Source organism: Mesoplodon bidens, assembly GCF_964165515.1.
Source record: "Mesoplodon bidens genome assembly, chromosome: 16".
Classification (NCBI taxonomy): Eukaryota; Metazoa; Chordata; class Mammalia; order Artiodactyla; family Ziphiidae; genus Mesoplodon; species Mesoplodon bidens.
In genome coordinates, this window is record NC_138173.1 from 18,782,281 (window position 1) to 18,926,459 (window position 144,179).

At 42.5% G+C, this 144,179-nt stretch overlaps 2 protein-coding genes across 3 annotated transcripts in view; one reads left to right on the top strand and one right to left on the bottom strand.

The window, feature by feature from the left end:
• Nucleotides 1–30,365: 30,365 nt before the first annotated feature.
• Nucleotides 30,366–108,525, bottom strand: JPH1 (junctophilin 1). Of its 2 annotated transcripts, none has more exons than XM_081258225.1 (6): nucleotides 107,820–108,525; nucleotides 102,258–103,017; nucleotides 48,140–48,258; nucleotides 37,735–38,375; nucleotides 31,086–31,181; nucleotides 30,366–30,632 (listed from the first exon to the last, which is right to left on the bottom strand). In XM_081258225.1, the coding sequence occupies exons 1-5, from the start codon at nucleotides 108,196–108,198 to the stop codon at nucleotides 31,101–31,103; spliced, it is 1,980 nt and encodes a 659-aa protein (XP_081114351.1). In that variant the 5' UTR covers nucleotides 108,199–108,525; the 3' UTR covers nucleotides 30,366–30,632; nucleotides 31,086–31,100. The 2 variants fall into 2 exon arrangements, with proteins under 2 accessions (XP_081114351.1, XP_081114350.1); XM_081258224.1 differs by having other exon boundaries at nucleotides 30,366–30,635.
• A 29,743-nt stretch (nucleotides 108,526–138,268) lies between these two features.
• The window catches only part of GDAP1 (ganglioside induced differentiation associated protein 1), a gene marked incomplete at its 3' end in the record, with an annotated part of 16,377 nt that continues 10,466 nt past the window's right edge, over nucleotides 138,269–144,179 (top strand). Inside the window, exons 1-2 of the mRNA XM_081258716.1 lie at nucleotides 138,269–138,458; nucleotides 139,138–139,330. Coding sequence (XP_081114842.1) covers nucleotides 138,342–138,458; nucleotides 139,138–139,330 — 310 coding nt within the window. The 5' untranslated portion in view covers nucleotides 138,269–138,341. The remainder of the gene's footprint in view (nucleotides 138,459–139,137; nucleotides 139,331–144,179) is intronic.

Genomic DNA, 144,179 nt, shown 5'->3' on the forward strand with positions numbered 1-144,179 from the left:
ACTAATTTAAAAAATTAAAAAATATAAATAAAAAAAAATGTAAAAAAAAAAAAAAAGAAGATGTGGTACATACATACAGTGGAATATTACTCAGCCATAAAAAGTGATATAATGCCATTTGCAGCAACATGGATGGACCTAGAGATTATCATACTAAGTGAAGTAAGTCAGACAAATACAAATATCATACGATGTCACTCATGTGTGGAATCTAATTTAAAAAGGACACAAAGGGACGAGGTCTTTACTCAGTCTCCTCCCCTTTCTGTGGGCTGGAATGTTGGCATCATGGCTGGAGCTGTAACAGTGAACTTGGACTATACAATGGAAACTGCCTGCTGAGAATGGCAGAACAACAAGATCAAAAGAGCCAGTGTTGCCAACACCATAGAGGCATCGTGAATAGTAATGGATTGCTTACACTTGGCCTATCACATGAGGGAGAAATATATCCTATTTTGTTTAAGCCTCTGTTATTTTATTTTTTATTTTTTTGCGGTACGCGGGCCTCTCACTGCTGTGGCCTCTCCTGTTGTGGAGCACAGGCTCCAGATGCGCTGGCTCAGCAGCCATGGCTCACGGGCCCAGCTGCTCCATGGCATGTGGGATCCTCCCGGACTGGAGCACGAACCTGCGTCCCCTGCATTGGCAGGCGGACTCCCAACCACTGCGCCACCAGGGAAGCCCCTAAGCCTCTGTTATTTTAGCATTTGTTATAGCAACTGTCCCTTAGTCCAGTGAGAAAGGGTATTTTGTGCCCTGGTCAGGACAGACATCTCCATGCACCATGGGAACCATTTGATGAGGTCGTTGTAATTTAGCGGAATGAGCTTGGGTGTTGATACTGAAAGGCTGTTTTGGTGTTGCCACATAATAATTGTTGGGGACGTTATTAACCTCTCTGTGTCTGTTTCCTCATTTGTAAAATAATAATAATAATAGACATAATGGTACCAGCTTCTCACATTTTATTGAGCACATAGCTTGGTTCAGGTGCCACACATTTGGATTAAGTGAAATAAGAGAGTCTTAAGTAAACAGAATATAAACGTTAGTTATTTTAAACTTTGTTATATGTCTGTAAGCATTATTATTTAATTTTTCCCATGCTGATTTCTTGTTTATTTCAACTGCGTATGGGCATTGACCATTTCTGAGACTTTGAATTCCCCCAAAAGACCTAGTTCAAAATTGAGCACATAATAGATACTTAGTGAATATGTGTTGAAGGCATAGCTTTTTTTTTAATTATTTTTTTTTGGAGTATAGTTGCTTTACGAATTGTTAGTTTCTACTGTACAGCAAAGTGAATCAGCTGTATGTATACATATATTCCCTCTTTTTTGGATTTCCTTCCCATTTAGGTCAGCACAGAGCACTGAGTAGTGTTCCCTGAGCTATACAGTAGGTTCTCATAAGTTATCTATTTTATACATAGTATCAATAGTGTATATAAGGCATAGCTTATTTTTAAGTGGGATACTTCTATTCACAGTGACATTTTATCTTGATTAAAAAAATTTTAATTGTTATATACATAACATAAAATTTACTATTTTAATCATTTTTAAGTGTACAGTTCAATGGCATTAAGTACATTCACATTGTATAACCATCGCTGCTATCTATTTCCAGAATTTTTCCATCATTCTAAATAGAAACTTCTTACCCACTAAACAATAACTCCTCATTTCTCCCCTCCTCCAAGTCCCTGGTGAACTACTCTACTTTCTGTCTCTATGATATTGCCTATTCTAGGTACCCCATATAAGTGGGATCATACAGCATTTGTCCTTTTGTGTCTGGTTTATTTCACTCAGCATAAATTATCTCAAAGTTCAGCCTGTTATAGCACATGTCAGAATTTCATTCCTTTTTAAAGCTGAATAATATTCTGTTGCCTGTATATGCCACATTTTGCTTATCCATTCTTACACTGACAGACACTTGGGTTGTTTCCACCATTTGGCTGTTGTGAATAATACTGCTGTGAACATGGGTGTGCAAGTCTTAATTTGATGTTAAAGCAGCAACTTGGGCCTCACATCTGGAATGGACACCTGTGTTTCTCTGAGGCAGTGCAGCGCTGGAACGCAGCTCCAGTGTTTCTGTCGGAGGCGTGCTTGGGATATCGGAAGGGTCTTGTGTATGCCTAGTCACGACATCTAGTCCCTGGCACAGCTATGAGAATGTTCACAGTTTGCGGCCATCTCCTTACTTTGCACGGAAGGCCTCTAAGGGGCAGGGAGAACCCAGCGAGGGTGACATCAACGTGGATGGGCATAACACGTGTTTGTGCAGGTGGATCTCTTCCTGTCCATTCCTGGATATGACATGTCCAACCTGCTCTGGGCCGACTGGCTGAAGGTGTGCATCGATTTGCTGAAGCATCAGAGGTTAGCGTCTCGGAGCTAGAGGTCAGGCTTCCATATCCTGGGACTGTAAGTGCTGTATGTGTTTGACTGATAAGCCTTTGGTTGTTGGCCGTCTGTTGTAGAAGTAGAAGCTGATGACTCTGAAGGCATGTTACGGCAGAAGAATGTGCGGGGAATGTGGCCATTGCTCCCACTCCTGAGAAATGCAATCAGGAGGATTCTTACTTAGGTCATGTAGCTCCGAAGACACAGCTCCCCAGGCCTGCAGGTTTTATACCAGCTGCCAATAAATTCTTCAATCTGTGTCAGCAGAGAAAGCACTGCACGACCCTGACGTCTCTCACATTGATCCTGCTGTCTGTGAGATCAGGTTCCAGGATGATGGGAGTTTGAACGTCTTTGAGTCTCAGATGAAGTCAGATGAGGACAGTACAGGCAGGTGTTCTCATATGACCCTGGTTTGGGATCTGTCCCTTAGGGTTTCAATCATTCGGTAACAATTCAGATCCTTTCATGCGCTGTGGTTGTAAACTGTTTGTGTTTACTGCTTGCTAGACTGTGTAAAAGACCCTCATAAGACACACTAAGAAAAATAAGGATGTTGGGCTGTTAGGAAACAAAGGACTTAAATTTCATTGTTTGGTTGACTGTAGAAATAAAAGAGTTTATGGAACACTATAGCTCCAAACCCAGTGCCTGGGCTGCAGTGCCCTCATTTTTGTTGCTTGCTGGGTTTCTAAAAATTTAACTAGTTCCCTCTCTTTCTCTCTCTCTCTCTTTTAAAAATTAAACTATAGTTGATGTACATTATTATATAAGTTACAGGGGTACAATATGGTGATTCACAATTTTTAAAGGTTCTACTCCATTTATAGTTATTATAAAATATTGGCTATATTCCCCACATTGTACAGTATGTCCTTGTAGCTTATTTTATACCTAACAGTTTGTGCCCCTTAATCCCCTACTCCTACGTTGCCCCCCGCCTTGCCTCTCTCATGTTTCTCTCTCTCTGTTTTAATTGCAAAAGAAATATCTGCATATTGCCTCAGCCTAGGAAACAAGAGCTTGAATGAAAGTGCTCTTGCATCATTGGGAGGTACAATGCCAAGGTGGCCAGAGTGAGGGAATTGGAATTGCAGAGGCTGGGAGGAATGGGAAGCAGCTACAAGGTGGGGCGTTACTTCACATAGACACAGAAGGTGGCTGCTGCTTCATGGATGGATCTAGCCAGTTTCTCAGCCCCATGTGTTGGCTCTGGATGAGACGTGCAGAAATGCCATACCCTGGATCAGTGTCTTGGGGGATGAGTAAGGAATACATTTATTTGTTGGCTCCCTCCCATCTCCTGTGTTTCCATACGGTGAAGTTCACCTACAGGACATTATTTCCCCTGCACTCCCAGGTTGCCCCCCTGACCCCTTAGTGGCTGCAGAGAAGTCAGACCCCTGGGTGTGGTGCTTCATCTGAAGCAGTGGGAGGAGCCAGAGATGCTGGCCATTCACTTCACCTGGTGGAACCAGTGTGTTACAAGGGCAGCAGGTGAGTGGGGCAAGCATCAGAGGTCTAGGAGAGAGCTGAAGCTAGAGAATCCAAGGCAGCCCCTAAGATGTGTTGATACAGACATGGCAAACATTGAAGCAATACTAAAGAGTATTAAGAAGTTTCCCTTCCATTGCAGACCTTCAAGTCACTGTAGTTTGCCACAATATCCCACGTGTACCAAACTCTCATCTATGTTGATAAGATTGTATTTTGATGCTTGTAGCAAACCCCCCAAATATGTGGCTTAAACAAGATAGAGATTTATTTATAAAAGTCAGGGGAAGCTGGGAAGGCAAGAGGAAGGCAGACCAATGGCAGCTTCCTGGTTATCATTCTGTTCCGTTGTATGTAGCATGGCTTCTATCCTCAAAGTTGCTTTATGTTTTCAAAATAGTTACTGGAGCTCCAGCCAGTTCCAGGCCAAAAGGAAAAAGGAGGAACAAAAAGGTGTGCTCTCCTAGCTGAGTGAACCGCATTTAAGCAGTTTTCTCAGAGGCCCTGCCTAGTAATGTGCACTTATGTCTTATTGGCCATCCCTAACTGCAAAGGAGCTGGGAAATAAGGCCTCTTGGCAGGTACCCTGCAGCCCGGAACAAAATCAGGGTTCATTTAGTAAGAATAAAGGAAAGAATGAGTACTGGGTAGACGGCTAGCAGCTTCATTTTACACAAATTCAACACCTTGCTTGTAAAAATTTAACGCGTCTTGGGCATTGCTCCAAAGTAATACATGTAAACTTACTTCATTAATTTGAATACCTGCATTGCATTCTATTGTGTTGAAATACTAAAATTGACTTAACATGTCCTCTGTGGGTAGATATTTAAATTATTTCCAATATTTTAGCTATTATAAACTGTGCTGCAGTTAACATCCTTCTACATATGTATTTACTCATTATTTGAGTTTATGTCTCCAGGATAAATTTACAAATGAGGAATGGCTGGGTTAAAAGGGTAACTGTATTTTACATCTTACCGTATATTGTCAAATAGCTTTCCAAGGTGTTGGCATTAAGTTATATTCTACCCAACAGTATATGAGTGCTTATTGCCTTTCAGGTAAGCACTGTGAAAATAATACAGATAACACCGTGTATTATTAACCTTTATGACTTCCTCCAACTTGATAGGTAAAAATGGTATCCCATCAATTTGAGTTTTACTCATTGTGACATTACTTTTTAATTGATCTTGGAAGTTGTCAATTTTACCTATTTCCTTGTCCTAAAGCAGTTTAGGTCAATGGGTATTCATGTTACTCTTAAGATTCAGAAGGAAATATTAAAATTTTCAATTTGTAGTCCATTCTAGTGGATTAAAAAATTTTTATCCATGTTAAAAAATAAGTTTTATTGATATATAATTCACATACCATAAAATTCACCCTTTTAAACTGTACAATTCAGTGGTTTTTAGTATAGTCACAGAGTCGTGACTCTATTATCTAATATCAGAATATTTTCTTCATCCCCAAAAGAAACCCTGGACCCATTAACAGTCACCCCCATTCCTTACCTCTCACAGTCACTCATCTACATTCTGTTCCTGTTGATTTGCCTATTTATCTATTCTGGACATTTCATATAAGTGGAATCATATGGTAAGTGGGCTTTTGTGACTGGATACTTTCATCTGGCATGATGTTTTCAAAGTTCACCCATGATGGAGTATGGATCAGTGCTTCATGCTTTATTTTATTTTGGTAAAATATACATAACATAATATTTATCATTTTAATCACTTGTAAGTATACAATTAAGTGGCATTAAATAATGCATAGTGTTGGTTACCCATCACCACTATCTATACCCCAAACTTTTTCATCATCCTCAGGGTCAATTCTGTAACCATTAAACAGTAACTCCCCTTTCTACCTCCCCCAGTCACTGGTAACCTGTCTCTGTCTCTGTGAATTGCTTATTTTGGGTACCCCATATCAATGGAATCATGCAGTAGTTGTCCTTTTGTGTCTAGTTTATTTCACTAGACCATGATTTTTCAAGGTTCATCCATTTTGAGGCACATAGCAACATTCTGTTCCTTTCTATGGCTGACTAGTATCCCTTGTGTGTATATAACACATTTTGTTTATCCATGAATCTGTTGCTAGACAGATTGTTTCTACCTTTTGGCTATTGTGAATAATGCTGTTAAGGACATTGGTTTATAGATGTCTGTTTGAGTTCCTGCTTTCAACCCTTTGGGATTATACCTAGGAGTGGAGTTGCTAGGTCATAAGGTAGTTCTATGCTTTACTTTCTTAGAAACGTCAAACTTTTCCACAGTGGCCACACCATTTTATATTCTCCTCAGCAATGCACGAAGTTTCTGACTTCTCACGTTCTCACCAACACTTGTTATTTTCCATTAAAAAAGAAATTATAGGGCTTCGCTGGTGGCGCAGTGGTTGAGAGTCCGCCTGCTGATGCAGGGGACACGGGTTCTTGCCCCGGTCCGGGAAGATCCCACATGCCACGGAGCGGCTAGGCCCGTGAGCCATGGCCGCTGAGCCTGTGCATCCGGAGCCTGTGCTCCGCAACGGGAAAAAATTATAGCCATCCTAGTAGGCGCAGGTGTGAAGTGAGGTGTGCATTTTCCTAATGAGTTAATGATGTTGAGTATTTTTTCATGTTCTTATTGATCACTTGTATATCTTCTTTGGAGAAGTGTGTGTTCGGATCTGTTGCACATTTTTTAATTGGGTTATTTGTCTTTTAATTGTTGAGTTGTAAGAGTTCTTTATCTTTCTGGATAGAAGTCACTTGCAAAATGTATAAAAAAATGTATGATTTGCAAATATTTTCTCCCATCCTGTGGTTTTTTTCCACTTTCTTGATGGTGTCCTTGATGCACAAAAATTTTAAATTCTGATGAAGTCCAAGTTATTTAGTTTTTCTTTTGTTGCTTGTGTTTTTGGTATATTTAAGAAACCATTGCTTAATCCAAGATCATTAAAATTTATTCTCATGTTTTATTCTAAAAGATTAGAGTTTTAGCTCTTATATTAAGTCTCTAATTCATTTTGAGTTAATTTTTATATATGATGTGAGGTTGGGGTGAAACATTTTAAAAATCATCTTTATTAAACAAGAAGTTCTTCATTACATTTAAATGGTATACATCCTCCCTTAGCTTTAGCTCATTTTCCTTCAGTAGAGAGTTCTTCATTCATTCACGTATTCACCTAATATTTATTGAGCAACTGCTTTGTGCCAGGCTCCAGTATAGAAGAATGCAAAGGGGAATAAGGGCTAGTCTCTATTTTCAATGAGCTAACAGTGGAGAAGGAACATAGACAAGGCAGCCAACAATTATTGGATGCTATGGCAATAGGAGGGGCACTTAATTCATCTTGAGAAGGTCGGGGGAATGTTTCTCTGGAGAAATTATGATTGACTTGAGCATTGAAGAATGAGGTCAAGCTTATCAGGGGGAGAAGTGCAGTGGGAGAGAGATGACATTCCAGGTAGAGTGAAAGCACATGTAAAGGAAGTCATGGAGCCCATGAGGAACTGTGGTACGTGTGTAGACAGGAACATGAGGTTGTTATTATGTGAAGTACCATATTAGGGGTCTGTATTACAGTTCTGGAAGCAAAAAACAAAGGTGAGTAGACCTTGTTCCTGGAGGCCTTTGTTATTATACAGATAAGAAGTTATGAGAGGCTCAACTCTCATAATCAGAGGCAATGGAAATGAAGCAAGAGGTAGATTCAAGGAATATTTCAGAATATTGAACGGATGAGAGTTGATGATGGATGAGATTTGCCAGTGAAAAGGAAGAGAGGCCTAGCATTATAGCTCTGGGAAACGGTGGCGGGGGGACAGGGGTGCAGTTAATTCACTGAAATGATGAATTTAGTGAGTGACCTAAATATGGATTGTAAACATCTACCACTTTTTTTTTTTTTTTTTTTTTTTGCGGTACGCGGGCCTCTCACTGCTGTGGCCTCTCCCGTTGCGGAGCACAGGCTCCGGACGCGCAGGCTCAGCGGCCATGGCTCACGGGCCCAGCCGCTCCACGGCATGTGGGATCTTCCCGGACCGGGGCACGAACCCGTGTCCCCTGCATCGCAGGCGGACTCTCAACCACTGCGCCACCAGGGAAGCCCCATCTACCACATGTTAAGTAAACCTGGGCCAGGGCCAGAGCTTTCAAAAGGCTTCAAGGTGCTTACGTGTTCTACTCTTCCTTCAAAGCCCGATTCGATGTCTTCCATTTGAGCTCTCCAGTAAGGAGTTTCTTATACCATTGCTAACGCGTTACTGGATCAGGCTCACGTTCCTTTCCCTCCCTCCCTCTTCCCCTAATTCCCTTCCTTTTCCAATACTCTTTTGCGAGTTTGTATCGAGCTAGCCTATTGCAGGCAGGGGAAAGAGAGAACCCAGGACTTTCCAGCACTGCTTTTTTGCTCCCTGGGCTGCTGTTCCTCTGTATGTTGGGGAGTGCACCAGATCCCAGTTGGGTACAAAGGAATTTGCTTTCCTGCTGGTTCCCTTGGTAAGAGCACTGCATGGAACAAGCAGATGCCTCAAAAGGAGGAAAAGCTGTTGTTGGAATAGGAAATGTGGATAATTGGCATGCTTCCTTCATCTGCCAATGCTGCCCTGAAAACAAGCCTCCACGGAGCACAGCTTTTCCGCAGTGCAGCTGTGGCTCCCAGCACGCAGAGTCTGTTCTTTGGGAATTAGAAACACATTGATCGGAGCTGTAAAAGCTGATGGTGAGAAACAGTCCAACTGCATATGTCATCTGAGAGTTCAGTCGATGGGGCCGTCAGGGTGGTGAGCGAGCCAGCTTTTTGCTGCTGCTTTTGCTTTGCTGTGACCCCACTTTTCAATGGCAAGACAGTGGCACCTGCGCTTCATCTTCAGGCCTGAGAAACCCAGGGGAGCGGGGAGTCAGTGCAGGTTGGTCTCCTTTGCTAGGGTGCAAGCTGTTGGAAGTCAGGGGAGTGGAATTTAATTTTGTATTTCCCGTAGCACCTAGCAGTATTCTTCCAGGTGAAAAGGGAGGTCACGTGATTCCCCCAAGTGCCTTCTGGGAAGGCTGCAGCTTGGCTACATCCTTGACCCTCTCTTTCCCGGCTCACCCTCAGGTGAGCTTGCGGGACTTGGAGCAGGCCTTTGGGCCACCACTTTTCCGGGATCTCTAGAGACAGCAGACAAAGGACTGCCTTCTCCCTGGTATCTGGGGAGGGCTGAGGGGCTAATTGAAGAGGGGAGAACCTGCTTTGCCTTGGGGCCTGGGACAAACACTGACATTTTATAGTTGCCCAGGAGTCTCAAGTTGGAGAACTCCTGACTACAGGAGTTCTCTCACCTGGAGGTCCTGATGACCCCGTAGGGAACACCCCCTCCACGAGCCTCAGGTGAGTGGTACTGATTTGCTGGCTCATTCACCAAAGGCCCACCTTCAACCCTTAATTGGTTTGCTCGTGTACCAGAGCCCACAACGGCCTGAGTTGTCCGCTTGCAGGGCTGGGTTTGGGGTATGGGACACAAAATCAGGAACAGGCCCAGAAAGAGCCACAGCCACTGGATACAAAAGCCAAGGTGGCTCGGTCCAAAGCAAAGCTCTTTCCACAGACAAGGTAAGAAAGAACTTTAACCAAAAAGAATCATGAAAATCCTTAAGGAGATAAAATTAGACCTTTAAACAAGGCTTTCTGGAACTAAAGAACTCTGGTTTTTGAAGAAATTTAATTCAATAGATGTATTTTGAGCTCTTATTACTGTTTTAAAAACCTTATGCCGAGTGCTACGAGGAATACAGTGATGACCGAGATTATCCCTTTGCTCAGGGAGTTTACAGTCTATCGAAGAAAAAGTTATATGTAACTAGACATGGTGCAAAGGAGGGTGACATGAGAGCTCATATAAAGTAGGAATAAAGTGTTTTTGCACATAGAAGGAGCCATTAGTTCTTAATGGCAGATGAGAGAAGCTTCACGGAGGGAACACTTTTCCAGCTGGGCGGTGGGAGATGGAAGGGTCTCAGCCTGGGGGAAGGACGGGCAGGCAGGTCAGTGAATGCAGGGCTCTGGGAGCAGGGCACTGAGGCTGAGGGGCGTCGTGGAGATGAGGTTGGAAGGTGGTGAGGAATCACATCAGACGGTCTTGGATGCCATATTAAGAACTTTGAGGGCCATGGTGGTGGATGAACCAAGCAAGACTTTGGCCACCCCTGAGGGGTTTCGCAGGGGTAGAAACAGTGTGAAGGACCCGGACTTGGGCTCAGGCCACACCCAGGGTTCAAGATCTGTTGTCTCCCTCTCAGTTGGTGGCCCTTCTGTTCTGGCATTGCTGATGTAAAAAAAGAAGTGTCCTGAGAACTAGGAATCATATATATAAAGTGTGTTTGGTACATCGTGGCCTCTCGGTGTAGGTCTGCTGCCTGAATAAACAACCCAGGGAGAGGCTTGGGTATGATAGAGCCAGGTTATAGTCGGCGTATTTGAGGCTGAAAGTAGCTTGTCTGAGTTGCCTGAGCCAGTCAGAATTCCAGTCCAGATTCGAGCCCAGAGCCCACATTCTGCTCCTTGAATAGCACTGCTCCGTGGAGGCAAAGGCCGACGCAGAGGGGTTTATAACCCGTGTGTGTTGCTGTCTTCAAGGAGTTTACCATCTGGCTTCTTGTAACACGGGAAGTTGGCCTTCGAAGCAGAAGCTGCCTCAGGGCTGTGGTGCTAGTGAAATCAGAGGAGGACCAGTCCCTGGGAGAGGCTGTGGTGATGGGGGGAGCTTTCCTGGAGGCAGCCGACCTCCCCGTGGACTTGGCTGACAAGAGGGAGTTCCAGGGCGGTGGGTGCGCTGAGGTGCTGCCCGGAACCCATTTTCGGAAGGAGGGACTTACTCCTTCAGCTGTTGGCCGTGCTGCAGGAAGATGGCCCTCAGCTGTCACCCTCTGGGGATTGCCTCGGCTGAAGAGAACTGCCTCACTCACCCAAGGTCCCATCTCCTTCCAGAGGAAGTCCCTGCTCAGTGACTGACCAAGGCCGGGTGATCATAGACCTGTCCTCTTCCCCAACCTGGGACAACTTGGAAGGTTAGCTCAGCCCTCAAGCTGTCTGTAGGGTCGGTCCACTGACGTCCTCCTTGGGGCTGCATCACAGCTCAGCCTCTCCCTCTCCTGCTTCTCCTTTCCTGGTCCTTCCACAGGTGCTGACCTAAGAGCATCCCTAACAGACATCTGCCTGCTAATCCTTGTCTCCGCTGGCTTCTTGGAGAACCCCATCTGTGACATCTGGGTTCAGATGATCACTCGTAGCTTTGGGCTGCTGCTGAGTCTGCATGATTCAGACGTTCCCTGGGTGCTGTGTGGTGAGAGGGCAGAGATCAACGTAGAAGGCTGATGGGTCCCAGGAGCCCCCCAGTGTGTGCTCTTCTAGGACCTGGGGCCTGTCCCTGCCCCCCACCTTCTACCTACCCCCTTCACGTTCTTGTCTGGGATGGACACATTCCTTAATGCCTGGTAGGACAGAGCTGAGTGTGTGTGGGTGGTGGACGGGCTGGCGGGGAAGCTCAGGGGGATGGGAGGAGCGTCCAGCGGGGGAGGTACCATCTTCTAAATGCCTTTGCAGCTGCTCTATCGCATGGAGAGGGGTGCAGAGTGTGGAGAGGATGGTTAGCGGGGACTGGCTGAGAATGGGGTTCCGTGCTGAGTGGGAAGGGAAATTCAAGCCTGGGGAGCACACCTAAGTGGTCTCAGTCTTTCTAACCTGTGCCCACTTTTGATGGATGTAAAAAATACCTGCTCGAAAGGATCACTAATATGCAGAACAGAGAACCCAGCGTCTGCAAATCTCCAACCAGGAGAGTTCCATTGGGATTGGTTTTCTGTCGTTTGGATGATGAAAGAAGCTTTATGCATACAAAATGCTGATTTGTAAAACTGAGACACCCCATCGGAAGCGCTGTCTTAGTAGAGCACAGCAGCCTGAGGTTGTGTTGATATGAAGCCGGAATGTCTGATGGGCTGGGGCTGTGGGTGCCTCATGGGTGCTGAGCAGCTCCTGGAACTCAGGAACCCCAGGAACCCTCTTGCACACTAGTGACAGGAGGGCACATGCCTGACAAAATCTCTCTGGGCTGCCTGTCTTGCCTGTGGCTGTACACACACACACACACGCACACGCGCACACGCACATGCACACACAGTTTCCAGTGACTTTTCTGAGTGGCTCTCTGCTCCTTCTCTGGCCAAGTTCTCACGGCCAAGTGTTGGCCAGTTGGAAAGTCAAGACCCAGCAGGGGACTGGCTCCCATATACCATCCTCTGACAATTCTTCAGATGCCGAGAACCTTGTATCAAAAGGGTCTGGCCTGGTTCCATGAATGCACGGGGGCTTGTTTCCCTGTCTCTTCTCATTTTCAGGGCAGTGAAGGAGCTGGTGTACATTCTTTAATAAGGAGGTCACAGGCTCAGAGCTAAGCTGGAGAAAGCTTTGGCTTTTGTACCTCTGGCGAGTCCTAGCAGCAGCGATAGAAAGGGCAGGCTGGGGGCAGAGAGGCCGGTTCGGATGCTTTTGTCATCCATCCGACCAGCCAGTGGTCACGAAGAGCCGAGCTGGAAGGGTGGCAGTGGGACTGGGAGAGAGGATCATGGAGACGCGCCGGAGGCAGAGTGGGGGGAGCTAACAGCGGCTCCAACAGAGACAAGTCCAGTTTCAGCCCCGAGGGAACGGTGGCTGATAAAGCTCTGAAAAGAAACTAGGAAGTTAGTTCTCACAAACCCGATGAGACAGTCTTCAAAAATAGATCTGGTTTCAAATCCTAGCTCTGTTACTACCATCTGTGTGCGAACCATTGCAGAGACAAGTCTGATTTGTTGTCGGTTTTTAATTTGTAAAATCTAGGATGACAATGACCACTTCATAGAGTTTTTTATTGCAAAGAATAAATGGAGTGAGAAAATATCACGAAGCCTTTACAGTGGGCCAGCACACATCACACTCCGATGGTAGTGACTGGGTAGAGTCTGAATAGCACAACTTACGAGGCTGTAGCAGGGAAATCGTCCTGTAGCGGAGAGAGGACAGTTCTGAGCTGCTTGGGGAAGGGAAGACCCATGGAGGACTCAAGAATTTACACTGGTGTTTCTTTAGGCCTTTGATATTAAAGGGGTTCGACTTTCCCAAGCACAGAAATGAATTGATTTAGAAAACAGTCTCTTATTTTTCAGAGTAGATACAAATGACAAGCATGAATTCTGTTGATAATCTCTTTCATACTTACATAAGGTTGAAATTATTTTCTTTTACTTCCATTATAAGAACAGCTGAGATTTTTTTTAACATCTTTATTGCAGTATACTTGCTTTACAATGGTGTGTTAGTTTCTGCTGTTATAACAAAGTGAATCAGTTATACATATACATATATCCCCATATCCCCTCCCTCTTGCGTCTCCCTCCCACCCTCCCTATCCCACCCCTCTAGGTGGTCACAGAGCTCTGAGCTGATCTCCCTGTGCTATGTGGCTGCTTCCCACTAGCTATCTATTTTACATTTGCTAGTGTATATATGTCCATGACCCTCCCTCTTTGTCCCAGCTTACCCTTCCCCCCTCCCCATGTCCTCAAGTCCATTCTCTAGTAGGTCTGTGTCTTTATTCCCATCTTGCCCCTAGGTTCTTCATGACCATTTTTTTTTTTTTTTTTAGATTCCATATATATGTGTTAGCATACGGTATTTGTTTTTCTCTTTCTGACTTGCTTCACTCTGTAAGACAGTCTCTAGGTCCATCCACCTCATTACAAATACCTCAGTTTCGTTCCTTTTTATGGGCGAGTAATATTCCATTGTATATATGTGCCACGTCTTCTTCATCCATTCATCTGTTGATGGACACTTAGGTTGCTTCCATGTTCTGGCTATTGTAAATAGAGCTGCAATGAACATTTTGGTACATGACTCTTTTAGAATTATGGTTTTCTCAGGGTATATGCCCAGTAGTGGGATTGCTGGGTTGTATGGTAGTTCTATTTTTAGTTTTTTAAGGAACGTCCATACTGTTCTCCATAGTGGCTGTATCAATTTACATTCCCACCAACAGTGCAAGAGGGTTCCCTTTTCTCCACACCCTCTCCAGCATTTTTTGTTTGTAGATTTTTTGATGATGGCCATTCTGACTGGTGTGAGATGATATCTCATTGTAGTTTTGATTTGCATTTCTCTAATAATTAATGATGTTGAGTATTCTTTCATGTGTCTGTTGGCAATCTGTATATCTTCTTTGGATAAATGTCTATTTAGGTCTTCTGCCCATTTTTGGATTGGGTTGTTTGTTTTTTTAATATTGAGCTGCATGAGCTGCTTGTAAATTTTGGAGATTAATGCTTTGTCAGTTGCTTCATTTGCAAATATTTTCTCCCATTCTGAAGGTTGTCTTTTCGTCTTGTTTATGGTTTCCTTTGCTGTGCAAAAGCTTTTAAGTTTCATTAGGTCCTATTTGTTTATTTTTGTTTTTATTTCCATTTCTTTAGGAGGTGGGTCAAAAAGGATCTTGCTGTGATTTGTGTCATAGTGTTCTGCCTATGTTTTCCTCTAAGAGTTTGATGGTGTCTGGCCTTACATTTAGGTCTTTGATCCATTTTGAGTTTATTTTTGTGTATGGTGTTAGGCAGGGTTCTAATTTCATTCTTTTCCATGTAGCTGTCCAGTTTTCCCAGCACCACTTATTGAAGAGGCTGTCTTTTCTCCACGGTATATTTCTGCCTCCTTTATCAGAGATAAGGTGACCATATGTGCGTGGGTTTATCTCTGGACTTTCTATCCTGTTCCATTGATCTATATTTCTTTTTCTGTGCCAGTACCATACTGTCTTGATTACTGTAGCTTTGTAGTATAGTCTGAAGTCAGGGAGCCTGATTTCTCCAGTTCCCTTTTTTTTTCTTTTTTGCGGTATGCGGGCCTCTCGCTGTTTTGGCCTCTCCCGTTGCGGATCACAGGTTCCAGATGCACAGGCTCAGTGGCCATGGCTCACGGGCCCAGCCGCTCCGTGGCATGTGGGATCTTCCCAGACCAGGGCATGAACCCGTGTCCTCTGCATCTGCAGGCTGACTCTCAACCACTGCGCCACCAGGGAAGCCCAAGCTTCGTTTTTGTTTCTCAAGATTGCTTTGGCAATTCGGGGTCTTTCGTGTTTCCATACAAATTGTGAAATTTTTGTTCTAGTTCTGTGAAAAATGCCAGTGGTAGTTTGATAGGGATTGCATTGAATCTCTAGATTGCTTTGGGTAGTAGAGTCATTTTCACAATGTTGATTCTTCCAATCCAAGAACATGATATATCTCTCCATCTATTTGTATCATCTTTAATTTCTTTCATCAGTGTCTTATAATTTTCTGCATACAGGTCTTTTGTCTCCTTAGGTAGGTTTATTCCTAGATATTTTATTCTTTTTGTTGCAGTGGTATGTGGGAGTTTTTTCTTATTTTCACTTTCAGATTTTTCATCATTAGTGTATAGGAATGCCAGAGATTTCTGTGCATTAATTTTGTATCCTGCTACTTTACCAGATTCATTGATGAGCTCTAGTAGTTTTCTGGTAGCATCTTTAGGATTCTCTATGTATAGTATCATGTCATCTGCAAACAGTGGCAGCTTTACTTCTTCTTTTCCAATTTGGATTTCTTTTATTTCTTTTTCTTCTCTGATTGTTGTGGCCCAAACTTCCAAAACTATGTTGAATAATAGTGGTGAGAGTGGGCAGCCTTGTCTTGTTCCTGATCTTAGTGGAAATGGTTTCAGTTTTTCACCATTGAGGATGATGTTGGCTGTGGGTTTGTCATATATGGGCTTTATTATGTTGAGGAAAGTTCCCTCTATGCCTACTTTCTGGAGGGTTTTTATCGTAAATGGGTGTTGAATTTTGTCGAAAGCTTTCTCTGCATCTATTGAGATGATCATATGGTTTTTCTCCTTCAATTTGTTAATATGGTGTATCACGCTGATTGATTTGCATATATTGAAGAATCCTTGCATTCCTGGGATAAACCCCACTTGATCCTTTTTGATTTGATTTGATTTGATCACTATTTGATTTTTATATGTATTGTGAAATGATCACCACAATATGTCTAGTTAACATTCATCACCATTAATAGGTACAATTTTTTTTTTCTTCTGAGAACTTTTAAGATTTGTTCTTTGTAACTTTCAAATGTACTATAAGATAGTATTCTTAACTATAGTCACCATGCTGGACATAATATTTCCCATGACTTATTTACTTATAACTGGAAATTTATGCTTTTTGACCCTGTTCATTCATTTTGTCCACCTCCACCCCAACCTCTGGTAACCAAGAATCTGGTCTGTTTCTATGAGGTTTTTGTTTTTGTCTTTAAGATTCCATATATAACTGAGAGAATAAGGTATTTGTCTTTGTCTGGCTTATTTCACTGAGCATAATGCCCTCAAGGTCCATCCATGATGGTTGCAAATAGTGAGATTTCATTCTTTTTTATGGCTGAATAATATTCCACTGTATGTATATGTGTATGTATATAGATACCACATCTGTATCCATTCATCTGCTGGCAGACAGTTTATTTCCATGTCTTGGCTATTGTAAACAATGCTGCACTTAACATAGGGATGCATATATCTTTGAATTAGTGTTTTTGTTTTCTTTGAATAAATACCCAGATGTGGAATTGGTAGTTTTATTTTTAATTTTTTGAGGAACCTCCATATTTTTTTCCATAGTGGCTGCACCAATTTACATTCCCCACAATACTTCCCAAGGATTCCCTTTTCTCTACATCCTTGTCGACACTTGTTATTTCTTATCTTTTTAGTAATAGCCATTCTAACAAGTGTGAGGTGATATATCACTGTGGTTTTGATTTGCTTTTCCCTGGTGATTAGTGATATAGAGCATCTTTTCATATACCTGTTGACTATCTGTATGTCATCTTTGGAAAAATGTTCAGATCCTATGCCCATGTTTTAATCAGATTTTTTTTTGCTATTGTGTTGAATTGATATATTTATATATTTTGCATATTAGCCCCTTATCAGATATATGATTTGCAAATATTTTTTCTTATCCAGTAGGTTGCCTTTCACTTTGTTGATGGTCTCTTTTGCTGTGCAGAAGCTTTTTAATTTTATGTAGTCCCACTTGTTTATTTTTGCTTTAGGTTTATTTTTTGCCTTTGCTTTTGGTGCCAAAATCAAAAGACCATTGCCAAGACTGATGTCAAGGAGATTACCACCTATGTTTTCTCCCAAGAGTTTTATGATTTCAGGTCTTACATTCAAGTCTTTAATCCATTTTGAGTTAATTTTTGTGGATGGTGTAAGATAGTGGTCCAGTTTCATGCATTTGCATGTGGCTGTCCAGTTTTCCAAACATCATTTATTGAAGAAACTGCTCTTTCCTCATTGTATATTCTTGGCTTCTTTGTCTCAAATTAATTGACTGTATATGCATGGGTTTATTTCTGGGCTCTCTATTCTGTTGCATTTATCTATGTTGCTGTTTTTATGCCATAAAATGTTATTTTGATTACTATAGCTTTATAATATAGTTTGAAATCAAGGGGTGTGATGCCTCCAGCTTTGTTTTTCTTTCTCAACATTGCTTTGGCTATTTGGGGTCTTTTGTGGTTCCATACAAATTTGGGGATTGTTTATTTCTGTGAAAAATGCCATAGAAATTTTGATAGAGATTGCACTGAACCTTTAGATTGCTTTGGGTACTGTGGACATTTTAACATTAATTCTTCCAATCCATAATCACAGAATATCTTTCCATTTATTCGCATCTTCTTCAGTTTCTTTCATCAATGTCTTAGAGTTTTCAGTGTACAGCTTTTTCACCTCCTTGCTTAAATTTATTCCTAGGAATGTTGTTCTTTTTCATGTAATTGTAAATGAGATTGTTTTCTTAATTTCTCTTTCTGAGAGTGTATAGAAATGCAACAGATTTTTGTATATTGATTTTTGTACCCTGCAACTTTACTGAATTAATTTATTCTAACAGTTTTTTGGTGGAGTCTTTAGGGTTTTCCATATATAATATGTCATCTGCAAACAGTGATAATTTTACTTATTCCTTTCCAATTTGGGTGCCTTGTATTCCTTTTCCTTGCCTAATTGCTATGGCTGGGACTTCCAATACTATGTTGATTAAAAGTGGCAAGAAGTGGGCATTCTTGTCTTGTTCCTGATCTTAGAGGAAAGGCTTTCAGCTTTTCACCATTGAGTATGATGTTAGCTGTGGGCCTCTCATATATAGCCTTGTATTATATTATGGTGAGGTACGTTCTTGCTATACCACTTTGTTAAGAGTTTTACCAAAATAGATGTTGAATTTTGTCATAAGCTTTTTCTGTATCTATTGTGATGATCATATGATTTTTATCCTTTATTTTGTTAATGTGGTGTATCACAATGATTGATTTGTGGATGTTGAATCATCCTTGCACCCCTGGAATAAATCCCACTTGCTCATGGCATATGATCCTTTAAATGTATCATTGAATTCTGTTTGCTAATATTTTGTTGAGGATTTTTGTGCCTATGTTCATCAGAAATATTGGCCTATAAATTTCTTTTCTTCTGGTGTCCTTGTCTGGTTTTGTTATCAGGGTAATCCTGGCCTCTTAAAATGAATTTGGATGGGTTCCCTCCTCTCCTATTTTTTGGAAGAGTTTGAGAAGGATTGGTATTAATGCTTCTTTGAATGTTTGATAGAATTCCCCTGTGAAGCTATCTGATCCTGGGCTTCTGTTTGTTGAAGTTTTTCATTACTGATTCAATCTTGTTACTAATAATCAGTCTATTCAAGTTTTCTAATTCGACATAATTCAGCCTTGGTAGGTTGTATGATTCTAGGAATTTATCCATTTCTTCTAGGGTGTCAAATTTGTTGGCATGTAATTTTCATGGTTGGCATATAAATTTCATCTCTTATGATCCTTTGTATTTCTGTGGTATCAGTGGTTTCCTCCTTCACTTCTGATTTTGAGTCCTCTTTCTTGGTGAGTCTAGCTAAACCTTTGTCAACTTTATCTTTTCATATATGTAAGGTTGAAATTATTTTTTGTTACCATTTTAATAGTAGCTGAGATTTTTTAATGGGGATTAAATGATAATGAAAATTTACTGTTTACTTAACTAGAAAAGTTCAACAATGTTATTAAGGATCCAAACTCTTTCCAACTTTCTGCTCCCTTGTTCTTGTTGAGTTTTTGTTCTTATGCTTGTTCCCTCATGATTGCAATATTGTTGCCATAACAAATAACATCACATCTACACCCAAGACAGAACAAAAGTGCATGTTGCAGCACCATTGAGTTCTCTATGTATCTTTTTTTATCAGGAAAGCAAAAAGTTTTCCAGAAGATTCAGCAGAGTTTCACTGGCCAGAATTAGATCACATGGCCACCTCCAAGGCTTAAAAAAGACCAAGAAAGCAAAAATTTGGCAAGGAGGAGCAAGATTGCCTGATAATCATTCCCTACCCTAGTGGGAGATTTTTTAAGCAGCTGAGGTTTTGGAATAAGGTTTTTGGCAACTTAGAATTCTGGTTTATCCAGTGATTTATTATTTAACTGTAGATCAGTAGATATGTTCATGGGTAAGTAGGTAGTCTCTGTTTTCTAGGGGATAAGAGAAATGAAAGACCATTTTAGAAGAAGAAATGTTTTTGCCTTTTTGGTATCCTAGGGCCTACAGAAGCCTAATTCCCTTTCTTTTCATTCCTTTTTTTCTCTTTTTAAATTTCGGTAAATAAATAGTAGCGCTCTCTATATAATGATTAAAAATGACCGGTGGACTTTAAATTTAAATTGCTTTTTGTTGTTGCTTTTTAAATTTATCTGTGAGTACAGCAGTGGGCTCAATTGCACAGGAAGCTGAAACAACAGGAAGGTGGACAAAGAAGCCAATTCCACCTCGTGCAGGAAGGGGCTTGTGCAGTAGTGATTAGCAGCTGCCCCTTTACTGCCCTTGGACTCGGTGGCAAAGCCTAGGCTCCTCCTTGTAAAGAAAAACTTTCTTGACCCTTCATGGAAAATAGCTTAAGCATTCACAGATATTTATAGTAGTTTAGTCATCAAATTCCTTGTTATAGAATCGATTTAAAAATTGTGCATTTGATGTGATATTCAGGGACCTCAGACTCAGTGATAAAACAAGTTATTATAGTAACTTGAAACACCTTTGTATTAAAAGAACCTCAAATTAGTGAAATTAATGACAAAATAGTTATTTTTTTGAAGGGAGGCAAATTTTAAATATCTCAATTAAAAAATCTTCTGAAGATGGATCGTGGTGATGGATGTACAATGATGTGAATATACTTAATGCCACTAACTTGTATACTTAAAATGGTTAAAATGGTAAACTTATGTATATTTTGCCACAATAAAAAAAAAATCTGAACATAGTCTTGTTGAGGGACCTACTCTAATGAATAGGTAGAATAATTTGTAAAGAGAAGAGCAAATAATTGCACATCAGTGGATGTTTTCCCTTTACGCTCAGTACGTATCTTGATCGCAAAGTGTTCTCTTGCACTTTGGACCTGTACACCCAATGGCATTCTCTCCATTTGGCTTGTCTCACCAAACACCTCCGATCTCAAACTGAATTCAGTGTCTTCAGTTTACCTGTGCACACTTGTTCCTCCTCCCACCTTCCCTGTCTTAGTTAAGGGGCCTAAGAAGCACCCAACTGCTCCAGCCTGAAACCTGGGCGTCGTTCTGGAATCCACATTTTCCCTCAACCTCCACACCCGATCAGACACCACTTCGAGTTAATTCTGTCTCCTCAGTGTTGCTCTCATCTGTCCATTTCTTTTCACCTCCACAGTTGCCACTCTAAGGTAAATAAGGAATCAGGAACTCTTCTCTCCAAATGAGCTCCCAGCATCCATTCTGCCATCCACTTATCTTAATGTCTGAAAAGCATTCAAGATGTTAAGAAACACTTAAAAAAATCGTTTTATTGTGGTAAGACCACTTAACATAAGATCTCTCTTAATAGATTTTAAATGTAAAATAGAGTATCGTTATCTACAGATAGAATGTTGTACAGCAGATCTCTAGAAATGTCTTGCTTTACTGAAACTTCATACCTGTTGATTAGAAATCATTTTCTTAACCAATAGATGATCTGTTGGCTTTCTTGGAAACATCATCAAATTGCTTAGCAAACTTTACAAAGGCACTCAGCCATAGTTTTTGCCAAATGGAAATGAGTGACATCTAAACTTCTAAAACTATCTAAAACTTCTTACTCTTCCACAAAATATTCACCCCCCCCATTTAGCATAGTAATATTATCACTGTAGGACAAAAAAAAAAGGTGGGGAGTGATATCTTCAGGGCAAGTTGTAGAAGATGGCAATCTACACTAGTCTGTGAGTTGCCCAAGTGGGCAAGGTGATTTCAGTTTTATTAATTCACTTAGCAGTCTTATTGGACATATATGTGTACCAGGCACTGTTGGGGCAGAGACATGGGACAAATTCCCCACCCATGAGGAGCGCACAGCCTAGTAGTAGAGACAGATTTGAAAACCAGATGATTTATGCAATGAAGTGCTAAGAGTCAAGCAAGGTGGTCTGGAGTCATTGAGGAGGGACATTCCATAGAACCCGGGAAAGCTTCCTAGAGTTGGAAAGTAAAGATCTGGATTTGAGATCCAGTGTTACCTCCAAATCAAACCCTTTTTCCATTTCAGCTAAGAATGTAATTGATGTGGCAGGCACGGGATTTTAAAAATCTCATTATTTTCATTTACATTTCTCTGGCTATCTGTCAGGTTGAGCATCTTTTTGTGTTTATTGACAGTGTGTATTTTCCCTTCTGCGTATTGTCGATTTTTGCCATTTGTGGAAAATCCTAATGTTGAAAATAAACTCAGAGGCAGATAGGGGACTTGTCTGATGCTGATTGTAGGACTGATTTCTTAAGTCCTACACACATCTCCTGACAAAAAATAAGGATCAGGATGTTTTCCTAACCGCCCCCCGCTACTTCCTGCCAATATCTGTCTTCTCTCTGATAACTGAGCTTCCTCTTCTAGCCTGGTGGTCTCTGAGGAAGGTCGGCTGGACATGACAGAATCTGTAAGTGCAGGCACTGTCATCTTTAACTGCGTAGTTTTATTCTTCTGTTAAAACTAGGGGAGAAAGTCTACACAGATGGACAGAGGGAGTTATGTGTAGGTTTGCAAATGTGAGCACTGTCTGATAAAACGGAAGTTTCTGAGCGTGCAAATCTTAGAGAATGAGGTCCAATTTCATATCTGGTTTGAGAGATATATCTATAGATAAACTACTACATGGATCTGAGAATGACTCTCATTCATGTAACAGAAAATGCCTGAGACGTCAGTGTTTCATCCCAGCTAATCCTGAGGGCTCAACTTCATGTTGTCTTGCCTGGTGGCAGCCAGAAGGGCTCTCCACCTGCGCCCTGTGTTCTGATCTCTTGATGGCCAGAGAAGAGAGCTGCTGAGATGTAGGGGAAGGAATATCCAGGACTTGGAGCCAGAGGCACCTGGCTGGGAGTCTTGGCTCTGCCCTTTATCAGCTGTGTTTTGTTAAACAATTCTCTCCACCCCCCTGTGCCTTGGTTTTCTCGTATGCAAAATGGGGAGAGTAGGGCTTCCCTGGTGGCGCAGTGGTTGAGAGTCTGCCTGCCAATGCAGGAGACGCGTGTTCGTGCCCCGGTCCGGGAGGATCCCACATGCCGCGGAGCGGCTGGGCCCATGAGCCATGGCTGCTGAGCCTGCGCGTCCGGATCCTGTGCTCTGCAATGGGAGAGGCCACAACAGCGAGAGGCCCGCGTACTGAAAAAAAAAAAAAAAAAAAAAAAAAAATGGGGAGAGTGCTTTGTAGTTCCCAGTTATTTTAAGGATCAAATAACATGACTGCTATACACACATTAGGTATGCATGTACTCTTTTTCATTCTTCTTTCTTCTCTTTGCCACACCACACACACAGCCAAGCCAAGGGCCTTGGCTGTAGTTGGTGCTTGATACATGTGTAATGCTTGATTACATAGAGCAGTGGTTCTCAAAGTATGGTCCCCTGGCCAGCAGCATCTGCATCACTTGGGAACATGTTAGAAATGCAGAAACCCTGACCTACTCAATCAGAAACTGTTGTGGGACTCAGCAGCGTTTGACATCCAGGTGCTTCTAAGGCTCGTTCAAGTTTAAGAACCACTGGAAGTCTCCTTCCTGCTGTGGTCAATATAGAATGAGATTTGGTGAGAGGGGAAAAAAAGTGTGTTTAATGATATAAAAGCTATTTAAAGTCCCAGAAGGTGACTTTCATCTAATGTGAGGTTTTCCTTAAAATAGTGAATACAGTGTTTCAAGAAGGAGAACTGTTTCCTGTTACCCTTTGGAGAAAAGCAACCACCTTTAGCTTAATGCAGGATTTGAGATAAGCTATCTGGACGTGGCTACCCACCCACCTAGAGCAGATACCTTCTTACCCTCTTTTCTGTTCTTTTTCTATAAATATTAATGACATAACTTATAAACTAGTGGATGCTACACTAACTACTGAGCTCTGGGAGATCTGACATGATGCTGTTTTTGCCATGCTATTATTTCTGATTAAATATATTTTAATTTAAAGGCACAGCCACTTGACTATGTTCATAACCACAGAGATTAAACATAATAGCGGGGCCCATTAACACACTTCTGTGTATCAGTGAAAATCTTGACGCTCTACATGGATCAGGAAGCTCCCTCCTACAGCCAAGTGTCATCACTCTGGCAAGCCTTTGTCAAGCTCGTTTCTGGTACACCTTAATTAACTGTATCTTTTATTATAAAGTTTCTGTGATTAATAGACATTAATGAATAGTTGTACCTAGTGTATATAATGAGTGTTCCGTATTATTAAATATTCCTAAGCTTCTTAGGAGAAACGTGTCAATACTCACCAGTAAACCTTCTGATGATCATTATAAGCTTTGATTTTTAACTGTCTGCCCTTTGCTTTTGATAAGGAACTCATTTAAATGATTTTAAAGTACAACTGATTCTCTATGCAGATACATTCCTTCGGGCAGGACCTGATACATAATAGCCAAAGAATTTCATTTCAGTGAATGTAAACAAACATGAATTGAGTAATCATGAACAATAAAGAAAATAGTTTAGATGATACAAACAAACTTTATTTTACACTTGACGAAGTAGATAGTTTTCTTTTGGAGAACTGCAAAATGGGGCAGAAGGTAGGCAGCTTTTATCGGATAAAGAATAAAGAACAAGGAAAAGAGAAATTGAACGTATCTAATTGGCTGGAGCCATAAAGTCAACTTTGTTTGGGGTGAGAAGGTCGAGGTTGGCTTGGTGTTTGGGGGTTGATCGGCTGACTGTATATATTGCGTTTCTGGTCAAACAGAGCAGGGACTAGAAAGTTATCTACGTTTTGGTTTGCTGAACTGGCACCCTTGGCAAGAAAAGAGTCCATCTTGGGCCTAGAAGTTTTTTAATGAAGGAATAAGTAAACATTGCTAAGAAAGGTGAAAGTGTTAAGTGTGATTGTACCTGCTATATGTTGAGAGTCTACCAGGTGCCAAGAACCTGACTGAAGTTACCTACTTTGATGCTTACAAAAACACCATGAGGCAGATATTATTGTTCCCATTTTACAGACACCAAAACTCTCCTTAGAGGGTCCCCAAATGGACATGAGATGTTTGGTGTTGGCATATCCAATGAATATGGGGACGACTCAAAAGGAAGTGTGTCGCTGGTTTCATAAAACTGCATCTGAGAAAGTGATGTGCCTGATTTTGAGGCCTTCTTGTGCTTCTCTGTTTGAATTAATATCCTCAGTTAAGTTGCCTTGTTTGTCAAACTGCACTGGTGCGTTGTGTGTGTCTAAGCTTGCCCCTGGTGTGGGGGGAAGCCTGATAAGGAGCCATGCCACAATTAGGTGAGATGGAGAGCTGGGGACTCCCGGGGCACAGGGCATTGGGCAGTGTACTGAACACACAGGTAGCGTGAAAACTCCCGAGGGCTTGGAGCAGGGCAGCAAATAGGTTTCGAGTACTTTCTTTATAATTTACTCAGGTAGTCTTTGAAAGTCAACACAAATACAGGTAAATTTATAGAGTAAACCAATAAAAACTTAAACATATAGTCTACTAGGATCTATTCTGGTTAGTAATGCTCTTTTGTGAAGGAAAAAATGGACATGATTATTAGAAAAAAATGGAAAGACAATTCAACACATAAAAATTCTAATAGAAGAGAGCCAAATTGCAAAGTAAGGAAATATTCTTAGTGCACAATGAGAAATAAAAAAAAATTAAGAATTCCTCACATTACTTGTTGTATCCTGACAAAACCAGTTGGATGTAGTTAACACCAAACTTTTATTTGAAGCACAAATGTGCTTCATTCTTTAGTGCTTTCCTGTGTTGAGATTATTTCCCAAATTCTTGCTTGGTTTCAGTGGATTGATGAGTAATGACAGGCTTAAGTGATACTTGTTTATCCTTTTGAATATTGTATGGATTTGTAGGTTTCTAACCTCTCCTAACTTTTATTTGGCTCAATTATCCAATATAAAACTGCTTTTCAAATGCCACGTCTAGTTCTTAGGTGATGGGGTCCCCCACCCCTTAGCTCCACAATGATGCTATGTTTGAGCATCTTCTTGGCCTTTATCACCTTCAGAAACAGCTACCTGATTTCTAGGTATTTGCTCTAGTGGTCAGAGTGATTGTTAAAACATGCCTAGAACATGAGAAAATTAGATGACTTTTGGCTCCTCACCTTTGCCTCCACTTTTACTGAATTAGGGACATGATACTTAACTATCAGATTCTTTTCTTTCAAATATGTGCAATAAGTGGCAGGAATGTGATACATACACTCTTAAACTAAAGCCCTCTTCCACTGCTTTCCCTGAAGCAAACATCATCATGAATTCCACTGAATGTTCAGTATTGTTCTTGATTATTTCATGAATGAGTTTGCTTGGGGCAGGGGTGGGGACAAGGAAGGACTTATACATCAACATTGTAGTCATCTTCCACTGATTTTATCTCTGCCTCCACACCTGCTCTCCAAAATTCTTTTCAAAGATGGACAATACTCTTCACCACAGTAAGCAAACAGCCTTATCAATCACTAGCTGACCAAATCTGACCCTCACTTTTTGTGTTAATTCTACTAATAGTTTACCTAAATCAGACTTGGGATTCCAGAGAATACCAAGGCAATTCTATGGAACACTAAGATAAAGTATCAAAAGAATGTCATGATATATATCTAAATCTTTTAGGCCTTGTATGTGCAGTTTCTGGGTTAATCCTAGAGATCAGGTTCAAACACAACCCACACCAAGTTCATTTGCCTCTTGCTCCAAAATACCAAGCAAGATAGCAATTAAGAACTAAATGTTTATTAATAATATTTAGTATTTTTTAAGGTTCAAAAATCAACATCTTATAAAAATACCTAACTAAAAATTATGAAACAAATACACTTAACATTTAGGATTTTAAGTACCTTATTCAGAACTTTTTTTTTTTTTTTTTGCGGTACGCGGGCCTCTCACTGTCGTGGCCTCTCCCGTTGCGGAGCACAGGCTCCGGACGTGCAGGCTCAGTGGCCATGGCTCACGGGCCCAGCCACTCCGCGGCATGTGGGATCTTCCTGGACTGGGGTACGAACCCGTGTCCCCTGCTTCGGCAGGCAGACTCTCAACCACTGTGCCACCAGGGAAGCCCGTTATTCAGAACTTTTGATAGACTCTGTTATAGTTACATCACCTGAGTAGCATTCAGGAACTTACGGAAATGGGCTCATTCAACCCACACTGTTACCTTGAATTTCATCATATTTTCTGCCTTTTCATGGCTGATCACTATGACAGTCTGGAATAATGCTAGTCAATATATGAAATGAAAAAGCACAGCATTTAGAGTCATATCTGGGACTCTGATACAAATATTCATAACTTTTTGGCTACGTGACCTTGGGCAAGTCATTTACCTGCAGGAAATCGTTTACAGGGACCTTGTAAGACTCTTAAATGAGACGAGAAAGTTCTTTGTGTAAAGCAAATGTCTCGTATCCTAAATGTGATTAAAAATCACATTTTAGTGTAGAGACAGAGCTCTGTAAGTGTGGCTTTCGATTTTCACGGTGAGAGAGACTCAATGACTACCACTGAAGAACATCATATGACCTATAGCATAATTAACCTTTATAAAGAGGCCTTTAGCGGGATCTTACTATATATTTTTAATGTGTTTGAGACACAGGAATTAAATTTTCCCCTAGTTCTTCCAGTTAGTAAAGGCTAACATGTACAAAGCAGTTCCTATGTGCCAGGTACTGTACTAAGCACTTAAGGTAAATAAGCTCATTTCCTCCTCCATGAGGTCAGTGCTATGGTTATACCCATTTTACAGATGAGGAAACCAGGGACACAGATTAGAGAAGAATCCTCAATCAATCATGACCACAGCCAAAACTTCATCCGTATTCACTGCATTCTATATATGCTGATATTTTCTCTTACTCCCATATGTCAGACCCCTGTAGAGGCTATGACAGAATCCTAAGTCCTTTCTGGTACTTTGGGGGTAAGAAGGAAATGCTGGACATAGATAATTGATACACCTGGGATAATCGAACACGGCCTGATGGATCTTTACACTGTCCTGGCAGAATATGCCACGTCCACAGCCGCCTATGAAGTTGGAGAGAAGAGCCTATACACCACTTTCCAAAGCCTGGGGGAGGGCTGCGAGTGCACAGTTTGAGCCCAGGGAGCTGCTCACCACCACTCTTGAAATAGTTATTGTACGAAAAGGGCCCGTAGACTATTTTCCAGATTTCCCAACCACACGGTCTTCACTCTAGCTTTGGCTTCAGCCATCAAAACGTGGTTTGGACACGAATCTGGAGTCAGTAATCTTTCTAGCACCCTGTGCTTCTCCCGCGTGCTCCAAAGTAGTCTGTTCTGTGTTCTGTTCCCTTAGGATTTGCTAGGAGATGAATCATGTGAGTTGATAAATCTGTTAACACCTAGAGGCGATAACTGGGCATTGCTTATGTGGGGGTCTTCAATACCTCAGCCCTCAACAGGAGTGGCTAACTTGGGAATTTAAAAGCGCCGTGGGAAGCTGTGCTGGAGAAGGTCCGTTTATTGTACTTCACAGGCTGCCTGCTGATGCATGGAGCCAGCCGAGGCCAGCACCGAGGATGGCTTCAAACGCTGCAGGTTCTAGTGGCAGCAAGTTTATTCAGCTGCACTTTGGACCTAAGCAGCAGAGGCCAGAGCAACACAGTAATTTCTTTGGGCCACAATGGTCAGAAAACTGTAACTGAAAAGTGCCCACGCAGGAGAGAGACTTACTTCATCTTTAAGTTTTCCTTAAAAACAGGAGCACACTCAAAACCCGGGATAAGGCACTAGTACGATTAACGAAGGCAGTAAGGCAGAGCGATGAATCTTACTTTGCACAATTATTCCAAAGGCCTGAGATGAAAGAGACGAAGAAATAACTTAACGGTGCAGCGTAACACCTCCTGCCAGGTGGGTTCTTTGAGCACCGCCCCCCCCATTTCTATTATTAATTTCTCAGCAGATCTTTCTTTCACCACCATCACCAGCCAAAAATTCCACATAACTCCAGACAGTAATTTACTCATAAAGGAAACACACCTGCAACTTTATTAATAACCAACTTTTTTTTTATTAGAGCAGATACAGTTGTGAAAACTGTACATTATACATTTTGGTTTCAAGGATTATAAATAACGGAACTCGCAGGTAGGGAGTTCTTTTTCACAGCAAGAAACTTTAAATAAACAAAGTCATGTTTTATTAAGTACATTGGCAGACTTCATGTGCTGTCCAAAATGTAGAGTACAGTATAACAACCCATTAGAAAGAGCCTTTCATGTAAAATACAGCTGTGCACATTTTAGAAAAATACCAACAATTTGAGCTTTGTTTTTAAAAAAGCTTATAAATCATACATACATTTATAAATGGAACCAACATGCTCACTTTATAAACATATCCTTTATTATCTGTTACCCATTATTTCCAAAGCATTACACATTCGAAATAAACACTGAAGATTAAATATTTTATTTAATTTTTTTAAAAAATCAGCTTTCCCAGCATCAAGAGCTATGGGGTGAGGAAGGAGCAGTGAGAATATTGAGACTGACACAGGAACTGAAACGTTTCTTGGGGAAAAAACGTATACTTCCTAAATTTAAAAGTCAAAGCAAAATGTAAAAAATAAATAAATATACAAGTTGTAATTTTCATTTGCTCTCTTTCTGCTTTCTTCTTTATTCCATATTGGTCACACCCAGGATTCTCAACATATTGTACTTCTGCAAAAGACACCACTGCGTTACTGCCCTGCAGGTGACAAAGCATTCAGTCCACACCTGTGCTAATACGGGAATTGTCTCTTCTGCATCGGAACAGTAGCAGATCAGGTAAAAAGAATCTGATGAAACCATGCAGACCGTGAAAATGTTTAGGAAGAGCTCCCTCTCCTCAATAACGTCTTACCAAGATTGGACAGATAACTTACCTCCCCTGATTTTCTTTTTAAATAATTATTTTTATAAAGACCACGTAGTTTCTCTAAATAAGCATGCTTCTGAGTAATAAAGAATAAATTATAAAACAGCAAAAAAATCAGATTATGTCAGAATAACAAAGGACTGCAAAAGACAGATACTTAAAAATTGTCTAAGCCTTTAAAATGTGAAATACAATTACAAAAGGACTTTGAAAACCATGAAAGGCATAAAATTGAGAAGCACTGATTTTAACAAAGCTTTATATGCTCTACCTGAATGTATTCAACAAAAATTTAAGTTTGGGGGGGGGAAAAAAAGAAGAGCAGTTATTAATAGCATCTTGCTTAACTTTCATGGGAATTAACATAGCTACTGACAAGATTTTATTTGGTTGGTAAAGTACGTCAGCAGTGAAACTGAATCCTTTAAACACCGATTACTGCAATCCATGCAACATTTTGACTATACTTCTTAGAATTCTCTTGCCTTTCAGCTTTTAAAATTTAGCACCTCCTAAGTGCGTAAATAATTCATCTCAGTAGTGTTAAAAATGTTTAAAGTTAAATTATTTTTAGGTAGGTGTAATGCCTTCAAATTGCTAAATTTTAAATAGCCTTTTACAGGTTTAGGAAGACTAAACGACATGAAGAATGATGTATTGCTATCAAAATAAACACATTTTCTCTAGCATTCTGTTGTTTCTTTTCCTTGAGATGCGACACATGTGCTTCAGCCAGCCGGGACCGCATGTTGTAGATGACTATACATCGGATTTAAATAAACAGCAGAAATGAACATAATCGTGCACAAGCCAACGAAACCTTCTCTCCCGGGACGTTCCAGGAGATGAGAAAGCAGCAGGTCATGGCATAAGACTGGTAAGTGATGCTGCTACCTACTTCTTCTAATGAGACAGGAGTGAATGCTGGAACCACGGCCACAGCAACACAATCCTCCGACCACGTTCCTCGGGCAGTCGTTTGTTTCCCCAGCTCCCTACTAGAACCGTCAGATGGTAAAATAGTAAGGCAGCTGTTGACTTCCATCAAAAAAAAAAAAAAATGCAGCTCCATACATTTCCAGTTTAGTCACACTCTGCTAGGACAGATGGAGTAGCCAATGCCAAGAACTTCGCCGGATGGGGCTGCTTCAGCAGATTTTAAAAAAGAATGATTATTAAGTTTTGCTCTCCAACATGGCTGCTTGCTTCAGCTCCCAGAGGACCCCAAAGCATTCCCAGGGGGACCGAACGGGTCCTCCGGCTGAATTTCCCAAGTTTCATCTCTCTCTCTCTCTGGTGATCCCATCCTAATTCCAAGCCTCCTTCCCTGTGTCTGAGTCTGAGTGGGGTGTGCCATTTAAAGGGCTGATGACACCACCGCAGAGAACTGTGGGCTAACACCACTAGTTGTCATGACTTCACTGAAGGGTCAAAACAGTTATATCACTGAGTAACTATGTTGAATCACATTCAGGCACAGCCAAGATTAAAGTGAAGGACAATACGTAGTTGTTAAAAAAAAAAATGTAAATTTGAATATGGGAGAAAAAATGTTATATTTTGTGATTTTTATAGAGAAATTAAGGCTATTCTTACCTTTCCTAATTCCAATCAAGTTAGAAAGTGAACAAAAAGAATGGCCAACCCGATATTCAACAGCATGACGAGGACGATCATGATTGAATTAGGGCCCTGGAAACGAAATAGAACAAAACAAGGGTCACTTTTCCATGCTAATAGCAGTAGATAAATTAGCTCACAAAACCAATTACCAAAAATATTAAAAAAGACCCAACACAGTTGCAGTAAATAAGATATGAAGAATGACAGCCGTTCCCAAAGGTATAAACTAAAAATAGCCATAGGCTGCATTCAAATGGAGCCATCTCTGAGCTTTCACTTAAAGATGAATCCAGGCTTGATTAAACCTAAAAAACGACTTAAAAAATAATCGACTTCACCTCGAAACACTGGGCAGCAGTCTGGGTGAGACACAGCTCACCATAAAGCGTTTAAAAACTGATGGGAATTAGATACGCATTTTTCTTAAGGTGTAAGTCGTGGGATAAGGAAGAATCATTTCCTCATAAAGGCAGTTAGAACGGGAGAGTGAAATCTGCAGGACAACGAGGCTGCTCTGGAAAAGTTTAGGGAAAACTCAAAATGAGGTTCTTTGACTCTTGCTTTTCCTGGTTTTCTTTTTGGATACTATCCCTTCCTTAAGGTAAAAGCTGCAAGTGGGAAATTGAGCCCTTTCAGAAATTACTGTGCAGGTCTAATTTTTAGACCTTCCTCTGCTTAAAGCCACAACATTTCAGAAATCAGGTTACATTTTAACAAATCACAGTCCTATTTTGCCAAATACTGCTATAATAAATAGCCCAAGGAACCCAAAATTTACTTTTTTTTTTTTTTTTAAAAAAAACAAAGAAACCTTATATGACCCATCTTTTTAGATCTGCCTGTGCTCGGCCATCTTTATTACAAAGACGATCTTGGTATTTACTGTTAAAAGAGTGTCTAATTCTTAAGTAGCATTAAAAGTGTTCTAAAACTTGCCATATAAGAGAGGTTGGGTTGGTAGTTTTATTCTCATTCCACAGATGAGGAAACAGTTGTACTATATTTGACTATCCAGTGAGACTACAGTGAAACTGGGTCAGGGTCCTCAAATGTCGTATTGATGTGATTTTTTTTTTGCGGGGAGGGGTGGGCAAGTGAGTCAGGGAGACTGGAACTGCCACTGGTCCAGTGCTGGTCACCTCGCAGGACCTAGGGCTTGAGTCTCATATCCTTCAAGGATACCTCCCCTTTCTGGATGAGGTCACAACCTCCTTGCTAGAGGTCAGAGTACCCTAACGCTTCACACTTTATTGTCGTTTCTTGTTAACTGCCATCTTTCCCCCTAGACTGAGTTCCACAGGGGCACTGCCTTGTTCAGCACTCTATACCCACACATAAGGGCTGCCCAATTCATCCAGGCAACCAATATTTAATGAAAACCAATCTTTTGGTGCGTTTCCAAGTGCTATGGAGGTGCTGGTTGAACTGATATATTCACTGTATTAAATGAGGAACAGGGTGATTAATAGAATCAGGGTGTGAGAGAGGAGGAATAAAAATGGGTGCCCTTGATGTAGGGACTGTTAGGAAGAAGAAAAAGCCTAGTTCCTAAACCCCAAGTAAATGGGAGGAAAACAAACACTTAATTCTTCACGGTGACTATTAGTTCCATTTTACAAAGCTCCGAGGGGGGGGTAAGTGTCTTGCCCAAGGTTACTCAAGCCAGTTTGAACAAATTAGAACTGGGATTAAACTTTAGTCTGTTCACTTCAGAGCTACACCCTCTTTTTATCTCTATTAAACCCACAGACCTTAGTTTAAAAATAATTTCCCATCAACTTCTTTAAAATGGCATTTTCATCTACATCCTACAATACTGTAGTATCAGAAAAACATCAAATCTTGATAATGACCAATGGTTCTTTTTAGTATAGTTGTGTTCTAAACCTATGTAACTCCTCAATTATGGTTAACTTAGAACATATAAATAATGAGGGAAACTCTTATAACTCAGAAAATAATTGAGATGATCTTTCAACATTATTACTCAGCATGGAGATTAAGGAAATGCTGTTACTACACAAACTGATTAGATCTTGCTTGTGAATGTGTTAAGAATTTTGGGATCGTCTCACCTCTTTTGGGTTAGTGGATTTCATTTCGTAATTCCTAAAGACAGTGATATGAAAGAAGATGAGGAAAAGTAACAGGGTCAGAGCAATAAAATGTGGAGTTCAGTGACTTACACGGACCCTAGGAAAGCAGAATAATAGAGTACCTTCAGTAAAGCTACTTTCAAAGACTTAAGGTGTGCCTGGACCTTTAACTCCCATTTCATAAATCCTTATAAGGTTCTATGAATTCATCTAACCTTTTTGAATTGGTTAGTATTTTGGGCTTGTGTGTGTGTATATATTTATATACATACACTATTGAACATGTATTTCTCATATATATTCTAATATACAAATACATGTATATTTATCCTACTAGTATAGCTCCTTATATAAAGCTATTTTTAAAGATGACTCAGTGCAGATGAGGGTAAACCAGCAATAAAAGACTCAAACAGCAACCAGGTAAAAAAAAATAAATTCTGGGATGCTATGTTTAATAGGCAGATACCAAGATGTGACCTCTGTGCTCTTCAGATACCTGGGCTGGGTACAGGGTGGAAAGCTTTAAGGTGAAGTCTCATAAATATGACTGTGGTGGCCAGTTGTAGCTTAAAATAGCAAAATGAAAAAAAAAATCAGTCTTGATTTTCAAGACTGACTGGGACAGGTGTAATAAAAGAAGCTGTGGCAGGGCAAAGTGCGAGTCTCGTCTGGAAGAAACTTTCAGGCAGTTAGAAAATAAAGTGCAGGAAGTCAAAATATGGAAAGACGTTCTAACTCAAATTTTTTTTCTTCAAGATACTATCGCTCATTTACAATTGTGAAGAATTTTCTGAAGAGTTAGTAGTTTATGTTAAACCTCAAACTTCTCCAAAAACATGGAAAAAGCAAAGTTTAATTATATGTATTTATTGTGTGTGTGTGTGTTTCAAACCTGATCTAAGAGGGATAGGGATGCCTTAGGTTTTACGACAATTCAGAAGAAAGGTCGGGTACATCTCAAACTCTGAGGCTGATCGGTGTAATTGCTAAGAGAAAAGTGCAGGTAGTTTTCAGGTGCATGTAGTGTTCAGGAGTTGAGATTCCTAAAGAGAAGACGCCTCACTAGTCTATTTGATGATAAGGCTCTAAAGATACCTCTACTGCCTCCTAGCCACACTGCAAAATCCTACAAAAAATCCTGGCATCCCATAGAATGTGCTCTCCTGGGACTTGAGTCCACAGGAGTCACAGACTGGAGGGACGTTGCAGAGTGATCCTTGCCAGGGCTTCCCTTCCCCTAAGTGTCAGACTGTGTCCCGGAAGAGTCTCTGGATTTCTAGGAGATCAATATCCAGGGTGATCCTGAGGGTGGGTCAAAACCTACTGGAGTATTTATGGACTGTTTATGCTCCAACTAGTGTTTAGGCAAACTCAGTAAAGGTCAATGCTCTTTGAATACTTACTTTGTGCTAGGCACGGTCCTGTGAACTTTATAAACAAGTATCAACTCATTTAATCTTTACCACAACCCTTGATACAGGTACAGATGAAGAAATCGAGTCACCGAGCAGTCAGGAAACTTGCCTAAGGTCATCGAGCTGGTAAGTAACACAGCTGGGATGTGAACCTGTGAAGTCTGGCACCAGAGGCCATACCGCGAGCCACTAGCCTCAGTGAGCTGGCTGACTAAACTCGTGCAGGTCGTGTGGTCAGCCACCCCACACATGGTGCTGCCGACGCGAAGTGGATCTCTCACAGCTGCTCACAAAGGTGGGGTCAGTCTGCTTCCCCTCAAATGTCTGCTTTAGTGTGAACTCTTCCATGAATTTCCACATTGTTATTTGTAAACCTCTAACTTACACAGTGTCTTTTTACCTCGAAATTGTATGCAGTGCTCTTTTGTTTCAAAGGTCATTCACTGACTACCTTTAGGATGATTTTGTCACTTCCTAACTCTCTGTGAAGAAAACAGTTATAAGGGGTGCGAGAGGCAGCTTTAAGTTGTTAAGGAAGAGAAGGTTAATTGTGAAACTCTCTGCACGAAGGTGCCAACTCAGTCCTGCCTTCCAGCTCCCAACAGAGGTGCAGAGCTGCTGGCCTCCCTTGGGGTGTTTAGGGGAACCCTAGAGACCGGCCTGCAGAGCTGCACGATGCTTGGCCAACTCCCAGAATCCGACTGTTCTGCACATTCGTAAGACAGATGCTGTTTCTAAACAAGAAGGCTGTGAATTTACCAAATATAGCTATTAGTAACGTTTTACAGAAAGACTACTAGGTAACTCATCTGAGGAACACTGGGGCACACACTTCCCCTTGGGGAGTTCTGGAAATCAACTGAACCCCACTATTGGGTACCCAAAGGTATAAACGATAATAGCCTTGCATTGCTTGAATCTCCCCTTTGTAAATCAGGCAAACCAATACTAATACGTATGTGAGGCTTTATAATGCTGAAAGCCAAATGAGAAGTGAGTTATCACATTTAACAAATTCAGTAGTGATGCTATTAGCACAGTTATAATATCAGGATACTGACATACCAGTGTTAAAATATTTTAAAAGATGAATGATCACTGAACAGTCTCAAAGTTATTGTTTTGAAAACCATTTACCTATGTGGAGGTTGTCTCTCAGAAAGTTAATCATGTTAACCTGATTTATTTATATTTAGATCATTAAAATGGTGAGAATTTTAAAAAGGTGGGAACCTGTGTTGATAGATATTAGCAAAATAAACCTAAGAAATTTCAAATATAAGTTAATTAAAAAATGAATTTCAATGTTTAACCCTATGAGTAGATAGAACAGTAAGAAAAATTTTTTCTTAAGGGTAAGAAACTGATGGATGTATTTTTGGCCAAAATACTAATCCACACCTTTATGCAAATACGTTTCTGAAATTACTAGTAAATACTGGGTCGGCTATGGCTTCCTCCCTAAATTACAATCTTTTCCAAAGGCATATGACTAGGTCTACAGATCAGTCAGCTTTTTATCAAAAATTACTTAGCTTCAGATTTTATAAATTCTACAGAATTTGATAAAATACTAATTCCTTTTATCATTAACTATGGGAAAGAAAAAGTTCTAGCTGCAAAGCCTGGCCATTAAATAAAATCCACACTATTTATGAGGATAATTCATAATAGCTAGAAAAGATGTTCTTTTGTCTAAAGATGCTGACCATTGTGGGTGCAGAGTCAAAAGGCAGGTTAAGGACTTAGCAAATGGCAGTGGAGCCCTCCTCCTGGTTAGAGCACAGGGGCGCAGGGGGCAGGTGGGCCGTGATTCCTTCCCAGCCCTCAGAATTAGCTATTGTTATGGACTATCCCCTGCCCCCAAATTCATCCACTGAAGCCCTAACCCCCAATGTGATAGTATTTTTGGAGGTGGGACCTTTGGGAGAGAATCAGGTCATGAGGGTGGAGCCCTCAGGATGGGATTAGTGCCCTTCCAAGAAGAGATGCCAGAGAGCTTGTCTTCTCTCAGTCCTGTGAGGACACAGGGAGAAGACGGCCTGTGTTCTATGGACCAGGAAGTACGTGGCTTCTCACCCGACACTGAATCTGCTGGTGCCTTGATCTTGGGACTCCTGAGCCTTCAGAACTGTGAGAAATAAATGTTTGCTGTTTAGACCACCCAGTCTAGGGTAGTTATAGCAGCCAGAGCTAATAAGACAGCTACCATGTAGTCCTTTTTTTTTGGTGGTGCCTCACAGCTTGTGGGATCTTAGTTCCCTGACCAGGGATCAAACCCCAGCCCTCGGCAATGAAAGTGAAACAAGACGGAAGCGGGCAGGGCACAACGTTTAAAAGAATGATATAGCCATAGTACACGACAAAGACTGGTTAGAACCGACTAGGTCCAAGATGGCAGAAGATGTGACTTCCAGAAGACCTTGAGCCTCATTATATGCTCACTGTAATATATTACCACATGCTAAATGCCACATCCACCAGCACCATGAGTTTTGAGGCCAACCATAAAAGGTCAAAAAGTGGGCAGTGACCCAATTCCTGGAAACCCCCGCCCCTTCCCCAAAAGTTAGAATAATCCTCCCCCTCATTAGCCTATGAAATTACCAGCCCATAAAAATGAACCACCCCATCTATTTCGAAGCCTCTTGCCTTCCAAGATGGCCCACACTCTGTCTGTGGATTATGTTTCTCTCTGAATAAATCTATCACTTTGTCTCCGAATTCTTTCACAACAAAGAAAGAACCTTAAATCCACCAGGAACAGAAGTGCAGAGTCCTAACCACTGGACTGCCAGGGAATTCAACAGCTACCATGAAGCTCACCAAGAAGTGCTGGTAAAGGCTTGTGAAAGTGGAGCTGCAACAAGCTAGTCATGTCAGCCTACCGGCATGAAGCCTGAGGGTTGGCTGAGTGAGCACAGAGGAATTTCTGCCCGAGAGCCCATTGTGGCTCAAGCTACCAGTGCTAGGCTCTACCCTACACAGCCCGGTGCTCCCAGGGACTTTTGCTAGCCTAGGTGCAAATCGTCATCATCAAGGCGCAGATGCCCCACGCTGCCACCCAAAAGAACCAAAAGTGAGAGAAAAACGTCTCGCACAACTTACCGAATTGGCTTCTTTTTCCAAAGAAGGGCACGAATCGTTGCTTGCTGGATTCTTTGGTATAGCAAGTTCAGACTTCTTAGCTTTTGGCTCAGCTTTGCTTTCTTTGGCAACTGGTTTTGTCACAGATTTAGGGGGACTCCACTTGTTGGGTGATGGCTTGGGCACCAGTGCCGAGGAAGACTGGCTTGGCCCTTCCTCCTCCTCCACGTCCTCCGGAGGGTACTGGGGGGCGTTCAGTTTCACGTAGTAGCCGTGATACTGAGAGTGCAGCTCCCCGTTACTGGGGTTAGGGACGTGGTGACGGCCAGAGTACCTGGAGTGGGGCACAGCCGCTCCCACCTCCTTCGTGGGAGCCTTGGAGGTCAAGGGCTTATTGACGGTGGCCGTCACCTGCTCCTCGGCTGCACTCCTTTTGTCTTGGTTGAGTCTTGCCCCTGAGCTGGGATTCTGCTTCTTCACGGGCTTTGGGGAGGGAGAGCCGCCTTGTTTGGGACTGGCCTCGGGAGACCCTGGGGGTGTCGTGCCTTTGCGGTAAAAATGAGGAGATTCCTTTGGTGTAGGTGGCTTTTCCGGGACCTTTTCTTCTGGAGTTTCTTTAGCATCGACACCTTCCTGACATCTCTGTTTGACATAATCTGGGCCTGGGGAGGAAGGGAAGGGAAGGTGATAAACAATAATAGGGCATAAAGGCTTGTTCCTCATGGCTACTCATACAGTATTTGGCTAAATCAGCTTAGCCTTTTCTCTTTTTGTTTTAAACATATTTACGAGGCTTTGACTAAGCATAAGGATGTTTCATTCCCTGGGAGAAAAGATTATCTACTGATGAAAAGTTAATATATACCATTATTTATACTATTGTGATAGCCACAAAAGTTAAACAGTCCTGATTTTTGCTGCTGGTAGAATACAGAGGCAGAATTCATGTGGACGGAGCACTGGAGACAGCACCATAATTAATCTGAACGTTCAACTTTACATGGTATAACTAAACTACAGAGTATACACTCATATACAAGAATAAACTGACTCCTATGTTTAATATGTAATATATTAGAACACTTGAATATATTAATGTTTAATAAAGTATCTACACTGTAGGTGGAGAACATGCACATAACATATTTTTAATAACCCTTCATCAAAGGAGCATTGAAACTGCCTAGTTAGGAACAACTTCTGAGCTTTAGGTTACACTTTATAAGATAACTTACTCGGAGCCCCTTCACAGCCTGGATTTGCATCAGCAGCGTTTCTGCAGGCATCAAAGTCAAGACAAGGCAGTTGTCTTTGGCTCTGTAGTCTCAGGATTTTTTTTTCTTTTTCTGAGTACTTTAGAATTGTGTAACAATCATATGTTATTTTCATAAATAGAAAAAAATTTCACTTAAAAAAAGGGACCCTGGTGCCATTGTTATTTTATGGGCAGATTTTGGGGGGAGTAAGGAGAATGTGCATCACAAGATGGTACCAGCAGTGAGCGCTTAAGGAGGCCAGTGGTGCAGAAAAGGGCCTCTCTGGGGCCCTCAGAGACATGCTCCAAGGCAGTGCCCTTCTTTCTAGGCACTTCGCCCCTCAGCCCCTCCCCAGTAACCAGGTCCTGCGCATCCTTTGGCCACCACTTCACCCATCAGCCATTTTTCATCACAGGAGGTCAAGTTAAGGTCACACAGTCCAGCTGGCCCTCTTCTCTGCAAATGGGCGGGAGCTGACAATGTCATCTCTGGAGTACCCAAGGAAGAAATCACCCACCGACTTGCTTACAGGAGCTGACCAGCTCTTGTCAACTCCAGAGCACTGCATCTGTTCGCTTCCCTTCCTGTCTCTGCTCCCACCTCTCAGCCCAGAGGGGCTGAAGAACAATTATCCTTAAAATTGTTAAAAATACATACTGCCTCCATCAACAGATGAACGGATAAAGAAGAGGTTTTATACACACACACGTGGACGACTACTCAGACATAAAAAAGAATGAAAATTTCCCATGTGCAGCAACATGGATGGACTTGGAGGGCATTATGCTAAGTGAACAGACAAAGACAAATACTGTATGGTGTCACTTATGGAATCTAAAAGATACAACCAACTAGGGAATATAACAAAAAAGCAGCAGACTCATAGATATACAGAGAACAAACTAGTGGGTACCAGTGGGGGAGGAGGGAGGGGTACTATAAGGTGGGGGAGTAGAACTACTGGGTATCAGGCTCAAGGATGTACAAGGGGGGTATAGCCAATATCTTGTAATAACTGTACATAGAAAATAACCTTTAAAAATTGTGTAAAAATAGGGCTTCCCTGGTGGCGCAGTGGTTGAGAGTCCGCCTGCCGATGCAGGGGACGCAGGTTCGTGCCCCGGTCCGGGAAGATCCCACATGCCGCGCAGCAGCTGGGCCCATGAGCCACGGCCGCTGAGCCTGCGCGTCCGGAGCCTGTGCTCCGCAACGGGAGAGGCCACAACAGTGAGAGGCCCGTGTACGGCAAAAAAAAAATTTGTGTAAAAATAAAAAATTTCAAAAAGGTAAATAAAAAAATTACATACTACCGACTTGTAATTGCTCTTCCTATGATGGTCTGAATAATAATTTACTGTTGTGAGACTGCCATTTATTATACAAGGCATTTTCCAAAATGTAAAGCCTCACCAAAATCTTAGGAAGCAGGCAATATCCCGATTTTACTGATATGGAAACAGCTGTAGCAGCTGAAAAACCCAAAGTCACACAGCTCCTGTGTATCCTTAAGATAAAATATAATGCAACATGGAATATACTAAGCCCAGAAATGAGAATCCCCAAGGACCCACATTTATAGCTTGTACTCAGGGCCAAAAGCATAAGAGCATTATCTCATATTCCATCCTCCAGAAGATAAAGCAAACAGGGTTCAAATTTCCCAAACAGGTCAAGATTGCCGACAACTGAGATTTCCTTTTCTAAACTTGGTTAACTACCCCCTTTAGAAAAATTGGCAATTTTCTTTTACATCCTCCATCAAAAATGGCAGTATGAATTCTCGGCACAGAGATGTATCTCACTTGAGTGAAGAAAAAGAGGCAACTGCAATTATTCAAAAGGTGCTGTCTTTGTTTCTGGATTCTTCCTTGGCATTGTGACGGGGACATACCACCAAGAGAAAGAAGCATCCGCAGCACCAGAAAGCGACACTCTCCATCAACAGGCTTGCCCCTACTTTCAAAAACCCATGAAGAACATTTATGCTGGCCTTTCACGGAGAAGCCCCTCGTGTACACACAACCCCTCCTCTGCAGTGTGCTGTTTACATATTTTTCTCCCAGTCCTCTACCCCAGACTGCATCAGAACTTGGTTTCATTTGTGCTTCCCTGTTATCCAATTTTAGAGCATTACTGAAATACCCATCTAGGCATGGTAGTAAGTGTTCCGTGCAAAGGTAATTAATAGTCAAGACTCTTAGAGCCAATCATTTTTCATTTAAGCCACCTAACTCCGAAACACCAATTACGAAGTACTTTTAATGTCTTCAATCTAAGGGGTAAGTGCAGAAGTTAATTTTGAAACTCCTTCTCTCAAGATTAAGTCATATTAAAAGCTAAATACACACAACAGAAAAGAACGGGAAAAAATAATCTCTGGCAAACATGACTAGTTATACATTCTTGATGCTGGAAGGAGAAGACAGTCACTGAACCACGAGAAATAAAGCTGTCACAAAGCCTATGTGCTCCATTTTGAAAATGTGAGACCCTAACAGTGACGCTTACAAGTTCAGGGTTTATCTGGGTAACCACTGGTCTCACCTGCGTTTACTGCAGAAAGCAGATCAGAAGCTGAAATGGGAGCTGCTTTGACAGATCCCAGCAAGTGACAGCTGCCAGCGAAGGATGAGACTGCTGAAACGCTAACAGCCACAAGAGATTGTTTACCTGGGAGGAAACTCAGGCAATTCAGTAATAGCGGGTCCAAGAAAAAGAATTTTTAAAAAAGTGATATGCTTTAGTTCTCTGGAAAAAGAACACAGACTTACAATACCTGAATACAAAGCACAGTTTCAGATGCTCTTTGTAAAGAGCAAGTCGAACTCTGCCTACCTCTTAATTTATGCTATCATTAATAGGCCAAGCAGAGAATGATTTGGCCATTGGAGGATTTTCTAGTAACGGACTTATGAAGCTTTATTTTGGATTTCATTGAATGTATTTTTTATGTTTATTAACTCTCAAATACCGGTCTAACCCCTCCTTTAGATCTTTAGAAATCTCGTGCATTGCTCCTCCGGACAGTTTTCCTGTCAGGAAAGGCATTTCTTGTGCCCATCTCCTACGACATGGTTTTCAGGCGTATTCGATTCCGTTTTATTTACGGGGCTTCTGATGATGTTCAAACTCTGTTGAGCTCAAAGAATTTACTAGCACCACCTTTCAGATGAAAAAAATCCCTCCCAGCTTTACTACGGGTTAAAAATTGGCTGGATAAGGGAATGAAGGCGCTCCAAAGCAGTTGTTCCACATGTGCTGCCCATCAGAGGTACCTGGGGTGCGATTCCCAGAGGATTTAATAAGTATGAATCGAAGCCTAGAAATCTTGATGTTTAACAAATGCTCCAGGTAACTCTCATGTACCCAGTATTGGCATTTAAAAGCATGGCAAATTTGGGATTGACATGTAAACACTGCTATATTTAAAATAGAAAACCAGGGACTTCCCTGGTGGTGCAGTGGTTAAGAATCCACCTGCCAATGCAGGGGACATGGGTTCAATCCCTGGTCCAGGAAGATCCCACACAATGCAGAGCAACTAAGCCCATGAGCTCTACTAGAGCCTTCGCTCTAGAGCCCGCACGCCACAACTGCTGAAGCCTGTGTGCTCTAGGACCCGTGTGCTGCAACTACTGAACTCGCGTGCTGCAACTACTGAAGCCTGCATGCCTAGAGCCTGTGCTCCGCAACAAGAGAAGCCACTGCAATGAGATGCCTGTGCACCGCAACGAAGAGTAGCCCCCGCTCAACACAACTAGAGAAAGCCTGTGCACAGCAACGAAGATGCAACGCAGCCAAAAATAAATAATAAAAAAATAATAAGAATTAAAATAAATAAAATAAAATAGATAACCAACAAGAACCTACGTATAGCACAAGGAACTCCGCTCAATATTCTGTAATAACCTAAATGGGTAAAGAATTTGAAAAAGAATAGATACATGTATATGTATAACTGAATCACTCTGCTGTACACCTGAAACTAACAACATTGTTAATCAACTATACTCCACTATAAAATAAAAATTAAAAATAAAATAAAAATAAATGAAAAAAAGCACCTGGGCGAGACCTTGAAATAAAGACTTCTGACAAAAAAAAAAATTAAAGTGTGGCAAAAAGTATGTTGACTAGAGGTAGACCCAACTCCAGCCTTCCTTACCTGCATCCAGCTGGAAATGGTTCCAACATGGTGTAGTCAACTGGGGACTGGCCAGCTGAATGAGGATATACACTTAGATTTTACAGAGTAAGATTAAGTACTTTTAAAACAAGATGTTTAGTATAATGCAGAGGGCCGAAGTTTTTCCTGGACAAGTTTCTTGGAAGGCACACGGTGTGACTACTACTTGTCTGTGTAGTAGTGTGTGTCAGTGTTGCAATGCCAGCAGCATAAAGTTGATGAGATGCAGCAGTTCATTAAAAAGACTAGTCAGAATATCACCAAGGAGGGAAATTATGAGAAGTGTTGATAGTTGTTGCAGTCAGTATTTTTGTCTGTGTTTACAGACAGTATTTCTAAATCCTAAGGGATTTTTTTTCCCCTGGGGATTTGTATTGGGAAGAAGTCAGAGACGGGTCACCTGCTCACTGACATGCCACACAACACAAAACAACAACACTGAGCACGTGGCATGCACCCACACGGAAAGGTTACGCGTTACAGCTGGCATGAACCGCGGATGGAAACAGCAGGGCGTTCAGCTAGTTCTTCATAGGTGAGCCTCAGGGCAACGGCTGTGGGCAGAGGAAGCACCACGAAGACTCCTCGAAACAAATGTCTACCAGGGCAGTGCTGATGGCAAATGCTTTGTAGCCACATCAGAAGTCATTAAATAGAAAGCAGGATTTTTCTACGGAGACTGCCCATCAGTAAAAGAAGACCAGATTGAAAGATTTTTTAAAAAGTGTATAACCGATAGCAGGATCCCTTTTATATTCTATGTGGAAAGAATGCCACATTCCCGTAGGACTTCAGAGCCCCATCGGTAACAATACCGCAGCTTCTGAGAACACAGCCACAGCACTCTTGTCTGCAAGCCGTGGGACACCCAGCCCAGGGCCCCTTGCACATGGTGGGCTTTCGATATACATGTGTGTGGAACGGGATACACTGGAATGCGTAAGTGGTAAGAATGACCAGCAAACCCATGAATTATTAATTTCACATCAACTCGTGGATTATTCAGTTTTCCTTTTTCTATGAAAAAAATTTATGCAGAATTTTGGGTCTGGAAAGGGAGTTTAGAAGGCATCTATTCCAGATGCTTCTTTCTTCTTAACCAAAAGTATTACATATTAATGATAGGCACGGACAATTCTTAAGACTTCTAATCCATACCAGAAGTGTGAGCTAAGTTAACACTGTCTCAAAATAATCTATACTAAAAGACTTCACTTTAAGTAATCAACACACTGTGTGTGTGTGTGTGTTACACCCTGTTTGTCTCCTTGCCCCTCACAAATTCATATGTTGAAGCCCTAACCCCCCAATGTGATGTTATTGGAGGTGTGGCCTTTGGGAGATAGCTTAGACTAGTTCACGAGAGTGAGACTCTCACGATGGGCTTAATGCTCTTATGAAAAGAGGAAGAGACACCAGAGTTCTCTCTTTCCAGGTGCGTGCACTGGGGAAAGGCCATCTGTGAGCCAGGAAGATGGGCATCACCAGAACCCAACCATGCCGGCACCCTGATCTTGGACTTCCAGCCTCCAGAACCACGAAAAATAAATGTCTATTGTGTAAGCCACCCAGTTCATGGTACTTTGTTTTAGCAGCCCAAGCTGACTGATACACACGCTTAAACACAGAAAGACAAAGCTCGTTGAGGGTGCTGCCTAGGCCACCTGGCAAGAGGGCCCTAAGTAATACATTTACCACATTCTCTTTTTTAACCCATGACCAGTGACCCCCACAGTGGACAAACATCACTGAAAATTAAAAACAAAATAAGCATCTTGATGGAAAGCAAATTGAAACAGTGGGGAAATGAGCCATACATACAGTTTCCCAATCATTCTCCACCATGTCCAACTCCCCACTACCTCCTCAGTGATCATCCAAAGTCTCACCTCAGCTTTCCTGGCTTCAAAACCTGATTTCATCAGCACTTTGAAGTAGAGCCATCCCTTGGGGAAGACTCACATCACCAAAGCTCACAAGACTGATGGTTGACACCAGAAGACCAATTCATCAGTTTACAACGCGCAAGGTAAATGTCACAAAGGCCTGAGACTTGCACTGATAACCCCCAGTGCGTGCTCTCCCTGTTGGCAGACCTCCAAGAGAAGCTCAACGAAAATTAGAAGGTTAGTGGTGGATGTGGAATCAAGACAGAGGCATGAGATGAATCAAGTATCTAACGCAACATCCTGAGCTAACCTGATGCATCCATTTCCTCACTCGGATGATCTTGCCAGGAAAGCCACAAACAGCTGGCAACAGTTCCCTGCATCCTTCCTTCCCCATAACAGAAACGTCCCTGCCCATGCAACTGCAATACTCCAAGGTTTTGGGCCATGGGTTTGCTCTCCTCTAGACAGCATTTGGATGGGGACTGCCTATTTTTGCCTCTGGGACTCTTTTTTCTATACTACTTCGGGTGACCAAGTCTTCAGAGGTTTCTATACACTCAATCAGGTTACAAGGAAATCTTGCTATACTATAGCCATGCTATCACTTATGATCACTTTATACACTTCTGTGCAGTCTCATGGGCTCATTTTAACTCCCAGAGGGCAACCTCATTTCTAAGTTCTTGGGGGACAACTCACTGTGTCACTCATACTCATGGCAATTTAGGTTTCTGGGTACTATGCAATTATCTACGTACACATCCATACACATCCATTTATTTGTATGCTTTTTCTTATATGTTATGACTTAGCCCTTTGAGTGAGAAAGCCATTCTACATGGCTATGTTTTTTCTGTAGTTTTAAACTAAACTATAGAATGATACAGTTTTGAACTAAAAGTATAAGACTGAACTAAGATGGGAAATATCTGAAAATACTGCCAGCTCCTGAAAAGAGGTAACTTACTATGAAAGTGTTCGAAATGTAAGCTATGACAGACATCCTTTTTTCCCCAGGGTTCACAACTTCTATAGAAGAAACATCCATTCCAAACGAAGGGAACATTTGTATCCGAGATATGTAAATTAAACAAGCAGCCGGACTCAGAAAAAGTACTTGAAAGCCCTTTCAGAAATGTCTATCTGATTTGATCACCCTGTAAATGCAGAGTGCAAAGCATGGGTTAAGCTCCCGTGAGAAGATCAATACTCAGCACAGAAAAGGCTTTCTAAACAGTTGCCGAAGGTAGTGTTGGCTGCGGGTCAGAGGGGACTGCAGCCGCCCCTTATAGCCCCTGTCTCAAACAGACCCCTTGTCATCTCGTGCTCCTGTGATACATTCATTACTGACAGACAGCTTGCTTGTGTGAAGCTGTTTTAGCTAAGAAAGGGTGGAATTACATTTTCCCACAATTTGTTTTCCCCCCTCAAATGCGTTCACATCATAAAAAGCTTTTAAAACCATTTCGCCTGGAAAATTGAGATGGCCTCCCGTATCATTTACCTCTTGTTAACACCTAATAGCAAGCCTCAGGGACCCTATTCCCCAACAGAATCAAGAAATGACCATCTGCAGACAACGGCAAGTGTGTTTGCTTCCAAAGCAGCTCAAGCCCAGGGCTGCTACGTGAAGCTGCACTGTCTCCTGACTGCGGAGCTGCTCCCAAAAGCTTCACTGCTGGGGAGGAAAAAGATGAGCCCTCCTGGCTGGCTAAATCCCCTCCCCAGCTCTCACACCCTAGGACAGGGAGCTGCTAACGGGTATGAGTTTCCAGAAGAGAGTTTACTCCTACTGCGAAAAATGGAAAATTTCCCTTTCCTAATGAAATACACATACGTATTAAATGATTTAAATCCCACCCAGAGGTTTAGAAAGGAGGCACACAAAAGAAGCCACCCATTATCACTGATCACCCCCCTTGGAGCTGAACTAGTACAGAAGTCACTCTGCGGTAACTCACTTGGCAACCGGACTGGGCCCCTCCCTAAGCTCTCCTCCTAAGAGTGGAGTCTTGTTAACATGGCCTTTTACTGTCTCCATTCTTTGCAGGAAAAAAAAAAAAAAAAAAAATCCTGTCCTTTCCTTTTCATTGTCCCATCCTTTATTATAGCCCAGTTCCTAGCTTTTAGAATACATGGACACTTGGTCTTCTATTCACTGTGACTTACCTTGTTCATGTAGTCACACTAATGCCCTGTGGGTTCCAATATTATATCACCTTCACTGGAACCAAACAGGTATTGGACACATGGGTTGTGCAGGGTGTTACTTATCCAGCTTGATTAACAGAAACCAATGTGAAAAAGCTCTTTACCAAGACAATATAAACTTCGAAACTTAGAATTGAGAACATTTCTTTTAGTCTCTCTTGCCTAGAAATCTGTTGATCCTGCAAATCAACAGGAAGATACTGTTTCTAAAACAATGGAGAAACATATATAAAAAGGTGGCGACTGCCATTTTATTGACACCAGTACATTAAAGAAAGGGATGGAAGCAGTCTACTAGGAGACCGCTAAGAAGTGAGTTAACTATTTAAACCCACTGTAAATATTTGTTTACTGCTATTTTATAACATCTGAGCCAGAGGATCTGGCTTGATTTTCTCCTCTTAATCTGTGCAGATTCATCTGTCTTTAAGTGGTATATTTCTTTACATCCTAACCAAATTCCTTTGAGGTGTATTTAAAAAAAAGTCACAGTACTTACTGGCTCTTCTCTTACTGCCAGTGTGATTGTCCCAGGTGCTTCTGATTTTGAGGTATCTGTTTTAGCACCTGGGATGGTCCCCAACACACTAACACAATTCCGTCAATACTTCTCTTTTAGGTTCCTGTCTTGTTTACTGCCATCAACTCAAAGCCTGTTGCTGGGGGGTGGGCAGGCAGGAAGCGGGGGTGGGGGGAGAGGCACCGGGGAAGAAGCCACATCTCCGGCGCTAACACTCAGGCTCCAGGCACGTGTGACTCTCAGCTCCCACGTGTTTTGCAGTATTGCTGAAATTCATGGGGCACAGACCTTTGGATTAAAAGGAAAAAAGGAAACCAGAGGCAATGCTCCTACCCCTCCCATCACAGGTCACCTGTCCTACCTGGCTGGTAGAAGTCAGGTGACAGCTCTCTGGCCACAGCTCTTGCGATGTCACACTCCTGGCGGGCGGCCAGAGCAGCCTGGTCGGCGGCGTCAGCTTTGGCTCTTGCGTGCGCGGTCCTACAGGAGCACAAAGGGCGCGTCAGCGGGGGCGGCACCTAGTTAGTTACACAGGATGGGCAAACGGTCTACGGGGCAGGCAGGGCCTGGAAGGAAACACTAACCGGGATCCTCGCCCCACATCTGCAACAGAAAAGTTGTGAGACATCATACTGTTGTGAGACATCAATGAAAATCAAGCAGATGAAACCGCCTGTGAATTGCCTCAGTCTTTCTTTCAAGGTTAGTGGAAGTGTAACCAGTTGTATGAAAGTATAACAAGTTCTGCGCAGCTTAATGCAAAGCCTGGTGTTCAAGACTCAGAGGATGAAATCCCCCGTTGACTCTGGTTGGCATCCCCTCCCCGCCCCCCAACCATGGAGAGTAGAATTAGAGCGTGTGAATTAATACGGTGCTTGAGGATTTAATTTCTATGGTAGAATCAATACAAAGATTTGATTAAGAAAGATCTGCCCAGTGGTGTGCTGGTAAAGTAGCTCTCTGGGGGGAAAAACAGTAAAACTGATCTGTAGCACTGACTGATTTCCGTGGTGTACACGCTGCCAACAGGGCCAGTTCACGCTATCAGCGTGACTTTGCTGAACGTGTAGTTGGGAACAGACGCACACCATGGGCTCCCCCCAGCCTGAAGGAGCAGACCCAGTGGTCTGCTGGAAGACTGTGCTCAGGAGGGTTCCGAGGAGTCCATTTAGTTGTTCTTTAAGCATGTTTCTTGTGTGAAACCGAAAGCAGGCAGAGAGGTGGAGCTGGAAAGAGGAAAGGGCTCCCTTTCAGTCTTCCACCTTCTCCCCGGCCGGTCCCCACCCACTGAAACCGCTTATCTTTCTAGAGACAAGGGCTATGCAGAGGGCAGCAGGGATAAAAGTGGGGCTCCTTATGGCAAGACAGGGGGACTGATGTCTGCCTGCCCAGGAAGAGGGCATTTGGAGGCTGAGACTTTGGGTCATCCTCTTCCAAAGGAGGAGATCTTACCCAGCTAGTATTTAGACAATGTTCATGGGCACCTACTTCTTAGAAGTTTGTGAACTATTTTCTCTTATTAGCGCTAGGCAGGGCTATAGATAACTAGTGGTAAAAGCTTAAGGGGGGTCTAAGAGAGGTGCGCCTGCAGGCCTTTCAGAGACAGCAGGAGAGGGAGTTGGGAAATGGCATCATGCCCTAGCTGGTCTTAGGAGAGAAAACCCAGGTGGCATCTGGAGGAGGCCGGCAGACGGGATTCCTGGAACTAGACTGCAGGCAGAAAAGACGGGGGGAAAAGGGGTCTGACCTGAGACTGTGGGGCTAACTGGGGGAGGTCCCATTTCACTCCTACTTAGGACCCAGCTGAGCCTGGAGGACTGATGTACTAGAATATAAGTGTGAGCGAGATTTTTTATTTTGGGCATTTTTAAATTTTTGGTTCTCTACTATACTCCCAAGGCACAGGACAATGCCTGACACATAGTATTTACTGAGGGCCCACTTTATAAATAAAGGAATGGTAAATAAATAAAGGAATGTCCTTAGGAACAGCCGGGTAGTTACTTAAAAATAAATGGATTGACAAAACCACAGAGACAGTAAAAAGACCAGTGGTTGCCAAGGGTTCAAGGTGAAAGTGGGTGAGGGATGAACAGGCAGATCAAAAGGGATATTTAGGAGAGTGAAACTATGCTGGATAATCCTAATGGGGGATACATGACATCATGCTTTTGTCAAAACCCACTGAACTGTACAACACAAAGAGTGAACCCTAGTGTAAAGTATGGACTTTACAGTTAATACTAATGCTCCACATTGGTTCATCAGTTGTACCAAATGTACCCACTAATGCAAGGCGTTAATAACAAGGGTAACTGGGTGTGGGCAGAGGAGGTATATGGAAACTGTACTTTCTCCTCAATTTTTCTGTAAACTTAAAACTGCTCTAAGAAATAAAGTCTATTAATTAAAAATGAATGAATCAAATTCTAATCATCAAAATTGTTACTTATGAATCGTGGAGGATGTTTTAGATGATCTCTGTCTACAGGGTACGGAGTACAGAGGCAAAATCAAGGGGGTAAGAACATATCCCTAAGAAACCTGGCTGTGGAGCCGTCACTGATGATGCTTTAGCCCCACGTGCTGTGCTAAGACTCCACGGCTGCCCTCTCTTATGTCCTTTCAGTTTCTCAGAATCTCAGCTCTTTTCTTCCCAGAATTATTTTCCATTTTATCTGCTATTCTTAGCTAGAGCCTCATTATGTCTAGGTACCATAATTAATGAAGCCACAAGAGGACGGTTATCCTACCCTATAATAAAACCTGATAGCCCTTCAATGATAAACTTACAAAACTCAAGTACCATTTATTCCGAAACAATCGCAACCCACCACCACGGAGTGGGATAAAATGGTAGTAGTATTTCCACCACTTTTGACAACACGCTAAACTGGAGAACAGACAAATGTAGATTAACCTTTCTGCAAATATATTTTGGAAGCACAGCATCGGTGAAGCCTTAACCCTTTACTTTTTCACTTGTTCTTTCCTGTAAGACCAGACAAGGAGGGGGGACTTTTCCATCTAGCACCTCTCCCTGTGTCAGTGCTCCTGCATGGCTGGCACGATGGTCAAAACCACATTCAAGCCTGAAACTAGGTATCTGCTCGGGAGATTTTGGTAGCCCTGGACCTGATAGCAAGAAGTAGAAGAGAACAGGAAGCCATCTGAGTTTGCTGTCATCAAAAGTGTGGTGTGGCCAGACCATTAAAACATCTTGATTTTGCCCAGGGAAAAATCTGGGCTTGACCCTGGTCCACGTTATTCAAGTGCTCCAATCCCAGGCTCAGTTCTGGAGCAACACACGCCCCTTTTATCACCCAACGGGTAAGACATACTATTGTTCATGGCTTGTGGGGAGGGAGCTTTGGGCTAATCATTCTGGGGAGACCGGCGGAAAAAACTCAAAGTGGATGCCTGGTTGCTACATGTAGCTGGTCACATGGAAAACATCTGCGCCAACAAGGAGCACGCCTGTATGCCTAAGAAGCCTTTCATTTGTTGCAAAGACTGCTGACATCCATAAATCTTCAGACCCTCAGGAATCTCCAAATACCATTATCATCATCTATACTTTCTCACATAAAATGCAGCAAAAAGTAAGTGAAAAGCAACATCTTTCAGTTAGGCATCAGTGGTAGACTTTCTTTTAGGGTCCTATTACAAATAAACCAAAATTTTGTAGAGAGTTACTATTTTGGGGTAAAGAGATCCAGAGAGGCCTGGGCAACTGGCTAAGCTGGTACAGCAGGTAGGTGACCCCCTCCTGGACATCAGCCCTGCAAAGGTCACTCGGCAACAGCTGAAACAGTAAATGTGGAATTTTTAAAAAATTTTATTTATTTAATTTATTTATTTTTGGCTGCATTGGGTCTTCGTTGCTGTGCGGGGGCTTTCTCTAGGTGCAGTGAGCGGGGGCTACTCTTTGTTGAGGTGCGTAGGCAGTGACTTCTCTTATTGCAGAGCACGGGCTCTAGGCGCGTGGGCTTCAGTAGTTGTGGCACGCGGGTTCAGTAGTTATGGCTCGTGGGCTCTAGAGCACAGGCTCTGTACTTGTGGCACACGGGCTTAGTTGCTCCGCGGCATGTGGGATCTTCCCGGACCAGGGCTTGAACCTGTGTCCCCTGCATTGGCAGGCAGATTCTTAACCACTGCACCACCAGGGAAGCCTAATGTGGGATTTCTGAATGGCAGGCATCACCTGTACTTAAGAACTTAATTACAACTTGTTTCTTTCCAATCAGTAATTTGATGAGAATCTGAGGTTTTTTTTCTTTAGTGACAAAAATGGTGTTTCACGAACTCTCAAGTCACCTTACTCAGAACAAAATGGTCTGGCTTTCCCAGTTTTTCTTAAACATAACAGTGCTTTAAAAAAAAAAAAGCATATAAACAATACACTGAACACGCCCAGCACACAGGCCTCCTACTACTAAGGTAGATTTAGGTCCCTTAGACGTCTGTCCCAACTTCTTTCAATCTTTTATATACCTATTCACTGATGTAGCTGATACAGATTTTAATCTAGAATGGACAAGGATTTTGCTAAAGGTAAAACTGTATACAATACTTATACTTTTCTATTTCTTACATATTTTCTTCCCAACAAAAAACTGCTTCAAAAAATATGCTGATTTTTGATGTCTTTTAAAATTTGTTACTTATTAAGTCAAAGTTAAGTTTCCTGACCTGATTCTGAAAATCTGATGGCAGAGGCTGTCATCTAGTTGGTTCAGGAGCTGTACATGTGATTTGCTTTGATACCCATATATTTAAAGAAAATTCTTAGCAACATTTAAAAATAAGAGCAATTGGACTTCCCGGGTGGTACAGTGGTTAAGAATCCGCCTGCCAATGCAGGGGACATGGGTTTGAGCCCTGGTCCGGGAAGATCCCACATGCCGTGGAGCAACTAAGCCCATGCGCCACAACTATTGAGCCTGCGCTCTAGAACCCACGAGCCAAAACTACTGAGCCTGAGAACCACAACTACTGAGCCCGTGAGCCACAACTGCAGAGCCTGCGTGCCACAACTACTGAAGCCCACGCACCTACAGCCCGTGCTCCGCAACAAGAGAAGCCACAGAAATGAGAAGCCCATGCACCACATCGAAGAGTAGCCCCCGCTCGCCGCAACTAGAGGAAGCCCACGCGCAGCAATGAAGACCCAATGCAGGCAAAAAAAAAAAAAAAAAAAAAGAGCAATTGTACGTAAGACTCCAAACATCAGTGAATGGCAACCCCATTCGTCCAGTTGCTCAAGCCCAGACCCTGTGAGTCATCCTGGTTGCCTCCCTTTCTCTCTCACACCACATCCACAGTCAGCAAGGCAGCTGGCAGGACGTTCAAAATACACACCCGACCCTGCGTGTCTCATTCTCATTACCGCTCCTGCCCAGGTCACATCTCACCGGGTTCCTGCAAAGGCTGAACTGATCTTCCTGCTTCTGTCCTTGCAGCCTGCCATTCTGTTTCCCTTCTGGTTTTCTTGAAATTGCCTGACAATAACCAAAATCCTTTCCTGGGTTATGGCATCATGTGCGAGAAAATGCCAAAAAATGACCTTAGTTAGCCTTCCTTTTGGACTGTGACATTATTCACTTATGAGAGACCTAGACTTGCAAAAACCAATTACCTTGTCTACAGAGTGGGCGCCCTTTTAAAGAAGAAATCAGTCTGTTAAGCAAGGAATACTCTCGATATGAACAAGAAGTAGGTGTCTCCACAGCTCTTAGCTAAAAAGCAAAGGCATGATGTCTGAGTTCCTGTACCGGAAAGACACTGGTCTCTCAGTATCGATCTGCTTCTCTGGTCAGACCAACCCCACGAGACTCAGCATACACTCCTCCTGCTAAGGCACAAATGGACCCCTTAGCTGCCTCTCCGGACTTCTAACTTTCCATCTCTCATACACATACCTATTCATTGGCACAGCTGAAGAAGATTTTAATCTGCAATGGACAGTGATTCAGCTAAAGCTCAGTAAATTTGGTTTAGGAAGACTACTTCTTGTGGGTGCAATCTTTACGTTTATTAGTTCTTGAATGTTAATTTTCTTCCTAAGTTGCTTTTTTGTTTTGTAAAAGGCAGGACCTGGAATAGTAACTTCAAGACTGTGTTCTTAGGTCCTGGTTAAAAACAAGTTCCAGCTTCAGCAAATAGTTGTCTTTTTTGCCAGGGTGGTCCATTGCTTCCTTTTCTAAAAGCATTATCAAGTTATTTAGATAGAAAATGTAAATTTAGGGGCATGGTATCCCCACTGAAATCTGGTATTTGACCTTTCAAGGGCCCAAACTCTTGCAAGAGGTATGACGACACAGGCTTTCAAAGTGTGGGTAGCCAGAGACCAGGCTGAGGCCAGTCTAGTCACAGAGGATTCTTGTCCATGAGATCAGAAGTTAAACCACATTACTTTAGCAATCTTAGAGATACCTTCTTAGAATCATAATTCATACCATGCCCTTGGCCTTTTTTCAAGGGGAGATAGGAGGATGAACCAAGATATCCAAGATAGGATATGAACCAAGATTCATGTGAAGAATGTGAAATGCTGTCCATTATGTGTATCACTGTCATGTTCATAAAGATCTGGGCAATACATTCCTCAAAGTTTAGTGCCAGGAAAAATCTGGTCTATGATGATATACTGGTGTGCTTCCTTGCACAATAAGAACTACATTATCCATTGTTTCTCTTTTTGTTACGGCTACCAGGATACCTGGAGTATAATTATCCTCAATCTATGTGCACGGTTATCTTCTCTAAAGACATGGCTTTAACATTCCCTGGTCAGAAATGCTACTATGTATGTGACTTATAATGCCCTGAAAATTCTTTTTGGAAACTGGCAGGATATTGAAAAAAATTACTTGTTATACTAAGTTTTCTGAACTTCAGCTCCTCAGTGTGTGAATGCTTAGGGACATACGTGATAACTTGGGGACATCAGAGCATACTATGCAGCTTCCTTTACAGAATTTTTTTCTATATTCAGAACATTTTCAAGCTTGGAAAATAAGTCCTCATTCTTAAGTACTTTACAGGCTTTATTCCCTAACATTTTATCAAACTTAATAAGCTTAAAGGCTATATTCTCTGGATAGGCCAGGTCAAAAGCACATTTCTAATCCTCGGCTGGAATATGCCAAATAATTGGCTATCTTCTACTTTATCCTGAGTTTTATAAAATTTATCTAAAATTTACCTTGCCGTATAATTTATGTATTGAGAAAAACCTGATGTAAAAACAAATTTAAGGGATGTTTTATTCTTGAAATAATTTTTAGAGAAAAGTCCTTTTAATGAGGGTTATTCTACAGGTCAAAAACATTACCACTAAATAAGACTAAAACTTCATTTTATGGGAGAAAATATTTGCTGATCATATATCTGATCATGGGTTAGTATCCAGATTATATAAAGAACTCTTACAACTTAATAAGGACAACAACAATTAAAAAATAGGCAAAGGACTTGAATAGACACTTCTGCAAAGGAGATATAAATGGCCAATAAGCACATGAAAAGGTGTTCAACATCACTAACCATAAGGGAAATACAAATCAAAACCATAATGAGATGCTAGGATCACATCCACTAGGATGGCTACCATGATAAAAAACACCCAGAGAAGCAGCTGCATAGCACAGGGAGATCAGCTCAGTGCTCTGTGACCACCTAGAAGGGTGGGATAGGGAGGGTGGGAGGGAGAGGCAAGAGGGAGGAGATATGGGGATATATGTATACGTATAGCTGATTCACTTTGTTATACAGCAGAAGCTAACACACCATTGTAAAGAAATTATGCTCAAATAAAGATGTTAGAAAAAAAAGAAACCACCCAGAAAGTAGTAAGTGTTGGCAAGGATGTGGACAACTTGTAAACCTTGTGCACTGCTGGTGGGGATACAAAATGGTACAGCTGCTGTAGAAAACAGTATGGTGATCCCCGCAAAATTAAAAACAGAATTACCATATGATCCACCAATTCAACCCCTAGGTATATACCCCCTAAAACTGAAAGCAGGGTCTCAGAGAGATATCTGTACAACCATGTTCATAGTGGCATTATTCACAATAGCCAAAAGGCAGAAACAACCCAAGCATCCATCAATGAAAGAATGGATAAACAAAATGTGGCATAAACATACATGGAATGTTATTTAGCCTTAAAAAGGAAGGAAATTCTGATGCAGGCTACATCATGGATGAACCTTATGCTAAGTGAAATAAGCCAGTCACAAAAGGACAAATATTGTATGATTCCATTCATAGGAGGAACCTAGAACCGTCAAATTCCTAGAGTCAGAAAGTAGAAGGGTGGTTGTCAGAGGCTGGGAGGAGGGAGAACAGAGAGTTGCTATTTAATGGGTATAGAGTTTTAGTTCTGCGAGATGAAGAAGTTCTGGAGATTGGCTGCACAACTATGTGAATGCACTTAACACGACGGAACTGTACACTTAAAAATGGTTTAGGATGGCAAATTTTGTTATGCCTATTTTACAATTAAAAATAAAAATTAAAAAAAAAATCACCCATGAACAAGTATTTCTAGAACATCCTACGTATCCAGAGGAAGTGAGGAGAAAAGACCAAAGGTTGGGCTCTCAGACGAGAAATTGCTTCACTAATCCCAGCCAGGGGAAGCTAAGTCTAGTGAGGGGAATGGCGGTAAGAAAAGGAAGAGCCGAAGGACACTTTAAGGAAAGAAGTGTCAGAACTTTGAAACATGAGGGCAGCCTCCACATCTGTTCTTCCAGCTCTTAACATAAAGCCTGGCCCAGAGGCTGTCCTCAACAAATACTGGTGGAATAAATACATAGGTAAGAAGGAGAGAAACGTAAAAGATAACCCCAAGGTTGCTAACTTGGTGTCCAGGTGAATGGCTTTACTACAGAGAGAAATTGTACAGGTGGGAAGGAGAGACAGTTCGAAGGTGATGACAAGCTCAGTTTTAGACAAGTAGGATTTTACACGACACAAGCATTGCGATTTGGAAATACAGGGCTGCAGTGCAAAGCTAAGGGTCAAGGTTAGCAACAGGAATGTGGGCATCGTGATCACAGACGATGAGCTCACAGAAGATCGATGAGCCCATCAAATACATACGTCAAAAAAGCAAAGAACCGAGGGTGGAGATAGTAGTGTCCGCTGAAGGAAATAAGTAAAGTGAGCGGCAGTGGCATACAGGTAGAAGGCGCACTTCCAACAGAACCACTCCAAGTTCTCGTTCTTGGATAAATCCTGTGCTCCTCTTAGGAGTTAAGCGGGCCAGATCTGAATTTGTCTCTTCTCTGGGGCAGCTGCACTGATCGGCTGATGTGGGGGCAGTGAGAATTAACAAGTGCAGTTAAGAGTCTTGAGAGAGGGATCGTTTGTCAATCCTGTGACGTGCTGGAGAAAGTGAGGGCTGAGAAGAGGCTGATGAATTTGATGAGAACCTCTGGGAGGGCAGTTCTAACAAGAAGACCACTGTAGAAGCCAGACCGAAGGGGGTCGGTGAGGAAGGAACAGAGGAAATACAGGAAGCAGGTGTGGGCCACATGCTGGTGATTTCTGACCCAGAAAGGAAGGAGGAAATCTGGACAGTAACCAGGAGGATTAGCTGGGCCAAGGGGAAAAGACACTTTACTTGTATCGGTGAGAGCTGATCCTGTTGGAAGGTGGGAAGAAAGATGCTCAGGGAACAGAAGAAAATGAAGGAGCTTTGAGAAGGTAACAACCATTGGAGTCGGGTCCTAGATGAAGCAAAAGAAAGGAAACAGGAAAAAAACATAAGGACGGTGATGGGTTGATCCAATGTTTTAAAATTATTCAAAGGATTCCAAGCTTGAAAGAGACAAGAGAGTGCTTTGGGCTTTGGAAACCAGACAGACCTGGGTTTACACCCCAGTTTATCACACCCTGGCTGTGTCACTTTTGCCTCAGTTTCCTTACCTGTAAAATGGGGATGATATTACCTTGTATAGATGCTCTGGATCAGAACTGATTTATATGAAGTACTGAGTACTAATGTAGAGAGAGTATTTAGTTGATAAATGGCCATTATTAGTCCTTGGCTGAAATTTAGGGCTGGTAGGGAAAATCTGGGTGCTTAAAGAGGTGAGGATTTGGAATCAGCACTGCACAGAAGTTCTAAGGAATGGAAGAAAGGGAAACTGGAATTGCTGAACAGCACTGGGAAGACCTGATCTCAGGCCAACATGATTCTGCATCTTCCTCTGGCAGGGGTCTCTTTTCTGAGAGAAGCAAAGAAGGAAGCAGGGGCCACTGATGCAGGGTAGAGATCTGAGCAAGGAGGATGGAAATGTGCCCATCACAGAGCTTTGGGTAGGAGGAAGGGCACACAGCCAGTGATAGGCGCTGGACCAGACGAAATACAAAGGGTTAAGTTAGGATCCAGTGAACAATGTGAAGTTCATCTGATGACCGTAAAGTCATATAAACGCAGACTATTATTACAGTTATTACAGTTTTAGGTGCTTTTTAATTGCTTGAAATAAAGCTTCTTTTCTATGGCAAATATCATAGAAATGGCCTATTCTGACTAAATCTGGCTTACTATTAAAAGGTGTATCTTTAGTTCAAGTTACCAGCCGGCAGCCTTTTGGTAACAAAAGGCAGGTCAAATTATTTCAAAATGGAAGCATATTCTATAAAATGAAATTAGATATCATCATGGCTACATTTCTTCTTAGTGCTGTAACAGAAACGTCTGGATGTGCCTAAAAAGAACTTTACAACACTCGGGATCTGGGTTGTGATGAGAATTGACGAGAATTGTCAGGTCAAGGCTGTTTTTATTTCCGTGTCAGTGCTGTTACGCTTTTTGTCCTTTACCAGTGGTCACTGTGGCGAAAGATTTAAGTATGACTAAGAGCAATGTAAGACTACCTAGCGGTCGAAACACATGATGGCAACGAGCAGTGCTCAGCCGCGTGACTGGACTCCAGTGACTGGGTCACGGACAGACCTAACTCCCGCTTCACTGCAGCAAATGCCCAGTGGATGCGCACTTGGTGGTGCTACAACAACCCCATTTCGTAAATACTTAAACATTAAAACAAATAAGCAGACATCATCCATGCCTTTAAAATGACACAAACCATGTAGGACTCCTAGTTGAAACAGTCTCTTAGGTAGTAAAATATCCATTTTGTAAATTACCTAAAATGGCTCTCTAAAGATCCCACATCTACCAGTTACCACTTCACTTTGATCTGTCTAGACCTGCCAAGACAGTGAACAATAAAGGCATCCATTCCTCTACTGGGCATGTGATGCTGAATGGTATGAACGTGAACTTGCTTGGGACTGGCTTCCGCAAAGCCATTGTGCATCCGAAGCTTTATTACATTCAACATACGTGTTGTGAAGTTGTTGAGTTTATAACAGGACTGCTTTGCGAGGAAAGCCAAGACAGTAGGGGTACAGTTGTTCTCTCAGCCAACCGGTTCCATTCACTTCAAGTTTCCTTGTAGGAACTGTAATTCAGTGACTCCACTTATTTTACACCTGGTCCGTGACAATGACTCGTTCCACAGTTCAATTAAGAAGTCCTTGACTGCTTTCACTTTAAATCTTTAATCTTTTGCTGTAACAGACACTGGGGACACCAACGGAATGAGCACAAAGGATTTGCTCTGATTTATGTGAACCTTCTGGATTTGAGGAAGCGACTCTTGAAAGTTCTGCTTTACCAGACAAATTAAAAAGCACAATTAGAGCCAGACAAGCCTCGGAGAGTCTACGAAGTCCCTCCCCTGGGGTCAGGTAAGTACCATCCCTTCTGTAGGGATTTAAGACGCAGAGAAACCAAGGAACATATTCGGTCACACAGCAATTCAGTGGGATGAACGGGCAGAAGCCAGGTCTCCTAACCTTTAGGGCAAAGCTGGCTAACTATGCTGTCAAGAGAGATTGCTGTACTACTGTCTGCAGATTCTGTTTTAGCAAATGTTCCGTGATTTATTTCATCTTCTAGTTATAGACCTTTCTTTCTGCTATGAATGCTCCTTCCTCACCACAGTTCTATCTTCCATTCATGCTCTCACCTCATGGAGTCTGCTGCCCTCCTTTCTCTATTCAGTTATCTTTAATATTAATAGACTTTTAACTTCCACTGAAAAATGCAAATGTTGGGCTTTCTTTTCCTACATATTTTTAAAACCAGTTTTGGCTGACTTTCAAATGAAATACAGCTTAGAAAACATCTTACTAAAGACTATAGGAAAGATGTGGTTTTCATCAAGGTTATTCTTTCGCGGGAACATTTTAGGTGGTGGTAAAAATACTGCAGATTCATCTAACACTGCAGATTCATCTAACTCATAGTTGCCTTCCCCAAATCACCAAATTAGTAATTAACGCCTCCAAGTTTAAAAGGGAATATCAGAAGATCATCCAGTTCTTCCTGAATTCTTAAAAAGTTGTCTTCTTTTTCCTCATGAGACTCTTAAAAAATTTCTTGTGATTCTATCTATTCTTAAGCATTTGCTGTGTTAAACTGAGAACAGAAAATGTTCATCTCATACGCAATGTATAAGATAATAGCTTACCCAAGGACGCTGAGAAAAATGGAGGCTGAGACAAATATATAAGCTAGGATGACTGGTTTTCTGTTTAGTACGTTTAAATAACACTTGGTACAATTTGGAGGGGGGGGCAAAGGCAGTTTTGAAGATGAACACATGTATGTTGAGATAAAAATGTGTGCTTCTCCTTCGTTAGAGATGGTGCTGGAAATGCAAGGCAGAATTCAAATAAAATAGGTAAAAGAATCATGTTAAATTCTTGCTCAAATAATAGGAATCTTTTCCTTCAGTTCTGATAGACTGTCAATGACCTGCTTCAATACTATTATACATCCTTATAGGACTAATAATATTCCAATACTTGGAATATTCTTGACCAGGAGCCTGTTGCTGGCTTCAGTTTCTATTCTAGAAACACTGTGATGAACTTTTAACCTTTATTTTTTTTCAGAGTGGAATTAATTGACCCAGGGGCCTGGGATGCAATGCCATGCCTGTCGGTGGGATGGATAAACTCCTGCTGCAGCCACTGGGGAATGTGGGGTGTGCCTTCCTGGACTCCATTCCTTAGTGACAAATGCATTGACCCAAACGGAACTACCCCTCACCAGTCTGAGATTCAGACCAACTCCAAAGAATGTCAAGAAGAATTCCAGGCACAGAGGGAATGCTGCACCTCCCAAGAGCAAGGCAGAAATTTAGGCTCTGATTGGCACTTAGGAAGGGATTTCCTTTGAGGCCCAAGAATTCAAAATCTACTGACTACCATCTTGTAATGGGGAAAGCAGACTGAACTCTGGAGGGACAGGAAGAGTTACCTGCCAAACCCCAAAGTCTGCCCACCGCCTGGTTGAGAGTTGCCCAGTGTTAGCATAAAGGTCCAGAGCCTTCCCTGCTGCTTCGCTGGTCTCTGACAGCTGCTCTAAAGGTCTCCAGGTTTACCTTGCAGCATGGGCTATACTTCCCAAGTTAGATTACCTGTATGTGCTAAGTTTCAGGCAATGGCAAGAGTACTGGAGGTAGTTCTTTTTTCCCTTTCAATAGAATCACAGTATCTACTGGAATGACAATAGACTTGATAACAAAAGGATGTGCCCTTGTCGTATGGCTGCTTGGGAATAGCAATGTTAAAAATCCACTTGTACTGAAGACAGAGAACCTCAGAGCCATGAGAAGCTCTGGAGGATTCTGGTGGAAACGTGTAACATATATTTATAATTGGATCAATTATATACATAATTATGTACATATAATTGGACTATTATAATTGCAGTCCCAAATGGACTGCAAGGGACACAACGGAGGACAATACTTCCCATTCTTCACTCTGCTCTGGCATGAATGAGATGGGACACAGAAAACCCTCTTTATAGCTTCATATGGAGTCCCTCTGGGTCGACCAGTTACCCTGAAAACGTATAGGCCATCAAAGAGAGGAGAAGCCTATGAGAGCTAATCATCAAGTCCAGAACAAGCCCATTCTGAAGAGGCCTCCATTCCTTTTGGAGGATGTGGGAACCCCTCCACCCTGCAGACAGGGCTTCTCCCAAGGAAGAATTGGAATGCCCTGGAAAATGGCATTTGTTCCATAGAGTGGGAGGTTAAGGAGCCTCTTTCCATGCAAGGCAAGGAAGTTGGAAGCCGGTGAGTGGCTTGCTGCTCCACGTCTCTGCTGTTAGGAGCTTTTACTGATATTATTAATGTCCTGCTCTCCTTGTCTTTCTACTGACATGTCCCTACGGGTTTCAGGTCACTTGGGAATTTGTGTTCTCTAATATAACCACCCCTGGCCTGTCTCCTTTCACTGCTGTCCAAGTCGTCATTTCATGATCAACTCCTAATGTCTGCTACCTCAAACAAAACCTCAATGTACTCAGTGATTGACAAACGTCCAGAAATGCTTTCAAATTATTTGCTACTCCAGGCAGCACACAGAAGTCTACTTAATTCTAAGTCCTATGGTCATTTTTCTTCCCCTACTTACTATATTTATATTGCCCACATCACCATCCTGCTCTGACCCCTCTGTAATTCTGGGGGTGAAATTCAAGCTTTTTTTTCTCTTAAATTTCTCTCTGGCAGATGATCACTGTTGGCAACAGTTAGTTGTAAATACGGAACTTCTCTGCAATGTTTTTCTGAGACATCACAGCCACAGCAACTCAAATGACTGAGCCTGCATGGAAAAGTGAAATTAAAAAGGTTCTCACGCTGGTCTGAGAGAGGCCTCTGTCACACCCTGAGCTCTGAGACACTATAGTAAATCACTGTAAGTAACACATTTTAATATGATAAATAACTTCTTGCGATTTGTTAAAATACCTTTTCCAGGAATCCAAATCGGAAAAGAAGAAGTAAAACTGTCACTGTTTGCAGATGACATGATACTATACATAGAGAATCCTAAAGATGCTACCAGGAAACAACTAGAGCTAATCAATGAATTTGGTAAAGTAGCAGGATACAAAATTAATGCACAGAAATCTCTTGCATCCTATACACTAATGATGAAAAATCTGAAAGAGAAATTAAGGAAACACTCCCATTTACCATTCCAACAAAAAGAATAAAATATCTAGGAATAAACCTACCTAAGGAGACAAAAGACCTGTATGTAGAAAACTATAAGACACTGATGGAAGAAATAAAGATGATATAAAGAGATGGAGAGATATACTATGTCCTTGGATTACAAGAATCAACATTGTGAAAATGACTCTACTACCCAAAGCAATCTACAGATTCAATGCAATCCCTATCAAACTACCAATGGCATTTTTCACAGAACTAGAACAAAAAACTGCACAATTTGTATGGAAACAGAAAAGACCCTGAACAGCCAAAGCAATCTTGAGAAAGAAAAACAGAGCTGGAGGAATCAGGATCCCGGACTTCAGACTATACTACAAAGCTACAGTAATTAAGACAATATGGTACTGGCACAAAAACAGAAATTTGGCTCAATGGGACAGGACAGAAAGCCCAGCAATAAAACCATGCACATATGGTCACCTTAGCTTTGATAAAGGAGGCAAGAATATACAAATGGAGAAAAGACAGCCTCTTCAATAAGTGGTGCTGGGAAAACTGGACAGCTACATGGAAAAGAATGAAACTAGAACACTTCCTAACACCATACACAAAAATAAGCTCAGAATGGATTAAAGACCTAAATATAAGGCCAGACACTATCAAACTCTTAAAGGAAAACATAGGCAGAACACTCTTTGACATAAATCACAGCAAGATCCTTTTTGACCCCCCTCCTAGAGAAATGGAAATAAAAACAAAAATAAACAAATGGGACGTAATGAAACTTAAAAGCTTTTGCACAGCAAAGGAAACCATAAACAAGACCAAAAGACAACCCTCAGAATGGGAGAAAATATTTGCAAACGAAGCAACTGACAAAGGATTAATCTCCAAAATTTACAAGCAGCTCATGCAGCTCAATATCCAAAAAAACCCCAGACAACCCAATCCAAAAATGGGCAGAAGACCTAAATAGACATTTCTCTAAAGAAGATATACAGATTGCCGACAAACACATGAAGGGATGCTCAACATCACTAATCATTAGAGAAATGCAAATCAAAACTGCAATGAGGTATCACCTCACACCGGTCAGAAGAGCCATCATCAAAAATCTAGAAACAATAAATGCTGGAGAGGGTGTGGAGAAAAGGGAACCCTTTTGCACTGTTGGTGGGAATGTAAATAGATAGAGCCACCATGGAGAATAGTATGGAGGTTCCTTAAAAGACTAAAAATAGAACTACCATACAAGCCAGCAATATATATCCTGAGAAAACCACAATTCAAAAAGAGACATGTACCACAATGTTTATTACAGCACTATTTACAATAGCCAGGACATGGGAGCAACCTAAGTGTCCACTGGCAGATGAATGGATAAAGAAGATGTGGCACATACATACAATGGAATATTAGTCAGCCATAAAAAGAAATGAAATTGAGTTATTTGTAGTGAGGTGGATGGACCTAGAGTCTGTCATACAGAGTGAAGTAAATCAGAAAGAGAAAAACAAATACTGTATGCTAACGCATATATATGGAATCTAAAAAAAAAAAAGGTTCTGATGAACTTAGGGGCAGGACAGGATAAAGATGCAGATGTAGAGAATGGACTTGAGGACACGGGGAGGGGGAAGGGTAAGCTGGGACAAAGTGAGAGAGTGGCATGGACATATATACACTACCAACTGTAAAACAGATAGCTAGGTGGGAAGCAGCCGCATAGCACAGGGAGATCAGCTCAGTGCTTTGTGACCACCTAGAGGGGTGGGATAGGGAGGGTGGGAGGGAGACGCAAGAGGGAGGGGATATGGGAACATATGTATACGTATAGCTGACTCACTTTGTTATACAGCAGATACTAACACACCATTGTAAAGCAATTATACTCCAATAAAGGTGTTAAAACAATAAATAAAATAAAATACCTTTTCCATGGTGCCAGCGTGACTTCAGAAACCAGCTCATGGACCTTGGTTCTCAAAGTCTGACATTTAAATGCTATCAGATGACAAATCCCTCACATCATTAAAATTTTCTAAAGTAGCACTAAATGTCTGCTTGGTAGGTTTAATATGACAGTGAATTTTGGGGGAAGAATACATTAATATACATAAATATGTAATATACACACATTTTAGTATGTGTATATTACATGTGATTTGAAATATATATCTGCACCAACAAATGTTAACCACCGTTGAGTGTGTTTTTTTGTTGTTCTCATTTGGGGCAAATACTTAACTATCCTATAATAAAATGTTTTTTGGTTTTGTTGAATCCCAGGGAACATGACAGCTGGAATCAAGAAAAACTAAAAATCAACGAATCAAGCAAAAAATTTCAGGAATGAATAATTTAACTGAAATAGTAGCTAAAACTCTTGTACTGAGTACTGTCACCGTTCTGGCAACTAGTAAAGTCAGGGCTGTTCATATTTTTAAATTATAATTTCATCATGTGCAGCACCAGGCTCAAATAAGGCTTTGTTATAGGGTTATTATGTAATTCAATTCATGGGTTCAAAATGTCTCCTATGCCTGGAAAGCCTAATTGCAACGGTATTGTCCTTGACTTCTGACGAGAAATCACTGAAGGGGAATTCAGGGACCAGATTTAATTTTAAAATAATAATAATAAAATAGCACATTTGAAGTAGCCTTCTAAGTTGCTGAGCGTTTTAACCAGTCTTCTCTTTTGCACGCTGGGCATTTACGCTGACCTGAAATTTAAGTTATGAGGTAGGATCCCAGGGTGTCGTATCTGCCGTTGTTATCTGAGCCTGTACAGTCCATCTCAAAAGCCCGTTTTCCCATCCCTTAGCCATCTCTTGGCAAACAGCCCTGCTCCCTGCCATTTGCCACTTGTTCTGGGCTATTTTAATTCTGGACAAGCTGTGGTAGTAGGCTATATTTAAATTGGCCTGCTCTGTGAAGAAACACGGCAAATTCACATGGCACCTCTTCCCTTTTTGACATAATCCAATTGTGCTTTGGCTTTGCACAAGCTGCGTGAGTTTCTGTGTCATACATGCTGGCTTAGCTCCCATTCCCGGCCTCCCGGGTGTTTACCACCCAAAAGGTGCAGTGGGGGAGGGCTTCTGGCAGGGAGGAGACATGGCAGGGACCCAGGGAGCAGTCACCAAGAACTCTAACTGAGACACATGAACAACAATGAAAGGAAAAGGAAAGATGCCCCCAGCTCCTGGCTGCGTGTGACTGGAATATCTGCAGAGTAATTTCTCAAAGGCCGATCTGTAGATATGAATTTTTGTAAAACAAAATGCATCTACTGAGAGAGCCTTCAGAGAAACTGCACGCCCATAAAAAGCCAGTTTTCTCAGGTTTCTGAGCTTTTAGATAAAGTGGACATTCTTAGAAACACTTGGATTCTAACCGGTCCCTCTGACTGGCCTCACCTCCGTCCCCTGCCATTGGTTTCTACACTTCTGTGCTAGACAGAAGGCGTACGTCCTTACTGGAGTCATGCTCGTGCTTCAGAGAAGACGCATAGGCTGGAAACAGCCCCTTAAAATCATTAAAAGTTAAATAAAATGTAAAATATGGTTTTCTAGAGAACTGCACCTGAGGTCTTGTGAACTTTCAGAGTTCAAAGCTAGCCGAAAGCCAAAATCTATTATGAAGAATCGGAAGACAGTTAACTTTCAAGGGAATATTTTACAGGTCCAAGGCTTTTGCCTTGAGACCTTAACGTACCAATGCTATATGGACATCCTCATTTTGCTGGCAGTGGAATTAAAATCCAGACTAATTATAAGATAGATCCTCTTCTTCTAGCTGATCTAGGGAGCTGAAGTACAGAAGCCAGGATTTCTGCCTATTTACTTTTGTGATATTTACTCTGACTACTTGGGCCATTAGACTTCACCTGCAGTCAGCCAGGATTCTCCTTAACTTTTTGCTGAATAAACTTGACTACCCAAGCAGGTAGTAAATAATAGACTTCTGTTTTCTGGAATGAGCAAGAAAACCATCTGAGAAATGTCATGTTAAAAAAGCATTCACCCACATAGACTTACGAATTAATACAAAATCATTTTTAAATGTCCCTAACAAAGGAGGGGCCCTAGTAGACTATTTGGTTACACGTAGTCAGGGCTACAAGCTTTCAAATTTATCTACATAGTACCAAAACAGAGGGGAGGAAAATGGATCAAAACAGAGATGCCTGTTCTTACTAGAAGGCACACAAGTGTTACTATCATTATGCTCTGAATATCATGGAAACACAACTCAAAATAAATCCCATATTACCCTTAGTGCTCTAAGCTTTAGGAGAGATAATTCCCAATTTCGAAAGATAAAATGCCATTTTCTTTCCCAAAGGCACTCCCCCAGGCTCCCTGGTATTCTTTCAGGTAATAAAATAACCTAAGGTTTTCTTAGTGTTTTTTTCTTTTCCTAAAATATTGTCCAACCTCATTCTTAAAGGCAACATGACGATGAAAAAAAATGTGAGGGACTCTTCCACCACAACTACACACAACTATTTGGAATAAATCATGCAGTTATGAGACTGGATCAAGGACCTGCCATGGAAACGCTGCCAACGGGAGTATAATTTTGGCTACATCACAACAGAAAACGGGAGTATAATGTCCCTAAAGGACCCTCGAATCCTTTAATGTCGCTGCTCCAACAGTCATTAGGACTTTCCTCCCATAACCAGCACTCCCTGCCCTGAGAACAGAGGGAAGGAAAGGTCTTGATAAGACATCTTCTTAGGTCAGGATCAAGGTAGGAGAGACCAATTCTGGCCTTAAAAAATTAGTTTAAATTATTAGCACTTTTGAAGACCTACTTTTAATAACATCCTAATTATTAGTTCAACTTTTATTGTATTATGTGCTTCTCTGTGATAATTACCAACTAAAAGACACACATACTTTAAGATTACAATACCAGTACATTATTTCTAGGAATGACAGAGTAAAGGGGAAGTTAAGGAAAATTCTGTCACATTTCTTAAGGAACCTGGGAGAGGGATGAACATTAAGCAGACAAATAAAACCGCAGGTGGTAGGAGTTGAAAATAAAGGGGCACAGGCCAACGTCAGGGTTTCGGAGGACAAGGAGGGGTGAATAAATGGGACAGGTCCCAGAAGTTTACACCGGTGGTGGGCATGCTTCACACAGCCTGAACAACAGGCTAAAAAACCGAGGCTGGGAAGGTGTGAGCAGGGTGGTGACCTGTGAACTCTGCCCTCTGTGGCCTGGAGGTCAGCCCCTGCCTTTGGTCATTACACAATATGACAGGACAACAAAGGAGAGGTGCAAGTTCCTCTTAAGTCAATTCAATGACTTATAATATAGAGTATCACCACGGGGAAAATCCAAATATCTGGGATTTATTTATTGCATTAAGCCAGCAAGTATTGATGATGATGATAATTACTGCTGACATTTACCGAGTGATTTTTTTTATACGCCAGGTTCAACTTGCATTATCTGTTCTAAAAACTTTATGTGCAATAGGTCCTGCAACCTACCCTGGGTTACCAGCTGGCGAATGGTGGGAGCTAATCTGAACTGAAGGCGAGAATTGTGCACACACCCCTCGCCCCAATCCTAGTCAGGCTGCAGACTTTCCGTATGGTGGTCTTTTCATTCTCTCCATGAACGCCTGGTTTTTCTCATCATCTGAATTACTAAAAGGTGAACATTCTCTTCCAGATATGACTAAATTAACATATATATTTCTCTTTTGCATGAGTTGATCGTTGTATATAATAACCTTTTAGCGATAAACAATTCTCGGTTTAAACAAAAGTATAATCAACACTGTCAAGCAACAAGTGATTATGAGCTGCACTAGCTTTCCCTGTGATTTTGCTCCAAGATAAGGGATTTTTTTTTCCCTATCAACATCTCCCTCAGACCTTGGTAAGACGCTGAGGTGTTGCTGTCTTTCACTGGGGTTTCAGTGGGTGACACACCCCAAACCCCCGTGGTGGTGGCATATGAAGCCCCCTGCCTGCTGGGCCACCCTGAGGCCAGCATGCCATCCATCCTGGTCTCTGTTGTCTCCCTTCATCTGGAGGCTCTGACTGTTCCCTCCCCACTACTGCCCTCGATGTGTCCTTAGGTGTCACAGCATTTGTGACTTTTGTTGGCATTGAAAGCCCGATACCTCAATCTACGGCATATTGTTACAACTACAGCAAAATGTAATCCTTGGATTAGATTAGCATAATGGAAACTGCACGGTCTCCCTGGACTTGCTCTATAAATGTAGACACATTATTTAGGATTCACAGGCTTCGAAAGTGCCAAACTAAAAATATCTCTTACATCATCCTGGAACGCACTCAAAGTTGAGTTTCTTGCTGTTTGTCTAATCCCTTCCTATAGTGGTTACAAGCGTGAGGTTTAGAATCAGACTGCCTGGATGTGAATTAGCTCTTAGCACTCGCCGGCCTGTAACTCAGGGCAAGTGACCTAGCCTTGTGACACCTTTGTTTCTTCATGTGTTAATTGAGAATAGTGGTAGGACCAACCTTGCAGAGTTATTACGAGGATTACAGATGATACATGTAAAGCCCTAAAAACAGATGATACAGATAAAGCTGGGCGTAGAACACGCAACATCATTATAGACACTACCTAACCTTTTAGTTAACTGAATAACTTAAACAGATATTAGGTTTCTAAATAAGCAACATCCTCAAATGGTTCAAAAAAATATAAAAAACAACAAAAAATATAAAAAACTCCCTCTTCCCTTGTTCCTTACTCACTCTAGTACTAACCCAGCACAGCTAACCAGTGTTGCTGCTTTTTATAAAGATTTTTTCAGAGTTTCTTTAAGGAATACAAGTTCTTGTTTTCTCCACAACAGGAAGCAATACATACGACATTTCTGTACCTTCATGAAATGCAGCCAGAAAACCATGTCCAAACCAAGCATTAGGTATCATACTGTGCCAAATTATTGCACCCTTGACCTTCGAGAGGGACGACAGTGAGTGTAGCTACCCGGGGGAAGCAGGGGTGCTGGGGCTTCCAGTCAGAAGACCTGTATCTGTGTCCTGGTCCCAGCATTTGCAAGCTGTGCAAACCTGCGCAGCTTACTTAAAAGTCCTGGAGGCACAGAATTGGTTGTCAACGCGTTTGCTGTGGGACTATGAGATATGAAAATCTGAAGACTCACGCAGACGCACACACACAGCATTACCACCAGTTAGAAGCTACCAAAGCCCATAAGGCCTCTCTTTCCACTCTAGAAACACCAGCGGGTGAATGTGGAGAGTATGACATCTCTACTCCTAACCTGGTAACCTGGCTGGCCAGGTGATGTTCCTTGTCTAGGGTCACAAAGGTCTACATTTCCTTGAGGAACAAAGAGCTGGCATGGCCTGCACTCTGGGCCTTAGATCTGCCTTGTCCAACTTTTTCAATGTGGATCCGGTTTCTCCGAGAGCTGTTCTAAAATTGTGTCAACAATAGTTTCTACCTGACACTAGGCTTACGGTCTGGAGATGAACAAGAGGTAAACTGGGAAGGAGAAGAGATGACCCCGAAGACTCTAGTGGTTTTCATGTCCTTAGAAGCAGCTAAACGTGTTCGGTCCTCTGAAAGCATGGCTGACGGGCCCCAGCCCTGAGATCCGGGTTCTGTTGCTGATTCCTTACTACTTATGACCAGAGGCCTCTCACCTCCCTGTGATATTTTAGCTTCCTCATCAATAAAACGAAGGGGTTAGAATGAGAATTCTAATTCATTCTTATAACAAAATTTAACATATTTTCCCCACCCACATGCAATCAGGTAAGTGTGCCTATGATCTGGTTTGCAACGGCCCATTTCCACCTCCTCGGCTTTCCCCTGCTTCCTACTGACAGCCCTTTCATAAAACCTGAGAACTCCAAGGTCTGAAACTATAGCCTAAAGACCCCTGGGAAAGTAAGAGTTCTAAAGTTCCTTTCAACTTGAATATTCAATAACTGTGGTAGCTACACGTTTATTTCTAGGGAAATTCGCTTATTATACATCAGTAAAATCTAGGCCTCTCTTCATTGGTTTTTGTTTGTTTTTTTTTTTGCTATACGCGGGCCTCTCACTGCTGTGGCCTCTCCCGTTGCGGAGCCCAGGCTCCGGACGCACAGGCTCAGCGGCCATGGCTCACGGGCCTAGCTGCTCCGTGGCATGTGGGATCTTCCCGGACCGGGGCACGAACCCGTGTCCCCTGCATCGGCAGGCGGACTCTCAACCACTGCGCCACCAGGGGAGCCCTCTTCATTGGTTTTTAGTATTTTTTTAGAGTGATAATAGTCTTCCTACTAAATCTAAATTATTTTTCTTTGGTAAATAAAGTTAGAGGTATCAGATTTAAGTAAGACTGGTGAATATACCTTTCTAACTAAAACTTTCCTATAACATGAATGATAAAGCACCCTAAACAACGGCCTGCACACAGCTATCATGTGGACAGTGAAAAATGAAGTTGTATGTCTTTTACAACAACACAGATCCAAAACCCTAACAACAGAGGTTTATACCTATGATCATAAAGCCTAAACATCCTCAAGGATTCATGGCTGATTATTTTTGTAAGTGAATCTCTAATGCTAGCCACAGTCTTCAAACATCCTGTAATCTTCTAACTAAACCTGGAATTATTAATCATGATATCAACATACATTGCAAAATCTGGAAACTAAGTAAGACCTCAGAGATCATTTAGTTTTAACTAATTTGTGCAGACCAGGCAGCTCAGGCCTAGAGCAGTTAAGGTGACATCACACTCACATGCATGCACGAACGCACGCACACACGCACACACACACACACTCAGGTCCACAACAGAGATGTCTGCATTATATGACCCCAGCCTCCCCAGGGCCAGCACCCACGGTGACAGCATGGCAGGAGGCATGAGAACAGCACCATACAGGAAGCAAAGTACTAATATTCCTAACGAGCTGGGCAAAAGGTATCACTCCACTAGCCATTAGGTGGCGAAACTTGGGGGCCGTGCCATCCTCCTGGGACTCAGGATGCATTGTGGGCCGGGATGGCTTTTTTTTTTTTTTTTGTGGTACGTGGGCCTCTCACTGTTGTGGCCTCTCCCGTTGCGGAGCACAGGCTCCAGACACGCAGGCTCAGCGGCCATGGCTCACGGGCCCAGCTGCTCTGCGGCATGTGGGATCTTCCCGGACCGGGGCACGAACCCGTGTCCCCTGCATCGGCAGGCGGACTCTCAACCACTACGCCACCAGGGAAGCCCCGGGATGGCTCTTTTAAATTTGATTGCCAAGAACTGGGCTACTCTTCAGCAAAGCAGAATGTTAGATGCTGCCTAAATATTTTTTTTAGTTAATTATACTACTACTGCATTCACTTTTCTTAGTAGTGATGAAATGGATGGGAGGGAGGAGAGGGAGGAAAGCAACAGCCCAGAGAAAGGCGGGTGGACAGGGAAAGCGAGGAGGAGAGGAAGAGAGAGATGGCGGTGCCCTGACTGCTGTGGATTTAACACAGCAAAGGGCGACGAAGCAGCAAATATTCCAGAGTTATGCTTAACACTGACAAACTATCCTTTTTTTTTTTTTTTTTTTTTTTGCAGTACACGGGCCTCTCACTGCTGTGGCCTCTCCCGTTGCAGAGCACAGGCTCCAGATGCGCAGGCTCAGCGGCCATGGCTCATGGGCCCAGCCGCTCCGCGGCATGTGGGATCTTCCCGGACCGGGGCACGAACCCATGTCCCCTGCATCGGCAGGCGGACTCTCAACCACTGCGCCACCAGGGAAGCCCCTGACCAACTCTCTTAAGTCCCTGAGAGAAACATGAAAATTAAACTTTTAATATTTATAGACTACTGTCTTGTGTGTGCTGATGCACACGTCACACACAACAATGATAACAAACATACAGAACCGCCCTGCAACCATTAAACATCCATATTCCAGGAACTTTAGGAAACACTTCATGAACAAAATCATTGTGCTGGACTCTCCCTACAATCCTTCAAGGTTATTATTCTATTATGTATAAGGAATCGTGCTCCGATAGGTGGTGGTCTATTCAAAGTAGACAGAAAACAGCAGAATCAGAACTAAACCCAGGTATGTTTAATGAAAAAGCCCGTCTTCCTTCCTTGAGAAAATAATTAAAATGTGTGTGTGTGTGGGGGGAAACTGCTAGTGTGTGATAACTGTTAGCTTATCATCCTGGTTTTTGTATTTAAGTCACACGTAATCCTGATAAAATGAACTTTCAGTACGTTGATCATTCAGATAAAGATTCTTGTCAATTCTGCGAGCTACAGACAAATCTAAAACGGGAAATTAAACAGCATCCCTAAACCAACTCTGCTTACCATTGTCCTCCCAGGATCAGAATGTTACCAGTGGTCACTTGGGCATGTAAGGCTTGCCTTAATATAGTAGGAGCAAAACCCCTACTGATCCTTCAGTGAGCCAATCTGGTCAAGAGAGCCGAAAATACTAAGGGGACAGGTGTGTTTATCCAATTATTTCAGGCAAACAGACCCAGCCTTAGTACCCCACACACTGAAATAGCCCCATTCTTCTTTGGAAGCAGGTGTTCATGGACGAACATTCTGGTTTTTTTTTTTTTTTTTTTTTTTTCTTTTGCGGTACACGGGCCTCTCACTGCTGTGGCCTCTCCCGTTGCGGAGCACAGGCTCCGGACGCGCAGGCTCAGCGGCCATGGCTCACGGGCCCAGCTGCTCCGCGGCATGTGGGATCTTCCCGGACCGGGGCACGAACCCGTGTCCCCTGCATTGGCAGGCGGACTCTCAACCACTGCACCACCAGGGAAGCCCGAACATTCTGTTTTTATGAGACTTTGTAAAAGGTGCTCAGTGTCCTTCTGATTACCGGAATCCAAGTGTCTAGGCCCGGCTCCCCATACCAGATCCACTCCTGTCTGTCCTGTGTGGTGAGCAGGACCTACCCCAACCCTGACCTAACTCAGCCCACAATTATCCCCTCATATTCCTACTTGATGCTCTCAGGCCATGGGAAGTCTTCCTAAACACTGTTGGATTTCGCACTCCTACACCTTGTCCTTTTCTTATAACCCCTGAAGCTGCCACTGCCAGCCTCAGCCTTCCCAGGGGTGCTCGGCAATAGCCATCTTTGACCTCGTGACGGACTGGAAGACGGGGTGAGGCGACACAGAGATGACCAAGCTAGCTCTTAGAAACCCTCCGAAACACGTCTGTGAAGCTGTCTAACCCGAGTGGAGGTGAGGACATTTTCCCGAAGTTCCACAATCACCCCTTATGGAAGGCTCACTATGCGTCAGGTGTTAACACAAGATCCATCTCACACATTAGCTCATTTAATCCTTTTGATGTCCCTCTGGGAGAGCTCCATAATGAATCCTATTTTTACTGATGAAGAAACCAAGGCTAAGAGAAGTTAAACAACTCGTCCAAGGTGGAGTCAAGACTTCGCCCGGTTCCAAAGCACGTGTTCTTCCCACATTGCAGGACCTTACATTACAGCGTGGATAAGACCAGTCCTTCTTACTAGTCTGGAATCTTCCTCCAAGTTTTGCCTGTCAAAGACCCAAACTATTATTAGGGAAGATGTGTGAATATTTTATCCTAAAACAGAAGACCCAGAGGCTGTCTGCCCAGCCACGCAAGGCATTCCGCTCTCTATCAGGAAGTTTTAATTTTTTTCTGTGTCATTAGGCCAGAGGTGCCAAGAATATTCATGCTGTCGTGGGTACCAGCAGTACTCTAAACTGTAGAAAAAGATTTTAAATGAAAAACTTTAGAATGGATACATTTGAATGTAAACAGGTACCACAATATTTTACTGGAGGCACTTTACTCAACTGTATCTTGGTTTTTTAAAAAGATAGTTGAACACAATGTTGATTATAGCACTGCTTGTGATACGGGGTGTTTGAGGCAACCTAAGAGTCCACCACTAAGGGAATGGTCAGTGAACCGCAGTACATGCATACTTTGGAATACCGTGCAGCTGAGAACCAACAGCCCAGGTGTACATATGGCCACAAGGATAAATCTTAACACACTGTCTTGCGGGGCAAAAAATATAAACAAAACTAAAAAAATTAGACAGGAATGTTATTAATCTATTAAGTATAATTATAAATAAAAGGAGCTGTGTGACTTGGTGCCGTTCATATAAACTGAAAAAATATAGAAAATGACACTTTTCCCTTTATACAGAATCCATGACACATAATAAACATCTATTACTGAGTGCTTCTAGAGGGGAAGGGGACAGGCCTGGGTAAACAGACAAAGGGGACAAGGAGGGTCTTGCATACAGAAGGCCAGGACCTGAGGGATGTGATTACTTCAACCTTCTACACTAAGGGGTTCAGCAAAGGCGAGGCTGGGGGGACAGGGAGGGGTGGGAGGAGGGGAAGGTAGGAGGCAAGAGGGAAGACAGAGGAGGAGACAGTCAGAGGGTGGACACAAGGTATGAACCCAGCTCAGAGCTTTGCTTCCACAGGGTCACTGTAATCTCGTAGTTCTATTTCGTGGCGGTATAATAGTCCGTCCCCAGTTCTGGGAACGTTCCACGTCCTCATGTGCACACGGCCACCCCCCACCACCCCTGTACAACCAAGCCTGGACTGGACCCAGTATGCAGGCTGGAATACTAACGTAAACTGAAAATGGCAATTGTTGGCATGAGAACTGAACCCTTGGACTGATGCCTATAAAAAATGCTCCATTTTCTTTTTATAAATACACAGACTGGCAGAGTATAAACACCGCAATGCGCAGAGAGCCAGGAAATGAAGAGAGAGGTGGGCTCACAACTGGATGTGCCTGCAAGTTCCCTTCCCTGCCCTCCCCCTGCACGCACTGAATCCAGCGGAGGCAGTGACCACACCTCTCCTTCCCTGGGACCCCAGCCTTGGAGAGTCCGCCTGTCTCTTAGCCTCAGGCCGGGTGGGGAGGCACTGGGGTGGTGGGGGGAAAAGCCGTCGGGAGCCAGGAATGGTGAATGAACTCCTAAACACACTGTCCACTGACACATCACTAAAAATAAGTATGCTTACATGCATGACACATTTTTGGAACAGGACACTGAACTCTCTCTTTTCTCCTCTCTAGGGACTTAACGTTTCATACTCATCTCTATAGGAAATAAAATGCAGGTACAAGAACTCTGAGTGTGGTAGGTAGGAGCTTCTGATGTCTGTGAGCAATGCACATTTGCCAAGAGCTGCAGAGAACGGCTGGGCACCGTGTATCAGCTGCTAGTCCGCATCCCGGTCAAACGCTGATAAGGCTCACTTGGGCATTGCCTTATTTAGTCAGACTTCTGTGCCCAAACACCGGTGCACAGTGACAAGTGCACATGCTATTACCAGTCTTTCTCCTCTTGGTCACTGGTGCTGACACACCAATTACAAAAAGTGTCTCCATTACTTAGACAGCCGCTTGCCTTTCCCAGCAGGTAATGGTATTACAAATAAGCCTGAACATGTCTACTGGGCAAAGAATTCCCATAAGGAACACCGAAAATTAAACTCTAATTCTTAAGGCTTTCCACCCCCTTTACCTCAACACTGGAACAAATTATAATGTTATACATTAATACTCTATTGGCTAAACTGCTTATTTTTTTGTAGTGTTGTATATTATTACTCTATTTGGCTAAACTGCTTTTTTTTTCATAAACTAGAATGATTATTATTTCTAACTATATTATTTCTAAAAAGAAGCATAGTGTTGTAAACAGCCTAATATTAGAAGTCAATAATTTGATCTAGACCTTATTGTACTCTTAACTGCACCAATATATATGAATCTTGTATGTCTATATACACATATACATGTATGTATAGAAACCACTATATGTATTTAAATTATCTTCTGCAAGAAATCTAGCATATGAGCAGTTTTAATTGCTTAGAGGATGAGGAAGCTTTTTATGTATTGATAAGGAATGATACGTACTGTTAATTAAAAAAAGCACAGAGTACAGAATAGTGTGGATTCCCGTTATAATCCTATATATACAATTCCAAGACCTAAAAACCTTTAAAAACCATAATTTTGTTTTTGTAAGTTTAGTGCCAAAACTTATTTGACAGTAACACCTGAATGCAACTGGCATGAGTTGCATTTATGGTTCTTATGGCTATTTACGGTTCTTATTTATCCCACTTGGTATGAATATTCAGTTTCCCTGGAGAATTCATTTCTTTTATTACTCAGCGCTGCTCAGACCCCCTGGGGGGTGTTATGTAATTTATGCTATATGCACCATATTGCTTTTCTAAAATCCAATAAACTGAATTCTAAAATGAATCTGCACCCAAAAGGTTTTGGAAATCAGTTATGGACTTGTGGTATGTAACCATCTGCATAAAAGGGAATAAAGTGTGTATCTGGATGTAGGAATATCAGAAAAATTTTATAAAGTCCTAATAACACTGGTTGTCTTTGGGGGTCAGGAGCGGGAGAGGGATTTACCACTCAGCCTATTCCATTTTGTAACTTTAAAAGTTTGAACCATGAGCGTGTATCACGCATTCACAAAATAAAGAAAATTAAAAAAACTTTAAACCACAAATTTTAAGCATACCACAAGAGCCCGATCTACTTAAAATCCATCCTGTTAACAAGTCTGACAGGCAACGCTTCACACCCACTGTCAGTGGGTCCCTCTGACCAAACTCCCTCAGTCACCGTGAACTCTGGTTTCTTTCGACTCTCGTCTTGAGCACATACAGGTCTTTCCAGTGCGTTCCCCTCTTCCTCTAAATACTGTTTGCCTTTTGCTTCTTAAATGAAACCTTTGTCTCCCTAACCCGCCTGTGGTTACTTCAATTATGTCTGTAACTCTCTGAAACTCATGTAGTTGGCCAGATATATGCTTACTTATTGGTCCTATTTTTTCTATTACACTGGAATCTCATGAAAGTAGGGATAAAATATCTGGCTTTAAAAACTCTACTTGCGGGGCTTCCCTGGTGGCGCAGTGGTTAAGAATCCGCCTGCCAATGCCGGGGACACGGGTTCGAGCCATGGTCCAGGAAGATTCCACATGCTGCGGAGCAACTAAGCCCATGCACCACAACTACTGAGCTCACGTGCCGCAACTACTGAAGCCCATGCACCTAGAGCCCGCGCTCTGCAGCAAGAGAAGCCACCACAATGAGAAGCCCGCACACCACAACAAAGAGTAGCCCCCGCTCGCCGCAACTAGAGAAAACCCGTGAAGACCCCAAACAGGCAAAAATAAATAAATGAATCAATCTAAAAAAACCGAAAAACAAAAAAACTTTACTTGGCACAGTTTTTCTTACATGGATGGTCAATTATACTGTGTGTATATCTGGTCTTCCTAATGAGCCTTCTAGGGCCTGCTCATATAGGGATAAATATTAGCTAAACTGAATTAAGCCTAGAAAAGAAAAATTACTTCCCAGGAAAGCTTTAAAATGAAAATAAAATGGAAAAAACAATCAAGGCAGGCTTTTGAAGGCTCAAATACCACTTGTAATGACAAATAGAGGTAGAACCCTGGGCTGACAGGGAACCATTCTGAATTTACAATTTCCAAGTGCTGACACATGCCCTGATGGTGGAGAAAACTCAGTTACGTTTTGGTGCTCTTGCATACAGAAGAAATGATCTAACAAGAAATGCTCTGGGGCTTCCCTTGTGGTGCAGTGCTTGAGAGTCTGCCTGCCGATGCAGGGGACACGGGTTCGTGCCCCGGTCCGGGAAGATCCCACATGCCACGGAGTGGCTAGGCCTGTGAGCCATGGCCGCTGAGCCTGCACGTCCGGAGCCTGTGCTCCGCATCGGGAGAGGCCACAACAGTGAGAGGCCCGCGTACCACAAAAAAACAAAACAAAAAAAACCAAGAAATGCTCTGAGTTAAAGGAGCAAGTTATCTACTAATCGTGATGAGTCCTGAAGACCTAAACTAAGAGTCAGAATCTTTAAAAATCATTGACTTCTAAATTTAGAAAAAACCCAAATCTTTACCTTAGAATCCCTGAAATCACTTCAAAATGATTTTTGAAAAGGTCACTAAATTGCATTAGTACACATATTCATTTTAACAATTAGTCCAGTTTCTCCTTTTTTAAGACATAGCAGAGACTTTTGAAGAAGAGTAAAATTCCATCCAGTGAAGTGAAACTTGCCTCTATACAGTTCATCCAAGTCTACTGCTTTGGCACTGGTAACAAACCTTTGCATTCAAAACCATTTGAGGGACTTCCCTGGTGGCACAGTGGTTAAGAATCCACCTGCCAACACAGGGGACGCGGGTTCGAGCCCTGGTCCAGGAAGATCCCACATGCCACGGAGCAACGAAGCCCATGCTCCATAGCTACTAAGACTGTGCTCTAGAGCCCACGAGCCACAACTACTGAGCCCATGTGCCACAACTACTGAAGCCTGTGCGCCTAGAGCCTGTGCTCTGCAATAAGAGAAGCCACCACAATGAGAAGCCCGTGCACCGCAACGAAGAGTAGCCCCTGCTTGCCGCAACTAGAGAAAACCTGTGCACAGCAACGAAGGCCCGATGCAGCCAAAAATAAATAAGTTTATTAAAAAAAAAAACCATTTGAAACCCCCACTCCAAACAGAAACCATATTTTCTCTCCTTTTTATCCTAATAAATTGATCCTGCTACAGAAATTCACTTTTTTTTTTTGGCCATGCCCCACAGCTTGTGGGATCTTAGTTCCCCGACCAGGGATTGAACCTGGGCTCGTGGCAGTGAAGGCTCCGAGTCCTAAGCACTGGACCGCCAGGGAATTCCCAAGAAATCCACTTTTAAACCATGTATGTGTAATCACAAGATAAAGACAGAATGCCTAAATAGTTCTCAATACAAATATGTACTTGTAACTAATAATCACTGAATTTTTTCTTTAAGCCAGAAGAACCTTGGTCAGAATTCTAAGTCACCATTCTCACTTTACAGATGAAAAAACCAAGTCCAGAAAAGTCACAGTTTATTGGATGTGTTCGATCTGCTGTGCACTTTGAGGTACGCAATTATCAAGAAGAACTGGCTGAACTTATTTAAAGAAACAAGTACACACCTATAGCCTGTTAAGTACTGAAAGAGAGGTCTGCACCCAATGCCAAGGGTGGAGAGAGGAAGACGGAGGGAGTTAAAGAAGGCAGGCCCGGGGGGCGGAGGGGGCACTTCCGCAGGGACAGGTTTCATCATCCCCCCTCCTCCGTGGGTCGCTAAGCCTCCTGCCACCCTCCCTGGCAGAATTTCAGCTGCACCAGCACTTCTGCCCACTAATCGGCTGTTTACTTGTCTGGCTTGCCCAAAGGGCAAGGGCCGCCTTTGAAAACCCATTTCTGGACCATACGTAAGGTCAGCATGGAGTAGGCTCTCGGTCAGCATCCATCAAATGAACTGGATCTACACATGACTTTGCGGTAAAAATGGGCCAATCCAGAAGGATGGTGGACGCTGTCTTTGAGTGGAGAAGTGGGAAACAGGAGAAGGCAGATGTGAACAGAAAAAGCAAGAGCTAGAAGGCAAGAGGTAGTTAAAGGAACACGTGAGTGCTCAAGGAAATGCTTTATGAGGAAGGCGAAACAAAAAGAAAGTTAAGCCCGTGGACAATTTCTCAACAGAGATGAATGTGTTTCATTCTTAGTTAACACTAAATAAACAGGTCAGGAAACGAGACACTCCTTAGGTTATTTGAACAATCTTTTTTCCCCACATTTCCGATAAGACCTAGTAAATATTTCAGCTGTGTAGAGCTGACTTGGCCTTAAAAAATGACTTTCAAACTGTGCACTTCTTTTGTGCACGGAGTGAAAATGTTACCTAAGACTCGCTGCTTGGCAAACACAGACTCACTCGGTGAAAGGAGTGTATGAGATACCAGAAAGGAGGCTGCTGTGTAAACTGTGAAAGACAGCAACAAACCAACCCAAAGAAATCCATCTATTCTAAAACCACAGGATCCCTTAAACCAAGCTACCTTCAGTAAGGAGGAAATAGATTTTCTATAGAAACCTTATTTGAGAAGATAGTGTATTTGTTTAGTTAGATCCTATTGTCATGTCTTTCCCGGTTTAAAACGATAAATAACCACCAGGGCCTAACATAACTGCAGTCATGGCAATGGGCGTCTGTATCCCTCACAAGTGTGCCACTAGCTAGAGCATGGTCCTCTTTAAAGAAAGATGCTAACACATATTTGCTTAGCAAGAACAATAAGATGGTCTAGCAGATTTATAATGGTAATTAAAGCTTTGATTTTTACAAAAGGTGATAACCCCAAAGGTATTTCATTGAAAAGTGCACAGTAATCACAAACCTTCAGTGGCACACCAGGAATCAGGTACATTACAAGATGTTCCCCATTGTGCTACTGTTGCCCTCACACCTGCTTCTGTGCCGTTTTCTCATGCTCTTTGCTCTGCTTAGAACACATTCCCCCCCCCCCCCATTTCTGCTGCCGAAATCCTTCTAGCAGTTCAAGACCAAACTCTAACCCTCTCCCCATAAAGCCTTTCCTGGTGCTCAAAAAGGATGAATCACTTTGCTCTTTTAAACTTTACCGCAGAACTGAAGATTCTGAAAACCTGATTCTAGCCGGGCACTTACTCTTCACCTTGGATCACGGTGACCTGTCACGTTCCACCACGAGGCTCTAAGCAGCTGGAGATCCAGCATTATCTCGGGCTCACTTGCAAACTCCTAGCAGCGCTCCCTCACGGAAGCACCAACAGTATTCACTGAGATAAAGGCGGGGGGGGGGGTCTGGGTCTTGCATGAATTTTCACAATATGAGTGGCATGTGGGTCTGTACTAACTGCTCCCTAGTTTTTACTTTATTCTTCTGATGTCATTTTGCAAATGGCAAATTCACCCAGCTTTATATGGAGACAAGCGTGGTTTCAGTTGTTTCCCTAAAGCCTAAGCAGACATACTTAGAGAAGAATATAGTGAAGATGTTTTAATAATCTTACAATACACACTGCACACTTTTTTCTTTGATTAAATGGAGAAGCAGTATAGGAGAATTTTCTATCCAAGTTTCACGTTATTTTCTCGTACTTTCAAGTCTGGCTATTTCTTCTAAACAAGTTGATTGAAGCAATGAGGTGGGAATACAGAAATGCAGGGAAGTAGGTGGGCCAGTGTGTTGAAAAGAGAAGTCCCATCAAATCCTGTTTACTAGCAAGGCGAGACCAGGACAAAGACACAGTTGTTTAGCTTAAAGCTGTTTAAACTTCCATGGCAGACAAAACACAATGGTGAATCAGGCTGGTCTCACAAAAGAAACCTGCATCGCAAAAATCTGTCTTTATGGCCATCGTGTGCACATACCCTGGGGCAGCCTTCAGGCATCTCACCCAGAGGCCTGGCCGTGTACACAACAGGCTGGGGTCTTTCTTCACGTTTGTATGTGACGTATTAGGAGAAAATCATTCGTCCTGGTCTAGAACTGAGTGAGAATCTCCGCAGCCCTCTTTCTCAGAGACCTATGGCTGCCGACGCACTCCTACTCACCCAATAACTGAACATGTCTATAATACCTGAACGTCTTCAAAACCTCGGATGGTGCCTCCGAAGGCACCACACCCTCGCTGGCTATGCCCAACGAGGCAGCAAGAGAACAACTTTACCGAAAACCTCTCTCTGGGCCCCATGGTAAGAGCCCACACCTGCACAGCACTTGCTGGTGCCAGACCCTGTTCCACACGCTTAATACATAACAACGCATGGGAGAACTCACTCCCACCCCATGAGGCGGCACCACTAATCATCACGCTCACTTCACAGATGAGGAAACTAAGGCTTGGAGAGGTGAAATTGTCGGCTTGAGGCCACTCAGCTGAAAAGTGACAAAGCCAAACTTGTAGTTGCTCTGGGCTCTTCACTGCTATACCACGTTACAGAAAGATTTCAAAAGAATTCCCTAAACTTCTCCGGGCAAAAATCAGGCTGTCGGGCTTCCCTGGTGGCGCAGTGGTTGAGAGTCCGCCTGCCGATGCAGGGGACGCGGGTTCGTGCCCCGGTCCGGGAAGATCCCACATGCCGTGGAGCGGCTGGGCCCGTGAGCCATGGTCGCTGGGCCTGTGCGTCTGGAGCTTGTGCTCCGCAACGGGAGAGGCCGCAACAGTGAGAGGCCCGCGTACCGCAAATAAAAAAAAATCAGGCTGTCATGTTAAAGATTTATGTGAATTGCTTCCCCCTTTCTCCCATCTGAAGTTCTCTGCGACACAGCCAGATCACATTCACCTCTTCCTTGATCTTCCGACGATGATAATTAAGAGCTGACTTACGAGCCTCTCTTCCCAGGAGCAGGCTGACCAAAAAGAGGGGATGGCGTTTTCTCAGAGCTCAAACTATGGTTCAGAGCCAGGCACACACCACCATCCCTGTCATATTTCTGCCAGAAATAGGATAGTTGGGACACAACTGTTGGAAGACAGTGGGCAGTGGGGTGTGGCAGTGGACGCCCGCGCCCCAGCAGTGGCTGGCAGCCCCTGGGAGACACGGGGACTCTCTTGCAGAGCACAGAAGGGGGGTCCCCCCACTGCAGGCAGGGGTTGCACTCGCCTCTCTGCTTTTTCACATCAGGCTTCCCAGGCACGATGCAGGCCTCACTCTGGTCTGTCCTGGGGAAGTGATGGGGACAGCAACCTGCAGATCTGAGGGAGCTTCTCTGACTGTGGGAGTTGGTGGAGCCACTGGAACCAACAGCAATGAAACAGGCGCAGCCAAATGGCTAGAAGGAACGGGCTCCAGAGCCCAGGGCCTCACCTATAAGATGAACTCTTAGCACTGGACAGAAAGTCCTCGGCACTGGCTCTTCCTGTACCTCTCAGGCCGATCACAGAAGCCTACCTTACTCACCTCTCCAGCTTCAGTTCTAAGGGAAGCATCTGAACGCCGTCCAGGTAGACAGGAGAAGAGCCAAGGTGAAGTCGGCCACAGGGAACGAAACAGGGCCAAGAGTGGGCCTGGGCGGACCTGCCCTGATTCGCACACCACCGAGCCCCAGTAAGCCAAAGTGAACAGCAGGCAAAGGCTCTACACCAACCTCTCTTTTCCCAAGAATTCCTCCTCTTCCTTGGAACAAACCTCCTATCTGGTGATGCTCCCACACATTGCCCCAACCTCCACGAAGCTCTTATTTAATTTCCAGCCGCCTTGCTAGTTGCTTACATACCCATCTCTCTGTCACTTGGTTATAAATTTCCGGGAGGATGGGTCCCTATCGTTCTCATTTTGATTTCTCCTAGGGCACCAACCTTCCTCCCTGGCTCTACACAGAGCATACATTCGGGAGAGGGTGGAAATGATTACAGAATTGACTCTAGGCACTTCCCTGGTGGTGCAGTGGTTAAGAATCCACCTGCCAATGCAGGGGACGTGGGTTCGAGCCCTGGTCCAGGAAGATCCCACATGCTGTGGAGCAACTAAGCCCGTGCGCCACAACTACTGAGCCTGCGCGCCACAACTACTGAGCCCACATGCCACCACTACTGAGCCCGCGTGCCACAACTACTGAAGACCTCACACCTAGAGCCCATGCTCCGCAACGAGAAGCCACCACAATGAGAAGCCCACGCACCGCAACGAAGAGTCGTCCCTGCTCGCCACAACTAGAGAAAGCCCGCGCAGCAACGAAGACCCAGCGCAGCCAAAATAAATTAATTAATTTAAAAAAATTGACTCTAACATGAGAAAGTTATCATCCACTTTCCACTTCAATTGATTACCTTGTTTAACCCTCATGACAATCTCCTGAGGAGCTATCACATTCCCGATGTGCAGCTGAAGCGGCATGAGGCCTGGACAGCTCGAACCACTTGCTTAGGACACATCATTGGCAGCTCCAGGACCTGAACGCAGACTGGGGCTGCAGTGTCTGTTCTCAGCCACTAACGGTTTAGATGGCCTCTCTGTGCCCTGGAACCACGTGGATATAAATGACAATAGAGGTTTTTTGCAGGGAAGAAACAAAAGAGAGCTCTTCAGCCTCCACGCTTTCACCCTTGTGGTTCCCTCTGCTTGGAAAGCTCTTCTTCCCCTTTCTCTTCCTGGAAAAGCCAACTTGTCTTCTCAAGAGCTGTCCCTCGAAGTCCCTTGTGGTTTCCCCGTGTGTTTAAAGACCCTCTGTTGGGCTCTTACGCATACTGTCCTTTGCTATATCGCACCAGGTAATACCTGCTGGTTTTCTCCTCAACCTCCTGCCCTAGTATATGACCTCTCTGAGGGCAAGGGCTGTCTTTTCACAACACTCCACGTCGAAGTATTCAACAACTATTGGCTGTATCAGTTTATGTAGCTGAGCCCTAGGAAATCAGCATCATGAACCATAAAGACCTTTTAGTAATGAATGATCATTTCTATTAAACTGAACAATTTTTATGCAGTAATTTCAGTACAGAGATTTTAAAGATACATATATGTAGTACCGAGCTGATAGAGGAACTGTCAGAAACCTGATTAGATTTTAGCCTTGTACTGTGGATTCTAAATCTCTAAGGAAGAATACCAACCTAAAGACGACAAATCAATCAAAACCAAGTATTTAGAGTGCCAACAACGTCTTGACTGACACCTGTGCTTGGTTCCATGCAAGGTATAAAAATTGAATTGTTCTTTTTGGCTATACAGTATATATTAATGAGCATCAAATAGGCCTCTAAAGTCTAAAAAAGACCTGCTCATGATGACCATTTTCTTTCCAGGCGTGCAGTATAAGTAAACATTGCATTCGGCGTACAACCCTCCGAATTCTTACTGAAAATGGCTCTAGCTAGCTTTAGATTTGTGCTGAATTATTAGGAAAAACTTTCAGTAATTCTGTATGGCTTTATAGCTCATTAGTTCAGTGTTTATTAATTCAGACTTCTAAAGATTATTTAGAATTTAAGTGAGCAGAATTTCATACTAATCAGAGATGAAATGGATGGGCGAAAGGAGGAAAAGAAAAACTAGGAGGAAAAAAAACCCTGAAAATGTCATGAGAGAATCCAGTTCTGCACAGACTATCTTCAGTTCCTAAAGGTCCTTACACCTATTTAGTGCAGGAGCTGTAAATATACCAATTTGCCTAAAAATTTCATTTTTTTTTCCTGCAAAGGTATCCCTTCTTTATCTCCATGACTTGAAAGCTTCAACTTTTACATCTCTGGCTATTCACAGTCCTCACAGAGACAAAAATTATAAAGCATGATTCAATGTAATCCATGGTGCTGAAAGAGCAACTTACATGTGAAGAGTTTATGACATAAACAACTTTACATTTTGATTCACTTAAGAAGCATTCATCATTTGTTAAAAATATTTTTTCTTTTCGTATTTTCCTGTTTTAAAGGCAAGAAAAACCTTGACAGACTAGAAGCAGTAACCAGCTTCTTGATGGAAAAATCATACTGCTCGACAGAGACCCCGGCACCTCATCAAGCACTCCCACACCTGCCCGTCTTCCAGCAGGAGTGGTGTTTTCTCAGGTGGTTGGTCAGATCCTGCTGAGAAGGCCCTTAGCCAGCAGGAGCTGGCTAAGGATTTGCACCAAAGCCTGGACTGGGCTCCTGGACATTCCAGCCCTTGGAGACCAGGTGGATTTTCTATTACAAGCCAGAGAGGGGATCAAACAGAACAAACCTGCAATGAGTTAGAGTGGGGAGGGCAGAGAAGGAAAAGACGTAGTTGGTATCACGGAACATCATAAGCACAAAACAGACCCCTAGCACCCCCATGGTTTTGATCCTAAGCTGAACCCAAGTGTTCTTCCTGGGACTCCTAACTCACTCACTGTCCTACCTACTCCATGTAGGGAAAACGTCTACTAATGTCCTTCTAGAGGTACGCCCTGGATGATACGGTTTGGGGCCTGAAATCAGCCACTGCAGAGTTTTCACACTCTTTAACTAGTAAGGCATGTTATCTTCATGCAAGTCATGTCCTTATTCCCTTCATTTTGTACACATTTTTTCTGTAATGCAGGTCACATTTTAGTATAGTTTTAGAAACTGAATAGAACTATCACTTTAATCAGGAAAAATACCTGAAACATGTATGTTAATTAGCCATTAGTACATTATTTAAAAGAATTTTTTTTGAATCCTTGGTTTACTTCATTGGGTTTATAAAGTTATAAACCTACCGATTTTTCTATTTGAGTACTTTGTACTAAATGTAGTTTTCCCAGTAAACCTGTTGACAAAAAATCATGTTTTAAATAGGGAAAAAATGAAAGGTGCCTTTTCTAAGCATCTTAGGCGAAGCAAGTCATGGATGTTAATTTCATTCTCTTACGTGGACTTAGTCAAAGACACTAGGCAGCATGGAGTTCATGAAAGCTATGACTAGAGTATGGCTAATCCACTAGATAGTGGGATGGCTCGTCTCTTAATAGAGTTTAAAAAAACAATTTGCTAATTTGATTTCAGACAGTGGAATTATGCAAATAGAGATGTCAGCTATAACCACAACCAAACCTTGCTCGGCATCTTGTCTTAGTTTATCTTATCTTAGTACAAAATAATTCCCTGCTTCTTTCCACATACCGGCCACTATCTCTAACTCTTCCTTATCAATCTCTCTACCCCAGCCCCCTCTACTCATTTTCCTAACAACCCCTTATTATAAGTGACAATGCATATCTTTCTTTGATGTTTTCATTTCCTCTGGAAGCTCTTAAATGCACAAGGCTTCAAAGTGTCACTCTTACAGGAATCTCCTCTCTGTTTTCTTCCTCCTCGAAGGGCCATAAATTGAAAGCTCCTCCCCAGAGCGTCTCCATCATCATTCACGGTCTGCCTGTGCTCTTAGCTACCTAGGCTCAGACCCTCAGAGCCTGAACTCCCTTGTACACAACTACCTGCACACGAGATGAGTTTCCCTTTATGCATTTCAAGAATCCAGTCCTTTATGCCTGGATTGACCTATTCGTGTCCTGATGGTCCTGTCCTAACTTCTGCTGCTTGAAATCCACCTTGTGCAGGGCAGCCCAAATCATTCTCCTCACATGTTGTTTTGCTCATGTCACGAACTTCCTCAGAACTCTGAAACAGTTTCCACTTGTGTGTTGCATAACACCTGATTAGTGCTTTTCGGATCCTTTAATAGTCAGCACCCCTTATCTAATTGTCCTCCTCTCCCGACATGACTCAGCTGTGCTCTCTACACCACTGCAAAGCAGGACACTGTGAGGCTTAGATTACACATGCCAGTGGGTGGTGCAAAATCCAGAAGGGGTTTGAGAACATTTTTGTACACACATTTGTAAGATTCCTCAAAAGGGGATGACGCTCCGGAGTCTGAATCTGACAGCAGGGGGGTCTGTCCAGCGTCTCCAGCCTCCTACTCTCCTAGTATTTTTATTCTTTTCGACAAACCAACAGCATTAATTTTCAGGAATTTCAGAGCAGCTCCACGACTGCCCTCCCCAGATTTACCAACTTTCCGGGTCACTGTTCCTGGCGGTAGGATGAGGGTGAGAGGAGAGCGCTTGCCCATGAAAGAGCCTTGTTTTCAGGTTTCACTGGCAATGGGAGTCATTAGGGAACGTCAACACAGAACAGTAGATGATTAACAAGGCTATGAAACTAAAAGAAAGATCTACTCCAGCAAGCCACAAGGACAATATTGCCCACAGATAATGAGCACTGGCGATATTCACTGCCTTTAAGCGGTTTCTCTTTCTCTTCAGGCTGTGAGTCATCAGATATGCTATTCTTCCCCCACCTAGCAAAATCTCCGTTTGCCTCTGTGACACATCATGCCTTTGCTTCCCTTTAAAATGTTGCTGAACACTCAAATTCCTTATGAAATCACTCCAGGCCAATTCCACCTGGCATCAGACACGCCCGTTATACCTAGAACCCCTCTTTATTCACGCCATCTAATTTTCCTCCCTTTTCTCATTACTGGGCATTTCTTTAGGGCCAGCATTGCTATACATACATGTTCACGCAGACACCGTTTATGGGAGGGATGCTTGAGACTTGTTTTGTTTTCTTTCTTTTGTTGGCTTACGCCTTCTACTTCCCTGGAAATATCTTTAAGGTCTTATTACTGGGCCCCAAACACGGTGGAGGCCCTGTAACGATTACAAATATAGCAACTGTAAGTTAAAGAAAACTTTTAAACAATAAAGTTTAGTGACTGAACTTCAATGACACACAATTAATGCATTACTGAAGACTCCAAAGCAAAAAAAAAAAAGGGAAAAACCTTTCAATAAGGTTTCTTCCCCTTGTTTTCATTTACGGAATTACTGACTGCTCACTTTAGAACCACATTTTAATCATTCCAACGAGTGGAAAGTTATTCTGATTTAGTGAGGAGTAAGAAGAATAGCATAATTTTGAAAAGAGCTTTCACTGTCAAGTTTATCCACTAACATTAAAAAAAAAAAACCCAAAACCCAAAATATGACTACGATATGTGGCCAAGTAAAAAGTCTTTGGACTTGTTTTATGAACAATTTATTTCTTTTTAATACCTCTAAGACTGACCATTTAGACATTTTAATCTTCCTCAAAACTTGTATGGAACGGGGTCAGAGGGCTAACAGTTGACTGAATGTATTACTCTGTGCTATTATTTAGCCACTTCTGTGAGTACAAGTTACCTCTCACCAACTCAAAGCTCGTGTGTGCGTGGGCAGAGGGGCACGGGGTCGGGCTCACGCTTCCTCTCCCCCCACAGGGCTAGTGCAGGTCTAAGCGTGTGAGCATCTAACAATGCCTCTGACTTGATCAACACTGACTGGAATGTCAGGGGTGCTTCAAAACCGTTTTGATTTTGGTTCGATGTTCCTCACTACAAGCCTGCTTCTAACAGTTTACACGGCAGGTCGTTTCCCCTTTCAGCCCACCATCTTCTGATTGCAGACAAGTCTAGAGTTGGAAGAATAAAACGTCAGTGGTGTTTCACTGAGCGATTTACTCACGGAGTAGTTTCTGTACGAGGCATCGTTGGTAGAGTTATGTGAAGTCAAGGTTCAAAAACAGGCAAAGGAGGCTCCCCTGGTGGCGCAGTGGTTGAGAGTCCGCCTGCCGATGCAGGGGACACGCGTTCGTGCACCGGTCGGGGAGGATCCCACGTGCCGCGGAGCGGCTGGGCCCGTGAGCCATGGCCGCTGAGCCTGCGCGTCCGGAGCCTGTGCTCCGCAACGGGAGAGGCCGCAACAGTGAGAGGCCCGTGTACCGCAAAAAAACAAAAACAAAAACAAAAACAGGCAAAGGAGGTGAATTCACAGGACGGCAGAGACCCAGACCGGGGCTTTCTGTCACTGCCTGGTCCCGTTTTTCCCACTTCCTCACTCCCATGGCATCGGTAAGAAAAAGAGACCTGGAACGATTACTTGTTCAATATGTCAGAAATAAACCACCCATATCCTGGGAATGAACGAAACGTTTGGCTAATAACCTGATTTAGGGGCGTTAGAGCATCAGACACACAATATCCTAGATTTGCCTCCCTCAATTTCTGCTCGTTTTATCCCTTGCTTCTCTACCACCCCAGCCTTCGACTGGGTCTTTGTCATCTCCACAGACCAGGCCTCCAGTCTTGGCCCCATTTAAATCCATCTCAAAGGCAGATGGTTTCCTGATCAAATTCCTTCCAAGACTCCCCAAGGCCAGCAGTGGAAAACCCAGCTCCCCAAACCTTCACGACCTCGTTTCCCATCGTATCTCAATGTAGCAAACTTCAGCACGCCTGAGAGTAACCTGGGAAGTCTGTGAAATGCAGACCTCCGGGCCTCAGCCAAAGAAGAGTTATTAATTCAGCCCCAGGTGGAGGACCAGGAATTTTTCAGCAGCCCTGGGGGATCTGCCCTCGGGGTGCATGGGGCGCGCCTGGGGAGCACTGCCCTCCAGTCCCACTGCTTGTAGGAACGCACCCCATGCACTTTCACTCCACTCTGGCCTCCCAGGATGTCCCTTTGGTCTGGAGCATCCTTGCCACCGTCTGCTTCCTGCCTAAATCGCCACAGCTCAGGCTCAGCCCCACTCCCTTAAGCCCCACGCGCATTTGGTGTTCCTCTTCCTCTACGCATGCTCACAGGTTGACCTCAGCATTTACGATACTATATTGACAGTATCTGTTTAGGTTTGTCTCCTGCACAAGGTCTGTGGCTGTTGAATGAATAATGTCTGTTAAAGGAAACAGTGGCAAATGAAGTATATGACTAAATAATTCTGCTTCCAGACAGATCTTCCTTTAGGAACCGAGAGAGGACGTGGGTTAAAGAAAAAAAAAAAATCCTACCCCCATTCTCAAAATCCCGTGGAGGTTAAAGCCTTGGGCTCCGATGGTTATGCTGCCTGGGATCCTCCCTTGATAGGTCGTCTACTTGTTTTGTGACCTTTCTATACCTCAGTTTCCTACCTACTCACAGAGTTGCCATGGGGATTAGGTGAGATAACAGATGACAAGCTCACAGCACAGGTCCAGGCACCAGGTAACCACTCAAGACATGTCTGTCTGCACGTGGCGGAAAGGCAGCGCCCCAGCTGCTATCCTCAGAGCAAAAGGGGAAGGGCGCTTGCACTGATGCCTGATATACACGGGGGAACCGTTTAGAGTGTCTACACTGCTTTCATATCTGGAAACACTGCCAAAAAATTCACTAACTGCTGAACGGCTACCTTTGGCGTTTCTGTATCCAAAGGCTGCTAAGGAGGTTCCTGCTGCTGTCAAACATCATCTTACAGACTCTATGCAGAAATCTCAAGTTAAATTTAAAAAGGTGATTTAAATGAAAATAATTTGAGTATTTTAACAGTTTAATATTTTTTTAAAGAAAGCACAGTCATCTTCCCTTCCGCATTAGAAAATTCTTCTGCACTTTACATTCTTCCGTTACTTTACATTCCTATTGTTAGGGGTGACGCTACAGATTTGAAGAGACATTTTATTAAGTTCTCTTAATTTAGTCCGGGCCTGCTGTGCATCTTGAGAGTGGTCACAAGAGATTAACAGGGGTCAGGCAAAGGAAAGGGGCCTGGCAGGGAGGGGCCACTCCAGGCAGAGGGAGCTGCTCGTGCAAAGAGCGCGGGAAGCGGCCTGCAACAAACCACCCAGGCTGGGTTACGTGCTCCCAGGTGGGGCCCTCCAGCCTGCAGCCCCGCCTCACTCCCAGCTCCTGTCCGGCTGCACAGGAACCCGCCAGCGTATCTGGTCTTAACAACACGCTTTGTTTCTTATTCATCTCTGTATTCCTAGGGCCTAGTGCCATGTTTGGACAGAGCTGGCACTAAATAAATGTCTGCCCAATGATGTTTCTCTAGCATAATCATTTCTGAGAGTGATATTTTGCTCCCGTGTGTTGCCAAGAAAGAAAACAGGCCAACAGATCTATCTTGCTCCCTGGGTACGTCCCTTGAGCACAAATCTTAGAAAGCATACTTTCACAAATTCAAGAATGGACGTTCTGATACCTGAATTGCATTGTCATAAGGCAACAGATTCCCAAGCACTTAATGGGAGAACTGCTTTATTGGTACCTCTTAAAAAACAGCTGTGTCTAGTATCATGTACAGGAATTCCTCTTTCGTGGCAGGGCTCCTAAATGCCACTGTTCCTCAGGGCTACTGTCTGAGCTCTTTACATACAGTTCAAATCTTTCTGAGTTCCAGGCCCACGGCCCCTTTTGTCTTTTGGGCACCTCAAAATTTAAGAACTCAAAAACCCAAACTCATCTTCCTCTTTAAACCTGTACCTTCCTCCCCGGTCCCTTGTTTCAATCAACAGGACCAGCATCCTTCTAGGTGTCCAGGCCAGAAACCCGAGTCACTGACTCTTCTGGTTCACCACACCATCAACTAAGTCCTACTGAGTCTGCCTGGGAGGCTCTCGCCCATACCATTCACTTCTTCCCACCTCCACTGCCACTGCTTAGCTCACCCCAGGGGCTCTTACCTAGATTACTGGTCAGCCGCTTACTACTTAATCTGTCTCCAGTTTTATTGCCTGCCCCCGCCACTTCCCTATCTCTATACCACCTGCAAACAGGGTGATCTTTCTAATACTTGATCATGTAAGTCTGCTGCCTGAAACTATCAACAGGTCTCCTCTGTCTTCGGGATAACGCCTGAATCCCTTGTAGGTCAGTAAGCCCCTGCTTACTTCTCCACTTCATCTCTCAACAACCGCCACCTGGCGCCCTCTTTTCCAGCCACACCAAACATCTTCCAGCCTCCCAGATACATGAGTGCCACCGTCCTCCGCACCATCCTCCACCTTCTTCTGGAAGACATCTACCCATCCTTTGGTTCCCAGCTTGATACCACCTGCAGAATCTCGCCTCCAGCCCCAGCCTATGATTAAGCTCCTCCTGTGTGCTACCTAAACTCACAGCAAGGCGCCCATCATCCAATAGGTAACTGCTTTTTCAATCTGTACCAACCAGATGCTATGACAGAAAGGACTAGGTCCTAACCATAATTTTACATTTACATAGTACGTCATCGGTGAGTGACTGGAATTAATATTTCACTGAGATAAGAAGCAAACCTTATAAAATGGGCTGTCTTTTCTGGGAATCCAGGCCAGACTGTTACCTAACGTGTTAACAGACGACAGATAAGGGCTAAAGGTACCGCACTGTCAGGGCATTTGCATCTTTGCAAGGTAGCCTGTCAGTCCATAGCTCAACTGATTCTGAAATCACTGGGATGAGCCGGAGGGGGTGTGAACAAGTGACTGGGGCTGGTGGAGGGTGGGTGGAGCCCCGTCATCTGACACCCCACCATCCTCGCTCTTGAACCCTAAACTTTAACTTCTCAACAAGTGTTGACTAAGAGGCTCCCCCTATGCATCTCAGACCTTTCCCCAATAGATGGAAGTATATGTATGAAATCTTGAAATCCTAATTCCAAAAAGCTCCCTCACCAATGTAAAAAAAAAAAAAAAAAAAAAAAAAGAAACTGAGAGGGACACTTAGACCAAGCAACTGAGCTTAAAATTTGATTGACTTGATACTGTAAGATTTAGCAAAAAATTTCACCTCATTTAAAAGTTTTTAGACGCTAACAAAAAGTATAACAAAATGATTTGTTAATCTCTGGCATAACGGATCATTTTTAAAATACTAGAAAGTGAAATAAAAATTAATTGTATTGTACTTGGCTTGAATAAGTTTCTTTTGGCGCACGGGGAAATCCTAAGAAGATTTGACTTCAAAGAGCTGTACTATTTTCGAGGCAATCTTGATTCCTTACACATTAATTAAATTTCTGATAAAGCAGCTTACTCTGAATTGAGCATATTATACAAATAAATGTGAGACACCAACTGAAACAGAAGGGCAAAATTATTAAAAGCTGATTTGGTTGCACTCCCAAGAGGCCATTGGACTAAAGCTGAGTGACTTACATAAATACCTTTGGCATTTGTTGGATCCTGTTCCTAAACACAATGTTCATATTTCATCTATAATAAGAAAAGCATCTCAAAGATTTGCAAGGCACTAGTCTTGCAAGCGTCCAGTTTGGTGTCTTGAGTAAAGTGAGATTGGTAGAGTCAGCTTAATCCATGATGGAAAGTTGTGAGCAGGGTGCTCGGGCTGCCTGGCAGCTGCTGCTCGCAGGCGCCTCCCCGCTAGGTTAGCGTGCGCACAGAACCCTGCCACTGGCCCCAAAGCAGAGCTTCTCCTGGGCAAAGCCAAAGTTCCTATGGAGCACACGGGATGGAGCTTGAACCCAATCACACCTCCGCCTTTCCAGAAAACAGCTTAGCAGAGTGGTTTCCACTACAACGAAGCTGTACTGAAAAGTACCTGCTGCCTTAATGCTCCACCACATTGACTGAATCAGGAAAGTGTCGTATTTCACAGATAAATGAGATGGAATCTGCCGAAATTTCTGCAGTTAAAACCAGGCCAACATGTGTCCCCCAAGCCTAGGTTATCATCACCCTGGACTGTTTTTTCCCTCCAGTCTTCACAGCCGGTTGCCACCAATAAGGTCTCTGCAGAATTGACTATGACCTCACATGCCTCTCACACCACATACGGCACCTTTCCCTCACCCTCCCTGCTCCACGTGGACAGCTATGCCTACACGATTCAGGGTTTAGAAAGGAAAGCTTCTAATGGCCCTAGAGCCTGGGTAACTGTGTAGTCCTCCCATCATGGTGGCCCAAGGCTGAGCTTCATTACATCTATATTGCTTGGACCTACCTGTTAACCATTAAAACTCAGGCTCACCTCAATGCCTCAGGGTTTCTGAATGGGCCTGGCCCTGGGAGGGCTGGCTGAAGAATTTTTTTAAAGAAATATATTTAGAAACGAGATGGCCTAAGAATGTTTTATAAGGTGCTCACGATACAATGTGTTCCCATGTCATGTGTTAATGACCTGTTAAGCCACCAGGTGCTAGAACATCAGAGCTGAAGGAGGAGAGCAGGGCGAGGGCTTCCTCTGGGCTTCCCAGTTCGGCCTCTGGACTAGCATTAGAGCCAAGCTCTGCCCCCTGCTTCGGGGCAGGACAGGGCTGACGCCCAGGTTATCTTTGTGGTTTCAGCTGCTCTCTCCACACCCCCACATAATTCTCAGTGACTGCTCGGCCCCTTAAGAAGTCCTGGCCCCCGTGATAGGAAGAAGCATGTCTTTCTTTCAACAGCCTGGAGAAGAACGTGAGGAAACTAGAGTGGGTGCCTCACTTGCTCCCATGGGAAATGGGCAATCTTTGGTAAAAAACGACAAACATGTATTGAAAACTTCGATGTGCAATACAGAAACCACAACACACGTAAAGGATAATGGTGACCGACACTAATATAGCCAAACAATATGAAGATGAAGTCTCTGTTATCCTCCACTGTCTTCAGGATTAGGACCTCAGCCTAGCTTGATAGAAACACATGGGGCCATTTCCTTGCTCATTTTCTCTTCAGTCTTAAAAAATGTAACTGCCTGTTGACAATATATTGACTCCACACCGACTGAGGCTGGGAAAGGGGTGAGTCTGGACACACACGTCTGCACACAGGCCTGGTGGACTTAACTCCGTTCCTTTTGCTTAGCCTTATTTCCGCTTCCCAAGCTTTCCTTCCCTTCCTGCTTCCATCTTTACCTCCATCTCAGGCTGGCTTCTTGGTCTTCTATCAACCTTCACTTTTGGGAATGGTACTTGTAGGATTGACATGTTTTCTAAAACATTAACTAGATGTAGGGATTTACAGGTTAAAGTCCCATGACACCCACTCTTTCATTCAACCCTTAAAACAACCCTCCTGTGCAGAAAAAGGCAAATATCAGTCCCCACACACAGAAGCTTTTCCGCACCTCAAGGCCTGAGTGTTTTAACCAAGCCTCTGGAATCTGCTCATAGGCTGGTGAGAGCAGGTGGAAAAGGGTGACAGGCAGCAAAAGCAGATATGGAAGAACACAGGAGACACAACTGAAAAAAAAATAATTAATGCTCTTCTCAGCCATAAATTCCCACATTTTAGGTGATTTGCCCCTCAAATTTCTTATTTAACAGTCTCTTCATTAAAGTGACTTATGAGGCATTACAAGGAATCCGCCTTCCTATGAAAAATCACTTATGCTAATAGTTGAAAATTAACCAGAGCCCCAGTAGAAGAAACAAAAACATTCATGGAAGAGGTAACCTAAAATTGTTTTTAAAGATGTGATACAGCCACTAATATTACCGAAAAGAAATAAAGATAAAATATAAACTATTATAATATCGATTTTCAAAAGAGAAAGAGAAACCTTTTGTCCAACAGAATCTAAGGACCTCAAATTCCTTGTTCTTTACAATAACTTGGCAGATTGAGCTTTTTCCTAAAATTGGTGGTAATAAGTTTAATTTGGATCCATAATGTGCACTGGCTCATGGTTGACTTTGGGCTTTAATAGGTGTGAATGCAGTCAAGTAATCCTGTGAGGGACTGCTCCACTGAATGTTATTATTTGAGCTAAAGAAAAATGACCCCAAAAAATGGCTGGACAAGAAAACCTTTCAAAAGGAAATAGACAGCTGAATATTCAGCAAACTTAGATTTTTAAAAGACAATAAGCTCTTATGTTCTGCCTTATCACAAATTTTGGTGATGTCAACTAAGTAGGATAGGCCAGTGTTATTGTAGTTAGTAGAAGGTGACTTCCTGGACATTTCTTATAGGACACTCACAGGTATCACTGGACCAGCTCATGAAGAATGGAATTAACAGTCTGGCTTAACTAGAAGCTGTTATTCCCTGGCTCTGCTTTAGTTTTGACACTTTAATGATGGTGACCTAATTAGGGAAAAGGGCACCTCTAACACGTACTTTTGCATTTTCTGCACTTCCTTGACTATTGCCAGATTACAGGGTGATGACCTGTGAGACCTAGGTTTCCTGTCTGAGAACTGCGGTTTAAAAATGTCTGGCAAAATGGAATTAGAAACACTGGCAGTGTAGGTATCCAAAGTAGTGAGGATGTGATTCACTCATTCATCAAATATTTACTAGAGCTCTTACAAAAGTGCCCTGATCTAAACTAGCTGCTGGTAATACAAAAGTGAGCCCAGCTGCCTTCAGGGCCTGGCTCTCCAATCTAAGCTGGAGACAGACATACTACACCAACATACTGAAATACAACGACGATTTAGACTAACGGGGGGATTTGGACCGAGGCGGTGGGGTGGGAAGGGTAGGGGTGGGGAAACCCTCTGTGAAGAAGAGGCTCTATGTCTAAGCCAGAGAGCGGAGCAGCCCGAGGGGCCGGCCAGGGGAGCCGGGCCTGGGTACCAGCCAGAGGGATGGATGAGCAAAGACTTCCCTGAAGGAAAGCTGTAGTGGCTGAGTCATTCTGGGCATGGAGGAAAGGGGGAGAGTGGCATGAAATTGTAATGTACCTTTTTAAAAGAGAAGTATGGGAAATACATTTTTCCTGTAGGATTAAAAAAAAAAACAAACCTGTCATTTTAATATGTAAGTCCCAAACCGGCAATCAGGGAATCCAATCTCTGGTTCTGCAAACGGACGGAGCAAGCTCACCAGATCCCTTGATGCTGAAGTCCTCCACGTGCTATCTGGCTGCTTCCATCCCTCTGTACGGCTACACCTGTGACAAGCACAGCAGGGCTGGGCAGGGGACAGCCCATTCCCTGTCTGGTGCTGCCATTACCACCTGAAGCGGCACTAACGGTTGGGGAGAGGCCGGGAGCGGACAGCTCCACCCCACTCGTCAGCCTGACCCACCGCTGACACTTCACAGTGGTCCTGGGGGATGCCCAGCCCATCACCCGACTAGCTGCAGTGAGGCTGGCCACAGAGTTAGTGAGCAAGGGTCACTATCCCACTCCGCTCTCTCCGCCCTTCTTAGTTCTCTTTCTTCTAATCTGATAACAAGGAAGCAAGTATAAACAAATACCCGTGGTTCTCAGATGCTTTAGGCCAGAGCTCTCCCATCCTTTTCACCACACCTCTTCTACCCTTTAGCATAACTACTCCTTCTAAGGCCCATACTCTACAAAGCTCTTCCTCTGTCTACACCCCTCCCCTAAATTGTCTATTCGTTTCCATGGACGTGTGGTTCTCCAAGGGTCACTTAAATGCCTCAACCAAATGCCTCACCTTAAAATCCCTCCTTAAAATATTTTTCTCAAGTAACAGTCATTTGAACATCTCTCTTAAGGAATTACTGGAGACAAGAGTTAGTGGAGTAAAAAAATGACCAAATGAGAAAAATGACTGAAATGACAGGGACAGTGGGGTGACCTTGGGCAGAGCCCTCAGTCTCTGCCTCTGAAAATGAGGAGCTTGAAATGTGCAGAGTTGCTCCCCTTTCTCTTGCACATTTCTTAAAAAACAAGGTGGAGACATTTTCTCAATTCCATGTGATGATTTCTACTCTCAGGGCCAAGACAAGAGGAGAACAAAACATTTTTTAAAAATCTTATTAACATAAAATCATATAAACTTTTGGAATTAGAACAGACACCTAAAGAAAGGTTATAGGAGTCGGCAAATTATTAGCATCCCTTAAAGTTTTAATTCTTTTTTTTCTTTAATTTTTATAAAGTTTTAACTCTGAGTGCTAGCTAAACTTTTAACTCTTTGAGTGCTAGCCAAACTAGCTAGGAAACTTTCAGTAACTACTGATTCTATTGCATTATTTCTAACATCTACTACCTCTTCTCTGTCATCCTCATATTCCCTGATCTATAAAAATTAAACAGGGGTCCATAATAAGCCTTCAGAAATAAGCCTCCTGTGTTTACTGGGAAGATGCACCACTCCGTCTTCAATGAAGTAAAGGAAAGATCCACAGATCTACCATGGTTTCCTGAATCTTTGGGCCGAAGATGCTTGGTTTCATGTCTCCTGATTTCCCTGAGGAGCCATTTTCACAGAAGGTAATTATTTTCCCTCAAAGCTAGGCTTTGTTTCCAGATAAAATAAGGTGATGGTACAAAAGCGGATCCATTTCCCTGGGATTTCAGAAACAAACAAAAATCTCTGTAGCATAAAAAATAACAGTGATAGGGGCTTCCCTGGTGGCGCAGTGGTTGAGAGTCCGCCTGCCGATGCAGGGGACACGGGTTCGTGCCCCGGTCCGGGAAGATCCCACATGCTGCGGAGCGGCTGGGCCCGTGAGCCATGGCCACTGAGCCTGCATGTCTGGAGCCTGTGCTCCGCAACGGGAGAGGCCACAACAGTGAGAGGCCCGCGTACCACAAAAACAAACAAACAAAAAAAACAATGATACAATAATAACACTATGGGGGGGGCAATCTGAAGTGGTCAATAACCATTTACAGATCATCTCCCTTTGTTCCTAATGTTGAACTAGTGATTTCAACAGCGGCCGCTGCCAGGAGTCTTACTTTCTAGTTCTTATTCTGCCGTCACTGGGGCAGGGGAAGGGGAAGAGAGTCTTTATGTTCTTAAACTTTTGATATTTTTGAAGCAAAAACCGTTCATAACAACTGCTAGAAGGGTCAGGAAGGACTAGGCAAGTTGCAAAACTCTGTATCTGAAGTAGTCATTAAAGCAAGGAATCTGGAAAGAGACCAAACCAGTGAAAGTGAAATATAAAAGGTTAATCGAGCGTTAAAAATTTTTTTTGCCTATCATGTCATCAGAACAGTGTTTTTTTCCTTGTGGTAAGAACACTTAACATGAGATCTACCCTGTTAAAACGTTAAGCGCACACTACAGTATTGTTAACTACAGGCACAATGTTGTAGAGAGCTCTAGAACGATTCATCCTGCTTAACTGCCGCTTTATACCTTGGAACAGCAACTTCCAATTTCTCCCTCCCTTCAGCCCCTGGCAACCACCATTTTACTGTTTCTTTCTATGCGTTTGACCATTATAGATCTCGCCTATAAGTGGAATCATGCAATATATTTGTCCTGTGACTGGCTTATATCACTAAGCATAATGAACCGAGCATTTTTTAAACAGCTAAGTGAAATCTTTACGAAGGAGCTAACTAGCTAGAAGCACAAGCTCATAAGCTAAATGTCTGTTAATTATAAACTATTATAACACACTACATAATACCACCCCAAAAGACTTTCGACAGAGAGACTGTGCCTAGAACTTGGGTAAGAGTTTTACGATACCAGTAAAATCAGAGATCTTTGCATCACAGCTTTTCATTATGTAGGTTCCTCCCATTTAATCATAAAAGTCAATAATTAACGCAAGCGTAAGAAAGTTATTTGCTAGAATGTCCCGCATAGGTTTATCTTCCACCTGCCAAGACTGAATTACCTCTAGTATTATCACTAGGTGAAAACAAAAGGGAAGAATCCAAGAGCACATTTCAAATTAGAGACTAGGGCCTAACGAAAAGTGTATCAATTAGCTCTAAAAGTTATCAGAGGGCCATGGGAGCTGGAAAGGTTAGATGTGCCAAGTACCCTATCTACAAGCAAAGTGAAAAGCAAGTAGATGCAATGCTTGGTGATCAGAGAAAACCATGATCTAAAATAAAAGATGCTCAGCAGATAAGAGAGGAGAGACCGTTCTTGAAAGTTTGTGCCAATTAACAAGCAATATTAACTTTAAAATTGGGATAAAGATGGAAATCTTGAACCCTTTAATATCATATATATCTAACAATAATACAAAAACCAAGACCGTCTCCATTTTCCAATTAGTGTTTCAGACACTCAGAAGTAAACAGCAGCCATAAAATAGGGGCATTAAAAAAAAAAGAATTTCAGAAGTCTAGAAGTATTAAGTTGAACAATATGAAATCGCCATTTTTTGTACATCAAAAAGTTCGAACATCAGAATTTTCACATGGTTCCACCAAAGAAAAGGGAGGGCTCATTAATTTAATGGTAAGAATAAAAACCTGAAGACATGCTAAGAGTTCGTGGTTTCACTAGGAGAATAGTACTGAAGCAGGAAAAGGATTTTTAATATTCTATGATAAACATTATGTGTCAAATCACACGAAACTCGGGCCAGTCAGTACCTGCTCAAATGAGCCTAAGAATAAAATTTTCCACGTATAACCGTCCCACTTTCTTTTTTGACTAACATATGACATCCAACCCTAGTAAAATTCTATTCCCAGTCGGTTTCTCCACGCCCTGGTTGGATGCCTGAACCTGCCTATCATGGGTAGAACTTGAGGGGCGTGCCCACACACACCTCACTTCTCAATCTACTATTCACCACTCAGTCCTACACACTCCAGCCCTCCTCTGCCGCTCTTTCTTTTAACCTTGGCACCCTGACAGTCCCATCTGTCTTTGTCAGGCTCTCCCCCACCCCCTTCCTCTACAATACACCAGTGATCTAGTCTTTCTCGCATAGAATGGGGGGATTCTGCTGAGCCTCAGTCACTCTGCCTTTCCCATGTAGGTAAGCTTTGCTGTTCAAAGAATATCTGCTGGATTTTGTCATGTAACTTTACATTTCTGCCTTATCTGAATCCTGATGAGTTTCTCAAAACCAATCTCACCTATAAGGCATCAATAAACAGAACTTGAATGTTACAAATTAGGATAATTTTCTAAGGCGGAGCTGTACACACCTCCAACTTTAATATTAGAATAAAGGGACTCACCTACACTAGGTGGGTTTCCATGTGGATGGTATTTTCTTTCCGGCACACAAAAGCACTGTGCTCCCTCTGGAAGTATTTCAGGGGTACTTTTTTTTTTTTTTTTAAAGTAACTTCCTGGACTCTGGGAAATGTACACAGGCTCTGAGTCAACTCCATCACGTTCAGTATTAGGGAAGTAATTTATGTGAGGAAGGGAACCGCAATGTGCCTTCGACATTTTTTGAGGGCGGAAAGTTTCAGAAGAGTGCAGGTACGTTTCTGACTCTTTCTATTGGGCTTAATCATTTTCCACCTTTGATTCCGGCAGTTGTAGAACCTATTTGGTGACGTCACCAAAGCACTGACAAACATATTATTTGATATTCCACTGCTGCGAAGGCCCCGGGCAGAACCACCCATCCTGTGCGTACATACCTTGAATTTGCTATTTCCACTTTGGTTCTCGCCATGGCGGCTGCCCTTTGCGCGCCTTCGATCGCTCTGTCCACCTTCTCCCTAGTTTTTGTATTTCGTATTGGTATAAGCTGCTTCCTTATTCCACGGACCAGAATATTATTTTTGTATTTTCCCTCTTCCTTAGAGCCGTCGGGAAACACGGTGCAGCCGTACCCGTGCCTCTTGTTATTTGCCCACTCGCCTTCATACTTCATGCCGTTGGAGCGCTCGCTGATGCCGAAGCCGGTGCGCTTGTCGTTCTTCCACTCGCCCATGTACGTTTCCGTGGTGGTGGCGTCCACGTTGTCTTCCACCGGGCAGAAATCACAATCTACGTCGCCGAAGCTGATGGTGGAGTTGGCGTCGCTGGAGCTGATTCGGCTCATGGCCGCGTCGCTGCGGACCGAGCTGCGCTTGCTGGAGATGGAGGACTTGGATTCCGACTTGCGCAGTTTCATGCTCCCCAAGAGGGAGCCCCGGCGGAAGAGGCCGCCCTTCTTTTTGCCCGCGAGCTCGGCGTCGGCATGGAAGTTGAGCACGAAGCCCCCGCGGCTGCCGGCCGGGCTGTCGGCGGCGGCCGCGGCGTCGTGGAGAACGCTGCCGTTGCTCTGCTCGCTGCGCAGCGAGGCCAGCGACGTGCGCAGCGGCGAGCGGATCACCGTGGCCATGCCGTAGGGCACGCTCTGGCGCACGCCGTAGCCGTGTCGCATGCCGCCGGCCCACTGGCCCTGGTAGGTACCTTCGAGAGACCGCAAGAGAGCACAGCGTGAGTCTGGGGCCGAGGGGGCGCTGGCGCCTGCGAGCCCTGCGCGCAGGCCCGGCGGCCCAAGGTGCAATCCCGCACATTGCCAAGTCAACTCTTAGGGATGCTTTTAAAATTCCATTTGTGAATCCCGTCCCTGAGATGTTGTGCCTAGACCTTTTCTGTAATTGTATGAAGGCTTTTTGTATACAGCTGTGGTGGCTAAAAAGCGTGCACTGTTTACCTCTGGGAAAACTGAGATAAACTTCCACACTTAGCATTATGGAATTCATCTCAGGGCAAAGGTGTGCTTGACAGTATCCACTAAAACTTTGTTGACACCGGATCACTTTTTCAATGAATATTATGCCTTCTCAGGAAAAGGATAATCTCTAATCGAAAGCATTTGTTTTCAGTAAGTTTTTCTATTAAATAAATTAGCAGAGACGTTTAAAAATTAATCTGGAGCAGCTTTTTAAATAACCTTAGGGGGAACTGAATGTTAAGATTAGGGAACTTAGAATTTTCTCTTCTACATCAAGTTCATTTCCTTTTAATTAAAGGAAAATTTTAAATTAAAATATCCCCCAAAAGAAGCTATGTAGAAATTTTAAGATGTAATTACTTCCTTATTATTCCTAACTCACAATATCACAGAAAAGCAATCATGATAACAGTCTGTCTTGACTTCTTTCAGTTTCTGATTATACCGAGCTACCTTGCCATTTTGTATTGCCGTGAAGATTTCTATTGCATGGCATACATTTATTTTTAAAATACCGAGAAGTGCTGCTTATAGTTTTATATCATTGTGTTAACAAGGGCTGATTACTGCACTTAAAAGTTAAAGCCATAATGGCTCCAAAGTCAAAAGTTTTGACGAATTTCAAGACTACCATCTCTTTCTGTTCATTCTGATATATTTTTGGTATATAAATAGACAGTAGCAGGGAGACAATGAAATATGAAGTGGGTCTGGTACTGTGAATGTCATATTGTGGGTAGGCCTTAACATCTTAACCTGACACCTAAGAACTTCTGAGGAGGTGGGCATAAACCCCAAAGGATAAGATAGTCAAATAGAACATTTCAATTCAAGAAGCTTTCTACTGAATATTAGCCATCTCCAAACAGGGAAGGAAACAGAATTATTTCCTTAATAATTATTTCTTTAACAGGGAAGGAAAATGAATTATTAGGAAATTGCAACTTACCTTCCCTTTTCCTGATAGATAAAATTTTAAGTTCTAAGATAAAAGTTATACAACCTGACTTACACGCACTAAAACTACCTTATTTATTTATTTATTTATTTATTTTTCGGTACGCGGGCCTCTCACTGTTGTGACCTCTCCCGTTGTGGAGCACAGGCTCCGGACGCGCAGGCTCAGCGGCCATGGCTCACGGGCCCAGCCGCGCCGCGGCATGTGGGATCTTCCCGGACCGGGGCACGAACCCGTGTCCCCTGCATCGGCAGGCGGACTCTCAACCACTGCGCCACCAGGGAAGCCCAAAACTACTTTATTTTTAAACACTTGTTTAAATAAGCAAGGAATGCTATAATTGTATCCTCCTAACTTTTCTACATAATGACAAGTTAATTTTGCTAGAACAACTTCCAACATACTGTTTGATATCAAGAAGTATTTACACTTTTAAAATGCAACCATACTGTCTTAGGAATTCCTAACACTGGGGGGAAATTAACAGCTAGTTTCCTTAAACTGCTATCTCCAGAAAGTATTTAGAATTTCCAACGACGTATTGCTTGAAAACTCTAAGTGGTTTAAGGCAACAGCAATAATTAGAAAGTTGAGGTTGTTGCTTAACTGTCGAGTTGAGAAGCAGAACAATGGCATTGGCTATATTCCCATCCTATTCTGTTGAGGAACAGTATATGGAAGAATTCCTCCACAGAATTGCTAGAAACCAATTTACAGTCAAAGTGTTAGTGGCTCATCTGAAATTTAAAACAGGTTTAGTCAATGAACCTAGCAAAAAAAGCGCCTCTAGTTCTTTACGAAGCAGGTGGTTTCCACCTGCTCCCTGCTGCTCAAATAAAGTTCTAATTAGTTCCTCGCAATTCCTTAAATATAGATGCATAGTTCACAAGTTTAAAAATTATTTTCATGGGTTTGAAGTTATGTTCTATGATTCTGTATCTGGGAGCTGATTTTCTAGATATGGCCATTTTCACTAAATAAGCTTGTAGTGGAAGGCATCCAGTTCAGAGAGAATTCCGGTCAAATTTAGACTTTATTATGCCAAACTTAAATCTACATGCTGTGAATGGGTATGTGCATGTGCAAGTATGCATGTAATTAACAAAACAATGTGTCTTCCTAGATATTTTCAATAGTTTCACGACAGGTGAAAAAAGGAACCACAGCAGGATCAGAATTTGCACCAAATATTCTGGGATCCTAGACTTGGATTTCATGAGTATGGTACTAATTTATTCTTAATATTCAGGGAGTTTCTATTTCAGTAACACTTCACACACAAATCACTAATAAAATAAACCGAGTGATACTTGTCAATGGAATTATGACTTCCTTCCTCTAGTTTAATGTCACCACAAAATACATGGAATCAGATTTTCCCTAGGTCTGAAAGGGTAGCTAGGGATGGACTTGTGGTGCAGAGGCAAAAAGTAAAAATAGGGGAAGTGATATGTCCTGTTTTGGCCAAAATCTTTGTATGAAATAAGCTGTAGCAATACACTTCAATTTAGGCCCTCATTTTATGATTCAGGACTTTCTAATTAGCTAACTGACTGGCATATGAAAGAAAAAGAGTAGGAATAGTGATTTTTTAGAGTTTTTTCTCCCCTTCCTAATTGGTAGCATATTAGATTTTTTTTTTTTGGTAGAAAAAGAGAACCACAGTCCTACAGTTATGCCAAATTTTGAGGTTTTTAAAAAATTCTTTTAAAAGTTAGTTTTAAAACAAGATGCTGATTATCCACAGTCATCCTAGACACTTATTTGAGCTTCTACAACACATACATAGAGGACCTTTACTGTGCTACATATATTTTCATTGCTAGGTATAGTGAATACTCTAAGCCAAGAGATTTTGTTTAATGAGTAGTAACTTTAAAAGAAGACTCACTTATTTTTAGCCTTCCAAATACTGAAGTAAAAGAACTATCCATGGCCTTCTTGAAAGGTTATAAAATAACGCACACATATGAAAGATAAGTTTTGTATTCCAACTTTCGAGCATGGAATTTAGTTATATTGTAGACCCGGGGCCTCCAATAAAATCCAATCACAAGCTAACATGTTTGTAAGGCTGTCAACCAAGGCACTCTATGCCCATTCAGAACATTTAAGGGCCCTAATTAACTACTGTGGAACTTGAAACTCCTGCAGCCCATATACAAGTATTAGAGTAAGTCCCCCCTCCTTTTAATCCATGAGAACCATATCCTTCATTTATACTGTAGGATGAAAAGATGTCCTTTTTAGCAAATCCTACCATTCTGCCGTTTTGCATTTGAAACACGGCCCAACTGTTCTGAGTAAGTGAAGTGTACAAATTGTATAAGCTTTTATATAAGCAGTGGCCTGGGCTGCCGTGGGGTTGCCGTGGGCTGGAGAAACTTTTAACTGGATCCCTTTAATATCCTCCAACTCTGAGCTGCAGAATTCTGAAATGTGACCTTGCTTCCTACAGCCCTCTTCAATTAACTGATTACGTTTAGTATAAGAAAATGTATTTTGCCAAAGCATAAGACAGTCATGCTTCTCAGTTTATTACAAAAGGAAATTCATCAGATTTTGATACCTGTTTCAATAATATACGTTTCCTGGTTGGAAAAAAAAAAGGGAACTCTGCCCTCTTATATACAAAATTTCTTTTGCAAATATTGTTTAAATATTAAAACAAGGTGAATTTTGCTCACAGCCAGCATACCATTTCGGCCATACACCTTATTGCAAATCGGCGATTGCGTACTGCCATTCTCAGGAGTAAAGTAGCTGTTAACTTAGCAACTATACCTTTCAATTGTATTTTTTAAAACGTAGACTCCATTGTTCATTTCTAAAGTGTTTTCCTCATAATTTGTCCACTTATCTGCAGCTCAACAATGAGTACCTTCTTTTGATGGAAAACCAATACTTCAAGAAACCGAATGAAAACCAGAAAGAAAACCCCACATCCTCCGAATCCCACCTGCATCAGGTGGCCTCTCCACTCCCATAACTAGGCTGTTTCCAAAAGCACCTCAGATAAGGAACAATTCCCCAACATCCTAGTTAATGGGGTTCTGGCTTCTATCTTTAGGCTACCAGAGGACCAGAAGCGAAATACGACTCCACGTGAAACCAATCCCAGGAGCGGTCCGCAGCGACCGCCAGCCTCACAAGCCCAGGGCGTTCGCTCTAACTCCACGGGAGTGGTGATTTCAAACCCGCCCGGGAGAGGGAGGGATCAGGAACGTAATGTGACGGGCTCAAGTGACAGCGTCCCCTCTCCAGCCCAACCCTCCCGGGCGCGCTCCCTCCCGGTGGCAGCGCGGCGCCGGCCAGGTATATTCACGCCTTGCTCCCCAGGGTGTGCACACACCGCCCGCTCCAAGAACCGGGTCAGATCCAACCCTTGCGCACCAGTCGCGTCCCACTGCACCCTCCCGGGAAGAGCGGGCGCGGGAAGAGGGTGGGAGGCTTCCCCAGGTATTTTGGCGGGTTTCCGGACACGTGCGCCTCGCGTCCTCCCCGCTTCCCCGCAGTCTGGGCAAAGCCCACCGCACTAGCTCGCGAAGCAGCCGAGCCGCCAACGACGCCGCTCACCTCCGTCCCCGTAGGTCTCCACGCCGTACCCGTCCTGCAGCCCGTTACTCCAGGTACCCTCGTAGCGAGCGGGGGTGCACAGGCTCTGCCGAACCCCGTAGCGCCCCTTGAAGCCATGTGACCACTCCCCCCGGTACATCCACTTGCCCTTCGTCTCCACCCCCAGCCCGTGCCGCTTGCCCTGCGCCCAGTAGCCCTGGTAGGTGTTGCCGCTGGGCCAGGTGTAGCCTCCGACCACCTCGAAGCCGTGCGACCAGGAGCCCGAGTACTCGCCCTGGCCCTTGGGCCCCGTGCAGATGCCATGCCCGTGCGCCTTGCCCTCCTCCCAGCCGCCGCAGTAGGTGCCGCCATCGTCGAAGTCGAACCTTCCGCCCGTCATTCGGGGGGCAGCCCCGGCGCGCTCCCCGCGGGGGCACGGACGCGGGCAGAGCTGGGCACGGCAGGGTGTAGCTCGGGGGTGGAGGCCCGGCGGGCGAGCTCACGACAGCGCCCCGGGCAGCTCGCGCCGCCGCTCGGCTCCAGTCCGACGCCGCCCCCGTCCTCCCCTCTTCTCTCGCCGCTGCCGCTGCCGCCGCTGCCGCCGCCGCCACCGCCGCCTTCCTCCTCCTCCTCCTCCTCCTTCGCCGCTGCCGCCGCCGCCCTGGCCACCGCCGCGCGCGAGAGGACAGCCCGGGCTCCGGAGCGGACCTTCAGCTGCTCCCACCCGCCCACGTGAGCCGGGCACCGCCCCGCGCCCGCCCCTCGTCCCCTCCCCGGGCGCCGAGGCCCGGCCCCGCGGCGCTCCCGCACCGCCCCCCCACCCCCCCACCCGGGCCTTGTCCCCAGCCCCGGGAGCCGCCGCTTCCCCGGCGGGCGGGCTGGCTTGGGACCGGCCGGCGCGCGTGTGTTCGCGCAGCGGGATGCGGGTGGGAGGGCGATTGTGCCCAGGGCCGCGCGCGAGTCCCCGCCTGCCTGGAGGCGGAGGCGAGGCCGCGTGTGTGGAGGCAGCTCGCAGGCGGCGGAGGCCCCGGTGTTTGTGTTTGGGGTTTATCAATGTGGTGAAGCGCCCATAAGTGCGGCCACGTGTGTGTTGAGGGAAAACTCATATGCGTGTTTGTCTGCATGGGGTTCGTAGTTGCATTTTTTCCGGCCTTCCAATTTGTGTACTGTTGCGTTTGTCATGCTCAGCTGTCACCGTGAATTAACATCCCCCAGATACATGTATGCATGTGAGATAAGTCTGCCACAGCCTAGATATAATTATGCAGAATGTTCTTTTACACCTACCCATTTCGAAGCACATGTGTTTGCATTTATTTAATGAATATACAGGAGGAGAGCAATGCAGTTTGAAAAAGCACAGAATAAACTGGTGAGTTTTTTTTGTTTGTAATAATGAAGAGGGTGTTTTTAACCTGTCTTTGCAGGGATATAGGGTATTTGCTTCTCCCTCAGAGCCTGCTCCCTCTAATGCCTCATTTATTCTTCTAACAACCCTAGAAATTCTTCAGCCCGGAGCTGCGTACCCAACGGGCAGACGGCTCAGTCTGTGTATGTTGTATGTGTCTGGAATGTACACCTGGTACCTCTCCACTGGCATCCACAGTTTAAGAAAGTAAACAGAAGCTTTCAGGGAGGAATATGGTAAGTAAAACACTGCTCTAAACTTACAAAGAGTCCCTGACCTACAAAACTGGAGACAGGTGTCAGCTGATCTACTTTCCAGCTGCAACACTGCTTTGTTGAATTCACTTTAGACAACTCTTTAAAACTTTTAAACCTCTATTTCACCATCTTCCAAATGGGAATGACAAGATTTACCTTTCACTTTCTATGTTAGATAATAACTGAATATACTGTGGGTGCAGTGTAAAGACAAACATCAGAGATTTGTTCTTAGGCAAGTTGCTAAGTCAGTATTGCCTCTGGGGAAAGCAGGCACTGGTTTCAACCTCACCCTTAAAATACCCATGGGAGACACTTCTCTGTGGTTCATAGCCAGGGGTCTTCGGTTAGCCTCTCAAGGACAGTGCTTTGCAGAGTATTCATGGTATTCCTTAGGCTGAGAGGCTTTTGGATGACATAGTGAGCACCGGAGGCTGCCAAAGGTTCTCTCACTAGGTTTTGATAATCAGATAAAAATATAAGCACAGGTGTCAGGGAAGGCAGCAGGGAAAAAGGAGACTAAACTGCACAGAAAAGGAACTGAAACTGACCTTGACTGTCTCTAGCTCAGGACTGGAGCTGGCCTTTCCTGCTTATCTGGCTGAAATACTGAAAGAAAAATCTCAGTTTACACAGAGCCAAATCACCAAAGAGAATTAGAAACCCTTATCCATGGCGCTGCCTGCAGAGTTGCTAGGAATAGTGCTTACCCTAGTGGCCTGAAATAATTATGCACCTTGCTCAGCATCTTGTCCTGGGCTGGGGATTGATTTAGGCCACCGGGAAAACGAAGGCCCAGGATTTTGCAGCTGAGCCATAATTCCATTTTTCTGGATCAGGAACTAGTGTAGACAGTCACATTTCCATCTGTTTTAGGGTTCTTTTTGATATGCGAAACTGTGTGATTGCTCAGGCCAACATATTTTTTTCTCATTTTGAACTGGATTTCTTCATAGAGTAACCTTTGTTTCTTTGCCTTTTTATTTTTGACCCACCCATGTGTGTTAGGATCTACATATATGAACATTTAAGGGCTAAACTTGTGTTTGCAAGCATGGTGGAAACATTTAATGCTTTTTTACTTTTCCTAATTAGCTCTCAGGCAAATGATGGACTTTCTGAAATACACAGCACAGAGTCAGTAAGTTTCTGGATCTATAATGGATGTGTAGTCCATCCATGGTAGATGGACAAAGGGCGCTGGTGCAAACACATCTGGGAAGAATATGGAGATTTGGGGACAGTAAAAGATATGCCCACTTATCCCTTAATCTTTTCCTCTTGCTATCCCTAATAGATGTCTTCCTTGGAAGGACCCTTCATTAAAAGAAAGAATCCACCACCAGGTGTCTGCTATTACATTTCAACTAATCAGTCCTAACCCGACTCTGCCACTGACTCTCTTCACGGGGGAAAATCAGTATTGAATTTTTGGTAGTTCACTGAGAGATTTTGGGCAAAAAATCATACATACAAAGCATACAACCCATACTCCCATTTACCTGCTGTCATCCCGGTGGAATGTTTCCCCAGTCTGACTGATGTGTTCATTAACGTCAGTGTTCAGGTTCAATGGCAACGGTTGGAGAAGACAAGGGAACGAGAACCAGGAAAAGGAAGAGGTGCTGAGGACGGTCACACAGCACGTCGGAGGTAGTGGAATAACACTGCAGTTTACTAGTTGGGGTTAGTAATGTCCTCATTTTCCCTCTCACTCTGAACCTTTGCCCTGGATAAGGGGGGAGTTGAATTTAGCTTTAAGAGGAGATTAGTAAGAAGAGAATATGAATGTTGGTTTGACAGGTGGGGTGCGGGAGGCCATTAAAGCCCAGGGGCCAGCAGCCACGGTAGTGCTTGGTTTTTCTCCACTGTTCAAAACGCAGCGCTTGTAGATTTCCATTCTAGAAAATTTTGTAACAAACAGTAAGCCATTTGAGTGTGAATGTCTAGTAACAACATGTTGGTGAGGATGTTTTGCTTAGAATTTGATCTTTTTTTCATAGAAGATGTGTTTAAAATTTTATTGGTGATTTCATTTTATTTACATATTAGAATTAGTTACTGAGAATTTTTAATAAAACTACAAATGACAGAAAGCTAATCTGGAGGTGTATGCTGTCCAAAGTGTGTTTATTGATTCAAAGTGTGTAAAAAAGCAAGTAGAATTTAAATTACTTGATTTATTATATAAGTCAAAATGAGTTTTACTACTATTATATATAGGACGGATAAACAACAAAGTCCTACTGTATAGCACAGGGGACTATATCAATATCCCATGATAAACCATAATGGAAAAGAATATGAAAAAGAATATCTATGTATAACTGAATCACTTTGCTGTACAGCAGAAATTGACACAAATTGTAAATCAACTATACTTCAGTAAAATTTCAAAAAGAGTATTATTAGCATATCTGTGATAAAAGGTTCATAAACATTTTAAAAACTTGCCCACAATAAATAAAAAAGTTAAGAAATATGGCCATAAGCTTTGCAGATACCATGAAGTCAGAAGAGGAAGCGACTTACGAAATTAATGATCCTCACAACTTTGAAGGAAATTACGGTATTGCCAGACTATGTGCTAAGTTCTTTACGTGCATTCATTCATTCAAATCTCATAATAACCCACGTGAGTAGTACTAGTGTTATAACCATTTTACAGAAGAAGAAAATAAGCTTTAAAACAGTTAGTTATGTGCCCAAGATCATTCGAGGTAGAAATGGTTGAGCTGGAATTTAAACCACGTCTGTCTGATTCTCTTTATTACCACTCTTTATTAGAGAGGGTGAGAACTTCCAAATGGAGGAAAGAAGCAGGCTGGGTGGAAAGCAAGAAGGGGTGGTGAAGATGACTTTTATTTATTTTTTAGAATAGCTGCCCAGATGATGGTGATGCTACAGGCTAGAGTTAAAGAAATGGAGGAAGAAGAGTAAATTATAGAGGTTGGGAAGATAGGTTCATATAGGAAAAGATGATCCAGAAATATATCTCAGAGATGTTCAGTAGGCAGTTGGGGGCTTCCCTGGTGGCGCAGCAGTTGAGAGTCCGCCTGCCAGTGCAGGGGACACGGGTTCGTGCCCCAGTCTGGGAGGATCCCACATGCTGCAGAGCGGCTGGGCCCATGAGCCATGGCTGCTGAGCCTGTGCGTCTGGAGCCTGTGCTCCACAACGGGAGAGGCCACAACAGTGAGAGGCCGGCATACCGCAAAAAAAAAAAAAAAAAAAAAAAGGCAGTTGGTAATGCAGGTCAAGGACTAAAAATAAATTAGTTGATAAGTAAATATAGTTGCCCTCAGTATCTGTGGAAGATTGGTTCCAGGACTGCCCCTCCCAATACCAAAACCCACGATGTTCAAGTCCCTTATAGAAAATGGCAGAGTATTTGTACATAACCTATGTACATCCTCCCATGTTCTTTCAATCCTATCTAGATTTACCTATAATAACTAATACAAAGCAAATGCTATGTAAATAGTTGCCAGCACGTGGCAAGTTCAAGCTTTGCTTTTTGAAACTTTCTGGAATTCTTTTTTTTTTTTCACATATTTTCAATCTGCGGTTGGTTGAATCTGTGGATGTTGAATCTGATGCAGCCTAAGGAAGGCCAACTGTAATCCCTGAGTTTCTCTTCTGACAGGTCTCTTTCAGTAGCCCTTCCCTTTGAGATGCATGCTGGTCCACTCTGTAGGAAGCCAGCAACTGGCTCTGTGTTGTATTTTTCAGAAAATCCATCTCCTCTAGGTCACTCCCCTTGTTTATCTAGGACCAAAGGCTTAGCTGCTGTCCCCCTACCTGCTGTTGCCTGCCATTGTCCCAAGCAGCCTCATCCTGGCCTCACCGTCTGTCGTCTTTCTCAGCATCATGGCCTTTATCTTAAAGTCCTCAGACATAGCGTGGCCCTGACTTTGACCCATACGTAGGCCAACACTGAAGACTAGAACTTGACAATCCCACTTTGACAGCACTCGCTGGTCTTTCCCATTCCCTAAACAAGCCATGGACTCTTAGCCAAGTCTCCACTCCTTTGATGCCCTTCATGTCCTCCTGGCCCTTCCCGATCCTGCCTGAAGGCCCTAATGCGTCCTTTCCTCAGCATTGTCCTTTCTATAGGGACCCCCTAGTTCATCTGCCTGCCCAGCCCCCAAGCCTAAGCCACAGTTTCTCATCCCCTGCTCCTAGGAAGCCCCTTCTGGAGAGAATCACATTTACCAGTTGCCATTGCAAATCATGGGTGTCAAGCCTCAGGCTAACCCCTCCACACTGCGTGGCCGATCTCTTCCCAGGCAACTTCCAGAAGCCCGTCACCATCCCTGAGCCCCTCTTTCTTTCCTACTTGTCTTCTCCCTCTTGGAGGAAAAGAGCTAACCCCTGGGAACACCTTCCTTCTCTTCAGATTGGTCCTCATTTTCTTCCTTTCTTCACAACCTCATCCCAGAGGAAAAGATGTCCCTTTTCCTTTCCATGTTCTGGGTCAGTTCCTTCTCTCTTGGATATACTTTAATTTCTTTTCTTCCCTCCAACAGAGGTGCTCATGTGTCCTCTATGTTTAAACAGCCCTCATTTCCTGGTCCCGCTTTCACCTCAAGTCTCCTGTCCGTTCTGGAAACTGCAGACTTCCCTGAATGAGTAAGTTACGTTCAAGTCTTTCCTCCCCACCTCTCATTCTCACGCCACTCGATTTGGGTTCTATCCTCACCAGTCTAGTGAAGCTTGTTTAGCCGTTAAGGACCTCCTAGTTGACAGATACAATGGCATCTCTTCAATCCCTATCCTGCTAGGAGTGGCAGCTGCCAGTTTGATATTTGTGAACACTTAACCCTCCCTCAGCTTCTGTAAAACCCGTATCTCTCAGCTTATCTCTCCTCTCCCTCTTCCTCTCCTACCACTTTAGCTGTCTCATTCCCTGTGTATTTTTCCTCTTATCCCTTTCTAATCTCCCTAGGCTGTCTTTTGTGTCCAAAACATTAGCTTCTTCGTAGCCAAATTTTGTGTAATTACTGGATACTTGTTGGCTTATTTTATACAACTAGTCAATCTTGCCCTAGGGCCCAAGAGTCTAATTTAGAAATAGTCTAATTCTGATATAAAAACACCAGCTGAGCCTTATTTAAGTCTCAAGGGCAGTTCTTTGGTTTCTTCCCATGACTTGTCCCTTGTGGCTCTCTGCCTGCTCTTTTTAATGAGCAGTGGTCCCCTAGACTTAGCATATGTGTCCAATGATGAGGCTTACAGGGGGTTTCAGAAAAGTTCTAACAATGAAAAAGGTAAATGACAGGTTAAAGGGAGACTTAAAAGAGATAGTAAGCTTGAAGACACAGAGTAGACTGTTCCAGGTACTAGATCTGTGCATTGAAGACCTAGTACCTGAAACAAACCATAAAATGTATTTCTATGTGTGTGTATATGTGTGTGTGTACGTATATCTATGCACTTGTATATATGATTACTCGGTTAGGTTTGGAGACAGAGAAGTAGCTCAGACCTTTCTCTTAAGGGTATAAAACATACCTAAAGAGGCAGGAGATAAAAATGAAAAATAATAAAAGTGCAAGGGAGACAACTATAAGTAGCAAACAAGCACCAAGTGTGATAAGGGTTCAGAGGATAGAGTAGTTTTGCGGGCTGCTATAGTTGAAACGATTCTCAGGAATCATGGGCGTACTGTTTAGCTTTGTGGATAATGTAGAAGGGGCATCCTTCCAGATATCTCTAAAGGGATGGTCTTCTTAAGAGACACTGTACAGAGGGAAGGAATGAGGGGAATCCATGACTGTGACTGGGAGAATAGAGGAGACCTCCTGGAAAAGAGGTCCCTGGAATTGAAGGAGAAAAGAGGATGAGTTCATCTCTCTCATGCAACAGTGAAAATCATAATGCTTTATTCTGAAAATATGGATGAAAGGCAACTCAGAATTTGAAATAACACAAATTGGGGGTGGGGGCAAGGGACTATAAAAACATACTCGGGAGTGTTGCTATTAAGATGGTAAAAGTCGTGAAAATTGATGGGATAACCATTTCCTACAAAGGTTGAATAGAGAAGGGCAGTACATCAACATCCATTCACGATAAAGACTCGACTCTTTCCAAAGTGGGTACAGAGGGAACATATCTCAACGTAATAAAAGCTATTTATAACAAACCCACAGCCAACATAATACTCAATGGTGAAAAGTTGAAAACCGTCCCACTAAAATCTGGAACAAGACAAGGATGCCCACTCTCACCACCTCTATTCGACATAGTATTAAAAGTCCTAGCCACAGCAATCAGATGATGAAAAGAAATTAAATGTACCTGAATTGGAAGGGAAGGAGTAAAACTGTCATATGCAGAATACATGACACTATACATAGAAAACCCTAAAGACTCCACACAAAAACAACTAGAAGTAATAAATGAATTCAGCAAGGTAGCAGGATACAAGATAAACATACAGAAATTGGTTGCATTTCTTTACACTAACAATGAAATATCAGAAAGGGAAAGTAAAAAAAAAAATCTCTTTTAGAATTGCATCAAAAAAATAAAATACTTAGGAATAAACCTGACCAAGGAGGTGAAAGACATATATGCTGAGAACTAGAAAACACTGATAAAGGAAATTGAAGATGATTTAAAGAAATGGAAGGAGATCGCATGCTCTTGGATTGGAAGAATTAATATTGTTAAAATGGCCTTACTACCCAAAGCAATCTACAGATTTAATGTGAACCCAATCAAATTACCCATGACATTTCTCACAGAACTAGAACAAATAATCCTAAAATTTATATGGAATCACAAAAGACCCAGCCAAATTGCCCAAGAATTGCCAAAGCAGTCCTGAGGAAAAAGAACAAAGCTGGAGGCATTACACTCCAAGACATCAGACAATAATACCACAAAGCTACAGTAATCAAAACAGCATGGTATTGGCACAAAAACAGACATATGGATCAATGGACCAGAATAGAGAGCCCTGAAATAAACCCACACACCTAAGGTCAATTAATCTTCGACAAAAGAAGCAAGAATATACAATGGAGAAAAGACAGTCTCTTCAGCAAGTGGCACTGGGAAAACTGGACAGCTACATGTAAATCAATGTAGTTAAAACACTCCCTCACACCATGCACAAAAATAAACTCAAAATGGCTTAAAGACTTAAATATAAGACAAAGACACCATAAAACTTCTAGAAGAGAACATAGGCAAAAGATTCTCTGACATAAGTTGTAGCAATGTTTTCTTAGGTCAGTTTCCTAAGACAGCACTAGAAATAAAAGCAAAAATAAACAAATGGGACATAATCAAACTTAAAAGCTTTTGCACAGCAAAGGAAACCATAAACAAAGTGAAGAGACAACCTATGGACTGGGAGAAAGTCTTTGCAAATGATACGACCAACAAGCGCTTAGTTTCCAAAACATACAAATAGTTCATATAACTCAATAACAAAAACCCAAACAGCCCAATCAAAATATGGGCAGAAGATCTAAATAGACATTTCTTGGAAGAGGGCACACAGATGGCCGATAGACACATGAAAAGATGCTCCACATCGCTAATTATTAGAGAAATGCAAATCAAAAACACAATGAGGTATCACCTCACACTGGTCAGAATGGCCGTCATTAAAAAAGTCCACAAATGATAAAAATGCTGGAGAGGGTGTAGAGAAAAAGGAACCCTCCTACACTGTTGGTGGGAATGTAAATTGGTGCAGCCGTGATGGAGAACAGTATGGAGGTTCCTTAAAAAACTAAAAATGGAGTTACCATATGATCCAGCGATACCATTCCTGGGCATATAGCCAGACAAAACTAAAATTCAAAAAGATACATGCACCCCAGTGTTCATAGCAGCACTATTTACAATAGCCAAGACATGGAAGCAACCTAAATGTCCATCGACAGGTGAATGGATAAGGAAGATGTGGTACATATATACAATGGAACATTACTCAGCCATAAAAAAGAATGAAATAATGCCATTTGCAGCAACATGGATGGAACTAGGGATTATCATACTCAATGAAGTAAGTCAGACAGAGAAAGACAAATATCATATATCACTTATATGGGGAATCTAAAATATGATGCAAATGGACTTATTTACAAAACGGAAACAGACATAGAAACAAACTTCCCTAAGGGGAAAGGGGGGGGAGGGGTAAATTAGGAGACTGGATTAACATATACATACTACTATATATAAAATAGATAAACAACAAGGTCCTACTGCAAAGCACAGGAAAATATATTCAATATCTTGAAATAACATAATTAAAAAGAATATGGAAAAGAATACATATATATATGTATAACTGAATCACTTTGCTGTACACCGGAGTCTAGCACAATATTGTAAATCAACTCTACCTCAATAAAAAATGTTTTTTTAACCAAGAAGAGAGGTGCACAATATTGCTGAAAGCACAACTAAGGAGTAAGTAGTTGCCAAGTGACTGATAGCTGAAGGAAAGAAAAAAACAAATCCATTATTAGGCAGTAAAGAAACGCAAATTATAATTGGGGAATGAATGGTACCAAGAGCTCTGGAATGGGATTTGAAACAATGGCCAATAATAGGAAAGGCTTCCCTCTAACTGAGCGACATTGGGGACTGTTGTATCCTTGCCAAGTGCTGCAGTCCCAATCCACATATCACCTCAGCACACACACCTTAGAGCCCTGGACGATTCTTCAGATCCTGACTGCATTCCGAATAGAGCTTAAATTCCTCTTCCTTTCCTTAAACACACTCTAGAATGTTTGTTATCGCTTGCACCTCATTTACTACTTTCACGTAGCAAAGCTTACTGAGAAGGAGGAACACCCCATGGGGAGGCTGCAGAGGTGCACTGCTGAGATCTCCCTCCAAGAGAACCTGCGGCGAGGAGGGTACTTGGCGGATAGCCTCCAGCTGCGGCGACTTCAGATCTGTGGCGGTGTTTGCAGTCAAGGCCATGCTCTACGCTGGGACATCCCCTCCAAAGTAAAAGGCAAATTGCTGCATCTCATGGCCTCTGATATACAACAACAACAACAAAAAGCAGAGGACCCGGTAGGCCTCTTGGATTCCGGAAGCAACACCACACTTAGAAACTGCTCCAGCCTATATGCTGAGCGACATGGATGGAAGGCTGCCAGCTTTGAGAGGGCTCAGAGCCAGAAACAGTTCTGCAGGAGGCCCAGGCAAGCAGTCCTGCCTCTTGGGCCATACGATCAGGCAGATCCTTTGGTGCTGGCGTTTGGTGTCAGTGGTGAGAAAAGATATGATAGGAAGGTTGTGGCAGGCCCTAGTGGAAGAATCACAGTTCAGGTCTGTGGAGATCTGAAGCAAGGCCATAGCCTCTGCAGAAGAGAATACAGAGCTTCTGAGAATCAGTTCCTTGACTTTGGCAAAAAAAAACAAAAAAAAACAAACAAAAAAAACACGACTGCTTGACCATGGAACCCCAAATGACTGTTACTTTAGAATTTCCTATTATGAGCTGGGTCCTGTAGAGCCTGCCAAAACAAAGTTGTACAGACACAGAAGCAGTCTATTGTAAGATGAACATGGTATATCCAGGGTCAAGCTGAGCAGAACCAGAGGACACAGTAAGCTGCAAGAACAGGTGGCCCAGAGCCCCATGTCCCCTAGAATTGCACCCCTTCCCCAGCCCTTACCTATGGGAAGATTCGGGTTCCATTCAACCAGCTAAAGAGGAAGAAAAGCCTGCACTTGGTTTATCGATGGACAGGCTGTTATGTGGATGAAGCTGAAAATGAATGGAGGCTGCATTACAGCCACACTCAGGAGTGGTCTTGAAAGTATGCAGAGAGGGAAAATCTTTCCAAGGGGCAGAGCTGTGAGTGGTGAAACTGGTCATCTATTTTATGTGAAAGGTTGGAAAATATGTAGATTTCTGGGCAATGGCCAACAGCCTGGCCATCTGGTCAGAGGCCTGGAAGGGAAAGGACTGGAAGTTGGGAGACATGGAGGTTCAGAGTAGACGCATGTGGATGAACCTATGGGAATGTGTAAAGAGTTTTGTGCTACATGTCAATGGCCTCCATGGAAGGGGCACTGAAAACCCAGGACTCTACCTAGACTGTCTCCAGCCAATAGCTGAGCACAGTGGGATTGCTAGAGCTGATCCATGCCTTCTCAACACAGGCCTCCTCTGACAGGCTCATATTTTCTGTGCTTCCCGTTGACCTGGCTGGAACTTTCTTAGAGCTATTCTGCAGTCTGTGTTTCCTCTATCCAATCCTCCTTCCTTCCCTCCTTCCTTTCACAGGTTTCAGACCTGCATTGTGACCCAAAGGCTCTGTCCACCTACTCCTACTTCCTTTGGCCTTTCTGCCTCACATGTGTTCACCCCAGTAAATCTCTCGTATGCCTAATTCTGTCCTGATGTCTGCTTGTTGGAGGCCCTGAACTGACACACCCCGTGATCTTTCAAAAATAAACATACACTCTCACACACTTACATTTACAGGTGAGCCATGGTCAAAGAGAGATGAAAGTCTGCTTTAGAACTTGATAAAATTGAATTGAAAATCAGATTTCATGGTCTTTAAAAAAAGAATGAGGAAGCTCTCTGTGTGGAAAAATCCCCAAGATCTATTAGGTGGAAAAAAGCAATGTATGGAATAGTGTATGTAACATGATGATTTTTTATGTACTTGAATCTATGTAAAAATCTGTTGGGGAGGAGAGGTGGGGGAAAAAATAACCCTGTAAAGATACAAAGAAAAAGAAAAATAAAGGAGGTGGGAATAGCAATGCTCAGTAAAGAACATTTTGATTTGTTTTTATTTTGCACCTTGAAATTGTACTACCTATTAATAATTAAATTGAAATGTCAATCTTCAGCATCTTTTCATGTTATTATTTTAAAAATCAATCCTTTATATGTGATTGAACATAACTGCCTGTTGGCATATGATGCAGTAACTTATGTACAGTAGTGAATGGATCTGATAAACTTAAGGAACCCCTAAAACTTAGTCTGCCAGTTGGAAAAAGACAGTCTGGGTGATCTAGATGGCCTGAGTGATTTCTAACTCACCAGCTGATTGAATAATTCATAGCCTCTCTACCTGAGTGTGACAGAGTGGACATTTAGAAACTGCCAGCTGTATACTGTTGTCAGTCCCACCATGTTTGCTGGTCTCAACGTTTTGCTACTTCTAGAGAGAAGTATGCACCACCATTTCCTTCCTGAATGTTACAGCCTAGGCTAAATTATGCCTCGTTTCCACACCTCAGATCCATACTAAATATTCCTTTAGTACAAATACTTCATCAGGGTGCAGGTAAGAATCCCTTGTCGAGCATTTTCAAAAGATGCTTGTCCAGGTTTAACCCTCCCCTGGCAAAATCTCTGAGAGAGGCCCCACCACGTACGTTCCCCAGAGATCCTAATGTATTTCTTTTTTCTTTTTTTTTCGGCTGCACTGGGTCTTCATTGCTGTGTGTGGGCTTTCTCTAGTTGCGGCAAGTGAGGGCCACTCCTCGTTGCCGTGCGCGGGCTTTTCATCGCGGTGGCCTCTCTTGTTGTGGAGCACGGGCTCTAGGTGCACGGGCTTCAGTAGTTGTGGCACACGGTCTCAGCAGCTGTGGCTCACAGGCTGTAGAGTGCAGGCTCAGCAGTTGTGGTGCACGGGCCTAGCTGCTCCGCGGCATGTGGGTCCTTCCCCCACCGGGGATTGAACCCGTGTCCCCTGCATTGGCATGCGGATTCTTAACCACTGCACCACCAGGGAAGTGCCCCTAATGTATTTCTGATGAAGAATCATTTCTGTAGGGCGATTTCCAAAAATCCCCTGATGACAATCACTAGGGGGCACTTGTTATATATATGCACGCCCAGGTTTCTCCCATGGTGAATTCTGATTCAGTGGGTTTGAGTTGAGACTCAGGAATCTGTGATTTTAATAAATACTCTGAGTCTTCAGGGAAACATTACTATAGGGTTATGTAGCCTCATGTGGGCTAACTTAGATTCCACACAAACTGATAAAATAATTTCAAAGTTGCCTGATACTAGTGATCCTAATATTACTTTATCTTTCTCACATGAATTCTCTCTCAAAGTGCTTTAATAATTATAAACTATATCCTCCTCATCATTTAAAAGTCAAAATTCAAAAGTGCTATGTTAGAGCATGCTTGCTCAGGATAAGTGTACAATAGATAGTGAATACTTATGCAATAAAAGAAGCTATTGATGAGGTGACCTTGAAATCCAGAACTTAACAGAAATCTGATAACTCTAGACCAAATCAGTTGGTGGACTTGTGAAGTCTCCATTCCTTCCTCAGTGTCTCTGGAGTGTGGACTCAGGGAGTTGTGCTGTCTTTAGAGATCACTGGCCTTGAGAGGTCTATCTCTTTCACTCATCTTGGATAAGTGACAGGGCGTAGGGCCTGAGTTTAGGGTTACCACACAGCAAAGTATCCCTAGCCCCAGCTCCTGAGGTTTTCAGTAGTTTAGAATTGTAGCCTTTATCCTGCTGGCAGTTTTTACATGGCCCTGGACTAGCTGGGCACTATGGCAGCCAGGCACACTGGCCTGCCCCCTGCTCCTGATTAGAGGCACCTGGATTAGCTGCTTTTCTTGTCCATCACTCCTGGGGGTTTAGAGCAGTATTGAGATAGGAGGGGCTTAGAGTCAAATACACAGCAGGAGAATGTATCCATGATCCTGGGACGACTACTTCTAGATTTTTAAAAATAATGTCAGATAAATGACATTAACGCTCTACTATTCTGAGTAAATGTTGACTGCTGAATTATACATCTTAAGAGCTATTCTGTCCAAGAAGTAACTAAAAAAATCTGTAGCCTTTAGAGTCACTGTCATATTGATAATGGCATATGTCTTGTCTTTGGTGTCTGAGGAAACTGCATGCAAGTGCTTTTTCAGTTTGTGATTCTCTTTCATCTCAAAGGCCACGTTATTTTTCCTAAAATTTATCATTTCTTTGGAATGCACCAGGTTAATGTAATCCAATAATTAAAAGACTTTAAAATGTTAGGAAAGGTCTTTTCTCCCTCTTTATAGCTATTTTAGTGATAAGAATGTGGTCTTCAGGATTTCCTTTTGTCCATTGACTCAACATATATATAGCGAGTGTCTTCTAAATGGAATGCCCTATAATGAGTATGAAGTCATTAATGACCTGCCTCATGGAATTTACAGATTACTACAGGGGATAGATAATAAATCAATATATCATTGCAAATTGCTGTTCTATAGAAGAAAAATTAGTGCTATAGAAAAGGATGTCAAGGGACACTTTTGTTTAGATTGCAAGGTCAGGAAAGGCCTCCCCATCCATCCAGCCAGCCAGCCAACTACCCATCCATCCATCCATTTATCCATCCATCATTCTAAGAGTTATGTCTTTCTCTGTCTGACTTATTTTACTAAGAATAATACTCTCTACGTCCATCCATGTTGTTGCAAATGGCAGAATTTCATTCTTTTGATTTGCATTTCCTTGATGATTAGCGATGTTGAGCATCTTTTCATGTGCCTGTTCACCATCTGCATTTCCTCTTTGGAAAAATGTCTATTCAGTCCTTCTCCCCATGTTTTAATCGGGTTGTTTGTTCTTTTGATGTTGAGTTGTATGAGCTGTTTATATATATTTGATAGTAATCCCTTATTGGTCATATTATTTGCAAACATTTTCTCCTATTCAGTAGATTGTCTTTTTGTTTTGTCAATGATTTTCTTTGCTGTGCAAAAGCTTTTAAGCAAATTAGGCCCCATTTGTTTATTTTTGCTTTTATTTCCTTTACTTGAGGAGACAGATCCCCCCAAAATATTGCTGTGATTTACATCAAAGAGTGTTCTGCCTATGTTTTCCTCAGGGAGTTTTATAGTGTTTGGTCTTATATTCAGGTTTTAATCCATTTTGAGTTTATTTTTGTATATAGTGTTAGAGAATGTTCTAATTGCATTCTTTTACATGTAGCTGTCCAGTTTTCTCCACACCACTTATTTAAAAGATTGTCTTTTCTACACTGTATACTCTTGCCTCCTTTGTCATAGAATAACTGACCATAGGTGTGTGGGTTTATTTCTGGGCTCTCTATTCTGTTGCATTGACCTAATGTGTCTGTTTTTGTGCCAGTACCATGCTGTTTTGATTACTGTCGTTTTGTAGTATAGTCTGAAGTCAGGGAGTGTGACATCTCAAGCTCTGTTCTTTTTTCTGAAGATTGCTTTGGCAATTCGGGGTCTTTTGTGGTTCCATATGAACTTTAGGATTATTTACAATAAAGTGACAGGTAAGCTAAGCTCTGAAGGATGAGTAGGAGATGGCCTGGAAAGTAAGGAGGAGATCAGCTGGAGAAGAGGAAACAACTCTGAGGTAGAAACAGCTTGGCACATAGAAGTAACTGAAAACAGGACAGTGTGTTTGGATTTATTGAGCAAGGGAGAGGATCTTGGTAAGAGGTGATGGTGGGGAGGGAGGCAGGCACCAGGGTGTGGTTGTGATCTTATTCTAAGAGCTCATAAGAAATGATGACTGTCTAGGCACTTCCCCCATAGCTGGGGGTAGGGCAGAGAAATGAAATGAGGAAGAAGTGTAGTATTGGAAAGAAAATATAAAAAGGGTGTTAAATACCAGCCCCTCCTTATTGATTCTGATACACACCCTGAAGCAAGATATGACCCCCTCTGCTACAGAATAGTGTTTTCCAAACTTGAAAAATGCACAGATAGCTTTTGAAGAAAAACAAAAATTTATCCAGACTTCTTGCCCATGGTGGGTTCAATCATTTTATAAATATTTAAATATACAAACCATCAGAAAAGGTATACTTATAATTTAGGTATGCTTATAATTTATTTACAACATAAAACCAACATAAATTGAAAACTGGTAATTTTGAAATTAGTAACCTGAATTTAATGTGACATGATGTTTTGATGAAATAAAATTGCTGCTTGCATTTAAAAAAGTTATGGCACTGCCCACAGAGGCACAGCTTCTCCTGATTCAGCAAATGCATCCTGCTGGATGCCACTGAGGACTCCTGTATAGGATTTATTAGGAAGTCTTTCTTTGTATAGAGTGCTGGTATACCATTTGGCTATTGCTTGGTGGATATACATCATTTACATAGTAGATCTGCCTCTCTTCTCATTAGTCAGAAACAATTAAAGTAGAAAGACTCAATGGCAAAGTCTGCTTGAACATAAACACAAGATTAGCCACCAAAATCAAGTGACAGTCCACAGAGATTAAAAAATCTAGAGAAAATTACCAGATCCCTTAGAATACATAGGTGAACACCCATAAGTGTGTGGACTTTTGTTTGGAAAATAGTTCTAAATATGAGAGCAGATTATTCCCAGAGACTTCCTAGAGGAGAAAAAAGGGCACTATTCCTTCTCCCATAGAGCCATGGAGACAGGATAAATTGTTCCTTCTAACTTTCTAAAAAGGGATCACTGGAATCCAAGGTTTGGTAGGGTCGAGAGGGATCATTAAGATTTGAGTGAAAGGAGAGACCAACTTGGGTGTGGTCACAAGTCCCTGTGGTTCCTGCTATGGTACTCAGGACAGACAAGATTAGAAAGAGGCGACTGAGATGCCTCTGCCTCCCAGATGTTTCTGGTCAATTGGCTGAAAAAGGCTTATAGCACTAGCCTCCCAAGTCAGGTGCACAAACCTATGGGGTGTGGGAAGAAAATATTAAGAGCCCTGGGAGCCCTGAGCCCTGATCTCAGGCATATAAAGAGCACCTCTCAAAGAAGTGTGAGTGGGGGCTCTGTAAAACTGAGAGCTCTCAACACTTTGTATAATTTACCAAACACGAAGAGCAGCCAGGAAAAGAAGTGTGCATTTTCTGATAAGGCAGAATATCATGTTGTCTATCCTTGTAAGTTGATCAGGTTAATATATATGAAATGTCAACTAAAGTTAAGTTTTACCATTTCAAGGTGTCACTGCTCTTCCATCCATCAATAATATCCATTACTTCAGGGAGAGGGGTGGGCAAGGTACAAAGGACTAAACTTGAAACTTTCAGCTTGAAAACAAATTTTATGTCAGAAAAGGTTTACAAGATGCCAAGCCAAATATTTGCAACATTCAGGCTTTGCTAAGAAAAAGAAATGATTTGTGGGGTTCCCCAAAGCCATCAGTTGGAGACTTGAACACGGGGTTTTTACGGTGGAACGTGGATTAGAGAGGATGTAGGCTATGACATCAGAGCAGTTTGGAGGGGTCTGGGAGAGGATGAGTGGGAATAAAAATTCCCAGACGTATTCCCAGATACACAGAGAATCTGAGGGCAGAAGGATTGCATATTCTACTTCCCTCTTGGACATCTGGGGAGACGGGTGGCCACACCTCATCAAACAGTTGGAAGCAACACAGGGCAGCCACGTTAGGACAGAGGGGATGGAGTGGATATTTGGGCAGGCGGCCTGAGATGGCCGTGCAGTGGACATTGACGTGCTGCCCAGATACCCCTCCTGGGTCAGGTACTCGTTCCCCCGGCTGCTGGGAGTCCTGGCAGCCGATGCCTTGCAGCTGAGTCCATCTCCAAGCATTGCCCTTAGCCAAAGAAGGCCTCCTAGCCCAAGGTCAAATGAACTCCCTAAGGCAGCATATATCCAATGACTGGTCCACTGTTGGGGATAGAAAGGCCTAGACCCCTTGCCTCTATTGGAACAATTCTGAAATGCCCTCCCACTTCCAGAGCTCCCAGCACTGTCAGCTTCTTTGCAACTGCAGGGCAGTAGTAACTTCTCTCTCTGCTCACCCAGCTTCCCTCATTCCCTTACAAGTGTTGTTCTGGAGAACATGTGCCAATAAACCTTTTATAGGCGCATCTCAAAGGCGGTTTCCTGGAGAACATTAGCTACAACAGGCCTCCTAGGTCTCACTAGCTCTGGGGCTTGGGGGTTGAAATACGGAAGAAGCCAGAGATGAGTTCTCCTGACTTGATATTGATGAGAATTTTGAGCAGGTGGACTGCTCGTGGGTTTCCTTGGTGCGGTGAGAGGTAAGGCTTTGGATGGGTGTTACAAAGGCAGGGACTGGTTGGAAGGCGTGGTTGAATTTCAGAGGATCAGTCAGAGCAAAAACAGAGTCAGCATTGCGGGGGAGGGGTGGATGGCCGCATGTTTCCCATGTGTGATGCTGGAAGGACTGGCCAGCTATGAAACCTTCAGCACATGCAGCAAGGCCAGGGGTCAAGTATCGAAGATCCAGCTGGACAAGACATCTCAGGGGAGACTACTGAGGACCGGGGGATTGTTTTCAAAGCCCCTCTCTTGAGGTCAGGTGAATTGTAAACCACCAGAAAATTAGATCCATTCCCCACCCTCCCTCCCACCACCAGAGGGAAAGAGAAGAGTGACTGAATATTTCCCCCAAAGGGCTCTGTATTAGAGTGGCTGCGTTACCCTGAAAGGGACGAAATTAAGAGTTTTTCCACTATCAGTGGAAATGAGTCTCTAGAGCTGTTAATTTTAGTCCTGGAGAAATAAAACAGTTCCATTTTTACACATCTGAGGTGTGATGGAACAGAAATATGCAACCGAAAAGAGGGAAGAAAGACCAAAAGCATACCAGGGCAAAAAAAGCCATCGTTGTGATATGTATTTATATATATCACTTTCTTAACAGGAACAACTAGGCCTTGTCGTAAGGCCCTTTACTGAAATACTTCTGTAGTTTACGGACATTTCAGGTGAAAATCAGCCGAGCTGCCAGCTGAGAGTGCGCTTTAAATATCCCCCTGGATGCTGGAAAGGTATTTCCCAGGCAGACAGCTAGAAACCTCTGAATCTGCAGCACATTTGCCTATAGTGATTTTGAGAGTGAACAGTTTGAAGACCAACTACAGTTGAGGCAAAAGAAGTATGCTGGAGGGAGGTTAAACGTCCCTGCTCGAAGATGACAACAAGCCTCCTGTTCTCAGCCTTGTCGTTTTTCTAACTGTGTTTACATATATTTTTTTCCCAGTTAATTCTCACAATACCCTGGGAGGAGGTTCCTGTTATCGTACTAATTTTGCAGAGGAAAGGGAGGCTTATAGAGGTCCCACAGCTGGCTAGCCAGGACAAACCCCGGCAGCGGGCTCCAGAGCCCATGCGCCCACATCTGCAACCCACTGCCTCCTCTAGAATGTTCTGCTGCCTTGTATGTTACAGAGTGGCATTGCAGCAGGGCTCATGGAATCTGAAGAGTCACTCTTGCAAAGCTAGAGACATAACTGCTGCCAAGCGCAGACGATCAGCCAGGTGAGCGCGAACGCGGAGTGATTACAAGCCACGGCGAAGATCTGACCACTCGGTAAAGAACAGGGCTCCGTGGTAAAGTCAGAATCCCTCTCATTTGGTGCACCGTGGAACGCATGTGGTAATTAGTTATTTATGTATCTAAGTTCTTCGTTTAGCAAGTCTGTATACAGTTACTTTCTAGGAGCCGTGTCACCTGTGCCCTGCACCATTGTATCCTTACTAGGAGTTTCTGTGGCTTGTCATTTAGTCCCTTTGGCGTCACAGAAGAGGAGTGTCTTAGTAAGGAAGAGTATGAGGCTAAGCGAAAAGCTTCAAGTGTTCTGGTAACATTTGGACACTCCCAACACTCAACAGTGGAAAACTCAACATTTGCCAAATTTCCAAGCCGTGTTTATCAGCCAGATTGTCACCACTGCCCTGCCCCCTGCCCGTCCAAGTTTTCTTTCCTTAACAAAGATACCACCAATAGCAGTTTATGATAATAGTGAGGTTGTAACAGTAAACATGTACAACACAGGACCACAGAACGTATAGCTTTTCAAGCCATAAGCGAATAGATTAGGGAATACTTCAGAACTTCTCATTTTAACTTTCCTTCTGATGGAATCTATTGGTATCACTGGTTTTAGCCTTGCAGACTTGGAGGGCGTGGTGAAAGATGAACGGGCAGTGCTCAGCCACAAGGGGAGAAAAACGTCACCCGGCCCCCAGAATAGCAACAGCAATAAATATGGTCATGTCGCTCTTCTGCTGAGGACGAAACGACAGACAGGATCACATTTGCAGCACCCAATGCCTGCTGGCTATGGGAGGCTGGCTCAGGGCTTTGGAGGAAACCTGCACAGAAGTTGATGCTGAGGGAGCGGCTGCATTTTGGAGCTGTGACTTAGCACGCAAAGAAGGGGGGCACAAACCCCACCGCAGAGCGAAGGCACCCTTCTGGCCACATGGGGGTCCATTCTAAATCGGCTTTCCTGACAGCTGGCTCAGGGCTCTGCAGAGCTGAGCCCAGAACTTCCCTGCATGTCTGCCTGAGAACTTGCTGTTATCTGCAGCTGCCACAGCCATCAAGGCACATGCGTAAGGAGGAAGGTGAAAAAGAGGGCTCCCGTTGGTCATCAGTTATTTAAAGCGGGCCCATAGGATTTCAGCCCCTTCATTGTACAGCATCAGCACCTTTGCTCCGGGAAGTCTTGGAGGAAGTGGCACCTCCCTCCCTTCAAACCTCCTCAAGTCTCCCTTTGCAGACCAGCCCCCGGGGCTCTCACCATTTCTGTGATTCCGAGTGCTTCATCTTCCTGTGTCCCTATTCAGACACGTTTCAATTTCATATAATTTATGGCCACGTCTCTGGGTAGTTGTGGATTTACTATCTTTACATTCTTTTGCCACGTGGAATTGGCCAAATTGGGCTTTTACAATTTCATAACTTGCATACAGCAGTAGTCTTGGTTGAAATCAGTTTAAGCTAATATATGTGTACCTGATTTTTTTCCACGTTTCGAAAACCAAAGCATCACCTGAATTTGACCAGTTTTCCTTTTTCTGCTAAACTTCCCTGCTCTAAAAGGATATAATTTCTTATAAAGCCCAGCTCCTTCTCTCTAGATCTCTGTGGTTCACTTGGTCTCTCCAACCCGTTCCCAATGTCACACAGGGGGTCACTGGAAACAGGTTCACTGTGGCCACGTGTCACCTGTCTCCCTCATGTAGCTTTAAAGGCACAGATTCGATTCCACGCTTTCAGTTACATGCTTAGGATTTAAATGAATCTTTTCTCCATGGATCATAATATTGCTTTCATTCGGAAAATACAGCACATAAAAAATGAAAGGAAATGTTGCTTTGGACTTTCGTATGTGAATATAAACTTCAGCACTGTGTTTTATTCTTACTATTATCTTATGCTTCTTTAGGATCTTATTAAGACCAACAAGATAAATGAAGTAGTTTTTATAGCACTAGCTCTCATGTTTGTTCTCTTGACGCCCCTGGTGACGTTGGGCGGTTAAGAAGAAAAATCATGCCGGAGTGTTGAAGTTGGTGCCAAAGGAACAGAGAGGACTGTTTGGTGCCTGGTATCCGCTGCTGCCCAGAACCTTATCTTGTCCTATTTATACATTCACAGAGCAAAATCTGACTTAGAACAATCCTTGAAACAGTAGCATTTTCTTTCTTTAAAGCTTATGACTCTGAGTTTTAATGCCATTTTTCTCATGTGGCCAGGGACAATGCAGGCATAAATGAACTTCTCTGCTTATTATTTAGCGACTAAAAGAACACAAAAGCAAGGACATTGGAAGAAGAAATGCCAATGTATTATTAAATATTCTAATTTGAATTACCAGGCTAAATGCCAAATGATCTTAAATCCCTGGAAAGATTCATTTAAACTTAAAAAGAAAGTGATAAAAGAAGGTGTCCTGGAAAACTACTTGGATCATTTATTGGGAAACAGGAAGAAAAAGGTATCCTCCACCGAGAGAATGGCAATTCTGTGGTTATGATGAAAGGGTGATTGGTACATAAGCATACTGTAAATTAGTAGGAAAACATTAACTTTAGGAAACATAACTAATCAAAAGCTGCAATTTCAGACATAAGCAGTAAGTATTCTCTGTGGAATACACTTTTTTCACATCTAAATATCCTAGAGGCTTTCATCAAACATTTATAAATAGATCTCTTTATTATTGTAACATTAATGAAAGAAATGTTAGGGCTATTATTCATTTACCAGTAGAGCATACTGAGAGGCGACTCCTTTTTTTCCTCCTTAATTTCTTTTGTCCCCATAAGTGATATTTGCATAATATTAATTTAATCACCAAAGTATTCTTTTAGTGATGTACTCCAGTGAGTACAGCCTGAAGTCCAGAAATGAACATGTGGGGCCAAGTCCCAGTTTTGACACTTACTTATTAGTGTGAGTTTGGGAAATTTCCTGACCTCTCTGTGCCTCAATATCCTCATCTATAAGACAGGGATGATATTTCTCCCGGCCTTAAGGGATTTTGCAAGTGTTAAAACAGAATCCACATATCAAGTCTTCAAAATAGTTCCTGGTACACAGTAAACACTTCAAAAAATATTAGCAACCGTGTAGTGCAAATGCGTCTTTGTTTTAACTGTATACTGGTCCATATTCATGAATTTATTCTGAAATTTCCACCATTCATGTATTTATTCTGAAATGTACACCAGTAGAGATGGGTAAGAGTGGGTGGACAGATATGTCAAATCCTTTCCACCAGAAATACAGCTCAAAGTGAATTCTCTACTAAAAAATAAAGAGTTTAGTGCATCATCAACATTAGTAGTGATTCTTCGAGAAACTAGGAAATTAATAAAATTATTTTAAGTTTACAGTAACCTCACAGTGAGAGCCTCCTGAATTAGTAAGTGGCACTTGGTATTCAATATGACTCTTTGCTCTGGGATGCATTTTGGAGTTTCAAAAGCAAGTCTGGGCTATTCTAAGGTCATATATATATATATATATATATATATATATATATATATATATATATATATATATATATATAATTTTTGTGTGTGTGTGGTACACGGGCCTCTCACTGTTGTGGCCTCTCCCATTGTGGAGCACAGGCTCCGGACAAGCAGGCTCAGCAGCCATGGCTCACGGGCCCAGCCACTCCGCGGCATGTGGGATCTTCCCGGACCGGGGCACGAACCTGTGTCCCCTGCATCGGCAGGCGGGCTCTCAACCACTGTGCCACCAAGGAAGCCCCCTATTCTAAGGTTATTGAGGCTCTTGCCTAGAAGCCCGCAGAGAGTAATCTACATTTTCTGAGGGGAAAGCGAAGGAGTCTTGGCATCTTGCGCCTGTAAACTCTAACTGGTGGCTTGGCACCATGGGGTTTTACCCGGCTATTTTGTGGAAGTGGTTCCAAATTATTTAACCTTTTCTTCCAGAGACCATAAGTCAGTCTTTGGCTTTCATGCACTATTCTGCTCTACCAATTTTACAGATGTGGCAAACTAGGGACTGAGAATTGAGATGGTTCATCGGTTATACACTAAGTTGATAGTTCTCAGACTGAACGTGCATCAGGAAAACCTGGAGGGCTTTTAAAACACACCAGTGCTGGGCTCCACCTTCAGAGTAGAATGTGCCTTTCTAACAAGTTCCCAGGTGATATTGATCTGCTTGTCAGGGGACCACACTTTGAGAAGCACGGTGATAAGTATAGGAGTCAAGTTGATTAGAGCTCTGGTAAACTAGTTGAAACCATCACAATTATGTTAACCAAATCAATGTATTGATATTTGAGGAGGTATCTTTTGTCTTATTCAATTAGATAATTAGTTTTGTAGATGTTTGAGAATATCAGATAAAAGGAATTGTTCACATTTGAGGTAAAAATTCTCAAAAATAATTTCTAAATAAGGACCTCTCCCCTTTTTTCTTATGTATATACCAGTTACACATCTTATGCAATTCACATGGGTCAGATAACTGGCTTGCGTCAGGCCAAATAGCTTCTGGGTGGTAATTGCTGTTATCAGGAGAAGTGGAGATATTCTGTTTTGTTTTGGTTTTTTTTACATATGTATGAGATTTTTTCCCCTAATTTTGGAAAATTTGGTTTTGAACTAGATAGTTTAATTAGTTAAATATATTCTCTGGAGAATATCACCATTTCTGTTTTCTAATTTGTCAAGGGAAAAAAAATGGCGGGGGATTGATTATTCTTAAAAGGATAGAGACCTCTTGTGGTCATTAATAAAAGTACTTTAAAAAAACAGAAACCTAGAGTATTTCAGTTTGTCAAAAGGTTTCAAGATCTCTGGCTTAGTTGACATATATTAAAAAATATAAAAAATATGAATTACCAAATACCTGTCAAAATAGATAATATAAGTAATAGGACTTTATGTAATGATAACTCATAAACATATACATCATTCAGCTATAACAGATCTATATGATAAATTAAAAGTTGACAGAAACATAAGACATAAAGGAAAGTGCACAAATCATAATTGTTTAGCTCGGAGAACTTTCCCAAACTGGCTATATCTGTGTATCCAGCATATCTGGTAGATTTTAACCATAATTATAGGTAAGTTGACTCAGGCTCAGAGAGCGTATGTGATCTGTTATTTCACAATACCAGTCAAATCCATTTTAACTTCATTCACTCAGAAACACTTCAATGAATAAAGAATTTCAATAAAAATGAACATAAAAAACAGTCAATTTAATGAGCCATGATCCACAGTCCAGGTTTGTAAGTATCACATTTTGTCAAATAAAATTACCTTTACACATAGAATTTCTAGAGCAGTGGGCTAAATAGGCTATAATTTATTATTACTATTGTTATTGTTGTCATTGTTTGCTGTTGCTCTTGTTGGTGGTGGTGTTTATCTACTCTTTTTCTCAATTAATAAGCAGTTTTGGAACATCTTTTATGTACCAAGCACTATTTTTTTTAACATCTTTAGTAGAATATAAGTGCTTTACAATGGTGTGTTAGTTTCTGCTTTATAACAAAGTGAATCAGTTATACATATACATATGTTCCCATATCTCCTCCCTCTTGCATCTCCCTCCCTCCTATCCTCCCTATCCCACCCCTCTGGGTGGTCACAAAGCACCCAGCTGATCTCCCTGCGCTATGTGCCTGCTTCCCACTAGCTATCTATTTTACGTTTGGTAGTGTATATATGTCCATGCCACTCTCTCACTTTGCCAAGCACTATTTTGGATTCTTGGGGATACTAAAATGAATAATATGGGGTCTTTGACCTCAAGAGGCTCAGAGTCTAATGCACAAGAAAGACATATAAGCAGTAGTTTGATATGGTAGTTTGTGTTCCAATAGACGTATCTATCTATGTGGACTACTATTTAAGAAAGTGGCTATAATTTCCCTAGGCTGTGTAAAGCTTGAAAGTCCACAACTTTGTCTCTTTGGTGTAAAGCTAGCAGTGTTGTAGAAAGTAATACTTGACTAGTAGTCAGAAGAGTCATGTTTGGGGCTTCCCTGGTGGCGCAGTGGTTGAGAGTCCGCCTGCCGATGCAGGGGACACGGGTTCGTGCCCCGGTCCGGGAAGATCCCACATGCCACGGAGTGGCTAGGCCCGTGAGCCACAACTACTGAGCCTGCGCGTCCGGAGCCTGTGCTCCGCAATGGGAGAGGCCACAACAGTGAGAGGTCCGCGTACCGCAAAAAAAGAAAAAAAAGTCATGTTTGAATGTAGCTCTTTCACTTACTAGCTCTAGGGTTTTGGACCAGTTACTCAGTCATGATGGATGGTAGTTACCTCACAGGCTACCATGAGGATCAGATGAGACTGTAAGAAAGTGGTCAGTGAGTTTTAGATGTGAAAATTCTACATTATGCCTTTTGCTTATACGGTATTATTAATATTAAACACTAATGCAATAATCGATTCATTCAGTGTTTACTGGTTCATGGTTCTGCTGCTGGGAGGATGTGCTAGGGAAAATGCTCAGTGTTTAACAGTGGGCAGATAGATGTGTGCACATTTCTTTTCTTCCTAAAAAGAGTGAAGAGACTGAAAAGGAAATAAGGATAGTGGGGTCTGAGAAATGGAGAAGGAAGGAGAACTGAAGCTGGTTGGGACAGGAAAAGGTACCAAAGGGAGATGAACATACAAACTTAATCACGAATTTACCCCCAGTTCTCCTGCTCATCATCATCGTCAAGACAATTTTTTGAATACTAAATAACATACATACATTCAATGGTGTGCTGGTAAATATTTAAAAACCAAGTCTCCAGAAAAAACCCAAAACACATGGTAGAGAGCATTTGTCAATTTCCGTAGTGTAAATACTCCTGCCACAGCCAATTTTAAGCTACTAACATGATATCACTGAACAGGGAGATAGGAAGAGATGCACCCACCCCTATATATGATTTCCATCATACAAATATAATAGACATAAATCAGCTCAGGAGTATAGATGATGGTAAACATAGCAAAATAATTTGAAAGTGATGTTTCGAGTATTTGCTAGCTTTATTTTAAAAATAATTTCTTAAATGCAATTTAATTTTATTTAAGTTTTAATAATGGCTGTGTTGAATATCCAGCTTGCAAACTTTCTGCAAATTTAACAGTCAGCACTCTCGAGGCAGTATGAGCCAGTGGCAGCAGTGGGTAGAGTGGTAATTGCTCTAGTACGGTACCAGTTAGGGTAAAGATCATCACCTCTTCTGGGAAGCCTATCTATGTTAGGTGCCTTTCTCTGTAATCCCATCATAATCTCTTACATATCAAAGCAATTACCACACTGGGTTGAAATCTCATTTTTCTCCCTCCACACTCGAGTTCCCAGTGCCTGTGACTTTTAGCTCCTTATGTTCTGCATCTAGCACTGTTCCTGGGACAGGCAGAGCTCAACAAAAGCGTACTGAAGAAATAAATTGACCCGGATCTGGCTCCTGTTGTCCTGGAGCCTGCAATCTACCGTGATGATGTACAAAGAGACATCACTACAGAATACACACAAAATTTAGTAGAAGCTCTGAGTAAACATGTGAATGGATAATAAGGCTTTTATATCACCTAAGAGTGGCTTTTATGAGGGTGGAAAATAACAGAGATTATGGATCAATCGATGTAGATGTAGCAGTTCTATTTCTACCCCTATCGTGATTTCAAAACAAAACACCAACGTGTTTCCTTATCTCATCTATTTAATAACATTCTTTTAATGTTCAAATATTTAAGAAGTAAAAGCAGCACATATTCATTATAGAAAAATTACAGAATATAGAAGCATAAAGAAATAAAGGCCACCTATATTTTACAAGGTTGATGTATTAGGGAGGATAGGTTAAGATAAAAGCACCCGAAAAGCACCAAATAACAGTGGCTTAAACAAGATGCTTTATCTCTTTTTCAGGTAGAAGTTTGGAGGTTTGCAGACTGAGGTTCATGTGGTGGTTCTGCTTCCCAATGTCCCAAGGACAGCTCAGAGCTCGCCATCCCTGGGGTGTGGCCCCATTCATCATAATGCAAGTCAGCATCCACCCTCCTGGTAGCAGGATGGAGGATGGCATGAAGAAGAGGCACAAGGCCAACTGCCTCCTTTAGGAAGATTCCCAGAATTTGCCCTTTGGCATGTCCATTACATCCCATTTGTTAGAAAATAGTCACATGCCACATTTATCTACAACGGAGCCTGGGAAATGTAGTTTGTCTTCTCAGCAACCATGTGCTTGGCTAGAATTTCTATCACCACTGAAGAAGGGGAAAATAGATATTTAGGACCAGAATTTGCTGCAGTTATTTCCTTAGTTAAATTGCAAAGAGAGGAGTTAATAGAAGTTATGCCCACTTTCAAGGTTATTGATGCATATTGATAATTTTCCTTTCAGAAGCTCTGTATGCATTTGTACCTCCAAGGACATATATGAGTACTTAATATTAAACACCAATACAGTAATCAGTCAATTCATTGATTCCTATATGGCTTGGCTGCTGGGAATATGTGATGGAGAAAGTGCTCAGTGTTTGATAGACGTGGGCTTTATTGTCAGGACTCTTTCAGCTGCAAGTGACAGAGGACCTAACAAGAATATTGGATTTATTCAGATATGGAGGTGATTGAGCACATTAAGGAAAGGGAATGGAGAGTATACATTGGAATCTGAAGTTAGAGAATTAAAAATGAAGTTCTTGTGCAGAGGAATGGGAGAGGAGGATTATACAGTAGTTGTAAACATTTTGAGGCCTAAAGAGAGAGGAGCAAGTGTGATATGATGTCCTGTTAACGTCACGGAGGGGCTTTTCCACATATACTTTCATCAACTGCTGTTTTCCAGGCAATGTGCTAAGTGCTTTATACACAGTCCCTCACCGAATACCCATGTCAGTCATATATTTTTATATGCCTATATGTTGCACATGATGAAGTGAAGGCTCAGGAGAGGTCAGGTTAAGGGTGGAGCTAGAATTTAAACCCCACTCTGACTGATGTCACAATTTTGCTTTTTCCTCTTCTATTCTGAAGAGTGAACTGGTAAAAAACAAATTTGGTAAGGATCACTTCTGCTGTAGCATTTGAATTAACTTAAGGGTATAAAGAGATACGATAAAAATTTTAAAAAATTATACAAGAATTAGAGAGAGCAACAAATAAAGTGTTGTAAAAGGCAGGAAAGACCTCATGAGATTTTTGTCTCTTCTAGGGGGCCTTTTTTGACCTGAGTTGGATGCCTACCTCTCTTTTCTCTTAGTACCTGTGTTTACTCTAAGACTGATAGTTCTCATCTCCACTGTGGTTGTCTGTTTATTTTGTTGTCTCTGCCACCAGACTTATATCTTGGGTGCCAGGTATCAGGTCTTATACAACTTTGTATTACCAGGGCCCAGTACAATGCTTGGAACACAGTAGGTACTCAATAAACACTTGCTGGATGAGTTATACAAGCATTCATTTCATGGTCATATTAATACATATTTACTGAAAGAGAAATTTTTCTAATTTACTATTATGTTAAATTTTGAGAGGTGAATATCAACAACTAGATTAGCATAAAATTATGATTTTGGCCATGATTATAAAGAGAATGTTTATAAGGCAACTGAACTTGTACATAATATGGAGTGTCTACAACATGCTAGGCTGTTTTGAGTGTTTAATATTGTATTTAGTTATTTATTTCTCACAAAAACCTTATGGGGGGAAATAGAATTATCTCTACTTCAAAAATTGTGAAAATTGAAAAACTAGGAAATGAACCCAAGTAGTTCTGCTCTAAAAATTCTGAGTTTAATTAGCAGATGCAAACTATTATATATAGAATGGATAAACAGCAAGGTCCTACTGTATAGCACAGGGAAGTATATTCAGTATCTTGTAATAAACCATAATGGAAAGGAATATGAAAAACAATACATATATATATATATGTATAACTGAATCACTTTGCTGTACACCTGCAACTAACACAACATTGTAAATCAACTATACTTGTTTTAATATTTATAATATAAATATTTTATTAGATTTCAATAAAATAAGTTAAAAAAATTTAAAAATGGGCAAAATATTTTCTGTGTTTAACTAGGCTATTTTAATTCGCCATTGTTTATGAGATTTATTATTATTATTATTGTTGTTATTACATGACCGCATAATAGCATCTTCTAATGAAAACTCATAAATCTTCATCCTGTTGTTTTGTCTGTAAACCAGGAACTTCCCTTCCACCAAAGGCACAGACTCTCCAAGAGGACCCCTAAGTATCTTGGGAAATTGATGCTTTTATGCCTGAGCAACCTCTTCTCCATCTACAAAACCGATGAATAATTTGCAATCAACATTTTCCATTACTCATCTTAAATAATCAGGGACTCATATTTGAGATCGCTTTCCCTAAAAAACGTCCAACTGCACCTCCCAGGTGACTTCTGTGCGCAGACACCCCCGCCGCAGCTTTCTCGCCCACGAAACTACACTTCCCAGCGGTCTATTCGTTCATCTGCGCGAACTCATCTTTCCCGGCTCCGGGTGGCATCCCGGCAAAGCTAAGGGCGCTTTGCAGGGCGCTGCGGCCTGGAGAAGTAAAGGGCGGACAGGCGAGGCCCTCCCGCGCTCGCGCGTCCCCGAAATGGCCCGGAGGCAGGACGAGCAGAGAGGGGGAGCGCCCTTGATGGCGGAAGGCAAGTCGGACGCAGAGGTTAAGCTCATTCTGTACCACTGGACGCATTCCTTCAGCTCTCAAAAGGTAAAGGCCTCCGCCGGGCGGGCGGTGCGGATCGGGTTTCAGCACCGGGACAGCTCCCCCTGGGTGTTGCCTGGGTAAGCCGGCCCACTTAGAAACAGGCCTCCGACGCCCTAACCCCGGCGGGCGCTCCCTGAGGGGCGGCGGTGCGCCTTGTAGGGGAGCAGAGAGCATCAGTCTGAGGTGCAAAGGCACTACCAGTCGTGAAATGCGACAAAAAATCATCGCTTTCGGTATTTGGGCGGGAGGCCTTGTCTCCGGGGCCGTGGAGAGCGAGGCAGAGGGAAGCGCCTTCCTGCAACCACATCGTCTCGGGTTCCTTCTTTTACTCTTGGTCGCATTCACTCTCTTCAACAGGCCTAGCCTATCTGTTTCAGGTCCTTATTATGGGGAGGACACATCGTAAGGTCTAGGACACCGAGAAAGTATCAGTGATGAAGAGGGTGACTGTGGACTGAATATAGCCAGTATCCTTTTCATTACTTAATTATCTTTTCTCGCTTATAAGAGGAAGACGCTAGAATATATCTCACTTGTTAATTCCAGGAATAGGTATAGTTGAAAAGAATGTTGAAAATATTAATAACTCAGGGAAGCACAAAAGAGCTGCTTGATGGTATCCAGGGATGTCATTTAATTAAAAGCCTCCACGCGTTGTGGTAACCAGTGTGAACTCTTCCAGGTGCGCTTGGTAATTGCTGAAAAGGCATTGAAGTGCGAGGAACATGATGTAAGTCTGCCCCTGAGTGAGCACAATGAGCCCTGGTTTATGCGTTTGAACTCAACTGGAGAAGTGCCCGTCCTTATCCACGGGGAAAACATTATTTGTGAGGCCACTCAGATCATTGATTATCTTGAACAGACTTTCCTGGATGGTAATGTTAAGGCTATTTGTGATTTCTTGGATTTACTTTCAACACAAATATGTGTCTTCCTTCCTCCCTCCTTTCCTTTCCCGCTTCCTTCCTCCCTTCCCTCCTTCCTATTTCCTCCCGTCCTCCCCCCTTTTCTCCCTTCCTCCCCTCTTTTTGGTTTCATGATGGTGGTTTAGTGCCAACAACCTTTTCCATTTCCATAAGCACACAAATATAAAATGGGTCAATAGCATACATTTTGTATAAGCCATTGTAACTCCATTGAAAAGATTTCACGTAAACTACCAATTTTAATGTTGGAACTTTCCTTTTAAATTCACTTGCAAAAAACCCTGCAGGTGTATGGTGTGTGGTGGTGATTTATTAGCCTTGAAGTCAAATTCATAATATTGATTTTAAATGAACAGTATGAAAATCAGTTTCATTTAGTCTACTAAATGGTTCTACCTTAAAAACAATAGGAGGGAAAAGGAGGAATACATCTTAGGCAAGGGAGATTAGAATGCTGGTATACTTGGAGATCTTTGCCCTTGTTCCATCTGTATGGTTTGAATTTTATATCTTTTGTGAGGAATTATAGGGCTCACATTTGTACAGTGCTTTCAAGTAATAATCATTTATTGACAGCCTGTTTTGTGTCAGACATTTTATAATTTCTGTTCTAGTCAGTCTTCAAAAAAAACCAACCTGAGATCGGCATGGTAGACTAATGATTCCCCTTTTGTACATGAGGAAAGAGAAACAGAGGGGTTGCCTAAGGTACCGTAGCTATTTTATGGCAGATTAGGGCTGGAATGCAAGCCTTTCCAATCCAAACCTTCCTATTGCACGGACCATCTCTCATAGTCATTGCCACTTATGCAGTGTCTTGCTTCTTCCTGATAACAAGCCTTTGAGGTAAACTGTAGCTTCAATATTTGCCCAGGATTGCACAGCTGATCACTGACAGAACTGAGAGAGAACAGAGGGCTCTTAGCTATCAGCTAAGTACTCTTCTGAAAAAGAAGTTGCACGACGAGATCCAGTTACTCTTCATCTGCCACCAGTTATGTGGATGTTAATTGGGCAAGATAAAACCAGAATATAACCCCAAATTACTGGAAGCTGAGAAGGGAAATTATAAGGCCCCCAAAAGTCTGAGGTACTTAGAAGAAAGATAGGTATAGGACCTAAATGGGGGCTGGGGGGAGTTTACCCCAGGGAATTAGATTAGCAGTGGGCTTCCCTTATCCTTAACCCAAGTGTTTAGTTCCCTAAGATTTTGATTGGAGGTGGCCACTGATCTAAACCAAAGGCCACTGATCTAAACTGCTTTTCCATCCATCATTACTTGCTATTCCTTATAAGTCTGAATGCTGGGGACTGCACAGAAAATGGGGGCTAATTGATTTAAGACAATTTTTCTCAATCTTGAGCTTTTTGGAAATGGACAAGTCTGTTGAATAATAATTTGTGTTTCTTGGGAGAAGTGATTATAATAATGTGAATAAGACAAAATAATTGCATAAGAATTCTGCTTTAAATCATCAAAAACTTTAAAAAGATACAGCAAATGAAAATCCTGTTTAAATCTTTTGTTAGCATCCCTTGAACTACTATTACTACCATTCTCTTTGTGACATTATCTCTGTGACATTATCTCTCCTGTAAGATATTCAGTAATATACAGTATTACTTTACAGTATAGTAATGTTAATGATTATTAGGCTTCATCAAAATTTTTTAGGCTTTTTCTTTTTCTTTGACTATATAATAGCAAAACTGAAATGCATTTGGAGTCCTACTCAAGGTGAATACTGACCTTTTCTTACTACTGTTTATTGAATCAGAGGAGAAGGTACTGTGGGCTAAACATTAAGAGGAAAATATGGAAACTAAGGACTTTAATTCTGGCTGCACCAATAGAATAAGTAGACAATCAAGAATTCTAGCTCTTAGTCTGAAGCTGTCGCAAACTGGTTGCATATCCTTGGTGACCTGACTTTTCTGTTTGTCCTCTTGGATTAGGTGATATAATTTTATCAGTTGCAGAGATAAAGCAAGTCCAATTAACTCTTATTTCACTCTTTCCCATTTCGCAAGGAGAGTCGTCATTCAACTGGAAAGGGTAAAGGAAGATTAAGATTAAGGGAACTAAAACCCATGGTAGATATGAAGACAGTAAGAAAACAGTTATATAAATGCAGGCGTCTAGTCTCCAGATGAAGTTTGTGTCAAAGTGTTAAAATAAAAAACAAACATGTAAGCATTATCACAATGATCATTGAGATAATTTGTATTTATCATTAAGAACTCATGGAGATTAGGAAAAGGGCCAGACAAGAGACGGACAAATGTTATCCCAATTGTTAACGAGAGGGGAGGCTGAATTCTAATCCTTGCTACTTAACACGTATTCCATGGACCAGCAGCATTGGTGTCACCTTGGAGCTTGTTAGAAATGCAGAATTCTAGACTCTACTGCAAGTCTCTTGAATCAGAATCTGCATTTTAACAAGATTCCCAAGTGATTCATATATACATAAAAGTTTGAGAAGCACTACTACAAATTACTGTGCATTAAATAATTGCTTAAGCTTTAAGCAGTGCTATAAATTACTGTCTTTAAGCGTGGCAGAGTTCTAGAATGTGTTGTCAAAAATTTTTGAAGTATATATTTTTTGAGTATCTCGATGAAAAGGAAACAGCTTAAGTTTTACATTACTGGAGAATGTCTTTAACACTTTAAAAAGTGAATCTATTAGGTGCTGGACATAGTTCTAGATACAGTGTATCTTGAATTAAGCAGAGCATTTGAGATTAAGTCATATGATACCCCTGTGGAATGAAGGAGCATATATGGCTAGATGAAAGTAATGCACATTTTCCGATGAATAAACCACCATAATGAAGAATATTCATTTATGAATTTCTTATACCATGTTGCTTGTTTAGCTATATTCTCTCATTTCACTTATCCTATGATAATTTTATCACACTTTAATTATTTCAATTACTTGTAGACCACTGTAAGCACCTAAGGTCAGAGACAGGGCCTGTTTCATTAACAACTGTATTCCCAGTGCCTGGTATGGTGTCTGTTCTTTAATGGGAGCTTAATAAATACTTTTGAATGACTAAAATGAATGAGTTATTGAAAACAGATGTCAGCCTGGACAGGGATCTCTACTGGTGTTCTTTTAGGCTTTTATTCTCTGACTGAGTTGAACAATTCCATAAATGATTTGAATAAAGACATCGAAGAAACACTATTATACTTGCGGATGTGTGAGCTGTGATAGTTAAAATGATGACTAGCTTATGAACTGCTTCTCATGGAACAATAAAATGGAACAATAACTACGATAAAGTTTAACAAGGCTAAAAGTAGGATATGAATTTTCTTTTAAAAATTCAGCTGCATTAATGAAGGATGGGAGACCTGGCCTGCTAATAAGTTACCAGCAAAAGCCAACAATGAAATAAAAGACTAGTGTGATTTCAAGTTGTTTCAAAAGTATAGATTCTCTCTAGAACATGGCAAATTGTGACCTGCTATATTTGAACTGGTTGGAACATGCAGCATTCTGACCAATTATGGATGGAACTTTGAGGAAAGGTGACAAATTAGAATGATAATGAGTGAATGGATTTCATGAGGTGTACAGTTGCCCATGGTTATATAAGAGACTTTAATTAAGTGTATCCATTCATCTAAAGAACAGAGTATAGTCAACTGGCATCTCCTTTGCTCTTATTTGCTATCCTTTATTAGTCTGTCAACTGGGGATTGTACTAAAAATGATGGCTTGCTGACCTGTACACTTTTCTCAACCTTTCTGTATAATCAGTATTTACATATTTACATCCTTTTGGTATATCATAATCTCTTTTAGTGAACTGTAACTTGGCCACTAAATAATAAAGAAAAGTGAGCATGTAATCTCCAGATTATCTGGAAAATTAAAAATGTAAATTGCTAGGAATCTGGCAGCCCAATTAAATTCAGATTCTTAGAAGTTAAAAAAAAAGAGCATGAAATAACTACAAAATACTAGAATATATACTGTTTATTACTGCCAATCAGTGGTAACCTGGAATCAAGGATGTCATATGGTGAATGTTGAATTTTGGTAATTTATTATGTTTTATAACAGTTCTCTGAAGACTATGTCCCATGTCTTATGTCTAGATATATCATTTTAAGTATTCTTAGGAAAAGAATTTGGTTTGGAAATAATCCAAGTATTCTGGTATATATTAAAGTATCACATACTAAGTCTGATTAGGAAATATAAATTTATTTTATAAATACAGTTTTATCAATATATATTGAAAATCAACTCAGATTTTAAAGATAATATTCATTCTGAAATTACTGTTATATTAAAAATATAGTTACTTATGTAAGGAATTTTCAATTATTGTTAAGGTCATAGAATAAATAATTTTATAACTGTTAGTAAAAGGGTCTCATATATAGTTGAATAACATTATACACTTTTTCTCACATCTACTGAAATTGCAGGTTAGCACAAAGGATTGTAACTGGGTGCAGAGAAAATATGGTATACGGTAAGGAAAAGAAAATGAGCCTTTAAAACTCATGATTATGCCAATAAAAGTGGTTTTAAAAAGTAATTAAGAAAAACGTTCTCAGATTTGTTCAATTGTAGTGAACAGGATGGGGTGTTAAAATTACAGAAGTCCTGGTTCTTTATTATGTGTATACAATAATTGGAACAAACTATCTGATCAAGGAATTTTTGGCCCCCAATTATGAATGTTCCTATAAAAGTTTTAAATATACTACCAATTAAAAAGTAGTTAAACATTTAAGGTCTCAGAAAATTCTGGATGTGTATAATGA

Excerpts from the sequence above, each read along its gene's own strand:
- JPH1 (XM_081258225.1), bottom strand. The coding sequence starts at position 108,198 with ATGACGGGCGGAAGGTTCGACTTCGACGATGGCGGCACCTACTGCGGC. Across the intron at positions 48,259-102,257 it reads GTGGAAATAGCAAATTCAAG|GACCGCGCACGCAAGAGCCA; the intron begins GTATGTACGCAC and ends GTGCTCCTGTAG. Across the intron at positions 31,182-37,734 it reads TGGAAAAAGAAGCCAATTCG|GGCCCTAATTCAATCATGAT; the intron begins GTAAGTTGTGCG and ends TTTCGTTTCCAG.